Consider the following 144,179-nt stretch of genomic DNA (forward strand, 5'->3'; position numbering starts at 1 on the left):
GCTTTGGCGGCTTAGGTTTATGTGAGGCCCAGATTTCATCATCAGCGGCCTTCCTCGGAAGTTGCCATATGACTCATCAGTTAACTGATCGCCTATTACATGGTGGTACAGTCTCTTCACTACAGCCTTCAACACTTAAAATCTCTGGTGAAGAGTTGGCCAACACGTGCTTTACTGATCTATTCACAAACTCTGACAACCTGACGAATACGGATGCCGTTCCTTCAGGACTTTCTCAAAAATCATTTTAGGGCCAAATAGATGACGTAGTTTATGCTTTGAAAAACAACAGCAGCATAAGAGATCTTGCTCGTATCAATACCATCTCGTCCACTCACGCTGGAGCCTGACTCTTGGCTGTTCCCAATGAAAAACTTGGGCTAGCATTTTCAAAACATGAGTTCATCACATCAATAAAGATCTGGCTGGGATTACCAATATTTCCACCACATTCAAATGCCCAAAGATGTGTGTGTGCTCATATCATTGATCAGTTTGGGGACCACGCCTTGAGCTGTGCAAGTGGTCCCTTGCGAACAAAACGACATGACAGTTTGAGAGATATTGTCTGGCACGCCCTCCACACCGACAATAGTGGAGTAAAGAAGGAACAGAGAATAGGTGGCTGAGATCTTCATCGACCAGGTGACATTTATCGTCCTGACTCTACCATTGGAAAACCTGCTTTCTTTGACATAACTGTTAGAAATTCCCTCCAACACAGCTACATCATTGCCATTGTAACCAGTGCAAGTGCTGCCGCATTGGCAGGTGAAATGGAAAAAGATGCCTACCATGATGATATCGTCGCTGCTGCTGGTGGAGAGTTCTTCCCTCTGGCTTTGGAAACCCTAGGTTATTGGACACCTTCAAGCTTGAAGACTCTAAAGATTATTGCGTCGAAGAGTACCGCCTGTAACACAACATCCCTTTCTCAAGCCTTCCAGAACCTCATTGAACAATTATCTGTGAAACTCTGGTTATTTAATACTTGTTTAGTGCACGGTTTTATGCAACTGCATTCTTCTAGTGACTCTCTTTGGGACTTACTCACTTACTGTATTACCAATTTATTAATTATATATATATATATATATATATATATATATATATATATATATATACTTTGAGGAGACCACAATCCAAGAGTTTCCACAGCCAGTGGAAAAAATTGTGATCCAGCCTGCGAAACATCATCATCATGTTTGAGATCCTTCTCTCTTTCCCCTGCATCTGCTGCTTGTCCAGGGTGAGTGGCGGCAATAGCAATGAACCGGGGAAGTAACGAGTTACGGACTGTAATGTCAAAGAAAGCTGAACGGTCATCCAAGAAGTCAGGATGAAATAGGTCACCTGGCTTCTTGCGACCTATTGTGAGAGATGTGCACATCTCTCACAATATATCGAATATATATATATATATATATATATATATATATATATATATATATATATATATATATATATATATATATATATATATGACTACCATGAGATACCGGTTTCAAGAGCCTCACCTTTTTTGTGCTTACACCCACACGCCGACACTTGCACACGTGCACATACTGCGCATGTATGCATGCTGTGCGTCTTGAATATGAACAAAATCTTGGCTTCTAAATGCAACCGGCTTGTCAGCAGCATGAGGTCTTTGATTTTTGGCATTTATTTAAGATTTGGCTTGTATTTGAGGTTGGCTTTTTATGTGCAACAATATGGTAATCACTGTGTTGACCCTGGGAGACTCTCTTAGACTTTGAGAGACTCATCAGCCTTGTTTTCTACATTTACATTTCAATATTTCATTTAGATGGTGTCATTGATAAGTCATCGGCCCCACAGCATGTAACTTAACTATTTCTGACATGATAACTTTTTGGATGTTTATCTCCAAGGATGGCTGCTACTATCTTACGTGAAACGAAACAGCCCCATTTTGATGTACAGTAACTGTAGGGAGTCAAACCTTTGTGGAAAAATTAGCTATAGGTGTTTAGTTGTTGTCAGACAGTGGTCTAACTTGGTCAAAAGCAACATTACCTCTGCTAACTTGCTTGTAGCCTGCTCTAAAGGTGAAGTGTACAGAAAGGTCAAAAGATAAGCATAGACAGGGCTTAATCTTGAGGAGTGTCAAACTTTGTGCTTGCTTATTACTTAATTCGTAATGTCCCTCTTCAGAAAGTGAGAGTACGATCATTGTAATGACGTTGTTCAAACATTGATGACAAATCTACATTTTGAAAGCAGGCTTTTATATGAGTATTTTTGCTTAACACAGGTCACTTGCACAGTCTGGCAGACGTTGTAACTTGGACTACATGTTGAATTCTTTGCTATTTTAGTTATCTTTATGTACAAGCTTTCAGAATATTAGAATAATTAATTTTGATAATGTTATGTTTTCTGGGTCCTTTAGACAGTGAGTTCCTTTAGATACTCTATTCAGCTTAGTATATGAACACAACAACAACGGACGTGCAAGTCTCCAGTATCAAAACAATCAAATGCTAATTAGCTATAAGCTACGCCCCTTTACTAACAACCAGTAAGTAGTAAGTAGACGTGCAATACACTACACTCCCTTCTGCTAATTCTTAAAATCCAAACGTTGTGGAGGTCTACGTTCTCTTGGCAGATTTCTTCTTGGTGAAACTGGTGTATCCTGTATAATGAATGAAGGCTGCAGGCTGTTGGCTACTGTTACGTCGAAGAAGCTCGGGCAACCCAGAAGAAAAACTTGATGAAATATTTTACCAGGACGACTGTTGTCATTGCCATAACAACTTTGTTCCTTTTCGCATGCTTGTTGTCCGTTAGAAGAGGGTGGTAAATCACTTTGCAAAGGGCGTCATTGTGTTTGATCCGGAGAGGAACGTGACTGCAGCTAACCAAATGATCTTCAAAAGGGTCAAGAACTTGACACAGACACATTTCAATGACGATGGTGGGAACGGGAATAGAGGGATTCCTAGCCAAATCCATATTGCAATCACGAATTCATGTGGTGATGTGGCGAGGCCTAGGTTTGGGTTTGGTAATGCCCACAACCAAGCACCAGCATGAATAGTGGCAATGTTGTTTAATCTTGCTCTATCCCGAAGACTAATAACCTCTTTCAAGGATGGGGCTAAAATGGAGTTGATAATAGATCTAATGTTGTGTTGTGATGATGTTCTGAGATTATTTAATGGAGGGCGATCGCTGAGTTGTTTGAGTAGATGAGCGTGTGCTTCATCTTCCCCAAATATGCTGGAGTCTGACTCCAACTGGACCTGATTCATTGTGGATGTTGACGTGTTAGACTGACTCAAAAGTGACTGCATCAAATGTCTAATAGAGTTGCAGCTACCTGCAAAGCTGCTGCCAATGAGCTCAACGCTTCATATAGACCAAGACCTCCATATCGAACTGGAAGAGTTGCCTGAATCCAAGAAGCATCTTGGATGGAAGAACGAGTGATCAATTCAAGTGAATGTCTAAGAGATGCATCAAATTTTGTGAGTTGATCATCAACCAAACCAGGAACAACTGTGCATAATAGATTTTTTATTTTGCACACATTGAGACAACTGCATAACAGTTGAAGTTCAACCTGAGGGTGGTCTAAATTGCTGAGATGTGATTGAGCATCAGTTACCTTCTTGATGCGTCTGGCCAGTGTTGCTTTTATAAAATCGTCTTTACCATATAGGGTAGGTGTACCTAATTGTGGACACTCTCTGGTAATTTAAGTTACAAACGCTGTTTCTCTGGTAACTTGCAACAGAGAGAGGGAAACATGTCCGATGTACGCACCAATGTCTAAGTTTTGGAACAATACCTTTACAACTAGAATCGCACAACGTCTGCTAGCGCACTAGCAGCATATACGGAATAACGTCTGTGAACAGCCTAAACGTGGGTGTATCTTAATTGTGGACATTTTTCTCTGCCACAGAAAGCGACTGGGTCTGAGTAACAGCGGGACTAGATATCTGAATGGTTGCCTCACAAGCTGGTATTTTGGGCTGCAATCAAAACTGTGATTTGTTGTGTATCACCACGATTCACCTGCAAAATTGTTGGCACTACAAGGTTCCTCCCATCACCTCCACAAATTTGAGGTATACGAATTGATCTTTTGTTGGATCATGAAAATTTTCTGACTTTAGTTAAGCAATTATTGAGTACCTTAGTAAAGTTTTGAGCCTAGTTACGTTGGCTGTAACGTGCTAAAGAAGCGCATTATGTGCATGGAGCGAACGTGTAATTCCAGTCCGGTAAACACCTGAATATCTTCACTCATACTAGATCTAGACTTCAGTAATCCACTGACAATTTAGCTGTTTTCACTGCTACTACATCTGGCCACAATAGGATATAAAATGAGAACGAACAAAGTAGGTGGAAGGTCAATATCAGCGAAATTAGTAATCTAATTAGAATTAACTGTCTTCACTGCTACTAGATCTGGTAACAATAAGACAAAAATGAAAACCTACAAACTCACCTAGGATAGGTGGAAGGTTAGAACTACCTCGTCTGATATCAATAATCTTCTCCACCAGCAACGCAAAAAATGCTAGAACCACAGGTTACAGTTCAGACGTTCATCTAAACATGATTGATCTTCTCCTGCATTGTATCATAGACAGAACACTTGGTTTCTGCAAAATTTGAAAGGCATGACACCATTTTACACAGAGGTGATACACCACAGAACATGGTTTTAATCGCGGCCCAAAATACCAGCTTGTGAGGCAACCATTCAGGTATCTAGTCCAGCTGTTACTAAGGCTCAGTCGCTTTCTGTGACGGAAAAATGTCCACAATTAGGATACACCCCGCGTCCAGGCTGCTTACAGACGTTATCCTGTATATTGTGCTAGTGCGCTAGCTGTCGTTGTGCGATTCTAGTCGTGCAAGTACCGTTACAAAGCCTAGACATTGGTGCATATATTGGACATGTTTCCCTGTCTCTTCATGCAGGCTACCAGAGAAAACAGTGATTGTAACTCAAATTACTGGGGAGTGTCCACAATTAGGTATACCTACCCTGCCGGAGAACCTAATAGCTCAATCCCTCTTGTGAGATGCTTGATTTACGTTGGTAACTCTGGGAAAGACTAATCACCTGTTGGCCAGTATACTTCACCCTTATCCAAGTTGAGATGAAGGCCCAACGTATGACCGTTTACAACAAGAGAATGTAGTAGTTCGGAGACTGATTCGCGTGTTCCAACAAAGTGCCGTCTTCAAGGTAACAAAGTTGAAGTTCTGGACCAGAATTTCTCCCAAGATCAAGAAATTGTGACACTACTAGTGAAAACAGTAGAGGACCTACTGGATCACCTTGCTGGACACCAGCAGTTGACAAAATGTGGACATTTCCGAAACGAAGCTCTTTAGCTGTGTGGTATGACCACTGTACCCATGGAAATAGTTCAGGAATACTTGTTTCAGACAAGATGAAAGGGCAGATGACGACATTCATTAAAAGCATCGTGGAAGTCTACTTTCACACAACCCAAGTCTTCTCTGTCGTGATTTACAGATATATAAGACCTTAGTGTATGAATTGCAGCTTCCATCCTACAACGTATGCCAACTCCAACTTGACCATACGGAAGGAAAGTGCCTGGAAGATGAGATTTGACTGAAAAACAGCAGGGACGACTAACCGTTGAATGACATCACCCACAGCTATTGGACAAATACCGCCTGTTTTCTTGTGGAGAGCGGTCAGTGGAGCACCTGACAACCAGGGAGCAATATTTCGATCGATTTTTCCACTTAGCAGAGCATTCATCAAACGAGTGAGGTTGTCCAAGCATAACTGAGTATCAGGTATACAGGTGCTTTTGATGGCATCTAACAAGTGTTGAGCTCAAAGTTGGGAGTACTCAGGACTGGACCCTCTGAGAAGGATTCTAATGTAGACAGAACCGTCTTTGATTCAACAATTAATGACGGAGGAATGTCATTTGACCAAAAAAGAGACTGTTCAGGATGGCGACTTTTCAGTTCCTTGATAGCAGAAGTATCAGATGTCGAGGCACAACCCTGTGATCTCAATGTGTTCATTGTGTCACTGTAACAACCTTTCTTAGCTGGCACAACCCTGTGATCTCAATGTGTTCATTGTGTCACTGTAACAACCTTTCTTAGCTAATTTCAAAGATCAGCGAGAGTTAGCTTGAGACACAGAAACAGAAGAATTGAATAATTTCTGTTGAGAATCCTGCCTAACTTTTAGCCATAATGAAGAAAGTTCTCCTTTTTGCCAGTGAAGAAGCCTGGATGTCAAGGTGACTTTCACAACATGCCTCTTCTGTTTTCCTCCACGTGGGGGAGTTTGAAGAACTGCTTTGGCAAACATATGCAGTCGAACATAGCCCCACACGCCATCTTTATAAGCATGTTGTAGTTCGTTTGCAAGAGTTTGAGCAAGAAGAGGACGTACTGATATTGGTACATAAAGAATGTATAATCTTGTAAAGTTGAAATCTTGTTCATGACAGCAAAAAAGGTAGCAGACTCATCTGTAGGACAAAAAGAAAGAGTACTGCTGCTTGAAATCCCCTCCAGAACTGTATCATAATGATTATTAAGGTTATTTGTAAATGAAGCAACTCCAAATTGAGAAACAGATTGTTCATTGACGTGGCCTATGACCGTAGCACGCTTGCGTTCTGCAGTTTGGGTTTCCGAGGATAAACATGGCTCCGTCATTCTAGATATCCATGCAAACTCTTCCGGGTCAACCATAAGACCTCCACAATGACTGTTGCTGATACCTTGAGAATGACAACAAGATTTCAAATGACTCGAATAAATGAAGCCACATGATGAACAGACACAACGTCTGTTCTCTTTTAGCATAGATGCCGAAGGGAACACTCATCTTGAAACATGCTCCAGATTAACAAGTTGCCATCTTACGTTGTCAGATGGACAGTGAAAAGATCCAGTGTCGGCAGTGGCTATTTTGACGTTGTCATCATCGCTGTCGTCGTTGTCGTCCTTGCCGTCTTCCTCGTCCTCGTCGACACACGAGGGAAGCAATTGAGACTCCATTTTTTGCTACAGCTTGACTGTCTTGTAGATTGAGATGTAACTAGAGAAATGACTAGAGGAAATACCTGTACCAACAACCAACGGATTGCCCTCAAAAGGGGGCTCTCAACAAAGAACAACTTAGATGACACCAGAATCCAAAATAAGTATCAAAACTGTTTGAAAATTGGGTAGATGAAGAGATAGAAGATAACAATTCAAACCACGTGCTCTTTCACCTATATATATATATATATATATATATATATATATATATATATATATATATATATATATTATGAAATTTTGTCCAAGTCTGTATATCAACTATGTATACCCCAACTATCTAAAACATTTTCGCTACATCCCTAATTACTACGTAGGTAAATCCCAAAAAGAGTCATTGCAAGAATGTAATTGCAAACGGCCATGTACTAATCTATCCTAAGTTTGACAGACAGTTGTTGCATTAGGTTATTGAAAGCTTGCGAAAGTGATGTTGTGTTGCATGAGGTTGTCTTGGATGCTATAGTCTTGAGTGTCTTCAGACTTGATGGAGTCCAGTACCGCAATGTGTCCACTACTAAGGAGAAGAATAGACGTCCAGAAGAAACAATGTGTTCTTCATGGCGCTCGTCCTTTTTTGCTTCACCATCTAGTGCTGCAGTTCCAGCACTTGTTGCAGATGTTGCAACATAACGGGGTTGTAAAGAATTCCTTCCAGTTACATCAAAGAAGGTTGGTTTCCCATTTATAAAGTCTGGATGGTAAATATCGCCTGGTCTATGGGAGGAGTCTTGTCTACCAGTTGTTTGTTCCTTTTTAACATCGCTATTGTCTGTCAGGAGGGCATGTCATAAGATGTGTCTAAGACTATCATGTTGTTTTGTACGTGTAGGACCACTGCCACAAGGCATGGTCACCGATGCATCCAGTATGTGTCCACAAACATATCTCTGAGCGTTTGGGTGAAATGAGAAAATGTTTCTGCATTGCTAGGCCAAGGTTTTCGTTAGAAATGGCTTTAATCCAGGCACCGGCATGGGTTGATGAGATTGTGTTGAGTCTGGCCTGATCTCTAATGCTGTAAATGTCTCTCAAGAATGACAATGACTTGTCATCTATTTGAGCCTGAAGTGATTTCTGTACATTGGTTGAAGAATGTGGATAACCAGAGTTGTTTTCATAGCCGAGGTGATTGTTAAACAACTGCTGGCAATCTCGCACCAAATTTGGAGGGCTAAAGGTGGTGGAGAGGCAGTGCCTTGATGCAATAGATGAACAGTTATTTGGTGGCTTGAAGTCCCCAAGAAAGCAGCTGATGATGAAGTCAAAGTTTCACGAACACTTAATCCAACAAGTCAAATCGGTAATGTGGCTTGCGGCTAACATATAAATGTATCTGAAATCAAAGATTGAGTGATGACCTCCAAGGTGTGATGTAGACCATGATCAAATCTAGCAAGCTGGGAGTCTGCATGATCAAATCTAGCAAGCTGGGAGTCTGAAATACCAGGAGACACAGTTTAAAGAAACAACTGGCGTGCATTTGAAGATGCAATAATGTTGAGTTATAACAGTTGCTATACTCTAGTGTTGGAGAAAGTGAGCACAGGGTGATTAATTAAATTGAATTTCTGTGTGTTTGGCGTAGTGTACTTCTAAAAGCCTGTTAGAATGAGGCAAATAGAGATGTTTGCAGGTTCTGTACAGAAGGTTTCTATGCTATGTTGAAGTAGTTTTTGCTTACTTGCATTTCATTCTAGATGATGATGATTGCAGCAGCACAGCTTCTTCTGACACTACTTCAAAGGTGAATAAACTGGAATAGTTGCTGCCTTCTTCTGGTGTGATTTTGTATACTGCTGATAGTCTGTAGAGTCTCTACCGACATTACTTCAACAATCAGAATTTTGTAGCACTTCTGAGTATAGTGGAGAAGGGATATTTGGACTTGCAGATGGAAATGGAGTTGTTATAGCTGATGTAGAAAAATTGGAGGCAGAAATTCAAAATGCTGGTAATTGGCATTGTGTCCATTGTGATTGAGTCATATATTAACTACATACTCTCAGGTGTTTGTCGTGACAGTGGACAGCAATATGGAATGTATGCAATACATGTTACAAGACACAGAACAATTGGGGAACCAGAAATTTGGGTTGTGCCTCGTCGCTATAGCGATTTTCATGACTTGCAGTTAGTTCTAAAGCAAACTGTGTGTATATATCAAGTCTTAAGGAGACGTTGTTTTAAAGAATGCATTTGTATAGTGTCACGTAACTGATGTTCATCTTCCTGGGAAAAGGGCCTTTACTAGATTGAATCGTAGCTTCTTAGAGAAGAGGAGAAAGCAACTAAATGACTATTTACAGGTATGTGAGCTTAATAGTCTTTTCTTGCTTAAGTGTTGCTTGTAGGTGATTCTGGATGCTGAGTTTCAAGCTGCACATGTGGGAGCGTCAGATGTAATAATGACATTTCTTAGTAGAGGAGAATATTTGAAGGTAAAGGGAGAACTGGCACGCAAGGTAACTGTAATAAATACATGAAGGATCATTTCTTTAGCATCTCTGTAGACATTTTAATCTTTTTTACATTGCAGGTTGACTCATTTGTCAGTCCACTGCGGCATTCTGTGCGTACAATGTCACAGACTGTCAAGGCTATGCCAAGTAAAGTGGAGACTGGAATAGATGCTGTCTCTCGTGCTCTGAAGGTGAGCTGTATTTACAACAGTTTGTAAGTACTGCCATCTGGTATAAAGGCAAGGAAATTGAAATTTACTCTAATCATTTGTACTGTTAGTAGTCATGTAAATAATGTTAAGATAGATGAGTTACACGTGTTCCCTATAAAGTTCTATCTATACCTGACCAAATACAACTGAAGTTTGGTACTACTAAAAGTCTTCTATAAACCTGAAGAGCTCTATTTGTAGCATGCTGGACTCTAAGTATGTATTAACTGGATCTTTGATAGAGCAGCACTGCATGTCTTGCAATTATACAATTGCATATTTTTACAATATGTAAATATTCATGTTTGACCAGCAGTAGTAAGTGTCTGATGACAAATAACGCTCAAAGAGTTATATTTTGGTCTGCAACTTAAACCTGAGTTGATGTGTTTGGAGAGGTGTAAATAGTTTCTCACATGCTGCTATTGATGGCTATTTAGGCGGACTTGGCATCAAATGGAATACCAGAGAATTCTGACTTTCATTGGATGAAATAGAGAATGACCTCTCACGAGTTAGCGGTATGTCGTTATCCTATGCGAGCTCGATAGATAGAGTCATCACTGGTTAACCTATGAGTAAAGGGATGTGCTTCTTGTTTGGACCTGTAGCAGGCTTCACGCATGTAGTTAATAAACTACCCGATGTTGTCAAGTTATAGACAACTCAGCAATGTTGTCATCGTACAACTCGGGATAATTGAACCCCTAGATGGTGATCGAACAAGTCTCTTGTATGCTTGTAGTGCTCTATACCTGATGAAACATTGGCAGAAATTTATCTTGGCGGTTTGCTAAGAAATTGACGGAAAACATATTGACGGATTATATTTTGGTGGTTTGACATTATTGTTAGATAGATAAATGCTAGATGTATGATATTACCCATCCACTAGTTTTAGGTGCCCGCGTCATGGAGGAGTTTGCGATTGACAGCATGTATGCATTCATGCATGGCCATTACATTTTCATAGCATACCGGTCGCCAACGATAGCTTCACAGTCTCATTCTCATGTTTAACCTCCTTGCTAGACATAATTATAAGCACAACAGACGGGAAGCAGGCAATCCATCTTGTGGTCTTCACCTTGTGGCCTCATCCTTGTGACGTACTGCCACATCGCCATTAGATACCTGATCCACGTGGGTGATGACGTCAACATATCCCAGTGGCCAAATTAATGACGGGTTTTATATTGGTTGTCGGTGAAAAATTTGTCAATTTGCCGAAATAGATTTCCCTCCAATATTTTATCTTACAGTATACTATTACTATGTAGTCTATTTCTCTAATAGGACACAATTTCTTAAGCTGCTACTGTTAAAATACACTACTACGTATAAGAAACAATCCATTGATCATCTCCTATTGTCTCGGACTCTGAGTGGAGCTGCATGCTTATGATGATAGGAAAATGTAGAGATGGCCAGGTGTTTATGGGTATTCGACACACAATTACGAGCACATGTATTATTATGACAGAACCTCCTGCCTAGTACAAGGAAGTTCTGGTGCTGAGAAAAGTGTGCCAGAACGCCATCTTATATGATACTGATGCGCATTTATTATTCTGCCACCATGAAATGTCATGTAAGCTTACATACATCAGACGATAGAATAGACGTCATCAAGTTGTTGATTCACGGATACACAAGCTTGATTTAGATAAATTATGCAATTGTTTATGTTGACTATCAAACCCTGTACTTTTCTGTTGTGTTGACTGCAGCCAGGAACTTCCCCTCGTCATGATCGACATAATGCAACTGCAAGTGAAATAGGTGATGAGTTGAAGCTAAAAGCAAGTTTGCTGGACAGTGACGTTAGTTTATTCAGCAAGAGCAGTTTCAAGATAAGTTGTATTCATTTTCAATGCTTTTAGGACACAGATGATAACATTCCTCTTCGTATTCTTTTGCTTTTGATGGATGAAGTGTTTGATCTGAAGACAAGGTTAGATACTGTATTTCTTTGGATTTCTTTATGTTTAATTCTAATGTAAGCCTTTTAGGCTGTTGGTGCTATGCACATGACTCAGTGAGTTTTTAGCATTGTAAAATAAAGTGTTAGTTTCTAATTGATTTATAGTCATCTGAAGAGAGGTACTATTGGTGATAAAAGTCCAAAAGTTTGTTGCCTTGACTTTGTACCTTGCATAACATATGACACTGGGTCGTGTCAGTTCAGTTGTATACTTGCAAGACTTTCATGCTAACTTGTTTGTCGCTGTGCCATTCACAGTGACTGGATGGTGTCACACTGTGATAGATTCAATGCTGTTGAGAAGCTGTGCTCTTGGTGAAGTCTATTGCTGTATGCATTTGTGTAATGGGAAACATGCAAGGCAAAACATGATGAACGGTCTTTGTAAGACAAGAACGCAATCTACTAAAAGTTCTAAGTTCAAAATGTATTTAGTATTACAGCTATTGCATTTGGTGAGAGCTGCATGTTGTGCTAGAGCATCAGCAGAAGCCGGAGAAATTTAAAAGTACAGGTATTGTGTCAGTAGCGGGAAGTATTTTCAAGCTTTGTGTCGTCGAGTCCTTTAGCTTGTGGTCTCCTCACAGTCCTGAGACTTTAAAAACAATTGCGAGTAAATCTTCTTTTCATAGTTTTTGCCTGCATGAGCAGCTTTCTATAAAGCTATGATTGTTTAATTATTCTAAGTCAACGGGTTGCAGGACACTTTCTGCAGTTAGATTGTTGTGTTTTTCTGTGTACTACGGCATGCAGTTGTAGAATATAATAAAGCTATGCCTTTATATCTAATATATAAAGCTCAAATTGTCTGAAAATTATGCACCGGGTCCCCTCTCGAGGGATCGACCCCCGCGTAGAGTTTCTCGATGACGCAAATGCTACACATTCCAGTTCATTCGAACACACGCCCACACCAGTTCTGTGTAGACTGCATGCATCGTCGTCCTTCGCAAAGCTTCGAGCGATTGAATATCTATTGCCGACAAAACTTACTCTTCTAGCGCTTTCGTTTCTCTCCAAATTCTGATTGCATTTGCACCGAATCCAACCTACACGTTTTCTGCAGCAAGCGCTACACGGGGAGTGTGTCGATTTCTATCGAAACAAGCGCGAAGAGCAAGATTTGAATTCATTCAGCACATCCGGGACCTCGCAACAAAGATTGCACGTGACGTGTCCACAGACCTATCTTTACACTACAGTATCTTGCCCGTACGAAGGACGGGCCGTGTATACTAGTATATATACATATATACATATATATATATATATATATATTAGATTATATTTTAATGGAATGCCTAATGTATGTTAGAGCATAACCATTAAACAATATTTTCAACAACTGAGTCTCCACTATTTAGAGCTAAGGTTCTAGAATTAGTCTATCTTTGAAAAGCCAAAGCTTGACAGAAAGCTGTTGATAAAGAAACGTTAGCGTTCTACTAACAGTTTGACAACAATGAAATGCCGTCTTCCTTGCAATCATCTTCAAAATGTGCATGATAGGAAGATGCCATAAACCAAAGTCTCAACAACAGGGTTCAAATAAACTTCAGGTAGCTTTGATCATGTCAACGGATGTCCTTCTCCGAAACTACAGCTTTTGCTGCTGCTCCAGCGTGATTCGCTGCCTCTACTATAGAGAATTTTCTCATTGACACATTATAATAATTTAGAAGTCTGTGTGAAAATATCACCATGTTTGCTTATAGAAGTAGCGTTACAACGCTGCTTCCGTCAACAAGAAGGGTGTGAAATAGTGTGTAACAAAGGGCATCATGTTGTTTCATAATCAAATTGGTCTTCTGATTGAACCCTAGGAGATGATCACCAAATTAGTCTTTCGGAGATCCGCAAAGACAAAGATCAGAATGAGATGAAGAAGTAAGGAAAGATGCCAACACCAAGCTAAACTTGTAATGCTATAATAAACTCCCTGCTGGGCATGGCAAGGCCTAGATTAGGAGTAGGCAATGCCTGCAACTACGCCCCAGCCTGCTCTACAGATTTACTCTAAAATGCATGTTTTTGCTCTAAAATACACCTATGGCTGAAGTCAATGCATCGATGGTTCCTGAGATTCCTGAGAAACTACAGTATTGCTCTTGCTCTGAACCTGCCCAATTTAGCAGTATGTAAGGGTAAGGTTACAATTTAGCTGAATTTAGAGAGGAAAAGTTGTTGAATGAGCCAAATCTACCAAGTTACACGCCCCATTACTAAACAATACAATAGGTAGCATCTTCAGTGGAAAGTGATAAATGTGTCAATTTATTTGTGAGTGAGTGAGTGTGTGGTATGAAATTAGAACTTCTTAAAAGCATAGTCAAGCACCTGATTTGCATTCTTCGCCTTGTGCTATAACTGGTTTGTAGCAGAAATAGTGTGGTGGTTAATATTAACTCTATTTCTTGACAAAAAAAGGAAAGATGATTCTTAGGTGTGCAGTATTTACTTCGATCAAAAGGTATCCATTTGCAGGCAAACAATAATCTGTGTGTGTGTGTGTGTGTGTGTGTGTGTGTGTGTGTGTGTGTGTGTGTGTGTGTGTGCTGTGTCTGTGTCTGTGTGTAGGAAAGGGTCTCTAAGAAAGTCGAGTCTGATCTCTACCGAATTTGTCTCGCGCTCGCGCCGAAACGACACAGGTCGAAAGTGAGATTGTTGTCGTCTTCCGGACTCCTCCCGCAACGATGCGATTTCCTGCCGATCAAACCCGCCTCCACAGGCGCTGAATTTCTCTGTAACGGCTCATGGAATCGAATTTAAACTGCTCGTTCTTGACGTCGGACCGTACGCGCAGAGCGTGTTGTTTATTGCAGGCGACGTCGATAAAAGCAAGATATTTTTGCATATATTCGGGTCTTTAAATTTCATTTTGTCTTTAATAGGGGCTACTGTCTGATGTGGTATGTCTTAGTAGTTGAAAGTGTGGGCAAAACCCATGAGTGACTGACCTGAAACGTTACATTCTGCTCTGCAATGATATAGACATGATATATAGACATGAACGATGCCACCCGTCGTTGACTGCAGCCAATGTTCTTGATCATAGTTGGCTAACTCGTAAAATGACTTGCGTAATACACGTTTAACTGCTATTGTTTTGCACAATATTCTGGTTGTTTTGATGCATTTGTCGGAACAGATTTAGTAGTTACAGAAACAGTTGGTGCGGTCTAGATGATGGTTTTCAAGGTTTGTAAATGGCAGTTCATAAACTAAAATACAATCTTCATTTATGCACGAGACCTGATAATATATGATCTGTTTGGTACCCCGCGCTGAGGATTGAGTATCTGGGAATGGCGAAGGCGCGGCGAGACTGTTTACAAATCTATAGTATTGCAGGGACAATTTTGTTCCCCTGAGTATTGAAACTGCATGAGCTTTGATGGTATTACCATTTTTCTGTTGCAGACTAGCTATGTGGGAAAGAGATAGTGTCTGTGTCTTAGAAAACGGAAATTGTATGTTTATTGTTGATAGCCACATATTCATTGGTTTGGAATTGACTAGGTGACCTCAAGCAAAAACCATAAAATGAGCATATAGTACAGATATCATGTTTTGTATAATGATATTTTGTATAATAACAGTATTTGTGTTATTTTATATAATACGGCACTAAGATTATAGAAGAAAATTTGATGTCATTGTAACTGTGTTAGGAGTCAATGGCTAAGACGGCGAATTATCAGTTTGCTGAAAGAAATCATCAAGGCAACGTTTGGGGATCGGATCAATAAGTGCACTTAAACAAGTGTTTTTAATGCTTTTTGGTTTTATAATTATTTTGTGCAGAAAAATCATTAAGAAGGTTGAGACGCTTACTTCATCTGAACAAATTTCAGAATTTGTTCGAGATCTAAAGTTGGTTTAGCGTTGGTTATTATATTCTCGGCAGTGGTAATGATTGCCTTTTATAAGGGATTCTATGTGGCCAGATGGAGTATGGAGAACTGACATTCCTGAGAGAGATGCAGGTACTAAAGCCCGAACACGTGTTGCTGCAAAGGCAAAGATGCTAGGCACTGTTCCTGGTAAGTAAATTGCTTACAGTAGACTGAATTACTGTGGTTTTATATACCATAACCTTCATATCTAATACACATACTATATTATGCATTAGATGACTTGAAACGATTCATAGGAGCAGACACAGCAAGAGATGGTGTGTGCAGGTACATATGGAACGTTAGCTGTGTAATTAATCGAAATGCGTTAGTATATGTTGACTGGTTATTTTAGAGTGTTTGACATGTTTCAACACTCTCAACTCAACAAGCGTCTTGTCTATGTTGTTTTGGAAGATCTACTTGTCACTGTCTTTCCAGACAATAAGTTTCCAAAAGTGTTTCAGCGTTTGCACTCTTTAAAATCATAGCAGACTGGCTAAAGGACACGTATAATGCAAACTTGAAAGAGCAATTTGAATGTGGTAATCAGAGACTTATTTCAACATTGTTTGGGGTTTTAGTGAACATAAATATTCTGTGAAAGCAATGAATTCAAGTTCTTTAGATGTTGATAAGTATAATAAACTGTGTGCCATTGTATTTCTGAAGTTTTCAACATTATGCGAACTTAAGTAATGACAGAGACCGGAGAAGGCAGAAGAGAGGGGAGGGAGAGGAGAATAGAGGGAGGGGAGAGTGGAGAGGAGAGGAGAGGAGAGGAGAGGAGAGAGGAGAGGAGAGTGGGGGGAAGAGAGTAGAGGAAGAGGAGAGTGGAGAAAGGAGAGGGGAAGTTAGAAGGGAATTAGGAAGGTAGAAAAGAAGAAGGGAGGTAAAAAGGGGAGAAGAGAAAAGAAGAGGGAAAACCGAGATGACGTGAGAAGAGAGGGGAGGACAGACATGTGTTGAGAGACGCGGCTTGTGGAACAGTATTCTAGGTATCCTAGGTCATCACTGGTATCTTGCAACGCAAGGTAAGACGTACAGAGTGTAGTTACCACGTTATATATATATATATATATATATATATATATATATATATATATATATATATATATATATATATATATATATATATATATTTCTACTGCGCAAGCTCAATACATTCCACTATATTACATCTTTTCCTCTCTAACAAGTATTTTTGTTTTTAAGTTTTCAACCCTAACCCAAACCATTGAACACTACTAGCCAGAAACACACCTTGTCTTGCTACCCCTACCACAATTTACAAGTCTAGTCTTTCTTGTGGTTTGACGATTCTCCCTGAGGGTCGGTGCTGCTGCCTATATCAGATGCCATGTTGGTTCTGGTGATTGGGCTTGTTTCATCTTCGGTTTCGTCTGCCCTAATTGGAGGTGAAACTAGTGATTGATGAGATTCCTGATTTCTCGGTATCGGTACTTGAATTGATATATTTGCCTGATCCAGTGATTAAAATTAAACGTATGCCATGCTCTTAATTGCAATCGAGTGAGGACTTTGTTCAGATTCTGTAGATGTTGTTTAATAATGACTCCATTACCAGCAATTCGTCAATGTAGACACCTACTCCGTCTATTCCTTGAATTACCTGCTCCATGGCTTTCTGGCAGGGCACAAGCTGTGCCAAACATAGTACTCTTGTGTAAACCGAAAAAGTCCTTTGCGCGTATTGACCGTGGTATTAGGTAGTAGATACGTGTCAACTTCCATAGATTGGTTTATGGTGATTTTGTAGTCTCCGAACTGTGTTGTCCTTTTATCGAATACACACTAGAGGAGTTGCCCATTCAGTTGTACTAACGTTTTCCAAAATGTCTTTATGTTCCATGCGCGACAGCTCTTCTTCCAGTGCTTCCTGCATGACATATGGAACCGTTCTGTGTTTATAAACTTGGGAGATGCATCCTAGCTGTCTAAGATTTATGTCTGTCATCTTACCCAATCTTGGCTAAAGCATATGACTTGCCAGTATCCTTTGTAGTGCGGTTTGCTGATCCGCTTTCAGAGAGTGTATGTCGTGCCAATAGAATTAATCTAGTTGTATTTCACGCAGCCAATTCCGACCCAGTAAGGGTAGTCCAGTGCTTTCAATAATAAGGAGTGCAAGAACCTTCTGTTGATTCCTGTGTGCCACCTCCATCTCTACTTCTCCACACGTTTTGAATCAGCTGTCCCGTATAGGTGCATAATACGAAATGAGCTTGTTCCATTTTTATAGATAGTTCTAACCTTTTTCATGCACTGCTGTAATGGCATAAGGGAGACACTAGCCCCTGTATCCACTTCCATTTTGACATCACGTGCAGCTAACTTTAGTTGTGCTTTAATGGGCGGTGTACGAACGATATGGTTTCTAGGACTATCTGCGCGTATTGAGTACTTAGCAGTCTAGCGATCGGGAGTGTCCAATTTACGCTCTCTATATATGAGGGGTTATTCTTCTCTTATACCCCGTTTACACGAGCACGCATGGTGAGCCGAGCCGACCCGAGCTGAGCCGAGCAGCGCCAGCCCATGCCAGTCCAGCATTCTAGCCCGAGTTTACACGACACACTCTGTAGAAGCGAGCTAATGCTTTAATGGGCGTGTCATTAACGTGCGTTAGTTACTTGGGATTGAAATAGCTCACGTTTGCAATGGACAGACACCAAGCTGCTCGCGTTTTTCTCTTTGGCTTTACAACAGTCATATCGAGATATGCGTAGGGCATATACAAGGCGTCGTACTATTCGTAAGAGACGTAGGTCTATCGTCGGGCGACTGTTGCAGCAACGAAGTTCAAAAGATTTGTTTCGTGCACATTTTGGTTGCTCCACAATCGGATAAGACAGAGTCTCCGTCTTGCTCCACGCCATTTGCTAGATGAGCATGCGTGGCTCCTTTTCCAGAATTCCATGCGTTTACATGATGTAAAGTCTCGTTTCTGGCCGAAATCCGACTCGACCGTTCGTCTTGGACGGCTGAACTCGACCGTGCCGTCGCGTTTCACGACGATCGGAAACCAGCGTCGTGTCGATCGGCGCATTCGCGTAGCAATCTAATTTTAGGTTAATTTCAGCCCCCAAAGCAATCCGACGCGACCGTTCGTCTCAGACTACGCATTTTCCAGCATCCCCATCTCAGACTCTTCCCACCTAAAACGTCATGATCTATTCGTGGAGAATGATGTCACTTCCATGAAGACACATTCAGTAACACGCGCACGCACGCACGCACAAGTGGCCCGGTGGGCCGGCCGGCTCACTCCGACTACACCTGGACATCCTCACACTGTAGATGAGAGAATTAGGACGGCGTACGATAGCTGGTGTGCGTCCATCCGCATACTCGGTTAATTGAATAAACAAACTCCCGCGCATCTCATTTCAGGCCGCCAAAGTCTCGTTTCGCGCCGTCGGAGGCGGTCGAGGCGAAATCCGACGCGACCGTTCGTTTCGGACTCGCGATCTCGACCGGCCCACCGCGTTTCGCGCCGATCCGAGACCAGCGTCGTGGCGATCGGCACGTTACAGACAGACAGACAGTGGACAGACGGAAGTGGGCGTTCCCGAGCGTTCGCGTATTATAGTATGGGATGGGTATATATCTAAACCCACACTGGAACCAGGCTTCAAGTTTTCACCATCGAGGATATGGAGTTGAGTCAGAAGAACATTGTCGGTCCACCCAGACCTCTGAGTCCTGGTGATGTTGCTACATGGCACTGCTGGTTGTCGATCTATGGTAAAAACATCGATATCGGTAAGACGATCACCCAGCTAGCGAGTGGCCAGAGAGGTCAAACGTAGGTTGATGCCTATGGGACAGCAACTCTCGTGAGCTTAGATGTCCCTATGTCGGTATGATCAAACGAGCAGACCTCACCACCGACGAGAATATTCGAATGGAGGCCGACAGCATCCATATCACCAACAGTTTTATCGAGATGGTGAAGAAATCTATCGAAATCTACAAAGATGCCATAGCCAATGTAGATTCCGGGCCGCTTCAATGTCATGCAGCCAGAACAATTGATCGCGTGTTTCAACGAATTCTGGCAACTCTGGAATCGGAAAGGTGACAAGGAGGCCTTCAAACTCTGGACCAAGGAGATACGTCCCGGCTTTATTAAAATGCTGGTGCCAGATCTGTTCGAGCATGATCGCATACGTCTTCACAAAAGACACTCAGCGATATCTATTGCACCGTGCAGAAGCTGAGAAATGTGAAATAGGAAGCTTAAACGACTTCATTAGGACATCCCGAGACCCGTGCACAGAGACTCTGAAAGGTGCGTCCTATTATAGGAGCGCAAATTTCTGTTTCGCAATCACGATTTCTCAACTTGGCTATCCATGTTTCGGCTACCAATGCCATCATCACCAACACTTTCTACAGAAAGGATATCTTTATAATATGTTTTGGCTTGTCAGATGTCGGTTTGGAAGATGTTATTCCTGGCATACAGCAAGGTTCGTCGTGCTGCTCTTCTTTGATCACCTCTTTCTGCTTGTGTGACATTTCCTTCACATCCATAAGAGGTGTCAGAACACTCAATGCCGATTCTAGCGCCTCATCACCGATTCTATCATGCTCGCGTAGTTTTAAGAGATATTTCAACATCTCCGATGTCAAACGCGCAATGCATAGTAGAGTGCTGCGCCACCAATATGCTCTTGATCGTATAGTTGTAAGAGATATGTGAGCGCCTTGGTGAGTGGATTCAAAACCCGCAATGAATTATCGAGCGCCACTGCACTGATATCACTTTGGTTGTAAAGTTCAAAAGGTATTTCAGTTCCTCGATAGCTATATAAACGGCTATATAAAATGTTGTGCCCTGTATATATTAGAGAAAGAAGTTAAAAGAAGAATATAACTTATAAATAAAGGTTGTTGTGTACATGCAAAGTGGACGATTGGTACGGCATCGACACTTAATTGCCGTAAACCACGAGAGGTTATCCAGTGTCCTCATTGTAGAATCATGCACAATCCACTACGAATGCGACAACGAGTGTTTGTATTGCGCCATCCATTCTTCTCCAAAATTGGAGTAGATCGATCTCATATCTAAGAAATGTGAGTGGGGTGAGAAACTTAAAAAGGTGTGCGAATGGGAATACGAATGCGTGGGATGTGGTTGCATCCACAGAGTGCTCGAAAGCGGGGCTAAACACCCACTACGTCAAAAGATCCAAATACAACATCAAATACCACCTCAAAAAAAACAATTGAAACGATTCGATCTCACCAAACATTAGCCCTTCTATGACTGACTGGTTATGACGTTGCTTTACGTGTCAGTTACGTAGAATCACGTGCTTACTTTTCTCCGCCTTATCTCCGCCTCATCTCCGCCTCCTTTTAGTACCCGTCTCTACGTAGGACGTCTCCCCCAAATGAAGCCTTGCTTTCGCTCGACAAGCTATAGTTCAAAAGAATTGCTAATAAATTTCCTTTCGAATGAGCCTACTTTCAGCAGTCTACGTTGTAGCAATCTCCAGATATCGCATTTTCTATGATGCCACACCTTGTGACGTAATTGGCCGATTTCCGGCCACGTGACTTTGACGTTGAAAATCTAAGCTTCCTGGGCTTTTTTAGCCAATCAAAATATTTTTAGCCGTTAGATACACCCTTTGGGCGTGTCCTTGCATACGAGCAATATTTTAGCGGCTTCCTAACAATTTTTCAAGTTGGTCTGGCTGTCTGGGCGCGTTACCGTGACCTCGGGGGATTTCGCCAAGACTTTTGAGTCAGGAACAACGCCTGTCGATGTTTTTGATGTGTGTTTTTTTGCTTCGGACTTGTCATCTGACGACGTTGCGACGGAGAACATGGAAGAAATTCCCGTTGGTGAAGACAGCGATGTCGCCACGCGCTAAGTAGAGCATTTGGATGTCTAATCGCTTTGTTTCTTCGCGAGATCTTGTTTTTAAGAGTTTTCAGTAAGTGTTTTGCAGTTTGGGCTCTAGCCATTGGGTAGAATTTTAGTTATGCCCATAGTAACCGGTTGCTATGGATATGTACCCGTATGTTGTCGTGACAGAACGTGGTACTTTACTATCATGCAAACAGTTTTCTAATGTTTTATATATTTGTTAGCTCTCTAGACAGAGATGCGACGCACCACAACGAAGATCTTCCCGTTGGTGAAAACAGCAATGACTCAATTAGAGTAGCGTTGACTGGATGTCGAAATCACGTATCAAAACAATAATTATTATCAATAGTTACAAAAATTATATCATTTGAAAGCGCAGTTAATATGCTTATCAAAGATGTGTGAATTGTAATTTTTACTTCTATAATGTGCCTGCAATTGCAAATAATAGGTAAGCGACTAATGCCTTGCGCGCGCTACATAACAAGATTACTATTTAGATAATTAGATAGAAGCGACATGTAGGCGCGAATCGGGGATGGCCCGCGAAGAAGACGGTAGCGATGAGAATTTGACAGATAGAGACAATATAGTCTCCACCAAAGAAAACTCACTAAATTGGATTTGATTCTATCCAAGGTATTCACGCGAATGGGTCTTGCAGAGAAAACCCAACAATGTGCACCCACCGCCCAAAAACTCTCATGAAGTACGAGAAACTATGAAACACTATCGAAGATCTTATCCAAGGCTGGTGAGGTCGTCTATAGACATCCAACTGTTGAACGTTTTGGCTTATCCTTTCCATTTCACCAACGCCCATTGCCCCTTTTTCGTATCACCTTCTCGATACGAAACACGTCGTGGGACGTCCTTTGTAGCTCTGGTTCGTAGAAGGAGCCTTCTTATAACTTCCTCGTTCTAGTCTTTCAGTTTGTATACACATATAGAACCGGGCTGCATCGTGTTCTGTATTTCGACGACCTCGAAACTTCTTCGGTTCAATTGAGTGTGTATCCTTTTTCAAGGTCGTCTTCTTTTTAACAATACGAACACGACTACTGGTTTCAGAGTCCGATTAAATCTTTGTACCACCACCGCTTTACCTTCATCGTATTTCAAATACCTGTGAATATTGTTTTCTTTTAACCAGCTATATCCATGGTCCTATCGTAAAATTCACCACCATGCACGATCTACCCACAGATTCTTAGTTTCTTGGAAATCGCCTCCAAAGCTACTACGATAGCTTTAGCCGTTTTATCGTGTAGAGGAATCGACCACGCGTACTTGCTAAACATGTCGATGACGTTGAGAGATACATGACTCGATCCGTCATTGTATTTTGAGAAAGATTGCATATCGACCAAATCTGCAGACCACGTATCGTCCACACCACCCACGATCACACACCTCGTCGAAAATCGACGTTTCATGGGTTTATGGAGTTCTTCAGCGAGGTGATCTGTCCACACTAATTTTTCACCTTTTTTACCTTTTTTACCTTTTTACCTTTTTTTACCTTTTTTACCTTCTTACCCCCACCAGCAGTACCAGGCAATCTCAGACCTCTACCAGCGGTACCGGGTAAACTCAGACGTATACTGCCAACGTCAAAGCCCAACATGGATACAAATCTGGATTTCTTGGCTCCACATATAGGGCATACAGACATAACGGTTATTCGCTTGTTCTTGGTCTTCACCGCGGTGAGATTAGCTTCCAGATTTTGCCTTTTACATCTCACACAGTACGACGACATGGTGCTATTTATACGTCTACATAAAATTCTACTTGAAACCTCCTACAAGAAATTCGTTTTCCGATGACGGTACTTGGGTGAAATCGAGAAAAATACCACGCATGGGTCGTCCCTCCCAACGATGAACTATGAAGTAGAAATAATAATAACCATACAGAATGCTGTTCATATCTTGGAGCATACTAGAATTATACGCGATTTCTTTATCCGTCTTCTGGGTGCTGGTACACTATGTTGGCGGCCGCATACCGAAAATGTCAAAATATTCTGCATCTCGTTTTCGTTGTGGATGGCCACCCAATGGGTACTACCACTATCGAAGTAATCTTCTAGGTTGATGACGAGACATTCGTCGTCTTTGAGGTTGGTGGGTAAAGTGTCTTTGCTATAGGTTCCTCTATAGTTGGCTACACCACCATCTCTCATTATCTTATCAACCTGTATCAATATTGGTCCAGACTTTTTTACCGACAGATCTTCGTCTTGGAGATCTTCTCATTTTGTTGCCTGGTGGTCTTCGTTGGCTTTTCCCAGGTAACCTCAATCCATCGCCAGCATTGCCAGCACCCATGATGGCTTTCAGCTTGATCCAAATGACCGAGAACCTTGAGGGCGAATTTAATGATATATGGCAATGTAGATGGTGGGCTTGCCTGTGATTGTTGGCTTTGGTGTACCATCTCGCATACCTTTCTCAACGAATAGATGCATGCCGTAGTCGGTCAAGAGTTCGAGTTCTACTCCCGAGTGCCAATTCAACAACGCATCCCACAAAAGGCCCAGCTGGACTTTTGTAGTAGTGAGCTGGGACGAGTCGGTAGATGTCGATCCATACGGGTCTTTCTAAAGTTTTCGATCGAAGACGTCGGCTAGTAGTAGTGCATTCGCACGCAAATACAAATCGTGATAGTCGCTCATGGTCTTGCATCCAAAAGTCGACCATATACCTTTTGACCGTGGTCGTAATCTCCATTGGTGATCCCTTCATCGTTCAATGTGCTGTAGAAGGCATCTGGAGGTGGTAGTTTGGGGAATCGTGCCCAATCGTTCATATGCTCGTACGGATCGCTTTTTCTCAAGAGTAGATTGCGATTTTTGTCATCGGGCTCGTATTCTCTAGTTATGTGCATAGTGATGGATCTTGTGCTTTGACCAATCTATTGAGTGAGGCCAACAGGAACTGAACGCTGTCGATGAAGCGTAGCTGCCCAATAGAGAACGAGATGCACTTCTCTGTGTTGTTGGGTATACAGTTGACGTTGCCTTGCACCTTAGAGGTGGCTGTAGAGAGTGCCAAATGTAGAGAGTTGCTTCCACTACAATGCTACTCTATTAGTCTGCAATCGCGCTCGCTCTCTGTCTCTCTCGTTACGCATGCGTGGGCCTCGCAGTCCGGCCCAGACATCCATACTACATTACCCCCTCTGTCTTTTAAGCTACTAACTCAACTCAACTCCGCGGTACAACTAACGTCCCCTATATGTCTGCTTCCTGCGCTTTCATCGAGAGTTTCACCTGACGCCCCGACCTCGTCACTGTCCCTGACTTGTATAAAGTCCGTCCTGAGTGCCGGTGCTCCGTTAAGTCGTCCCCTGATCTTGGATCCGGGTCGGTGTTCCCTGTTCCCACGCTATTGCCCCCAGTCATGTTAGATGAAGGCTCCACACAAGTTTCCATAGATGACCGGGTTGGCGGGGTGTGATCTGTAATCTCTCCTTCGCGTTCTGAGTCTGCAAGCGTAGGGGTGTTGTTCCATGTTGTTTCCGCACGAACTGCGGGAGCGGGTGTCTGGGTCCAAGCTTGGGGCATATCCTGCTCTTCTCCTTCGGGCTGTCGATTATACTGCCTCACATGTTGTCGATTCCTGAGCAAAATTCGCTTGCCGTCGGATACCCCCACCTGGCGCCCGTACTGTTCCACCACTCGCCACCTTTTGGTGGTATCTGTGCGTCCATCCTGCAGTATCACTGTAGCTCCCGGTTTCAGTGTGGGCAGGGGGTGTACCCCTCTCCTCGCGTCGTGGGCATCCGCCATCTTCGCCTTCGCTCTCAGCTGGTGTGCGGGGTTAACCATAACAGGGTGGTGATAGGACGGTACTCGGGTAAGGAGGACACGACCGAAGAGGGCTTCACTTGGCGTGGTCCCTAACATCCTGTGGGTAGAGTTGCGGATGTCCATCAGGACTTGCTGTAGTCGTCGTGGGAAAGAAATGGACGGCCGTAATCCTTTTAGCCGTTCCCGCAAGACACGGTGGAGCCGCTCAACCATCCCATTGGATCTCGGGTATCGCGGGCTTGAATGGACGTGACGAATATTCAACTGCTTGAGAAATTGTTCCATCTCAGCCGCTATGAACTGAGGTCCATTGTCAGTCACTAGGACTGATGGGAGCCCAAATCTCGCGAACACCTCCATAAGTTTGTCGATCACTGCTGTGGCTATTGTAGAGCCCAGGGGGATCACTTCAGGATAACGAGAGCCGTAGTCAATGACCGACAGGCACGAATGTCCTTCTATTGACACGAGGTCGATCGCCAGTTTATGCCAGACACTTTCAACTTCAGACGGCTGCAAGTCTTGTTCTTGATTAGAACGCCTCCGCCAGCATACTCCACACTGTTCTGCGAAGGCAGTCGCATCTTTGGTCAGCCCGGGCCACCAGACTCTTGTCCTCAGCGTGTCTAAGAACGCATCTCGGCCTGGGTGACCCTCATGAGCTAGTCTTAGTATCGGTTGTCTGAGATTCTCAGGAAGCACATAGCGACTGTCGAACAGTAAGGCACCGTCAATTGCTGTCAGTTGCTCCCGCACTAAGAAGTATGGTTCTTCTTGTGGGTTGCGGTCTCTCCAGGACGCTGTAATGACTCTCTTCATGAGACTGCTGATGAGAGGATCATCCTCGGATGCTCTTCGTATCTCGTCGATACCCACTGGTGCTTCTTCTAAGACCATATTCACATATTCGCGCATGGACCGGCATTCCTCGGGCGACGGGTGTTGGTCCCCCAGTGGGGCCCTAGATAATGCGTCTGCACACACCAAGTGATGGCCGGGTGTGTACGTCAGTGAGTATTGATACGGCATCAGGGCGACCAACCAACGTTGAAGCCGAGGTGGTACGTCATCGAATGGCTTGCACACGATGTTGACCAGCGGTTTATGATCGGTGAAGGCCTGTATGTGTCGTCCCAGTACATATTGACGGAAGCGTGTAATTGCAAATACCACTCCGAGCATTTCTCTTTCCAACTGGGAGTAACGGGTTTCCGCTGCTGTCAACGACCGACTCGCGCATGCCACCGGGGTCCATTGACCACTGTCGTCTTTCTGCCAAAGCATCGCCCCCAGTCCGTGTGGTGAAGCATCGCTACTGATAGCCGTTGGAACCAAGCTGGAGGGTCGGAAATATGCGAGCTTTTGCAAGGCTGTGGCAATACTCCTCTTTGCTGTGTCGTAGGCGTTCTTCAACTCCGCGTTGGCCACGAATGGCTCCTGCTTGGCAATTCGACGTAAACCATCTGTGATTTGTGAGAGGCGGGGAATAAATTTGCCTAGGTAGGTGGCTAGGCCAAGGAAACGCCGTAAATCCGTAACTGACGTGGGATAGGGCATATCCTGAATGGCCCTCAACTTGTCTGCGTCTGGTCCTATTCCTTGTCCGGTTAGCCAATGGCCCAGATATTTGACTTGAGTCTGTCGAAGCTGGCATTTTTCCCAGTTGAGCCTCAAATTGGCGTTGCTCAGGCGCCGCAGTACCAATTCAAGCCTTCTGTCGTGCTCTTCCTGAGATGTGCCGAAAACGAGAATGTCGTCGATATAGACCATCACTCCCTCTGTGCCGTGCAGGATGTCACTGACCACGCGTTGAAAGGTCTCTGGGGCGCTGCTTATCCCGAATGGGAGTCGTTTAAATCGGTAGAGGCCACAATGGGATGCGAACGTGGTGTATGGGCGAGAATCCAGGGCCAGCGGGATCTGATGGAAGCCAGACTCAGCGTCTAGAACGGAGAATACTTTAGCTCCTTCCAGCTTTGCCGTTATCTCCTCTAATGTAGGCAACATATGCCTCTCCCGTATGATGGCTTTGTTCAGACGTCTGTAGTCCACGCACAGTCTTAGCGTGCCATTCGCCTTCCTTGTTGGTACTAGCGGCGATACCCACGGTGTGGCTTCCTGAACTGACTCGATCACACCGCGCTCTTCCAGCCTCTTGATCTCCGCTTCGATAGCTTCTCGTAGACTGAAGGCATGGCGCCTGGGAGGGAGAGCGACCGGCGTTGCCTTGGGATCGACGGTGATGTCCACCGGTCTGACTTTGACTACATTCACGTCCGCAACTGACAACAACTGCAGCTGTATGATAACGTCTTGGCCGAAGAGTACAGTTTGTCCTGTTGGGACCACAAAGCACGTGCATGTGCAAGACTTGTTGCCGGACGATATGGTCACATCTGCTACTCCGAGTGTTGTGACCGGCGTGCCGTCATAGGCCGTAAGAACTGTGTGGCTTGGTCGTGTTGCTGCCACTACGTCTGCGGTGATGAGGGTTCTCGTTGCCCCCGTGTCCAGCAGGCCTCTGCAACGTTTTCCGTTGACTGTTAGTGTCCTTGTGAAGTGTTTCGACTGTTGCCCACTCCCTGTCTTGTACACCGTGTCGTAATCCTCAGTCACCCGATTTGTCTGTTCATCCGCTTCTAGGCCGAGTCCTTCTTGGTCCACTGCACGTGCCACTGCCATCTTGGTCTTACGGAAACACACGGCAGCAAAGTGCCCCATCTTGTGACAGTGGGAGCACTGACTCTCTGCGGCCGGGCAATGTTGTTTCCCTCTAGTATGGTGGCAACCACAGTATCTGCACTTCCCAGCATTTCCTTTACTCAATGGATTTGATTGACTCACTTTGTTTGCTAGGCTTGGCGGTGGAACTTCCTCATACAGGGAGCTGTCAGCTATAGATGACTCACATGCCACCGCTTTTGACACTGCTTGAGCCAAGGTGAGTTGTGACTCTTTCAGTAGTTCCCTTCGAATATCGTTATCTCTTAGCCCAACAATCAGTTGGTCTCGAATCTGTCCGTTCACTATCGTGTCTACCCGCGTTGATTCAAACTCACATGCTTCTACCTTGGCTCGTAGGCGTCCTACGAACGCTGTCACGGTCTCTTGGCCTTGTTGTTTTAATTGGCGGAACTTGTGTCGCTCAGACGTTGTATTCACGGATGGACGGAAGTGCGCTAGGACTGCGTCAGTCATTGCTTTGTATGGATCTCCCTCTTCTCCTACCACATCCGGGATAGCCAGTCCTTTTACGACTCGTCTGATACTCAGTCCAGCCAAGTTCAGAAAGAGGCTTCTCTTCTCTGCGGGGTCTGTCACTTTGCATATAGTCATATAATCATTAGCGTCTTCTAGCCACAGTTCGAACTCACTGGCGACGTTGTGTCCATAATCAGGAACAAACTCTTTAGGGGCTCTGCCCGCCTTCGCTACCGCCATGTCTGTGGGTCGTTCGTATCCTGCCGACTACGCCAAATGTAGAGAGTGCCAAATGTAGAGAGTTGCTTCCACTACAATGCTACTCTATTAGTCTGCAATCGCGCTCGCTCTCTGTCTCTCTCGTTACGCATGCGTGGGCCTCGCAGTCCGGCCCAGACATCCATACTACAGTGGCTTGCATGCATCAATAGTCATTATAGATGACTGTTGTATCCGCGAAGATTGTGGAAGAACACGGGAACGGTTGTGGACAATCGCAGCTGCATGGAGATTGCAAGCATTGTGTGTTGCGCATCGATATCGTCCGTGATGTGACAATGGTCGCGGACGCAATCCCGATAGTTCTTCATGACGAGAGACTTGTCGCAGATGTAGCAGGTGTCCGTGTCATCACCTTTGGGTTTGCGTTTCGCCTTGGGTCCGATGATGGTGGGAGACTGGAAGTAGCACTTCTTCTGTGCAGCTCCTTTGTGTTTGCCCGAGTTCGGGTCGAAACCATCGATGGCGATAAGTGTCTCGACCAGAGGTTTATCGCAGATGTGACAGTCTAATCTTTTACATTCTTGTGATTTAATTATCCAATGTTGTGTCTTTACCTCAATAGGTTTGTGTTTGATATTTTTGATCTTGGCTTTTCTCTTTGCCGACACTCTAGGAAGTGGTGGGTTCTCGGTAGACGATGGGTTGTTGAGTTTGTCCGTTGCACCACACGACGATGTAAGAAAAGCCACAAGCTTCGCGATGATCGAGCTGTCTTCTGGGTGTTGCTTTGCTTTTTCTGTATCCTTTGATCTTGTTGGTGAGAGACTCAAAGTCTGCATAGATGACGTAAGAGACTTTGAGTTGGTTTCTGGTAATTCTGGAAGGTGAGTTTGTTCTTGCCTTTCTCAGGCAACTCAATTGGGATGGCGCGATGTCCGACACCTTGACAGTCGGGTTTTATTTGTGTTGTTTGACTGGGTCTTGTCGCGTGTATCCATGAAGACAGCTACAGCATTCGCAGAAGAACATACAATGATCGTGTTTGCTTTGATCGTTGAGTAGGCGATTGAGATTTTCTATCCAAGTGTATATTGTTGCTTAGCCGATGAGAAGAAGGTTGATCCTGATGGGTGACTCAGACTTTGATAAACTGAGTGGATAGACCTTTGTCTTGTCCGAAGACGTTCACAGCGAGTTTGGGGTTATGCTTCTCCACGAGATCGATCTGTTTGATGGTAGTTGATTCTTGAATACCGTTCCAACACAGTCCAGTCCATCGTCTGTCGGTATTAATTTACTGGGTCGATCGGTGTGATCGCGTGCGAGGAAGAGTGCCGAACGCAGAGCCCATCGTAAACAGCGGTCGTCTTTGACTTGGACTACGGTCCACCTTGTTGCCGTTGCGGTGAATCCAGCCACAACTCGACCAGCCAGTTGTCGGTTCAAAAACACAAAGTGTTTTTCTTGCAAGAAACTGGGGCACGTAGCGAAAGAATGCAGATCAAAGGGCACACCTGAACAGGCATTCTCATCAAGCCAGCACGAGCTAGTCATGCACACCCTGAGATTGCATGACTCTCAGCAGAAAGGAGGATCGAGATGAACACAATTTGGAATACATCCACAGAGTCAACGAAGGGAAGCAAGCTGCCATTAAAACTCAGTTATCAGTAAAATGAGACACTGCTAGAGATGGAGTTGGATACGGGTGCGTCTTGCTCTGTCATCTCTGAGGAGACCTACAGGAAGATATGGGGTCCCAATCTACCTTCTTTGCGGGACACTTCCAAGCTATTGAGGGCATGTGGGGGAACGCCATTCCAGTACTAGGCTTGTTACCAGGTCAAGTCAAGGCAAAAGCAGGGACAAACTCCAGGCCTTGCAGTTGCATGTTGTGCGGGAGAAAGGACCCACCCTCCTGGGCCGAGACTGGCTATTATACTTCCGCCTGGATTGAGGAGAGATCTTCCAATAAGGTCGGGACAAGGAGTTAGACCGTATTTGGGTGAATACCAGGATGGTTTCAAAGACGAATTAGGGGATTTGCGTGGGAGTCAAGCCACAACTTATGCTGATCTCAACACACCACCTCAGTTATTCAATGCTTGCAAGGTGCTATATGGACTTAGAGTTTTTGTTGTTTAGGAAGCAAGAACAGGGCATCGTTTCCCTTAACTGGACAGCATCTGTGATGGCAGTTTCAAAGCCGATGAGTCGGTGAGAGTTTGTGGAGATTACAAACTGACAGTGAACCAAGCCAGTCAACTGGATAAGTATATACCTACTGCCAGACATCGATGACCTCTCTTTCCAAGTTGGCAGAAGGGCAAACTTGCAGCAAATTAGACCTCAACCAGGCATAGCAGTAAGTAGCGCTCGATGAAATGTCGCAGGAGTATGTTACAATCAACACCCACAAGGGGCTATTTCTATTTCACCGTTTACCATTTGGTGTTCATTCAGCCACTGCCATTTTCCAATGGGTAATGGAAGAGTTGTTGCAGGGCCTAGATGGTGTGGTAGTGTACTTGGACGACATCTTAATTACGAGAAAGAGGAGGAAGGAGCACCTTCAGCGCCTGGAAGAGGTCCTCAAACGGCTACAAGATGCAGGGCTCTGAGCGAAACGTGACAAGGTTTATGGAAAGAAGGTCATTTATCTTGGGCACAGAATTTCTGCCCAGGGATTGCACCCGAGACCAATTAAATAATCCCCGCAGGTGGCCGTCCAAAACCAAATAAGCCCCATTTAAACGGTTTCGGGAACCAACTAAGCCCGAGACTAAAGGCCTGTCCACACTGGCAACCGGATCGCGATCCAACCGCAACGCTGTCCACACTTGCAACTCGATCGCGATCGGATCGTGATCCGTCCGATCCACATTGCGAGGTGGTTTCGATCGCGATCGGTTGAATCCAATTAGAAATAGTGGGCGTTACCTTCACGTACGCTACGCGTGTAGTCGGAACATCTAGCACTCCTCACTCGTCTTTGTTCTCGCTCACCTTACGTCGCTGTATCAGCGCTCTCCACAAGCAAAGAAGCCACACGTACACATCGGTCATCAGTCACGTGATATCGAAATAAGGCGGAGGTATCGTTTTCAAAGTGCAGTGTGGACGCTCGCTATCCCGATCGGATCACGATTCGATCGCGATCCATTCTGGTATAGTGTGGACAGGCCCTAAATAGTCCCCGCGACCAAAAGTCCTCGTACAGCATACCACTAAACAGTTTGTTTCACATTTCTGGTGTAATGAACTGCATAGATATAACATCTTACAATACTACCACTATTACTACACGTACCACTAAACTATTATAGCGTTTTCAGCATGTCATTCATTACTGTCACAACGAAAAACCTACGTGCTTATTAATATCAATTACGAATTTTCGGAAACTGCCAAACAGATCAGCCCAACTACTATATCCAGTTAAACTGTTGTCTGTGAGTAAGAAGAGTGGGACTGTCTCTTCTCATCTTGCATATTCGATGTAGGGTCAGTGTCACTATCACTGGCCCTCCATTTTGCATGTCCAGGCTCTTCTTTCAGCTCCCTTGTATCCATTTTGAACACATCGTCTTCCCGAACACTTGATGTTTTGCTCTGATATTCTACACTTTCATAACCATCACTGCCCACATTTGACTTAGTCTGGATCTTGTTACTGGAACAAGTAGATGCTGCTATGTGGTCTTCTACAGTTTCATTGGCATCATTCATTGGTTTACCATACTGTGATGGTTTTAGTTTCATCTTGAGGCCCTGTCGCTGTTTGAAGAAACCAACCTGATCAACAACAAAGAGGAATCATACCATAAACTCACTACTAGCAAAAATAAGAGATGCACAATGACAAGGCATTCAACTAACCATGTAGAGAATGACAACAGCCACAGCAAGAAGAACTAGAGCACCGAACACACTGACAATAATAATCCAGATAGACACACAACCCTGCACTGCAATATTGTACAGAACAGTTGTTGTCACTTCTCCAGATGCAGGTTGTGAATTAATGTCATAGCTTGATAAAACTGAGGCACGACCAAAAGACCTAATATGTAGTTCTGGGTTGGACACAGCACCTTGCTGTTCAAGGGCATACTGCAAAAAAGCATTTTATATTACTCCATACAAATGACATTAAAAACAAAGCAAAAACAAAACCTCAAATAAATCCTTTAGATTAACAATAGAGGTCACGCGGAATGATAGTGATCCACCTTTTGGCAATCGCTGTTCAACGGTGCATGTAATATGTAAACAATCTATGTTTGAGCACTGCTCAATATCACTCTACAGCAATCAAAAACAACATAAACACTGTTGCCATTAGTTCACACAACAACCACTACCATATAGAAATACCTTGGGCCACTCACTGGGATTCTGAGTCATAGGATAAGTGCACTGAACCAAAGAGTGTTCTACTTCGGCTTCCTTGACTCGAATCTGCAATAGACCATCACATGTTGTTGCCACCTGGTCCTGTAAGCTACATTATTAATCGTACTCGATAAGAGACGGTAATATTAGGAGGTGTACTCAATATCTTCTTTCTCCCAACACCATACACAGGCCACCAAATTTCAACACTCCAACCAGGCACAAGACTTGGACCATTGTTTTCCCACTATACAGAACATTACTAGAAAAAGCCACTATATGCGTCAAGACATAAAAACAGACACAAAACTGTCAAGAGTACTTAAACCTATTTGGTAATCAACACCCCTGACAAATTTTTGGTTGACAATTATAAATGTCCATCTAGAGAATCTATTAACTGACGTTTGGCTGATTCAGTTAAGCGATTTTCAGACAGATTGACATGCAATGCAATAAAACTATGATACAATATTACAAATTCTCATTAGGTTCTATTGTCCCTGTTCTAGTCACAACTGCAGTACAGTCTATACAGCATACCCGAAATTCATGAGTGAAATTTCGCAAAAAATCTCTTTGATCATCAGTCTCTGAAAGCAGCTCAAGAACTTGTGCCTGATTGAAGCTATCCCATTTATCATTTAAGAACAACGGTGCTCTATAAAATAAATAATTATTATATGCAATAAACATTGAAATCAAATATCCATGCAACACCAACCCAGCAAACGTCAGACTTGCATTGGCAATAACTACAATGCTGAACTGATCACTGTTGTCAGACATAACTGTTGCATTTTCTTGATGGACACTGCTAGCATTGACCATCACTCTCACATTTGATTCATTTCCTATTAAGCCAAATTCTGTCATAGTCACTTTTAAATCCACCTACACAAACCATTAGAGAAGTATTGTACTAGTTGCCCAGACAATGTAAGTATACCATCTTGTCGTCTCTTAGTGGATTTGCAATATCGCACACTGCTCCACCAACAACAACGTCACATCGGAAATTGGGATTTGTGTTATCTGCAGCACTGAGAGGGAATGTTCTATTTCTAAATGCCAATTCTGGAGGGCTGACAGCCACAGACAGTCGTGTATTATATGAACTATCATGCTGATTGGTCACTTGAACATAAATTATTACTTCGTCTCCTGAACCAGCAGTAATGGTCTTTGTTGATCTAAGAGAATCACAAAATGTACGTCACAACACACACATACAGATGAATAAATACACTACATATTTACTTGCTCTGTACAGCTTCCACATTCAAATTGGGCCGACATGGAACAAACATACACTCTGGTTGGATTGATACATTAATAAACACAGGAACCTTAACATCAACATCTTGAACAGGCTCCAACTCTGGCAAAATTCCTCCTGATAAAGGAGAAGGCAATGCTACGCCAACCACTCTCACTTCATTGACAAACTTCCTCAGCCTGTTCCGAGGCTCTCTCTACAAATTGAATATCACATTCCAATTACATACATTTTGTGCTTAAGACACCAGATAAAATGTTCACACTCTCTTTCCAAACCCATAATTATCTCTTTTACACCCACCAAGGAGTCTGGCATTTTAAAATGTAAATCACAAACTCTCACTGTATACTATATCTGACCAGTACAAGGAAGAGCTTGCAATGTGTCAAAATTTGCATCTGTAATGCATGTGCAATGCATCTTAAAACACATTTCAGGACAAAGCACATGTGCAGACAACAGCAGTCACAAAATTAAATTGGAAATGACAAGCTAACTTTAAATACTGAACTGACGTCACGTGTTTGTTGTTCATACAGTATAACCAATCATGTGTCATCCTTTTCTAAATTTCATATTTGTCTGCACTAAACTTTGAGGGTAGCAGAAAATAACAATACCTACTAGTAGCTGTTTGATTTGTCTGGCAATTAAAACAGTCTTGCCAAGTAAAACCTTGAAAAGCTGGCTCCCACAAGGAAGTGTAAATAAAAAAAGAATTCATGAACACTGTTAGTAGTGACAAAGGTTGCTGTGTCACCTTCTTTGCCTGCATAATTCAGTGTTCTACTTAGTTAACTTTAATAAGTAGACTAATATCATCAATTGCGCAACATGCAGTGCACATGCAGTGCATCATTACTAACAGGTTGGCTGGTAGTTGACAATGGCTGTGTTTAAAATTTATGCCATGTACTCTTCTTGTGTTTCATCACCTCTAAAGCATTGTATTAGATGTCACATAAATTTGATATATAGTAGAGTATGCAGCGTGTTATTAAATGGACAGTTTTGTGTATCTACAAAAACTTGCTACTAGGGTTTCGAATGTAAGGGCGAGAGCAGTTCATTCAATTATTCAATGTAAAGGAAGTTACGTTTTAAAAAAGGAGAAACATTTGATATTGTCCCAAGAACAATAAATATTTAATGCCAACCTGGACAGCAACGGTGTAGTTGACACACATGACATTTCTTATCAATAAAGCAACTGAGCCACTTAATTGCGACTTATCCATCCAATCACCAGCATCTTTGGTAATTAATCGATCTTCAGTCTTCAACTCGCTGTCAAGCACCAATGTGTAGTTTACAACTAAATACAATAGCACTCTATCAAATGCCAACAAACTGACTGAACAAAGCAAACACCTAGAGATGAAATTTCTTTTGCTCCAGGCTTAACATTGAACACCAGACACACTCCCAATGAAAAACTGCAATAAAACACTGAATGACTTACAATAAATTTTACTTTACTCTGTCAATCTACATTATTCAAAGGTAATATGACAGTCAATAATTCTAAATTACAAGACTATACGACAACATACAGACAAAATATTATGCTATACTTAGCTTATGGCTCATGTTCCTAAACATCACTCACGCTACCAGCAAAATGACATGATCAGATACAGAAGCAATAACAATACACTCTGACGTTTTGACACAATACAGATAAAAAAACAGCTGTTTGTGTATTGATTTAACTATAATATCCACAAACTATCTGAGTACTCCATTCTTCACCGGGGATTAGATTATTGATTGCTAGTTAATTAATACCCTGCTGAAAACAAATAAAATTGCAACCGAGTGTCCCGTTTCCAACAAATTAGCAGCAAGTCTTCTGTTCAGAGTTAGATATCTGGGCAGCAGAAACTTGGAAGCGACTTGCAGATATTTACTTACCCAGATAATTGGTTCCCCGTATACATGACAAGTCACGCCTTATTCTGCAGCTACTTTGACAGTCCTGTTGAACCCCGTCACTTTGAAGACGTTGCTGATGTTGTAAGAAACAGGTGTAGCAAGAGTGGCAACTCTTCTACGTGCATACATGTGCAAACAAAGGTAAGTCTATTTGTTAAGTTAAAGACACAGGGACAGTCAAAAATATATCCACAGGTTATTGACGTCACTGGTAATGGCATCCTCGTTGCATACTGCCCGAGGTAATGAATGAGCAGTTTAAATTTGGTGGAGATCCAATGCATTGTTCTAGAGAAATTTGAGAGCGTGGAGGCAGGCTTGATCGACAAGAAACCACGTCATCACAAGAGAACTCTGGAAGACGGCACTGCCTTCACTGTTGAGCTCGATTGATTCAGCATGTGCGAGCAAAATTTGGTGACGCTACGACTCGCCGTTTTGGAGATAAGTGAGAACAGCACATAGAAACGCACAGAAGCACAAACAACTCTCATACAATACATACATACATACATATATATATATGTGTGTGTGTGTGTGTGTGTGTGTGTGTGTGTGTGTGTGTGTGTGTGTGTGTGTGTGTGTGTGTGTGTGTGTGTGTGTGTGTGTGTGTGTGTGTGTGTGTGTGTACAAATACACACACACACACCCTAAAAACCTAAATGTCAGGAGCTGCCTCTCAGAGGTCACGCCCCCAGCTGTTAAGCTGGGCACTGTGCGCTACTCAGGGAACTCTGGGCCTGTGCTAGCAAACTCCTGGAGCCGGGCCAGGCACTCGCAGGAGCACCAACTTGTGAAGCCAACTGTGCTGTCAGCACCCAAAGTCTCACCAGGACCCCAGTGGCTGATGTCACGTCACAGCCGATAGCCGCTTAGGACCCCAGTCAATGACCAGGTTCTCATTTGCACTCCTGAGTCGAGAGAAGCAAATGTGTGTTAGTTTCTTGCTTAAAGAAATTATGCCATAGCTCGCCATCACTGTGACTTGAACTTGCAACCCTTTAAGGTCCCGGATGTAAACACTCCATAAGATGACTCTCTAACCAACTGAGCTATCACACACACACACACACACACACACACACACACACACACACACACACACACACACACACACACACACACACACACACACACACACACACACACACACACACACACACACACACACACACACACACACACACACACACAACACACACACACACACACACAAACACACACACACACACACACACACACACACACACACACACACACACACACACACACACACAAACACACACACACACACACAGACACTAGTCTATGCCAAGAAGTCTACTCTGTCTATAGTTCAGAGTTTCAGCTGAGCTAATACTAACATACAGACTTGGACAAAATTATAGGGACACCCCACTGTGGGTATGTAGTAACACAATAATTAGGTCAAAATGTACCAATTAGCAATATTCTTAAGAACTTAGTAGTTACCTTGTTGATCGTTAAGTTTCTTGAGAAGACTGTAGAACCTAAATACCATATAAGATAAAACATTGGCGGGAATTTATTTTGGCGGATTGCTAAGAATTGATAGTAAAAGTATATTGGCATATATTTTGGCAGTACGATTGACACTGTTGTTGGATCATTGATATATGTCAATGTTCCCCATCCACTACAGCCTCATTCCCATGTTAACCTCCCTGTTTGACAGGGTAGGCACTACAGACGGCAAGCAGGGGCTACCATCTTGTGACCACATCCACTTGATGTACCGCCACATCACCATGATGCTTGATCCAAGTGGGTGCATGATGACATCAACATATGCTCAGCGGCTAAATTAATGGCAGATTCATATTGGTGCTAAAAATCCACCAATCCGCATAAATAAATTCCCCGCCACTATTTCATCTTATACAGTAGTCCTTTACGTTTCACACTGCGGAAAACGAGAGCTAAAAATGTATGACGTCATGACTGCGTTAAGTGTCACAGGTTAGATTCTCTCTGATTTTGTTTACTGGCTTTAAAAAAGCCAGGTTTATACAACGTAAAGGAAAATAGAAGCCCTTCACCAATCCTCAGTACAGAGTGTTCCCGCCTCTCGCCCTCCTGATTGCGTCCAGACGTCGCGAACACTTTCTGCCAAGTTCCGATCACGTGCGGCTGAAATCTGCTGCCACACTTCTTGCAAAGCATTCCAAAGCTCAGCTGCAGTTCTTCGTTGGTGACGGTTGGCATCAGTTTTGATTTCATGCCACAACTTCTCAATCGGATTTGCATTAGGCGGGGCAGCCAGTCCAACAGTGTGATGTCATGCTGGCGTAGCCATTGTCTTGTTGACCGAGACGTGTGGATTGGCGCGTTGTCCTGCTGGAAGACAAAGTCGTTTCCTATCAGTGCCGCTGTGCATGTGCTCCTCCAGAACCTGTTGGTAGGCCTTGCTGTCCAAACGACCTTCCAGTTTCACCAGGGACCCGACACCATGCCAACACATTGATCCCCACACCATCACACTAGCCGCGTGCTGAATTATACAATCACAACATTCAGGGAGAAATTCCTCACCTTTGCAATGCCAAACATCCAGAGCACCAACATTTCCCATGCTGACTTTGACTCATCTGTAAAAAAGAACAGACTTCCAGTCATCCAAACTCCACCGTGTGTGAGTGGTTGCCCATCCCAGTCGCAAATGCTGATGGTTTTCTGTTAGCAATGGGCTTTTTCTAGGCCTCCGAGCGTTCACTCCTCTCTCACTGAGATGACGATGGACTGTTCTACCTGCTGATACGAGAGCAGTCGTGATAGTGCTCTGCGGTTCTGCAGTGCCATTCTCTTCCCGAATTGTCGTTGCTTTCCCACATCCAGGTAGTTTTCATAATCGCTGCTGCCATGGGGAAGCCGTTGCAATTCCTGAAGCGGCGGACGAAAGCTGCAATCTGATGCACAGAGTGGCCAACTGAGTAAAGGGCTTCAATTTTCCCTCACGTTTTCGGACTCATCTGTTTGCCTCGAGGCATTGCTGCAACTCGTCAAATATTGCACGTTACAAGACTCTGAAACTGCGTGCAGCTGAACGTTCAGGCTAACTTATCGCATGACTTTGGCAGTCTCAAGGGCAGCGGTTTTAGTGCAGCTGACATTTTGGCAGGAGCAGTTTGAGGTTTTGCTATATAAAACAAGGACCGGAAGTGGCATGTCAGTGTTCTTCTGTTGCTGTAACCTTCAGTTTGTCTTAGTAGAATTGTTTTGCAATTAATTAGTATCATATGGTTTTTTAATAAGTTGAAGTTTGTTTATTGATTATAATGGCAAAACAATTCAAATTGTGATGACACGTGCAAAATCAATGCGTAAATACAGATGATTCGCCTTTTGTCCATAATGTTGATACGAGGACCCACAAAATTGTTTTCACTGTCTACTACAAAGCATTCTTAGATTGCATGACAAAAATGAGCATCCAAGTGCGATGAACATGTACAAAGACAGGAAAAGTAAAAATGGCCGTCTTTCTTCTTGAAAGCAAACTGATGCGCAGGAGGTAGTCAGTACAGCTGCAATCATGAGCTCAAGCTATCTTACATACTAACAATAGCACAATCTATAAAAAAGTAATTTGAAAAACATTTGGTTTTGTTAGAGAAGAATTCAATGCCAAATTTAGACTAGACACAAAAATGCCAGGTGTCTCTATAAGTCTGTACATGAACAACTGTCTGTGAAACTGTGGCAATACAACTTGTGAATAATAGCTGAACATCTAGATGTTTGTCTGCACCTAATACTTGTAGTGGTGTTTATCTGTAGTGTTCCGTCAATAGGGCGGTTACAAATATATATATATATATATATGGCAGAAGCTGGAGAAAGAGAGAAAGACAGCTCATATAAAGACATTGTTAGTGAGAATGGAGGTGTGTTTTATCCACTACTTGTTGAAAGTCTGGGCTTGTGGTCGCCGTCTAGTCTCCAGATTTTAAAATCAATCTGCAGAAGAACAACTTTCCACAGTCACCTCACAATGAGCCAGGCCACGTCCTATTTCCACCAACGGCTTTCTATTAAACTCTGGTTGTATAATGCAAAGATAATTCTAGAGAGATTGTCTGTACATTGCTCTGATGACGTTCTAGACTTTTTGTAGAGTGGGGGGTTTGGGTTGGTTTTGGGTTAGTTTATATATATATATATATATATATATATATATATATATATATATATATATATATAATATATATATTTAAACATGTATATATTTATACTTCTTACAGATCCCAACTGGGATCAACTCTACCATCTAAAGCTATTTACATAACACCATCTTAGCATTGTATAACCATAGCTTTACAGACAGTTGCTGATGCAAACTACAAACCGATCTACTGATACCAGCCTTGTTCAGAAAAGAAGCCCTTCACGCTATAATTTTAAGTACTTGTAAACTGTTTGGTGTCCATAATCCTAAAGACTCCACCATTAGGGGATGAAAAATACCTCCAGTGTTTGAAACCATCGCATCATGCCGCTGATCTTTCTCAATCTCTCCTGCTGCAGCCGCTGCCCCTGGACAAGTGGCTGCTTGAACAAGGTAGGATGACTGTAAGGAGTTTCGGACGGTCATGTCAAAATATGTCGGAAGACCATGTTCAAAATTTGGGTGAAAAATATCACCAGGTCTTGAGTTGCTTGTGCTACTGCATCGCATTTCTCGACGACAACGAGAATCATCCACTAGGAGTGCATTGAAGACTACTTCAGAGTGCATTGTGATGCTTCATTCTCAGATCCTGCTCTTGGTTGCAACCCAATAAATGATCACCAAATTTGTCAATGATTGCACCACATGTACAGCGTTTGGCATCAGAAGGCAAGTTGAAGATTGGAATGCCCAACCAGACTCTCAAAGCAACACTAAATTCTTTGCTGGGCATGGCGAGGCCAAGGCTTAGGTTTGGCAATGCCCGTAACCATGCTCCAGCATGTTGGCCAGAAATGGTGTTCAGTCTAGCGCGATCTCGAATACCAGCAGAATCTTTGAGGGAAGAACTTAATCAGAATCCAGCCTACTCTGCAAACTTCGTTGACTAGTCATTACAGTCTTAAGAGCTGTGTCTGGAATACTTTGACACAGGCGTTCATGAGCAACCTGCTCTCCTGGAAAAGTGTGCTCGTTTACAATGGAAAATGACACTTTCAACTGAGAAAGCAGAGAATGGAACCGACATATCAATTGACGAGTGGAATTACAACTGGCAAGGTAAGATGCAGGGGCACTTCTGCAGGCTTCCCTCAAACCAAGACCGCCCAAACAAATTGGCAGTGTGGCCTGTTTCCACGAATTTTCAGAAAGAGAGCAGTTAGCTATTCCTTCAAGACTCTTTCCTAAGTTGACATCAAAACGCCGCAACTGAGAAGTGGCTTTATTAGGTGGCACAGTTCTGAGGAGATGGTTGATCTTGCACAATGAAAGGCATGATCTCAACAAATGTAACTCAACCTGAGGATTTTCAAGACTTTGAAGGTTTTGTTGACATTCCCAAATCTTATCTATTCGCTTTGAGAAGCAATTCTGAAAGAAATCGTTCGATCCCCACACTGGAGAACCCAACAGCTCAGCACCTCCATTTGTTTGAGCTACTCGTTCAATGGTTGATGGGAATTCTGGAAATGTAGTATCTCTAGTTGGCCAGAAGACCTCACACTTGGACATATTAAGCTGGAGTCCATACGATGGCCCTTTTGATCTTACCATCTCTAACATTGAAGCGACAGTGGAACGTTGACCAATGAAGAATCCGTCGTCCAAGTACCACAAATTCATAGATATTCCCTCCTGTGCACCAATTTCGTCCATCTGCTCTAGACTGACCAGAGAAAAAAAGCAAAGGACCCAAAGGATCCCTTGTTGAACACCAACCAAAGATGTTAGTCGATTCTGACCAAACCTAAGTTCGTCCTCCGTATGATAACACCATTGAACCCAACCAAATAACTCGGGCAGATCCCTATGTAGGCATTGCAGAAAAGGAATACGATGGCAATTGTTAACGGCATTTGCCATGTCAAGCTTGAGGCAGCACAAAGTTGGATTGTCACCATAAGTATCAATGAAACTAGACAAGGAGTGAACAGCTGCCTCCAAACCACCTGAAATCCCAACACCTGCTTGCCCATATGGTAGAAATATCTCTGGGAGCTTAGATTTGACTGCAGCACAACAAACTCGGCTTATCAGACGGCAGAGAACCTCTCCAACTGCTATGGGTCAAACACCACCACCACCTTGCTTCTTGTACAGAGCTGTTAATGGAGCGCTCAAAAGCCATGCAGAAATTCGTTTATCCATCTTGCCAGACAAAGCAAAATTGACCCAACGAGTGAGGTTCTCGAGAACTTCCTGCCCTGCTGGTGACGTTGTTCCTATGGTGGCATCAAGAAAATGCTGGGAGCAAAGCTTCAAAAATCCTGGACTGGAGGCCCGAGGGAAAGTTTGCAATGCTTCCATAACTGACAATGAATTCACACATAGTGGTGGAGGTATATCATCAGACCATTCTGGGAATGGTTGAGAATAATGGCAAAGTTTGAGTTCTTCAAAAGAATCCAAATCATTCACAGGAGCACAACCATTAGATCTCAATGACCGCATAGCATCTCCATAGCGACCCTCACTGGCCAGAAACAAGGCATGTCGTGTGTTTCTCTGGGACAAAGTAAACAACTTGCAAACCTTGATGTTATGAATGGCATCATTTCTAGCCACAATCCATAAAGATACCAGGTCTCCTGCTTGCCATTGTTGCAAACGTAAGAGTAGACAAGCACTTACAACATGCCTCTTCTTCTTACCTCCTCGAAGTGGTGGTCTCAAAACTGTTTTAGCAAAAAAAAAGAGAAACATACGAAACCCCACAAATCGCTATTGACAGACTGTTGAAATTCTAATGCTAAGATTTCCGAAAGAAGAGGTCGAAATCGTTTCGGTATATGACAAATGGATGTGACCTGAAGAAAAGATATTTCCGTCATTATTGCTTGAAAAGTGTCTGAGTCAGGAAAACAAGATGGACAAGCATGTTGTGCAGCTGCTTTCACGCCTTCCAGAGCCAGATCATCAGGGACCAAAGTAATGTCTTCCAGGACTTGTGCATCTTTTGTCAGGTCAACAGAAATACAGGAATTTCCTAGACACTCTTCTGCACCTATCATATGAGAAGACACATGGTTTGACGCATGAGGTGATGACTCAAGAGAAGCCATTTTAGAAGCCCAATGGGATTCACTTGGTAAAACCATAACCACCTCTACACCTACGCCGACCAGCACCTTGAGACCGACGACAAAATTTCCATCTGCTGGCATACACAAAACCACAAACAGAACACACTTTACGTCTGTGTTCCTCCAAATAAATAATATATATATCATGTCTGTCGTTGTATGCATTCATGAAGCATATATCATTCACAGAATTAGCAGCCCCTGACAGAATTCTTATATAGTTAAGTAATTTAATGTTGTATGCAAATTTATGTTCTTGCATGAGTTCACATGCATTTTTCCTCTGTTCCAAAAATTAGCAGCCAGGAAGAATTCTTATTCAGAGTATATCCTGTTCAACTACATCTTGTTCTGAGAAATTAGCAAGAATCAAGCTATGCATTTTGCAACTTTGCTTACTACCAACACTCTTTCTCACATTCAGTTCACCATACTATAAGACCTTAAGTTTTACCACTTGTGGAGAATAAACTGCTTCACGCAGCTGATGTTAGAAGAAATGCCTACTGTGCATTATAATCGTTGAGACAAAGCTCTAGCCAAGAAAAAAGACCCTTTTAACTACACAGTGGTTGTTATGAAATAATAAATACATGATCGTAGATGTGTAAGATGAAGTCATAAATGAGTGTATGCTGTAAACCACTAATAATGAATACAAACAATAGTGACAGTGTCCTTAGATTAGACATACACTACAAAATACATGACCACCTTGTAGCAACCATCCAAAGCCACAAAAGCCTAGATTCACAAAAGCCTAGATTCACATGAATAATGTGCGCTGACATGTAAACCTAAATCTGTGCTTAAGGAGAGACGCTGATGTTTTCCGTCTCTTCCTAACACTTCCTAGTTACTATGTCTTACTTTCTGTACCCTCATTCTTCACAAAGCACAACTAACTAAATGTCAAGCAGAAATTAGTGAACGTCATTTATAAAGCTGTTAATGTTGAGTAGTGCAGATAAAATTGCAATGCTACAATTATCTTATCCCAACAACATTACTAGCAAAATTGCAAAAATCTTACCAGGTTGTCTCAATTGCCAAACCATTGTAGTACGTGTAGTTACAGTTGGGTGTCTGCAAAGACACTGCTTCTACGCTTGTAACCAAAGGAGCATCCACAACTACAACAGGTCGAGTTCTGACAAAATAAAACAACTTCCAGCACAAAAACACTACAGTGACATGGTCACATAATTACCTCAACAAAATGACATGTTCAGACTGGTAAGCCCCAACAAGAACATCTATTTAGTACACAAATTAATATTAAAATCAAACAACAACTACAGTACAACAGTCTCTCTACCTGGATAATGGTTGTTGTCTACATCATCACCACCAGCAACTGCATAACCAAATGACTTGAAGCTGCTTTTCTCTGGGTGAATAACCTGCCAAGTAAAAACTATTAGTTACTAAAGTCATACTGGTAAATGACCAGACACCATTGTGCTATTGAACAATTAACACCAATGTTCATGCACAGATAATGCCTCTGCCCAAATATTGCATGCTGAATAACAGCAAAGTAACAAAGAAATGCTATAATTCAATAGGCACAAGAATAAGTAATACAATGGAATCAACTGTACCTGACTTGCTTTGGTGCTTCTCAGACCCCATGGAGAACCACGGTAGATGTACACAACACCAATCTCATAAAATGGAGCAGCAACAGCAAAATCTAATACACACATCTAATAAAAATGTTCTCTAGTAAACTGCTGCACATTGCACCTTCAAACCCATCCAAATCTATGTCTCTGAGAGAAGTCACAGTCAAACCAAACATCCCACCATTCACTTGACCAGTAATAGAAATAGGAGTTGTAAAGTTGTTCTACAAAAATCACAATCTTATATACCATCAGACACAGTGTGGCAAAAACATGTGATCAATGTAATACATTAGCTCCATTAGATAGATAAACAAAGACTTGTCCTATATTGACACCTTGAGTACCATGAAAAGGACTGCCAACAACCAAGTCAGTATAGCTGCAACACAGTTAACAGTTTACTGGAAATTTCTGAAACAGTGCCCAAGGCAGCAATACGGAAAATGGGATTTTATGGAAGAATATCCGTTCTCAATAAGTGCCCGGGTGGTTCGTAGAAACTCTGGAAATTGGCAGAGTGACTTGAGTATCACAGAGTATGCAAGTGCAGCCCCATCTTGCAACGTCCAGCATATATACTTAGCCTTTATAAACTTACGAGTGCAACCAGACCTGACTGCCCTCCTACGCTTCTTGTCTGGAGTTTCTTTAGAGGTATCTTCTTTAATCCACAGTGTAAGACCGCTGTCTGGTTTGCCAAACCTGTACGTGCAATGTAGTATAGTAACGCATGTTACTAACACAGCCTCGGAATATCAACCAACTTTGGGCGCCGACATTAAATCGCGCACCACCATCTAGATTCTCATTAGTGGCCCATGGGCTGTTTTGACGAGGTACTGTTTCGAAAATTCCTGGTAGCATGAAACACATACATAGAATAAAAATAAACATGAAGAAGTACGCATAAGCATGCAATGTTTAGCGTACACTGTAAAAGATGTGTCATTTTGACACGTAACACACATGTTGAACTGAATCTCCTTCTGAAGCCCGCTTCCAAAAGACTTACTTTGATGTTCGAGATTTAATCCATATGTGCCTTGTTACAGATCATCGCAATTACCATCTACTATACCATAAAGGAGAGCTGTTGTGAGTGTGTGTGGCGTCTGTAGCTCAGTTGGTTGGAGAGTTGCATTAGGAGAATGGAAACATCCAAGACGGTGAAGTCTTAGGTTCACGACGAGTACAGACGTAATTTCTTTGGGCAAGAAATTCACACACAATTGCCTCTCGACTCAGGAGTAAATGAGTACCTGGTCTTTGACAGGGGGTGGACTAGATCGCTGGCTTGGCAGAACAGCACACAGTATATATGGGTACGTGTAGACTCGAGGTCCAGTCCCGTGGCTGCGCCAAAGTCAGTGCCCTTCGATGCTCTGGCCACGCATCAAGAGGTTCGTCAGTGCAGCCTAAAACTACAACCAGTGGCGAGGTCCCTACCTAGAAATAGGCAGTGGGTGCTATCTTCGAAACTTTCCAAAGGGTATATCCATATCCGTGTGTGTGTGTGTGCGTGCGCACATGCGTGCGTGCATTCGTGTGTGCATGAGTGCATGTGTGGTGTGCACGTGTGTGTGCATGTGTGTGTGTGTGTGTGTGCGTGCGTGTGTGTGTGTGTGTGTGTGTGTGTGTGTGTGTGTGTGTGTGTGTGTGTGTGTGTGTGTGTGTGTGTGTGTGTGTGTGTGTGTGTGTATTCGTGTGTAAGAAAGGATCTCCAAGATGGTGAGTCTGATCTCCACCAATTTGGTCCTCGCATGCCGAATCCATAAGGTCGAAAGTGAGATTGTGACAGATTTGTTGTCATCTTCTGGGCTTCTCTCGCAACGACACGATTTCCTGCTAGTCAAACCTGCCCACTCACACGCGAATATCTCTGTACGAGTGCATCAGATCTCCACAGAATTTAAACTGCCCGTTCCTGACTTCGGACAGTGAACACCAAGCGTGTCGTTTATTGTGGAAGCCGCCAAGAAAGAGAAGCTATTTTGTGTATATGTTCCGTACCGATTTGGAACCGCCATCTAGATCCCGTTCTAGAACTGATCGGCAAGATTGGAAGTCCTGGGCGAAAAGTCCCAGAAGAGGTAAGATACCTGCGCAAGCGTAAGAAAAAGGCGCAGTTTTCATCATGCTTGGTCGTTCCGCCATCATTTTCCAACAATACCTCGATGAAACCTTTCCAGTTGATGGCGGACGAAGCTCCTCTGGAGAGGTAAGGCAAGAATTTGGACGGAGAATTGTGTGCCATCTGAAGGGTCAGCCTGATGAAGACAAAAAGTTTCGCCACATGGTGAAACAGAAGGATTTCACGCTTTTCGACTCTCCGATACATGATATGAAAGATGTCCTGATGATTCCAGTCAAGAAAGAGAAATTGGTGTGCTTGAAATATGTTTGTCTGTCAAATTGATATCTACATGATATCTAAATCCGTCTAATATATAATAGAAATGTGAAGATAAAACCATCATGGCAGGACATAGGAGAGTAACATTGTCGAGGAGTTCAAGAGTATTCTTGACCAAATACACCGCACTGACTGTCTCCATGCAGGAATCAGAAAAACATACTGTCGAGTATTAATTAGCATTAATTAATATTATCACACACTTCTACCATCTCTTTTACAGGTCTGTGAGCTATACGCTTGCATACCTCGAAGTGTAGTGCAAAGTATATCAAACTATGTGATGCTTGCCACTTGAGGAAACCACAAGTCACACAACCACCTCTAAGGCCTATTGTTGCCAATGGCTTTCTCTCAAGAGTCTAGGTATGTTGACATACAAAAATTTTAGAGGATAACTTGCACAGCCAAGTAGTCTGGTAAATAATTCTGCTCTTCTGCAATTAAACAAAATGTGTACAATTCCAGATTGACCTAATTGATATGAGGCACTTGCCTGATGGTGACTTCCAATGGATAGCTCATTTGATTGACCATTGGTCGAAATTCAACTGGGCTTTCCCACTCAGAAGAAAAATTGCTGCAGAAGAGGTTGCTGTGCTGCACAATTATGTGTTTCCATACTTTGGCCTCCCAACAATTTTACACAGGTTACATAGTTTATGTTAATGTTTGGCCATTGTGCAACAAACTGTGTTATGCAGTGACAATGGTAGAGAATTCGTAAACAGCATCTTGGAGGAAACAGTTGCCACTTGGCCAGGAGAGTGCCAACTAGTTCATGGTAGGCCAAGACATCCTCAGTCACAGGGCCTTGTGGAACAAGCACATCATACACTGGAAAGAATGCTTGCTGCAAAGATAAAGGAGGAGAACAACAAGGAACCACACTGGGCACACTGGCTTCCTCATATTGTCTGTAAGTCTCTTATAGAAATACAACTCATCTGCTTAGTCAAGTTAAAAGTGTAGTGCCTCTATGTGTTTGTTTGTTTGTTTGTTTGTAGATACTATGAACACGCAAGTCCATGATGCGACAAAGGAGATGCCATATGAGCTTGTTTATGGGTAACCTCCTCGATCGCTAATGCTGACAGATGCAACAAAGAGGAGTGTTATGGAAGAAGAGAACATTTGCCTGTCTCAAGATGAAGCCAACAAGAAGAGGGTTGTGATATGGCCAGAGAAGATGACCAGTTTCCTAAAGAAGTTACAGAAGCAGAGCTATCCAAACGTGAGCAAACTGGCAAGATGAAGGAAGGACTATCCCAAACAACTGAAAACAAGGAACACAATGCAGAGGAGAGTGATTTGAAGCCAAAAGCAAAAGAACACTCTCAAACAGTTGAGGACAAGGAAGACAGCGATATCACTGCTACTGCAGAATGCAAGCTAGAAAATAGCCTAGGCAAAAAAACTGGGCAATCTGAGGTTCAGGGAGACACAATAACAGCAGGACAATTGAAACCCCTTGCTACAAAACAGAAGCATCTGCAAGTCAGAAAGGTCGCCAATCAAAAATTCTTGGAAAATACAAAATGTATAGGGGAAAAGTACAGCAAGAGAAGGTGCAAAAAACCCATTAGCTTCTACGTGGGTGAGAATGTTAGTGTCAGGATTCTGAGGACAGACAGGAGGACACCTACAGATCTCCCTCTCCTGTCTTGCACAATAGTTCAGATTTGTGGAAAGGCTAGAGTACAGTATCATTTAAGATGTCGACATGGGGTACTGAACCGTTGCTATGATGCTGGGGACTTGGAGCCCTTTCCTCTTTCATTCGATATTCCTGGACGAGACTGGAAATTGGCCAACAAGATCAGCATCCATGAAGCAGCCAAACTCCAAGCACCCTGGAATTCCTTCATAAGGAATAGATGCAAATGCTAGAGCAAGTGCAAAAATTCAGTCAGAGCTGGAATAGACTGTAGTAGTCATTGCGATAGTGGTGATACATGCCATAATCGTAAGTATGAAGATGGCACAAAGAAGCGAGTGCAGCAAACAGATGGACATGATCATGACTTGGAGGTGCAACCAAAAAGACCATGTATTGAAAGAGCATCAGATCCAGCTGTCTGGGTCAAGATTGGACATATTTCGCTTACCAAAGCAGACAAGACTGCCATAGAGAGAGGGCAGTGGCTGAACACTGACCATGTTGACGCCGCCCAGCTGCTGCTAAAGGAAAGGTTCCCTAGCATGGAAAGCATGCAAACTCCTTTGTTATGTCAAACACTGACATTCGAAGTTTATACTACAGAGTTTTGCCAAATCCTCCATTCTCAGTGTGCCATCACTGGAATGTAGTCTCAACTATTGGCTGTAAGGAAAATGAAATCAAATTGTATGATTCCATTTACATCAACAGTATAGCATCTGATACTGCTGCTTCCATAGCAAGTCTGTTGCATCCAAGCAGCGACACAGTGAATGTGGACATCATGAATGTTCAACGACAGGGTAATGGTTCAGACTGTGGATTATTCTCGATAGCATTCATGACTGCATTGTGCTATGGGATGGATCCAACGCAAATCTTGTTCGACCATTCTGCTCTCCGTCATCATTTGATAACAAGTTTCAAGAAGAAGGCTATGACTCCTTTTCCAGAAGTGAAAGAAAAACCTGCAGGAAAGCCTGTCAGAAAGACATTGTCCATTTCAATTTATTGCTCATGTCATCAGGTTGAAAGGTACCCAATGGCTGAATGTGATGTTTGTAAGAAATGGTACCATGAGAAATGCGAAAATATTCCAAAAGAAGTATTTAAAAACAATGACGGCTGGATGTGTTACGACTGCAGCAGAGCAGTTCAACTGCTTTGTGAAATGGAAGAAGACTCTTGATATATCTGTCAACTGTATTTACTATACTCTCCTAGTTTGTTTGGTTCTGTTCGCAATAGAGCATTTGGTAGCATAAGCATAGAACATCTGGATTATACTGTAATAAATGTTGCATTCTACAAGATTGGTTGTCTAGTTCTAGAATATACTGTAAACGATCAGATATTGCATTGTCCAAGATCGGTTATCTGGTTCTAGAACTACTAATGACTATCTTCTAGAAATGGATTTTAAATCAGGATGGCCAGTTCTAGAGCCGGACATTCAGAACTAGACTTATCCAATCAGTTCTCAATCAGGACGGCCAGTTCTAAGACCGGTCATCCCGTTTAGAACTGGTTGACCGGTTCTACAACCGGTCAAGTTCCAAATCGGAACGGAACATATATACGAGTCTTGAAAAACCCTACATTCGTCTGCCCGCCTACACCTGTCAAAGAGTTGTCACATTCAATATGCCTGTTCCCCGCAATGCCAGCAAAGTCTTCAGAGTGTGTTTCAGAAATGAAGTTCTCCGGAAGTCTGGGGAGTGGCCACTAACCCCAAAGTGTGCCATTATGACCATTAGAGACCACCTTGGTCTCAACAGGAAGTCATATATCCACATCCCAAACAGGAGTTCACCCTCTACAATCTCTCAGTAGTGTTGTCTCAAAGGGTTTACTTTGAGTTACAGTTGACAGCAAGGACAACTTGCAGAACTGATAGTTGTTGAGGTAGATATACGGCATGTTATGTTTGCGTAAGACTTTGGCATCTAGCACCCCACACCCAGCCCATCACAAAATCTCATTAAATAACAGGAAGTAACACTCTTAACAGTAACATATGCCCAGCTAATTGGAAACCATAACAGTGATAACCAGAAGACTGAGAGCTTCACAACGGTCTTTCTGCCGACTCTGTGCAACCTTTCTTTCACGAGCTAAGTCAAAAATTCCAGAAGACTCTAATGCTGACACGCACTGTAGGCCTTTGTTCATGTAGGTCTCGCATACAATTACTTTTGACCTTTGTCATCATATGTCACATTCCCTCAACGTCACGGCACCTTCTGGCAGAGTCCTGCGACCAAGAAGAGACTCGCTAGAAATCTTGAAAATGGGGTAACGTTTTCTCAATGTTTTAGAAAGAAACTGTACAATATTTACAACTATGCAAGGGCGAGTTTCTTTGGCATCTACAGTAAAGTGCGTCATTGGGAATGTGCGCTGGACTCCATATCCGGGTCTTAAATTCTAATTTGTCTTCAATGAAAAATTAAATAATGCAACCGGACTGGGCAAAGAACGGTATCTGTAACAGCATATATTCTACTTTGAGATAATCGCTCTCAGAACAAGATATCATTAAACGGGATATAACTCTGAACAAAATTCTTCATGAGAATTCTGTCCTGCTGCTAATCAAAATTCTTCAGAACGGAGTAAAAATGCATGTGAAAGAAATAATAACAGTAAATTGTCAGAATGGGATACTCATGCAACAAAATTCCCATACAACATCAAATAATAACTTTATGAGAATTCTGTCTGTGGCTACTAATTCTGTGAATGAGATATGCTTCATGTATGCATACACCAATAGTTTACTAACAATTAATAATCTAATCTGCCCAATGCGGAGAAGGGAATGATGAGCTATACTCATGCTATAAGAAACACAAGCTAGACAAAAAGAAGAAATACAAAATTCCGTCTCAGACAGATAGAACAAGCATCGTTTACGTCTCATATCCTCTTGTGCAAGGAAGGTGCCAGTCCTTTGACAAGACTGGCTTCTCTAGTCTCTGAAATGCATGACACACAATACTGCACAGTCATGTCTTGGGTACGATGCCGTCTAGCGTTCTCCCTTGTATGTCCTTCAATCATGTGCCTGAGAGGATGTAAAACAAGTAAATGCAACTTTGACGTAACTGGGAGTCTTCTCTTGGCTGTGACTGAGAGTAGACTGTCCAACGTTTGAAGTGTTTTTGTTGTTTGTCGTGAGAACTGTCGTCAGTTAGTTCATATAGTTTATATTTATATATCAGTATTGTACAAATCAACCTATGCTAGCTTCCTTCTTTGCGATACTATACGTATATACAGTACTTGACAAATGATTGGGCAAACAGAAAATCACCAGTTGCAAAAGAATACATACATGCCTACATTTCAAAAGTCTACACTTAGGGTAACTTACGGTAGTGTGGGCTGATGTTTTAAAATTTGCACATAAATCATCCATTGGTGGTTGAAACCAATTATTGTCAGTTTTCCGCATGATTTCAGAAGAGCATGGCAGGACAGTAGTTGCAAGACATGACCCTTACTGCATACTGTCAAGTACCCTTCAATACCCAGACCTTTATAATGAGATACTAAACTGTAGGTCAAACTGCGTATTACTAAATCCATCTGCCCCAAGACAGAAGAACCAAGTCATTATGGCCTTCCGTTTCATCATTGTGAGACGTCTTCCAAAATCATTTGCACACGCGCATACTAATGCCATCCACTTGCTGTACATGTTAGTACTATACAGTGAACAGTACCCTTGGTAAAACACATGCGAAAAGGCTTGGTCACATGGCCAGGATTGCTAGTGTGGCACTGTGCCATGCTACCACCTTTAGGGAGAACCCTGGTTGTGTGTATTTCAATCGTTTTATCAAAAGCTTTCCAAACATGAAATTTGTCCCAAATTAACCACTTGCCATATTAGAAAGGTACAAGACCTATACTTACTGTCTCCAACTATTGAAACAACAAATACAGAAGCCGTCCAAATACGAAAACACCAACCAAATATGAATTTGGAGTGTGGAATTGAAGGTAGTGATATTCGGAAACCACTTTCAAAACTTAGAGTTCACTCATACTATGACTGGTTCTTATACGAAACAATGGTCATAGCAATTCACTTTCTTGTATATAAGATATCTGGTATCAACTTGACATCAGTCCATCACTGAAACATTTTGAAATCATTTCTGTTTTATATGTTTTGCTTTCAGAAAGCTAAAAAGGCCTTGATTGCTTCAGTTATTATGTATATTCATAAGTGTTTACTGTCAATGATCACACTCACTTGTCACTGTTAAGATCAACAGATGCTATCGAGTAGCCAAACATGGCTCCGACCTATCAAACAGAGAAGCACATTACAAATCTATAGAAGCAAACAATATGACAGCTACAGATTCACCAAGTACAACAACTTACACATTACTGATACAAGTACAATCATGAAAACCTGAACAATGCTGATGCTTTTCAAACAAGAAAACAAAAGACAACCATTCACTGAACAACTACGTAGGTCTTTAGTTTATTATTGTCCAATATCCATACTTGTCATCACAACTGCCTAACAACCACTTGATGAGCCATACATAGAGATAACAAAAGCCAGTCGGCAAAACTCAGTAATTAGGAGATATACAAACGATAAGTAGTAGATGTCATACAATTCATAGCAATATGTATATATATATATATATATATATATATAGATAGATAGATAGATAGATAGATAGATAGATAGATGGATAGATCGATCGACAGATAGATCGATACCCGGATATTGGTAGCGTCGCCAGACATTATTTCCCTCTCAGTTGCTTCTCGCATTTGAAAGAGAGAGAGAATTCTTTGCCATACACGAGTGCTGCCCTGGTGGCTAGGCCGTCTGTCACACGATCAGTAAATTGAGACCCCGGAAGGTTCAGTTGTTCAACCTTTGCGTTTCAGACCCACAGCATGGCAATCACTGACTGTCCATTCTGTGGAAAGAGCTTTCGTGTGCTTGGTAGGCATGTGCATGCCTGCCATAAGAGAGGAGGGAGATCGTATGCTCATCTCTTGATCAACGCCAAGGCTACGCTGTCTCACTGGCCGACTTGGCAGGAGTTCAACGTTGAATCTTCTAACATGTCGTCACCTTCGTTTTCTCCCACCGTTCAATCAAGTCATCCTCTTCGTTTGCGGAATTGTGACGCCGGTTCGTCGTCTGCTTCGGATCTATCATGCTCCTATGTGAGCCGCAATCTTGAAACGTTCAGAAACTCCTGGATGTCGGGTTGTCACGGGACTACCCAGAGTGTCAGGGAATATGTTGTGCGTGTGTGCCCATCTTGCAACAAGTCTTTCAAACGTTTAGATGTTCATCTCAAATGTTCTGCCAACTGCTCTAAAATTGATATGGCAGCTCAGTGTGTAGGATCTGATCTAGCTGAAACTTTGTCGCCATTTACAGCGGAAAGTTCTTCAACTAACGTCTCAATGCATTCTGTAGATTCCTCTTCCATTCAATCAGACAAGTTTCAACCACTTCCTAGGTTGAAGCTTCCTAATTCTACAGAGGATTGGAATTCTGCTAACAATGTCATGGCATCTGAATTAGTGCCAAGAGTCTGTGGTGAGTAAAATATTGATGCTGCAAATGCCATTTTGGTCGATGGCATTTCCCAGTACTTTAGCCGGAGATCTGGTTCTGTATCAGTAGCTCGTAAACACGAAGACGCAAATCAAGAATCTCTCAGCAGCTACTCAAACTGAAGCAGCAGAAGAAAGAAGCTAGGAAGGCTGTGAGGCTAGCTAAATGATCTTCGGAATGTGGCAGCGACATACTTTTGTCTCTTGTCTGAGCCTTCAGAAAGTCTGTAAGGGTGATTTGCCCAAAATCAAGCATTTGGAACAGAAAGCCGCTTTCCAGCTCCAGTCCAAGTTTCAGCAGAAAGCGTTTTCATCCAATTTTTGGAAATTTTCCGAGAACATTCTCAAGGCAAATCAAGAGCCGATTATCCCGTCATTTGATGAGTCATCTGCGTTCCACTATTTCAGCTCTGCGTATTGGCCAAAGCATCATTTATCATTCAACCATCCTAAGTGGTTGAAACGTTGTGAGAATCCAACTGATATATTGGGCTCACCGGCGGTGTCTTTCAAATTGGTTTCAAAGAAGACAAAGGCCGTGCTAATTCGACTCCTTCACGCTTAGACCAGGTCAGTTATAGCATTCTAAAGGGCTGCCCATCACTAATACCTGCCCTGGTACATATCTACCAGCGATGCATTGATTGTGGTAATGTCCCAAGTCTACGGAAGACAGCCGTAATTAAACTGATTTCAAAGCCAGGAAAGAGTGTCTTGTCCGACCCGTCATCTTTTCGTCCTATTGCCTTGACTTCAGTAGTGGGCAAAATTTTCACTTCTATTCTGAAAGATTATTTGTTCGATCATCTCATCAGCAACGGCTACATGTCCACTTCTATTCAGAAAGGCTTTATCGATCATGTCAGTGGCTGCAAGAAGCACCAGTTTAAACTGGTATCTGTGTCAGAGATGCTAAAGTACAACAACAGTCTCAGTCAGTCCTTTGACTTAATCTACGCAATGCTTTCGGTAGCGTTGATCACAAATTGATTCATTTTGCTTTACGTCATTACCACTGTGATGACACGCTTGTAAGGCTGGTTTCTAATCTATACCGAGGTCTTCGAGCTCTGATTTTGACAAGTTCTTGGTGCACTCACGATTTTCATTACGATGTGGGCATGTTTCAGGGCAATCCTCTGTCAGTGGGTATATTTGACATGGTTATGAATCTGTATACAAACACAAGTGAGACCCTAGCATCTTGCTCTGCATATCAGTTTACATCTCTAGACCTTGGTTTGTTCAACTCGATATTTGTGGACAATGCAGCAGTTGTGACACGTGGAATCAAGGAAGCTGAGCTCGTATGTCAGAGAATTGACCAGTTTCTGGAATGGTCTGGTCTTCAAGCTAATGTGAGCAAATGTTCTCGCGTTGCTCAAAGAAGGCAACCCATCCCAGCTATTTTCAATCTGCAGCTCACTCTTCAGTCTCAGCCCATCCCATTCTTAACTGACAAGAAGAGTTACAGATACTTGGGGTTACCAATTTCTTCCGACTTGCATTGTGATGTTGTCAAGTAAGAGTTGCTGAATCGTGTAAACTACCTGTTTGCTCAAGTCGACAAAACGGCGTTGTCCCGCTTCAGCAAATGCCAACTTTACAAGAAGGCTGTGTTACCTCGACTAGCTTGGTTACTCGGTATTCCTAGTCTGCCTCTTTCCTGGATTCAAAGTCATCTTGATAAGGTGGTCACAAGATATCTGAAGAAATGGGTTGGACTTGCTCACTGTGCCACTGTATCCCGTTTGTTCTTGGACACCAATCGTGGTGGATTTCACCTTCCTCAACCTTCTGTTTTCTTCCAAAGTCTCCAGTCTTCTTGCCTTTACGATTTACCAAGTCAGATGATGTTTGTCTCAGAACTTTGGCTTTCGCAAAAATCAGTGACGAAGCACAGTCGCCATCCTCTCAACTTGCCTGGCGCCTTCTTGGCAGAGCACTCTCTTACATCTGGTTCTCTTAAAAATAGTCTGAAATTCATCAAGAAACAAACTTCTGAGATTAATTGTCAGAATCTTTTTCGTCATTTATCGTCACTGTCAGTACAGGGTGCTAGTGCAAGGTGTGAAGATTTAGAGGCTGCTCAGTGGTCAATATCAGTGAAGCATCTGCCTGACAACCTGTTCAAGTGGGCATTTAATGCTAAGAGACTCTTCCAACTGCTCTGAAACTCTGTTTGTGGAAGAAGTCGGAGTCCAACCAGTGTTCCCTCTGTCAACAACCGGAGTCCCTTTGTCATGTCCTTAACGCTTGCCTGGAATTGTTGAAACTGGTCTTTACAAGGAGAGGCATGACAATGTTCTTGCACTTCTTTACGACTTTATCAAGTCTAACATCTCTTCGGACTATCAAGTTCTTTGTGATCTGCCTTCTCTGCCCTATCAGTTTCCGAAAGAAACAGCACTTACGACATTGCGTCCAGACTTAGTCGTTTACAGTCGCAAGTTGAAAAGTCTTGGCTCCTTGAATTGTTGGTACCGTTTGAGCCGGTGGCGGTAGATACTAAAGCAAGAAAACATCTACGATATAAAGATCTTGTGCAGGATGCCAAGTCCTCTTATCACACAGAATTGCTTCAGCTAATTGTTGGTTCAAGAGGTTTCATTTTCTCCGAAACAAAACGATCACTGGCCCGAGTGTGCAAGCCGTTTAAACGAGACATGGGCATCCTTTTTGACAACATCATTCAGACAGTCCTCAGAAATTCTTATTGCTGCTGGATAAACAGAAAAAACTAGTAGTTCAAGTGCTTGTCTTGTTTAACTGTTATTTTTGTTGCTTGTAATGTTAATTTCTTCTCATTTCAGGTTTTCTTTTAGTCTTAGCGAGATCAACAGTGTTACAGGAGATGCCAATCCTGGAAGACTCCGCCTGCATTATAAGACGCTTATTGTTGTATTCTGTAGTGGATAGATGACAATAAAAGAAGCTCATAGATAGATAGTCACTCAGTCAGTCATTTATAACCATGTAGTCAGTCTGTGTGTATGTCCACATTTCAGCAAAACGGTCGTGATGGACTTAACATGTACACCTCACACCTCGGCGTGAGTCGGGCCGGGGCACCATAGATAGCATTCACTTAGTCAGTTTTTACTTCTCGTGCAACACTAATGATTATCATACATGAGACCTGTCCAAATACGACTCAGACAGGAGGCACCAGAAGAAATTCTTGTGGCTGGCGGAATGGCCGGGTTCAGTCTCCGGGTGATTTTGACGTGCTGGTGCACTCAACCCGTGCCTCAAAAAAAATAGAAAAAAAAGATAGATAAATAGAATATTTATTAGATATATCCAATTCTCTAGTACAATGACATTCTATAGATACGGCAAACTACATAAAATGTCAACTAAACTCAAACCTAAACTCAACCCTAAACTCTACCTTAAGAAACCAATGTGGGCGTGCCTGGACACGCCTGAGTTCATCATCTAAAATGGAACCACCTTGAACAATGTTCAGTTTTCCATCATCACGCGACCATTTAGTTTCTGCAGTGTAACGAAAAACCGACATCTCCAGTAGGTCTTGAAGTCAGCAAAGTTGTTCTTTCCTTCTTTATCTTTGGACTTGAGCGATAAAGTGTTCAGGAGACGCTGAGCGGAAATTCCCCAGGTGCCAAAGTGCTCAAACACTACTGGTATGCATTTTGGTGCACTACCTCCTAGAAGAATCTTGTTATCATATTTAGCATTTTTCATTTCTTCTCTTTTCTTTGCAGCAAATCCACTCAGTTTGGCACAATTTTTGACGACCTCTTTACTCCAGGGATGGGCAAGTGAAATATCCATCTCCTGATCGGACAAAATACCAGTGTCGCATATGAGAATATCAGGTCTACCCTCATTGTTCAGATATCTATGTTTTGGTCCTATCTTGTGGAGAATGGCCAGCTCTTTCAAGCATTCCGACCAAGAGCTTACAATTGAGTCATGAGCCCAAACGGGACCTCCTCCGTGTTTACATGTCATGAGATTATACCCAAAAGAGTCAAGGTGTGTCCCACAATCGCACTTATCTTGCATTCCCTGAAAAGGAAGGTGAAGCCCTAAACGTAAACACGCTGCTAGGCGAAATTCGCCGGGTTTTTGTGCAAGCTCGTTTGACGTTGAGATTGCTTGTAAGAAGGCACCAGCTCCCTTTCACTGACTGATCTAAGTCTGGCTGAAACTTCATGTGAGTTTTCTTTTCCTACCAGAAGATTGTAATCATGATCAGCCATTGTGCACGTGAAACGATATTGTAACTTTTCCAGATCTTCAAGAATTTGACGCAGAGATTTTTCACTTACTAAGGATTTCTCTGGCATTTGTTCTTGTATAGTAGCCCACGCAAGTGACAGATGGTGAGAGAGAGATCCTTCAAAAGACTGTCTTTCGAACAAGTTGTCAATCAACTCATGGGAGTTCAACCGCAAAGACAGTTCCCGGGACGTGTGAGCCCAAGCTGCTAGCAATGCCATGGGAGCGACTGGTTGCATCTTGGAGAGACTACACCCTCCATGTCTAATAGGCAAACAAGTCTGAAACCATGAATCAGGGTCTAATACATCTAAGCTCATGACTGAAGAAAAAGTTCGATATGTCTGGTCATCATGTATCAAAGCAGCTTTATTGAGTTGTTCCGGTATGACAGTTCGACTCAAATGGTTGAGACTAGGAACGTGACAGTGCCTGAGTAGCAGTAAAGAACTCTGTGGATCGTCCAATTCTAGTAGTTTTGAACATAGTTCAGTACCAGACTTTGCCTTGTCCATGCAACATGCAGAGACGTAATCTGGTGTCCCAATTGGAGTTCCAAGTATGTCAATGCCAGAAGTGTTGATGGCAATGTCAACAGACCACTCATCTGGATAAGCCATTGCATATGCTTCACATTTCTGCTCAGAGACGAGTAGACCTGTTAACTCAAACTGACATTGTAGATCTTAAAAGGCATTCACAGTTTCTTCAGGCAAACCAATCAAGAAGACGTCATCCAAATAGGCCATAGTTTGAACTCGGGGATGTTGCTTCTGCACCTTAGAGAGTAATGGTTGCATAGTAATGGAAAACAAAGAGGGGCCCAAAGGGTCTCCTTGATGGACTCCTTGCGACTGGAGGATGACAGTACTATGGCCCTTAGTATACACATGTGAGCTGACATAACCATACATGTTAAAAGCATGTGGATACACGTCCAGAAAATGATTGCATAATTGCTGTAACATTTGTTGTCGACTAATTGAATTGAAAGCATTCTTAATGTCTGATTCTAAAATTACCCAATCTGGGTGTTGTTCAATCAAAGCTTGAGCTTGATGAACTATAAGCTCAACTCCACCTTCAGTAGCCACGCCATGTTGAATAGGACAGAAGAAAGAATGGAATTCTGTCTGTTTTTCTGAGCAGCTGACCTTAGCTGTAATTCTCCTAAAAACTTCTCCAATGGCTATTGGGCGCACATCATCGAATCCTTTCGGTAATGCAACCAGACGAGAAGCTGACAAAGAGAGATGGCTTCTTCAGGAAGTGAGCCAGATGCAATAGCACTGCACAGAAAGTAAAGACAATCACTGATCTGATGATCAGCAATCAGGGCACGTAAATGCTCATATCTCCATCCAGATGGACCACCTCCAGAACCACAGGGGGCAGATCTAATCATCCGAGCAAGAGACTGCTGATTCAGATTCAACCCTGAATCTGATTTTGGATCCTCATACTCAGGAACTTGTTGCTGAATTGGGTGTTTAGAAGCTAACTCGTCAACAGTAGCTTGTGTAGCTGGAGCTAGACCTTTGCTGCATAGAATTCTAGCTGCACGAGACAACTCAGCACAACATATGAGACAAAGAGCAGAATTTCTTTGATGGTTTTTTGGCGTTTTAGATTCGTTTCTTGATCTAGGAGTGTTCAACTGCAGTAGTTCTTCCCAACAATACTCCAGAAATTTTTGACACAAATTGTGAATTTCCTGACATCCTGATCTCCCACCACGCTTAGGAGGGGTAAGAACCATCCTTGGAACAAGCATCAAAAGCTCCATGCTATAGCATCAGATGAATCAGAAGCAATTCTATCAAGAGAAATAGCACAACATTTATGAAAAACTGAGACTGCAACGTTGGGAACTCGAAACACAGTACAAGGTACTGTAGTAGAAAGAATGTCATTGACCGACAAACTTTCAATGAGAGATCATGCTCTGGCATCCAAGGGCTCTGAAAGTAAGTTTGAAATATAACAGATTATTGCTGGGTTTTCCACTCAAGGAACAACTATCTGTATTTTCCTTTGCTTTGTTTGCTAAAGAAGATGATAAAGACAAAGAAGAACCGACTCGACCACGACATTGACTTTCACAGATATCATTGGTGCAGGAATCCAAGGAAAGGAGGGCCCTTTCTGGATTTTCGTTAGGTGACGATGAATGAGAGATCTTGCACCCAGGAGTAAGTCTCAGAAGACAATGAAACCATTGACGGCAGTATGGGCATTGGTGTAAGTCATGCACAGCTACGAACTCTCGAGACATCTCACCTGGGGCATGACGCTGACAAAAATGATACAAGGTAAAAATGATACAACATCTTGATATAGTAGCACCATAGTTTTACAAACAAATGCTTTAATATGTTCTTGAAAGCTCGAGAAAACGGTATCCCACTGATTGATGATGTCCTTGAACATATTCCTTTCAAAGTCATATACATTAGTATAAGAACACTGCATCATAACCCAGTACAAATGCGTTTATCATCTTCCAGCTAGTTATAAAAGTACAGAATCTTTACGAGCTTTAAGCAGAGCCTACTAGCAGTGCAGAGAAAATGTTTATCATTGATAAAAAATTAAAAACACGTAAACCACACTCTGAAACTTCATCCGCTGCTGGACTAAATTATCACGTGACTTCTCACTACATTTTTGCTATTGCTGCGTGTGCATCTAGACGTGACACAACATATTTAACTGTTCATTAGTATTTGGTTTGTCCACCTCTAGCTGATCTGATTGAAATTAAGCGACGTGCAGCACTGTCGACTAATGTCTGCACATGCGCTGCTGGAATCGTCTGCCAGGCCTCCTGGACGGAACGGCAGAATTCTTCTTCATTCTGGGGATGCCTTCCGTTTGTTGAAACTTTCAATGTATGCCACAAGTTTTCTATTGGATTGGCATCTGGAGATTGCGGAGTCCAGCCAAGTACGGTGACGTTGTTGTCACACTACCACTGCCGGGTGGATCAAGCGGTATGGATCAGCGCATTGTCGTGCTGGAAAACAAATCCCTCTCCTATTAACCGTAGCGTGTCAGGAAGCATGTGGTCCTCGAGAACTCTTTGGTAGGCAAGTGCGTCTACGCTGCCTTCTAGCCTTACTAGAGATCCGACACCACAATATGACATGTTACCCCATACCATAAACTTGGTGAGTGTTTTACTGTCAAATCACAGCACTGCGGCAAATACTCTTCTCTCTTACGGTGCCAGATGTGCAACACTCTGTCGGTTCCAATGCTAATTTTGGCTTCATCGCTAAAAAGGACAGATCTCCACGCCTCCAAATCCCAGTCATGACACATTGCCGCCCATTCTCGTCTGAGGCGGCGGTGTTCGTCGGTTAGCAGTGGTTTCTTGCGTGGCCTCAGAGAATGCAGCTCACTTTCATGCAGTCGTCTTCTAACTGTACTGCAGGAAATAGAGACGTCAGCCTCCTTATGAAGCTGAAAGAATAGCTGTCTTGACGTCTTTCACCTGTTCGTAATGGCAAGGCACTTCAACATCCTGTCCTGACGTGCAGTGTTTTCTTTTTCTACCAGGACGTGTTGCACAGTCACTGCTACCGTTTGACAGCCTCTGCAGGCATTGATGAACTGCTATCCTCGATCTTCTCACTTGGACTGCAATCTGGCGAGTGGTATGGCCTACAGAATGCAGCGCTTCAATCTTTCCTCTGGTAACATGACTGAGCCGTTTTCCTCTTGGCATTACAGCAACTCAGTGAACGAGCGAACCGAAACAAACTTCTGAAATGAATTCAGCTAGAGACACCGGAAATGGCTAATTAGAGGTTACTTGCAATGTTCCGACGCTCATTCTTCTACTGAAAAGTTAAGCAACAACCTTTCTAATAGTACAACACCTAAAACTGTCAGATAAGACTCCCAAATTTAAATTGGAGCAACATGCGCTAAAATCCTGTATTCTGACGTTGAGTAAGCTCTTCCTCTCGCTTGCGCAAAGTAAAGCGTCTATGAATTATGCAATAAAATAACAACAACTGCATCGACGTAAATTTGTGAAATTGAACTCTCCAAGAGAAGCCACAACAGGACAAACAAAACAGCCTGTTTCTGTGATACGTCATATAGGTCGTGAGCAGTACATTCAGAATTCGTAATTTTCAACCAAAAACAAATAATAGAATAGTGCGATTACGTTTACATCTTGTACTGCCACAAATGAAAGATTTCACTTATTGTCTAAAAATAATTTACAATCTAAAAGTACCCGCATGTTTTGACAACAGTGTCCTTATAATTATGACGCGGACTGTATATATTGCTGATCTTCATTTGACTCCATCACACTGTAGATTTGATTCAGCTACAAAACAAGCAAGTGCTTTTGCAGAGTGCTTAGTAATATCTCGACGGACAGTCACTGGTTAAAGCCACACATTTTTCCTTCTTACAATAATATTGACGATTACTATTCGTTAGGATATATGAACATTTCATAGTCAATTTGCCATAGTCTTTGTACCACATTAGAATATTTCATTCTTTGTATGGTCTTACAAAACACTGCTTCTCCCTTCCATCTGCTACCAGTGCTTGTCTCCTCACCAAGGTCTACAACTACTGTACCTGTGCACTATCACTAGTACCATACCAATCAATCAGCAATCAGTGTTCCAACTAGAATTTGAAAACTGCAAGGTAGCGGCATTGCAGGGCATGTGGGCCACCCACCTCCATGAGTGTGGCCTGCAGGGTTAAAAGTAAAAGTATTTCTTGTGTAAGATTACATGAGAAGAAATTATAGCGCAAGGCTGCCAGGAATTTCATCTTGCAGGTTTGGATTTCTATGGGCATGGGTAACAGGTATCTACCAGCAAGAATTATAGCTTGTACTACTACAGTAGCGAGTACTGCATAAAAAATTATTACAGGCATTTGTAGCTTACTGTATTGCAGTAATAGGACAACATTAAAGAGTTCTTGGGACTGTTGACCCTACATACAGAATGAAGGTTTCTGTGAAATACTGATGACAATTAAATTAGTCTTGTGCAGCCAGCCCCTCCCCTTTGACTTCAGTTGGCAGGAAGAGGGTCTGGTAAGATTCCTTTGATGTCTTGGTTCTGCCGACCCTGCATTCCATAGGGCATAAAGACATAATAATTGCACGTTAATTGAGATAAGCGAGCAACTGATGGGAACACATCTGGTAATTAGTATCAGTGTGCACAGCAAAGTTTTCGCTTCTGTTTCTGCTGCAAGCATTGTTGGACTTTGTTCTTGTTTTTAGGTGAATCCATTTGCTCCTCTTCAGTGAGAGGAGAAGGTCTGCAGGGAGAAAACAGCCTCTAGCATCCTACTTTCGTTACAGAAAGCTTTTCTAAGGCCTTAAAACACAATATCCCTCTATGGCTACCATTCCCGGTTAGTTTGCGTGTAGGTTACTGGCAAGATACCTGAGCTACGCAGGCAATTCATTTGGTGTAGGCAGTGCTTACACCTATGACGTGGCAGCCTGGCGCATGCTCCGTACATAACACACGTTTTCCCTGCTAACAAAGTGACGGCTGTCCTAATAGTAGCACAGCACAAAGTTTCACAATAAAACTTACATTTTAAGATCAGGTCATATTTCCATTGGAGTTTCCCTTTAAGTTAACTTATACTGCCCTGGCAACACCCACACTGACGACCAGAGGTCAATGACATTGTGTATGGCAACCACAACTACACCTAAACAAAACTCCACTACTTAACTTGTAATATCAGGCCAAACCTATTTGATACCACAATAAATCAAGTAGTCGATCATTTTGCTTGTCGTCAGGTGCTACCAGCGATGGCAAATCAATGGCAACAGGCTCAAAGTTAGACAGCTCCACCTATTCTACAGCTTCAGTTTCATCGTATTCCGAGCCATTCTTCTCATCACCAGTGTCTACTCCATATAATAATGACAGTTCTACGAACACGGGCTATTTCAGACTGTCATGCAAAGATGATTCCGAAGGCTGAAGTAACTGTAAACAATGGTGTCTTGTCTGCTAATGATCGAACCATGTAAAGAGTGCGATCGTGCAAAGCTCTCTTGACATCACCTATGTCTTCATCACTAGAGCCACTTGCTCTGTCGTGTACACAGTGTGAGCTAGTCATCAATGTTTTGTGCTTAAGCAACATCCGTTCTCAGTTTTACGTCATATGTACATGCCCCGAATCTGCTGCTGGAAACCGGATTCAACAAACCAGAAGCAAATTACAATGCAGCTTTGTCATAGAAAACTTGATCTAAAAATCTACATTATTTTTCTGGGTAAGAACACCTTTAGAACTATCATATAAAAATTGAAATAACGTTTTGATTCTTGCATGTCAGTGGCCCTTTAAATTGTTTTACCTTAATTATTCTAACTGAAGCACCTTCCCTACTGAAGCACCATCTGGAGTTGCAATTATTTTTAGGCTCTAATTAGAGCACCTTTTAGAAACAGAATTATTTTTAGAGACACTTAACTAATTAGAATCACTGCAAAGCAAGTAAAAATATTGCCTAAATAGCGCCTCACTACTGTAACATTTTTCTAGATGGCAATTGAGGAACAGCCTTTTTTTGAAGACTTGCAAAGCACAGGTCAGGGTGCACCTAACATGTTTTCCAGTGTAATATCTTACATTCTACAATGAGCCCTACAACTTTAATTACCTAACCACCCCTCTAAGTGAGGCACCTTGTAAAGCCATAGTTGTTTTTACACTCTAATTGGAGAGCAATTCAGATTGATAATTATTACTTAGAGGAGCTTTAATTGGAATAATTACGGTACCATATTAGGTCAAGTCCAAGTAATGTTGCCATATGGCCACCTATAATTTGCGTTTTTGCTGTACTGTACAGGCTTTTGAGTTTACTGAAGTAATCATAAGTTTTCAGAGCAGTCCTGGTGGCTTTGTTCTGCGCAATGCAATTGCAAGGTATTTCAGCAGTGGTAAGGAGACACCGAAAGTGATTGACAACAATAATAAGGCATATGGTGGTACATTATAGGGTGTTGGTATCCTAAGCCACTCCCCAAAAGCCATAGCTGACTTTAAGTCTGGGACAGACTTTTAGGAATAGACCTCAGCCCGCAGGTCAGTCAATAGTCTTAAAAGATAAGCCCTCCCACCTTGGGTTAATAAATGCCACATTGACCTGCAGACCATGCTATAACTAATATAGGTATTTTAAGTACATGCTACTTGCAAAGTACAATTGCTCACTTCACTTCCTTGTACAGTGGTCAAAGGCATCAACCGAAATCCACTTACTTCAACTCTCTTAAACACAGTTACCTAACAAAGCAATAACACAAATTACAGTCTCTGACAACTAAAAAACATATACTCACTCCTCCTTTAAAGTTAAAAGCTTTCGGCTTTGCCATAGCATATGTCACCTCATCAGAAAAAAATGATCCGATTGCAACCGAGAAACCTAAAAGACAATAATTCCTATTATCAAACATAAGCCTAACTGACACAGACGCTCATCTTACCAAGATAATCCCCATTTACACCACCATCAACATCAACTTCCCGATAAACAACTGGGTTGTTATTGGCATTTTGGGGATCTTGTATGATATTATGAACTGTTTCAACAAATGCATTTCCTACAGCAATAAATATTAGCGGTGAACTATATATGCCCAATTACCAAACATAACTATATCGGCTCATAACTGATAACCAACTTGATTATGATGCAACTCTACTCATAAGAGATAATTCAACGTAAGAGATGGATGCAACAAAACCAAATATAGAATATTCAGATGCAGGCACAATTTCAACAATGCATGATTACACATAACTGTTCTTGCAAGCACTAAAAGCAAACAAAGCTTCAAAAATGCTTAGACCATCATGGCTATACAAAGACAGACTATATAAAAATTTGAGAACATTGCAAAGTTTCTTGTAAAAGATTGAAGATATGATGATGGAAATGATGCCCAGCTACCATGCATTCTGCACAGTGCCCAAAGCTCCAAAAGTCATTAAAAGTACCAGTGTACAACAATACCACATGCACTTATCTTCTACCACAAGTCACCATGTAACTTCGTCAATTTGATAACACAATGCGGCCATCAGTAACAATAACATGGCTGTTGTCTTCTTATTATAGAAAAACATGCATTGGTGTAAATCTTCTTAGCTGCTCCATCTCATATTATAGTAATGCTGTCTGTCTGTCTCAACAAGCTGATTGAGATAATGCCAATATTGTCAGCTCTCCAGTACCAAAGCAATGACAAACATACCAGTCAATGATCAACACCATCCAATAAATAATGAAAAAAATAATTTTGAGATCTAATTACCAACTTGCCACCTAAAAGAATAACCACTGCAGTCTATGGGACAAGTATGAAATTTGCAAGTTGCATTATCACTTTCTTCCAACAATCTGAGGCAAAAATATATTGTAATGTACACTTCTAGATCACCATCGACGTATGTTGGCTTTCGATCAGATGTGGAGGAACTGAGCGCCTAGGATTCGACTCTCGCATGATGGTTACCATAGTAATGAGTGCCTTCGGACGGCTCTCGCAAGCTCTAGATGACTATAACTGTTGACTATCGATTCTTGTTACGATTACAGACATGAATAAGAAGTGACCGACATGTTTCAGAGACAATGCTGCTGCTGATAAGATTCGGGATCGTGTCCATTGTCCTCAGAGTCCCTCTTACACACAAGCAATCAATCAATCAATCAGTAGTTCAGAACATACACGTACAAAACAGTGTTTGCTTCTTCAATTAATTCAGAGCAAAGCACAAGAATAGTCTCTTCTACCATCTGACTAGGACACTAATGGATACGACAGCTCTGTAAACACCCATTTGCAGTGTCATACGGTATCTACATGACGTGCGCGTGACAGGGATATGAATATGTCAATTTCCACTATGAGACACAAATGCTACCGTACACGAGAACTCACACATCAAAATCACAAATAGCCTGAGCTTCTTTGAACTTCCATCCGAATTAAAACATAACATCGAGACATGACATCACACACACTCACACACACACACACACACACACACACACACACACACACACACACGTACACGTGTATGCACATTTGGTGCGGACAGCTGCATTCAATCAACATTAAAATTTTGTCCTCCTTCCAAGTTCAGCCTTGTTAGCATGGTAGCACTGTGTGAACTGAGCATAAAACAAGTTGTACTGTACTTTGCTTCTTGACGTAACCTGGCATTCTATAAAGCATATTCAAAGTAAACACTTCACACATCCATCCATCCCTTGCTGCTTTAATAGGGACAACTGAACTAGCTGACATGGAGCACGAAATGAAAAGAGAACTCTAAAGGCAACTTAAAAGCCATAATAGCGCAGCCACTGGGTGAGTCACAACCAGTAACAGTATGTACTCACAACAAAGCAGAAAACATCATTTCACTCCGACTGTGATGAAAGGCATGGATCGAGATAAGGTAAAAACATTGCTTTGTGCCAGTCTAAATACACCTTTAGATTAGAAAGTACAGAACAATATCTGCATTTTAGAAAGGCAACATTGGTGTTTGGAGACTTAATTATGATGTCAGCTAGGGTTACACGAGGTACCTACTGTGTTATCATCAAAACAGCCAACAACTATAACCACACCATGTGCAAAGATATTCCAATACAAGCTCTATTTCAGGAACTGATCTCTTGCAAAATTTTCCCCTGGAATAATTGCTGAAATTCACTTTCAGATGCAATACCTGCTAGCTGTGTGAACCTAATCCACAAGTAATGTACATACAAGATCTGTCATCCTTATTGCCACAGCAGACCCAATTTACTGTTGAACTTCAGTTGCCAGCTGTTGAAACGCAAGTTGATAGGGACTGAATTTTGATCCAGCAATCTATTAATTTTTGCCGTTCTCCTACTCTGAAATATGACAGAGACACTTTTTACAGTTAGACAAGCGAAGCACTTTCCTGGCAAAAGAAGCACTTGCAGAAAACGAAGCCTACTCTGTCATAAAAAAGTCCCACGATAACCAACGAATTTAACACATGCTAGCATACTTATTATACGTACATACGCAGGTTGTACTCAATTAAGGAATGCTTCGCAAAATGTTCTACAGTGTTTTCTATAGAAATCCGTCAATTACGACTGAGAACAAAGCCTAATACTGAGTGGTTACCATAGCAACATGTTGCAATAGCCAGGCCAAAGATGGTCTCTCTACGGGTTTCCTCCACACTTGACAGAAAGGCAACAATCGTTTGTGATTGTTAGCACGTCAGTTAAAACATATATAAATCTCAGCTTGTTGGAAGAAAGTTACACATGAGTCGCTTTCTGAGCTGATTTTCAGACTTGTCGCATAGACTAATACTTCAACACCATGAACCAAAAAGGCTTTAAGTTGTTATCTATTACTACAGAAGATATATGAAGATTCATGAAAGTGCTAAACCCTCGGCTGCTAGCTTAAGTTACCCAACAGCTGCTGCATATGTACTGGCACCTGCTAATTAAAGCGTGAAAAAAGGGCTGGACACATTGACTGAAACATGGGATTGTCGAAATCTGGAAGCTAATTACTACACCAGCGATAACAACGCAGTTGTACAACTGTGCCAATTTACCAGTGTCGGTTTAAGCTGCATTTACAATATGCAATGCTCAAACATTGCATCATCTTGTGTGGGAGTGGCACGTGTATGGCAATAAAAGGATTATCATCGATTTATTGGATATCAAATTTTCTAGTACAACGACGTTAGATAGATACGGCAAACTACATAAAAATGTTAGGTAAAACGCTAACTTAAGTAATTAATGTGAGTGCACATGAACACGCCTGAGTTTGACATCGGTATATCAGAAGAGAAGCCACGGAGGTGCACATCAAGGGACAGGACGTCGTCGCAAGTTCACAGCAAGTGTTATGAAGACATTTCTAGTACACGTAGCATCTAATATGTGTTCTATCGTCACGAAACGCCATTACGCTGTCCTAGGAGTCCTGACGTAGGTTTGCGCAAAGTGTGACACAAGCATGCACATAAATATTGACAGTGTCGCATTAAGCGACAGTGTTCAGCAGACAGTCAGGGGCAACTCTCCGGGTGCCAAAGTGCTCAAACACGTACTACAAACATGCATTTTGATGGCTACCTCCTGGAAGAATCTCAATGTCATATTTACCACTTTTCATTTCTTCTCTTTTCTTTGCAGCAAATTCTCTCAGTTTGGTGCAAGTTCTGACGACCTCTTCACTCCAGGGATACGCAAGTGAAATATCCATCTTCTGATCAGACAAAATACTAGTGTCACATGAGACTATCCTCATTGTGCAGATATCTATTTTTGGTTCTTTATTGTGGAGAACGGCTAACTCTTTCAGGCATTCTGACCAAGAGCTCACAATTAAGTCATGAGCCCAGATGGGGCCTCCTCTGTGTTTACATGTTAAGAGATGATACCCAAAAGAGTTAAGGTGTGTCCCATAATCACACTTATCTTGTATTCCCTGAAAAGGAAGATGAAGTGCTAAATGTAAACAAGCTGTTAGATAAAATTTGCCAGGTTTTAGTGCAAGCTTGTTTGCCGTTAGGATTGCTTCCAAGAAAGCACCAGCTCCCTTTCCACTGACTGATCTAAGTCTGGCTGAAACTTTGTCTGAGTTTTCCTTTCCTAACAGAAGATTGTAATCATGATCAACCATTGGCAAAGTTGAGAGGCAAGTGCAGAGTTTCCCTTCCACTAAGTTAAAGATGCCCGCTCACACTCACCGCACACGTGCAGGCACACCCACATAAACTTGAAAGCGTGCCACGATTTTGTGCGGTGAAAGTTGTGCTATAACAAAGCAGAACAAGGGAACATCTTACAATGAACCACGTTCTATGACATACGGTCTTTATTCCTTGCATAGAGAGGAGAGAAATGCTCTTGTCCGTCAAGGCAGTTTCGCTTCTCGTATATGACATTTCGAGAAAGCTAATGACAAGTGTGTTAGGTTCTTCATCTACACATTTACAATTTACCATCTTGAGATAGCTTGCTGTTGAACGACAAAGTGCTTTCTCGATCATTTTCTAGTTGCACGTGACCCGGAAATGGGTGGAGCACAGAGCATCACATGATGGCATCTGAAACTCTGAGCTTGATAGAAGCCATGAATAGAGAGGTGCAGGCCTCTCAACTTTTCTTCCCACCAAAAATCGTGAGACGGCCTCATGTAAACAACCATGCTTATTTAACTGTACAAAATGGGCGTGGTCAGCAGCCTACATGTTGGCCTTGTTTAACGTTTCTGTGCACTTGCCAAAGCTTCGCCTCAAACTTCCAAACGTTACTTTTACTGCAGTTAGCTACCCCGCCCGGATTCCCCACATAGAAGCAATTTGCAAGCAAAGCCATGTAGGAGAGTCTTAGGTAGATCAAAGAATCCGCTATGTCCAGAAAGACAAAGCTACACAAAGCGACTGTCAGAGTATCTCACGGTAGGAAGTCGTGACAGTTGAAAAGTCTGGAGGTGTCGGACGCTGCTGGCAACGCAGATCATGCATCTATCTTCACATGGTAGCTAAAAGAGCTAGTAGAATTGAGGAATAGCCTACCCTTAGCGACAGATGATATGCCGGTAGCAGTGTTTCTTCTACAGAAATTCAACAAGTGCAAGTCAGATGTACGCATTAGTACACTGGCAAGCTAGTCGACAACTTCAAACATGGTAGATGTCTGTCCGTGCTTTTTAGTGTGCGCTCTGTGCTCCACCCATTTTCGAGTCACGTGCAACAAGGAAAAGATCGAGAAACCGCTTTGTCGCTCGACATCAAGTTACCTCAAACTGGTAAATGGATAAATGTGTGCATAAAAGCACAATTTCAAGTTTACGTGAATATGTCTACACGTGCACGATGAATCATGAGTGGGCACCTTTCATTGAAGTGGAATTTAACTTGTATGAGTAGATCTCATAAAGACATATCAATTGGTACAAGTTAATCTGTTATCTTGCTCTCCTTACCAAAACGGGCAACATTTTGTAGTGTTTAATGCCCATGCATCAGCTCTCCACTTCTTGGAGAATTACCTTCCGTCCACTGAGAATGAATCATTGTGTTTATGACTGCTACAGATATATTAAGAATGCCAAATCTAATTGCAAAGATAATATGAAGATCTGACTTATTTTACAGTCACCGGTTCTTCTTTATAGTAAAATGGTGAAATTAAAGCTGTATTTCACATCAAAAATTTCTAGCAAAGTCCCCATTAGTACAGCTTAGCTAGAGAAGTGCTTCTGCTTGAGTGAGTAGCAAACACTAGACGGCATTCCGAATGATGACTGTGACTCAAGTGGGACACTTACAGGTATAGACAATTCGGAAAAATGAAAGTACTGTATGACTGACGTCTCAATGGTAGAGTTGTGGCATGGTGAGAGGAATGTTAACACTTGTAAAAGTATGAAACCAATAAAGAGTTGTAGTGACAGCAGACATAGCTATATGTATGCAACATACAGCATTACATCATCACTACATTGTACCACACTAAAGCAGCAATGTCCAAATGATGAAATGCAATATTTATGCATTCATGGAACCATCGCTACAACCCTACAAAAATTCAAGCTGCATATGACTTACTGGATGCTGACTGTGACTTGCGGAATACTTACAGATAGACTATACCTCATGCTGAGCAATTAATTGACCTGGACAGCCAATGCTTCGCTTCTAGCCCCTAATCTCACTAGTATCAGTTGGGTAGTAGTTGCTGTAGCACTTAATAAACCATTTCACAGAACGTGGCACTAACAACGTCATCGCCTACCGCGCGAAAACTTGGTTCCATTTGGATGCATTGGCGTTTGTTAACCGCGTGAGTCTAGAGCCAAAGCAACAATATTTCTTTTCGAAATTCTACTGGCACATATAGCAATGCATCGAATCAGGTAAGGCCTCGTTAGGACTCGGCTCTTGTGTGTGTTTGCGTGTTTTGCAGTGATGAACAACCTCTTTCTGATCTTTTTCATGACTCTGTCGTGTCATTTTGAGTGATCATGTAGTATTGAGACTTGACAGACGTCAAATGTGGGTACAAACGTGCGTACGTAATCTAGGATACGTGTTCTGTGTGGTACGCACTTACCAAATGGTTTGGTTTGTACCTCCTGAATACTTCCTAGAAAGTGCGTCGTTTAGAGAATGACTGACGTGAATATGAAGTCTTTAGACAAGTCTGGTAGTACTGAGAGGTAAGAAGAGAATGCATGATTTCATCTTGATGTAATGTCCTCAGCTGTGGCTGTCATATAAATGAACCGGTCACTCAGTGTTGCTGTACTGTGTTTTACCTTTTGGAGTGTGTAGTTGCCGTGCTATCATGGTTATTTGCTGTGTTCCTGGATGCACCAGTGTATCAGCCAAGGAAAAATATTTGAAGCTTCACATAGAAACTTTGGATAAACTTTAGTTACGTTTTGAATGACGTTGACTGGTGGTTGCCACGGCATACTCTACGTTAAAGTCTACCACAGTCATTTAGAGAGGCTTTCCGTAACTGCATCTTGATGCAACAGAACTATATTTACAGAACGTCATTCAGATAGGGGTTTGCAATCAGCTTTCTTCTTTAGTTACAAACACAACCACACTGTGAAAGCATTGGTTGCAATATTGCTATGTGGTCACGTTATGTTTGTGTCACGACTATCTACTGGTGCCATATCAGACAGAGAACTTCCCAAGCAATCTGGTTTTCTCAATAAATTTGTGCCTGGGGATCAAGTCATGGCAAACGAACGGTTTGTTATTGCTGACATTCTCATGGACGTTAGAGCATCTCTTGTGCTACCTCCTTTTGTAAAAGAAGGAGGTCAGTATACTGAGAAGCAAGTCATTAAATGCCAACGAGTGGCTTCTCTTAGAATCAATGTAGAGTGGTGATCAGACGGATAACAAACTAAAGAATTTTGCAAGGTATAAATAACACTTAGTTCAAGCATGGATCATTTGGATAAGGTATTACTGTTTGTTCATATATAACAAATTCGTATCCAATTCTTGCGCAATAGATTTAATTTTCGTATATGGTATATTAATAATAATCAGTGTCATTGATATCAATTTTAGTTTGTAAAGGTCAATCTATTGGCTCTTGTTATCATTCTCTTCTGTATAATGCTCCAAGACACATCACACTACCACTTGCTGTTCAATTTCATTTTCATCGTGTACACCATTTTAATAGTAATACTCAATTATTACACCATTAATAGTACTAACAGAACTTTATCTACTTGCTACCTAAGGTCCTTTCATTCCCTACGACATTCCCTAAACAATGCACTATCTAAAAAGTATTCTGGAGGTACAAACTAAACCATTTAGTTATTGTGTACACTGTACCACACAGAACACACATCATAGAATACGTATGCACATTTGTGCCCACAATTAACGTCTGTCAAGTCTCAAAGTTACATCACCATTCAAAACAACACGGCAGAGTCACGAAAAAGATCAGAAAGAGGTTGTTCATCACTGCAAAGCACGCAAACACACACACAAGAGCTGAGTCCTAATGAGGCCTTACCATATTTGATGCATCGCTGTATGTGCCGGAAAAAGTACAAAAAGGAAAATTATTTCTTTGGCTTTACACTCACGCGGTTAACAAACGTCAATGCATCCAAAGCAAACCAAGTCTTCGCGTAGTAGGCAATGACATTATTAGTGCCACATCCTGTGAAACAGCCTATTAAGGCTGCAGCTGCAGTTGTAAATAAGCAGAACAATCACAATTTACACCACTAGTACGTTTTGTCATGTCTCGGATAAGAAACCTAACTCCTAACTCGCACAAAAGTGAGGCTTCAAGCTTTGACTTTCAGCAAAATAATGAATAATCAAGTACCAAGTAACCTGTTTTGTCAAGTGCAAAGCTGGTTTAGACAACAGCACTGTAGGTTGTTATGACGACTATGTGACGATTATAGATGCAGAGATGCAAAGAATCTAAAATGGCCACCCATACAAAAGTATCCACACGCGTCTTAGCAAGATTTCTTATAACTTAGTAAAAATCTCAGTCACCTAACGCTCGACTGTAAACGCTCCGAATGGTAACCAGACTACTAGTCCTGACACTAAGTGTCTCAGAAGCCATCTATCAGCAAGAAAAAAACCGATTTATTCTTTCACATTTCACTTTTGTCAGCCAGGCCTCACTCAAAGCAGCTACAACAATGAGAGTCATACAAAACAATTTGCTCTTTTCCGAGAAATTGCACTGACCCAACAGCTAGAACTGTGCAAAGTCCACCCAGTATCAGTTAACTGCTGCTACGCAGTTCTACATAGGGCTTCCACAACGCCATGTTGTTCCGGTCACATGTGAAAATAATAGCTACATGTAATTACCTATTATTAGCTGGTGGAAACTACAGTTTGGGAGATTGCTGCCACTTCCACAGTGTGCTTACAGTAGCGTGTAGTTGAACATCTATAACTATGCTCAAAGGGGGTGATGTCTCCGTGCATGTGATGATCGTGTAGGCTTCCGTGCAAGATCCGGGGAGTTGTTTTTATTGATGCAATCAATGTTATTACGTACATCCATCAGGTGTAGCAACGTACAGGTACGGTACATCAGTCAAAGTATCAAATCCCAAGCTCCATGCATCATTTCCATTTTCAACCATACACACACATGTACTCACAGTAGCAACACAGATTGGACAAGACAAAACCCACTTCGTCTATTTAACCAAAAATGAATGAAACAAGTACAAAAACATCTTGAGAAAATGATGGATATGTAGGGATGGGTATGTACTTATTCAAGCTCATCTCTTACATCACAATCTTTTACCTAAATTAATTGCTTGCGGCAGTTTCAATCTAAAACGCAGCAGTCATGTGTGACACTCACAGTACTCAATTGTGACACTCACAGTACTCAATTGTGATGTACAAGATGAACTTGAATAAGTACATATCCATCTCTACACATCATTTTCTTAAAATGTTTATATATTTGTGAAAGGACACTTCTTTAGCCCTAGACAAACAAACAGTCTATTCTAGTCTTAGACTAGTGGTTGAACTAAAAATTTAGATCAAACTTAGAAAAACAGCTGCTTTGCTGCTGTGTGCTGTAGGACTAATACTAATGTGAAGACTAAAAGGCCCTAAAACTCCAAGCGGTTCAATTTTCAAATGGTTGGTGGTAGCCGAATGCAGCAACATGAATAAGGACAAAGCGGCTCTTTTCATTTCTCCAAAGTTTCATAAATGGCAAGCATGGCAAAGCAAGTCCACAAACTATAGAGAGCATGGGGATAGTCCAAGAAGCTTTCTATCATCATTGTCATCATCATCATCATCATTAGCCTCAATGCTACATGGTTTAACGTGCATGATTACACGTCTGGGTCACATGACCAAAAACAAGTTGGCAAAGAGTGGCCTAAAGACACATTATGTCACATGTACCAACATTATGAATTCACATAAATTAACCAAATAATGACTAATAGGCAGTGCTTGTAAAGTCAGTTAGTTAATTAGCAATAGCGTGGTGCATGCTGAAGAAGTGAGGGTGAGATTGCAGTAATTATAACGTAACTGCAATCGTTCGTATTGTTTGCTGTGCTCCGTGGCTTCCAGTTCACAACAAGTTTCCTGTGAAAGGGATTTTGCACAAAGACGATAAAGTGGTGAGTAGGATTACAGCATGTAGGTGCAAACGTGGCATCTCGCTGATTGCATTCTGCCCATTTTATAGCTAACGGAATTCTGTGGGCCACATCCACTGACTTCTTCTAATAGCTTTAATGCTAGCTACTATTAGCCACGTAGAATCACACGCTCTGCCGGAAAAGCGAGGAAAATGACAAAACCTATCTACACAAGGTGCACATGAGACTGGTTCCACTTTCTGACTGTAATTTACTACCTTCTTGCAAAAATTCTGTAATCTTTGTCCCCTGCAAATTCAAACAGTGGTGCACAGGTGCAGACTGTAAAATCACCATCAGCATGGTGGGTTTGTTAAAATTCGAGGTTACTTAGACTGTGTTTCCGGTCATGTGATCAAGACATAATCACACGTTACTCCACCATGTAAGGTAATGCCAAATTCAATAACAAACAGTTCCACATGGTTTCTTGGAGTCCATCTTTTTCCCAAAACTTGTCTTCCTCTTTCTTTACATGCGTGAGCTTAAACGTTGTATTGTGATTTCGATATTGCTTCACATCAGATCCAACAAGCTCCATGGATTCAACTCACAATGCGCAACAGGTGATCAAAGCACAACATGACAGCCTCATTCGATTGGTAGAGCTTTCTGTTGGGAGCAGCAAGCTTAATCTTGGCAAATAGGTCTTCCTTCAAGTCTCTATGATTGAATGAGATTTTCTTCATAGTCACCCATTTCTGCATTGTATTTTGCGCACTAGATTTCATTGGTACTTTCTCCACAACAATATTATGGTACGAAGCGTTGTCGAGAACAATGACAGAATTAGGAGAAATGTTGGTCAACAGCTGCTTAAGAAACCACTCCAAGAAATGCTGTCCGTTCATTTCATCGTGATAGTCTGTACTTTTGGTCTTTAATCAAACTACAAGTTTAGCATTTGGTATCCACCCGTTGTCCCAGCTAGCATGTTAATAATAATAATAATAATAATAATAATCGTGTCTCAAAAGGATGGAGAAGTCTCCTGGTCCAGACAAGGTTTATGGTTTCTGGGTCAAGCGTATCACGTGTCTTCACACTGATCTGACTCGTAACTACAACCTGCTAGTTCAGAATCCAGACTCTGAACCCGACTGGTTGTCTCAAGGAATAACCACTCTGATTCCTAAGAATGACAAGACTGACCAGGCCAAAAATTACCGGCCTATCACGTGTCTGTCTGTCTTCTATAAGACCCTCACCTCAGTCATCAGGCAGAAGATTGCAGGGCATTTGGATCAGAGAAACCTCATGGCTCTGGAGCAGATGGGTTGTCGACAGGGATCTTTTGGTGCAAAAGATCAGCTGTTGATCAACAAGCTGCTTACCGAAGACTGTAGGACCAGACACAGAGCTTGAGCATGGCTTGGGTGGACTACCAGAAAGCCTATGACAGCGTGCCACACAGTTGGTTGCTCCAATGCCTTCAGCTGCATAAGATCAGTCCAGTCTTCTGCGGGTTCTTGTCACGTGTGATGAAGAGTTGGAGGACATCGATGGTGCTTTCTTGCAGGAATAGTACAATCAAGACAAGGCTTATGCAGATCAGGAGGGGTATTTTCCAAGGTGACTCACTTTCTCCACTTCTCTTCTGTATGGCACTCAATCCTCTGAGCAAGGAGCTGAACAGAACCGATTACGACTACCGGATGACCACTGGCCATGGTGAGACTGCCAAACGTCAGCTTATCAGTCATCTACTTTACATGGATGATCTGAAGCTGTATGGCAGAAACTCTGATCAGTTGGATGGGTTGTTGCACACGTTCGTACCTTCTCTGATGACATCCAGATGAAGTTTGGTCTGGACAAATGTGCTGTTGCACACTTTGTCAACGGCAGGCTATCTGGACACAACTCTGGAGTGACGGTAGGAAAAACCGAAACCATCAACTGTCTGGAACCGGGTCAAGTCTACAAGTACTTGGGTGTAGATGAGAGTAACGGTATTCAGCACAGCATGATGCGAGAGAGACTCCGTCGTGAGTACTTGCGCAGAGTGAAGATGGTTCTCCAAACTGAGTTGTATGGTCGAAACAAGATTCTAGCCATCAATGGGTTTGCACTACCGGTTCTCACTTACGGTTTTGGCGTCATTCATTGGGGATGCACGAACCTGCGACAGCTTGATCAACAGACCAGAAAGCTCCTCTCTGTGCGCGGTGTCCACCATCCTGCTGCAGATGTTGACCGACCGTACACTCCTTGAAGTGATGAGGGTAGGGGGTTACAACAGATTGAGTCAACATATCAATCTTGTATTGTGAGGCTGAACTGTTACCTTGCTGACAGTTCTGATCCTTTCATGCAGATGATACGGGAGTGTGACTCTGAAAAATCTTCACACTCGATCAAGCACATGGCTTGTCAGTTTACTGTACAGCTGTGAAGGAGTCTTGCTTCGGACAACAAGTCGCAGAACTTACACAGGAATGCATCCATATCGGTTGAAGGTGGCTTTGAGCAAGCGCCTGAAACAGATGTGAGACATGACCGTACGTGTTGAAGTTCTCTTCGCGTGCAGTCCTGGAGCAGGAAGCCTATGCACGGGCAGTATCACCGTCTCACTGAGCAACCGCCTGTGGACATGAAAGAGAATCTTCCTGCTGCAACTGAGGGACTGGTTCTTGCTGCTCAAGACCAACCTCTACGGACTCGGTACTATGAGCGCAAGATTCTACATCGTGATGTCAGTCCTACTTGCAGAATGTGCAGTGTAGGCCTGGAAACCGTCGACCGCATTGTGGCAGGCTGTAGTGCTTTGGCACCAACGGACTACACTGATCGACACAATCAGGTGGCCTCCATCATCATTCACTGGGATGTTTGTCGCCATTTGGTGTTCCAGTGGAGAGCAGATGGTACTGGCATCATCCTGATAGGCTTGTGGAGACGAATGACATTACTATGATGTGGGATACAGCCATCTCCACTGCCAGGAAGATCAAAGCCAATCGTCCAGACATCTGTCTCAGAAATAGGAAGACAAACACTTGTCTTCTTATTGATATCAACTGTCCTGCTGATGGCAACATTGGCAAGAAACATGCTGAGAAGTTGGCGAAGTACAGCGACTTGCGAGTGGAGATAAGCCGCATGTGGCATTGTCGAACACTAGTGATTCCGGTGGTCTTGGAAGCTTTGGGCACAGTGCACGCAGGTATTGCACGGTGGCTGGACATTATTCCAGGTCATCACAACCTGCAGCACTTACAGAAAACAGTGCTTCTGGGATCTACTCAGATCCTTCGTAAAGTCATGTCTTCTTTCTAGACAGCCGTGATGGTCTAAGTACTTTTTAAGCAGGGTTTGCTTCCAGTACTTAAAATAGACTTTACAAACCAGACTGATCTGGTTGAGCACAACAAATAATAATAATAATATTGATGGAAGATGGACGTCTAGCTGTATCGCTCGTCTCAGAGCTAGCTGAGGAGCGCGTTCCTTGTCGGGAAACCAGGACAGGGCTTGAAAAGTCGGCATCTGGAATCACTGGAGCTGTTCGGAAGACCATGAATAGTTCTGGGTGTAGGGAGACTGGTCGAACCATCTCTCATGCGGTGTCTGATTTGAATTTGGCTTCAAATCCCGCTGACAAGACTACTGTGATGCCCGCCGTTCCTAGCAAATCTTGTGTTTCGGCTAACAGAAACGACAATGCAACAAGACGACAGAAATGGACGCGACAAATAAATAGGGAAGTGATGTTTTGTTATTACCACGTGCTGTTGTCATGCAAGTTCTCTGCTTTCAGAAAACCCATGCATCAGCTGTGGTGTAAACAAAATCCTTCTCTGACTGACGTCTCTGAGCATCGTTTGGCAGACCAGAAGCAATATCTCCTAACTTCTGGAAGCCTGACTGAATCAGAGTTGGAGGAGATTAAACGCGAGGCCGCACAGGATGGAAAGCCCGTCTCAGATTTGTTATCTGTCACGACTGATGTTTGTCCTGGTGTGCAGATGTCGGCGTTGGATGTGGTTTCTGCTCTATCAGCTGATAGTTTAGTTGTCATGCCTTTGCTTGACAATGTGTCACCTTGCATGGCTTCAGTCAGGATGGTGCCTGCTGCACGTGGTGGGAAACCTATCGTGTCAATGATGCAAGAGAATCATGAGTTTGCTAATCACTTAGAAGATGGCTCCCTTGTTCAGTCAGTCACTGTTCTCTCTAAGGACTGCTCATCTGCAAGAGGTGGTGCTGATATCCTATCCTTAGATGACACTTTGGATTCAGTTCAGTGCTGTCAGGGAATCACCATCCCTTGTGACTCTGTGAGCTCTGATCTGATGACTACACATCCTAGTATAGCTTCTCGGCTAGAAAGGATGGAAACTCCTACATCTCAACTCAGTCCAGACTGCTGCCAAACGGAGGATGGTCTTTCGCTTGATACTGATGCTGCTGTGGACCCTGCACTTCGTCGAGAGTTTCTTGAGAAGTTGCAGAAAGTCAGGCAAATTCCTATCTGTGAGAGACAATGCCTTCCAAGGATCTTTGTGAACAGTGGAACCCTGAAGTTTATTGGTGACCTTAACACGATCATCAGTTCGTTAAAGGATGAACCAGATATGAATGAAATCAGTTACCTGGTATACTCTGCTGCTTCGCTAGTGTCCAAAAGACGGGGCTTAAAGACGACAAAGTCACCAATTCTCAAACACTGACATGGAGACGAACGCTGAATATGGAGATTCTCACACTTCGACGTGCGATCTCACTGTTGCTGGAGGTTAGAAAGGGTTCATCGAGCATTCGTATGTTACATGAACTCCAACTTCTTCGGCATCGGTTGGGCATTTCCTGTTCGGAGAGTTGTGAGGTCTCCATTAATCGATTGAAAATGGAACTTAAGTCCAAGGTCAAGCGAACCAGGAGGCTGGAGAAGAATCGTAAGAGACTTCGCCTGAATGGTTTGTTTCAACGAGATGCTGGACAGTTTTACGGAGAGCTGGGTAAGCAGACTATCCAGGTCACTTCTCCGCCATCCGAGTCTAAGATCGAGCAGTATTGGGGTGGTATCCTAGAATCTGAGGTTTATCACAATGAGTCTGCCTTCTGGCTGAGACGTCAAACCGATGGCGAGACGCAGCGGAAAGATGAGCAGCAATGGTTACCTATCTCAGACAATGAGATCACATCGTGTCTCAAAAGGATGCGGAACTGGAAGTCTCCTGGTCCAGACAAGGTTTATGGTTTCTGGATCAAGCGTATCACGTGTCTTCACACTGATCTGACTCGTAACTACAACCTGCTGGTTCAGAATCCAGACTCTGTACTCGACTGGTTGTCTCAAGGAATAACCACTCTGATTCCTAAGAATGACAAGACTGACCAGGCCAAAAATTACCGGCCTATCACGTGCCTGTCTGTCTTCTATAACACCCTCACCTCAGTCATCAGGCAGAAGATTGCAGGGCATTTGGATCAGAGAAACCTCATGGCTCCGGAGCGAAAGGGTTGTCGGCAGGGATCTTTTGGTGCAAAGGATCAGCTGTTGATCAACAAGCTGCTTACCGAAGACTGTAAAACCAGGCACAAAAGCTTGAGCATGGCTTGGGTGGACTACCACATCGATGGTGCTATCTTGCAGGAATAGTACGATCAAAATAAGGCTTATGCAGATCAGGAGGGGTATTTTCCAAGGTGTCTCACTTTCTCCACTTCTCTTCTGTATGGCACTCAATCCTCTGAGCAAGGAGCTGAACAGAACCGGTTACGGCTACCGGATGACCACTGGCCATGGTGAGACTGCCAAACGTCAGCTTATCAGTCATCTACTTTACATGGATGATCTGAAGCTGTATGGCAGAAACTCTGATCAGTTGGATGGATTGTTGCACACGTTCGTACCTTCTCTGATGACATCCAGATGAAGTTTGGTCTGGACAAATGTGCTGTTGCACACTTTATCAACGGCAGGCTATCTGGACACAACTCTGGAGTGACGGTAGGAAAAACCGAAACCATCAACTGTCTGGAACCGGGTCAAGTCTACAAGTACTTGGGTGTAGATGAGAGTAACGGTATTCAGCACAGCATGAGGCGAGAGAGACTCCGTCGTGAGTACTTGCGCAGAGTGAAGATGGTTCTCCAGACTGAGTTGTATGGTCGAAACAAGATTCTAGCCATCAATGGGTTTGCACTACCGGTTCTCACTTACGGTTTTGGCGTCATTCATTGGGGATGCACGAACCTGCAGCAGCTCGATCGACAGACCAGAAAGCTCCTATCTATGCATGGTGTCCACCATCCTGCTGCAGACGTTGACCGACCGTACACTCCTTGAAGTGATAGGGGTAAGGGGTTATAACAGATTGAGTCAACATATCAATCTTGTATTGTGAGGCTGAACTGTTACCTTGCTGACAGTTCTGATCCTTTCATGCAGATGATACGGGAGTGTGACTCTGAAAAATCTTCACACTCGATCAAGCGCATGGCTTGTCGGTTTACTGTACAGCTGTGGAAGAGTCTTGCTTCGGACAACAAGTCGCAGAACTTACACAGGAATGCATCCATATCGGTTGAATGTGGCTTCGAACAAGCGCCTGAAACAGATGCGAGACATGACCGTACGTGTTGAAGTTCTCTTCGTGTGCAGTCCTGGAGCAGGAAGCCTATGCACGGGCAGTATCACCGTCTCACTGAGCAACCGCCTGTGGACATGAAAGAGACCTACGGATGGCTAAAGGCAGCGAATCTTCCTGCTGCAACTGAGGGACTGGTTCTTGCTGCTCAAGACCAACCTCTTCGGACTCGGTACTATGAGTGCAAGATTCTACATCGTGATGTCAGTCCTACTTGCCGAATGTGCAGTGTAGGCCTGGAAACCGTCGACCGCATTGTGGCAGGCTGTAGTGCTTTGGCACCGACGGACTACACTGATCGACACAATCAGGTGGCCTCCATCATCATTCACTGGGATGTTTGTCGCCATTTTGGGGTTCCAGTGGAGAGCAGATGGTACCGGCATCATCCCGATAGGCCTGTGGAGACGAATGACATTACTATGATGTGGGATACCACCATCTCCACTGCCAGGAAGATCAAAGCCAATCGTCCAGACATCTGTCTCAAAAATAGGAAGACAAACACTTGTCTTCTTATTGATATCAGCTGTCCGGTTGATGGCAACATTGGCAAGAAACATGTTGAGAAGTTGGCGAAGTACAGCGACTTGCGAGGAGATAAGTCGCATGTGGCATTGTCGAACACTGGTGGTTCCGGCGGTCTTGGGACCTTTGGGCACAGTGCACGCAGGTATTGCACAATGGCTGGACATTATTCCAGGTCATCACAACCTGCAGCACTTACAAAAAAAAACAGTGCTTCTGGGATCTACTTGGATCCTTCATAAAGTCATGTCTTCTTTCTAGACAGCCGTGATGGTCTAAGTACTTCTGAAGCAAGGTTTGCTTCCGGTACTTGTAATAGACTTTACAAACTAGACTGATCTGGTTAAGCACGACATAATAGCCGTGGCTTAGTGGTTAGCAACAATGGCTACCACTCCATAGTTTGGAGGTTCAAACCCCAGTGACGACGGTAAATTATGAAACTTGTCTGTCTTTCTCTCTCATGTTTTTCTAGCTTTATCCATGAGACTATGACTCGTTTCAGTCGTTGGGGAGTTTCTGTGGTCAAGCGAACAATCCATTGACGATGACGTGCAGTGCTTTCCTGGTGGTCATTTATATCCACTAGGCGTGCTGTACCGATGTTCGCGGTCACCGTAATCCCTGCAATCTATATCGAATTGGCTAGTCATTGATCGCCGTGTGGACTACACGGAAACATGTACCCCGCTGGGCTCACCTGCCGGGTTGGTGGACGCCCAGATGGGGGTAAAGACCCCACCTGCCCATTATGGAGGGGCATAGCAACACATAATAATAATAATAATAATAATAATAATAATAATAATAATAATAATAATAATAGTCACCACCGTGGCTTAGTGGTTAGCGACAATGGCTACCACTCCATGGTTTGGGGGTTCAAACCCCAGTGACGACAGTAAATTGTGAAACTTGTCTGTCTTTCTTTCTCATGTTTCTCTAGCTTTATCCATGAGACTATGACTCGTTTCAGTCGTTGGGGAGTTTCTGTGGTCTGGCGAACGGTCCGTTGACGATGACGTTCAGTGCTTTCCTGGTGGTCGTTGATATCCACTAGGCGTGCTGTCCACGAGTTCGCGGTCACCGTAATGCCTGCAATCTATATCGAATTGGCTAGTCATTGATCGCCGTATGGACTACACGGAAACATGTACCCCGCTGGGCTCACCCACTGGGTTGGTGGGCGCCCAGATGGGGGTAAAGACCCCACTTGCCCATTATGGAGGGGCATAGCGACACACATAATAATAATATGCCGTGGCTTAGTGGTTAGCGACAATGGCTACCACTCCATAGTTTGGGGGTTCAAACCCCAGTGACGACAGTAAATTATGAAACTTGTCTGTCTTTCTCTCTCATGTTTCTCTAGCTTTATCCATGAGACTATGACTCGTTTCAGTCATTGGGAAGTTCTGTGGTCTGGCGAATAGTCCGTTGACGATGACGTTCAGTGCTTTCCTAGTGGTCATCGATATCCACTAGGCGTGCTGTCCTGATGCTCGCAGTCACCATAATGCCTGCAATCTATATCGAATTGGCTAGTCATTGATCGCCGTGTGGACTACACAAAAACATGTACCCCGCTGGGCTCACCTGCCCGGTTGGTAGACGCCCAGATGGGGGTAAAGACCCCACTTGTCCATTATGGAGGGGCATAGTGACACATTTAGGTCATTGCCGTGACTTAGTGGTTAGCAACAATGGCTACCACTCCCTGGTTTGAGGGTTCAAACCCCGGTGACGACAGTAAATTATGAAACTTGTGTCTTTCTTTCTCATGTTTCTCTAGCTCTATCCATGAGACTATGACTCGTTTCAGTCGTTGGGAAGTTTCTGTGGTCTGGCGAACGGTCTGTTGACGATGATGTTCAGTGCTTTCCTGGTGGTCATTTATATCCACTAGGCGTGCTTTATCGAGTTTGCGGTCACCATAATGCCTGCAATCTATATCAAATTGGCTAGTCATTGATCGCCGTGTGGACTACACAGAAACATGTACCCTGCTGGGCTCACCTGCCGGGTTGGTGGGCGCCCAGATGAGGGTAAAGACCCCACTTGCCCATTATGGAGGCGCATAACAACACACATAATACGTTGGCCTTTTCCAGAAGGGCTCTTCCAACCTTCTTCCTTGATCATCAACTCACAGCCTCTATGGTGCTATATTTGAATTTGCAAATGTTTCGTCAAGGTAAATTACTGGTCTATTCTCTTAGACTTTCCTGTATTCTCTCATCTTCCTGAGATAGAAATGGCATTGCTCTATAATATCTCTTCGTTCGTAGAAGAACATTTTGTCATCTCTCTGACAGTACTTAAATCCCATACTTCGTAGTAGAAAAAAAAACATTGTTACACAAGGCCCGGATTTCCGAGCTGAAGGTATAATAATCGTTCGATGACCGAGCGACCGAGCGACCGTGCGACCGACCGAGCGACCGTATATATAGTCGATTAGCACAGATGCAAATGAAGCTATTCCGACCAATAGACAAGAAGTGGTGTCACTACCAACCAATAGATGGACGTGATGACATCATGAGGCTCCACCTCTCTTTGTTTTGTAGCTGCTACTAGGCAACAGCCAGTCTAGCTAGAGAAGCAGCACAAACAACACGTTAGAAAAGCTGCACAAAGAGCGAGACTTTTTACATTCTTGTGAGCTGCAAAATCAGTGGTGATCTGCTTGGTTTGCTTTACATTTGTAACATATGTTTCCCACCCACAAACAGAACAATGATCACGCCTGTTACTTCCTCACATAAGGTGAAGATTGCCAGCCAGCCTAGCATCGAGGCTCTCCGACTTGTAACATTTGGCACTTGAAAACAACTACATTTGTAACATGCATTTAGAAACAACGCCTAATCTAGCTGCATTTGTAATGTTCCCACATCTAATTTTGTTTTGGCTCTGGTACCTATGCCACGCCTAAAACTGCCCATAGTTACGACCTCAAAAGCTGCACAAACAATCAGCTGCACAAAGAACCGATGAGCAAAAGTTGTAACATTATCCTTATTCCATCAATAGTGTCATCTCCTTAAAGTCCAAAATATTGTAGGTGCATGAAATCGTGTTTTGTTCACTAAAAATCAGTGCTGCTCCTTTTGCATACCTATCTAGCCGAAAGCTGGTTTTCCTATCTGCTCTAGACTCTTGTGCTGCTTCTTTTATTCCTATCTAATTGAAAGCTGGTTTCGTATGTGCTCTAAACTTTCGCTGTGTGTGGCGGTTAGTTGGTATTGTTTAAACCATGCTGTCATAGCGCTACTAATTACCTTCAAGGAGCATACTGGCCGAGGGTTTGCACTTCTAGTGCTTCTTCATTCGTACCAGCAAAAATTTCTTTTCCATGAACTTGTGCAAAGAGTTTGACAAGAGTGGGATATTCTCTTTGTTAATACATCTCATGAACTGTTCTTCTAATGACTGCTCAATCGACGTTCATCTACATTGATTGCTATACAAGACTTTCTGTATCTTTCTTTTCTGGACCTACGGACTCTAAAACTCTCCTTGGCAAGGAATTCCTTGTGGATCTTGGTGACTGTTGGCCTGGTAGTTTAGTAGCTGCTGTTAATCTCTCTGTTACTCTGTTTAGGCTCAATCAATGTTTAGCTTGACATTCTTGCTCAAAAAACTGGCAAACTCTTTCAATAATACAATTTGCTGCAGATTATAGATGGATTCCTTTATGAGACATTGTAATACCTACTAGTATACTAAAAAGTAGAAAAAAATTGTTTATATGCAATCGATCTAGAATGACGTAAGCTGTGGTCAAATATTGAGATCTTTGGACACTGTTACTTTCAAAAGGTTAGAATGCATACTGGGGCATACCTGCGTGTAAGATCTGTTAGAGTAGACAAAGGTCGTTACTAAAGATCCAAGAGGGTTACTTTTTAAATGAAACATGTGGTGAAACCGCAGTCTCATTAGTACTTCCAGTGTAAAAAGGTCAAAGTGAATGAAGAGTAGTTTATTAGTTTAGCTGATATGAGTATTACATCGTTGCACCAAACTAACAAGTAGTACAAGATAGAATGCAAAACCATAAAATTAACCAACTTACCCATATCCTTATAGCAAAGTGGACAACCAATCAGCAGGTTTTCTCCATTCTGGTTATCCAAAAGAAACAACTGTGAATTTCAGTTGACCATTATTTAAAGACATTTTACAAAAAATGAAAACTTGTTTGGGGGTGGGGTAAATGGCCATTTCATTCTTTAAACTGGAAGTGAAAATGAACAACTTTGATAGATGCTTTGCAAGTACTCCTGAATACAGTATACAACGATTGGTTAGAGAAACGCTTTGATAATTGACCACAGACAGGACTTTGACGTGTACGGGTCTAATTTGCAAGATGGCGGTAAAGCGGTAACTGTCTCTTCTCAGCACAGAAGGCACTGTCTCTCGCTCTGCCATATACACAAGACCCGTGAATGACTATGAGAAGATGGTGGAAGCAATGTGGCAGATAGTGAACCTCCAGACTACAGACGCATTGTCCTAATTAGGGACGAACATTGTATCTAAATACATATCGTACGTAAAATTCTAAATAGATGAAATCACACAAATTGAAAAGTACGATCATCAACTGTTTTGTTTTTGGGGTGGGGTAGTGTCACAAATCACTTGAATGGGAGGGGCTAGTGAGGAGCTGTGATTGGGTAATTGAATGACAGAGCCACATGACAGATGGATTGACTGAAAGACAGGCGTTATGACTGGAGACCTAGGCACTTGACAAATTGGGAGAGAGCTGAACGACGGAGATTCAACTCAGGAGAATCAAGTCAGGAGAGAGTCAAGAGGCGATGCTGGTGTCAAAGGAGCGCAGAGACGGAGGAGACGCAGAAGACGCAGAAAGTCGTGAGAACTCTAGTGAGGATCGTGTAACTAGTGGTGTACATATTGATATTCTGTAATGAAGCACTTAACCCTAACTATACACTCGTAACTAACGTCCATGTCCGCAAAGTCTCAGCAACGACCGCCGTTCATCATCCTAGTTACATTGTTTACGTACTATAATGTGACATTCTGGGAGCTAAGGCGGGAAGGTATAACTGGGGTGTATGGAAGCAGCGCGACTAAAGCGAAGAATATGGATCGATTAATTGAGTCAGGGACCAAGATGAGCTTAGAGGAAAATGAGTTACAAGAATTTGTCCGTGAGCAGCACAAGCAATCGAGCGTGACTAGAGAGAAAGAGGGCAAGAGCTGAAACAGCTAAAGTTAGAAAGAGTAGATAAAGCGGAGAAACGCCGCGTGTTAGAGGCGGAGCGCGATTTACAGAAAAGACACGAAATAGAGTTGAAGAGATTAGAGACCGAAAAGTTGGCGTCGACAGTGCACGTGTGAAGCCCAATTTAAGTAGCATGGCAAAGTTGCCGAAACTCCTCCTGTTCCAAAACGGAAAGGATGAGCTCTATAGCTACTTGCAGAGGTTCGAGTGGTTTGCCACCACAAACAAATGGAAAGCTGATCAGTGGGCGCCCGCTTTAAGAGCGTTACTGATGGGTACGGCACTCGGGGTGTATTCGAGACAATCAGATAAGGTGGCAAATGATTACGCACAACTTAAGGAAGTTCTAATGAACAATACGATCTGACCGAGGACGAGTACAAACTAAAATTCCACAGGAGTAGACCCAAACCTGGAGAAAGCCCATAACAGTTTATCTTTCGGTAAAATTCGAGGAAGTGAATGACCCTTGCACAGCGAAAGCCATAGGAAACTTGCTCATAAAGGAGCAATTCCTGAACTTGTGTCCCAGGGAATTGGCACCACACTTGTGCGAGAGGACGTTAGTGGACCTCCACAAATGGCCAGAGTAGCGGAAAAGTTCCTAATCGTACACTAAATGCCATTCCATAAAACTTCGCAGGTCAAGGCTAACGTACAGTTGACTGAGAGTGAAAGGGGCGTGATGTCGGCATCAAAACAAGAAACAGGGCGTGACAGCTCGGGAGTGCAATGTTTATTTGCAGAAAGCATGGGCATAAGGCATTCGAGTGTAAGCTATGAGGCTGGAAGAGATGTTTCCACTGTAATGAGATAGGCCACAAGTCCAAGAATTGTTGGAGTAATTCATATTCCACTGACGAAAAATCTTCTGCAAAGGTCAGTGCGGCACTTCAGAGGTACAAGAGTGACCTGCCCAACAGTGTGTCGATCAAGGAGCGGCAAAACGAGAACAGCGTGGGAAACAGATGGCAAGCGGATGACACTGCGTCGGCGAGATCCAAGCTGTGCTTAGGCAGAAGCATGTCAAGGGTTGCAGACATTGAAGAGGTCTCTGTTGTGAGCATGAACACTGCAGGAAGCCCACGACTGCCATGAAAAACATGCCAGCAGTGAGAGGCAAAAGGGTCGTGTGAGCGTGTATGTCCTTAGAGACACGGGATGTAGCAGCGTAATTGTACAGCAGACGTTTGACAACCAAAGTAAATATCTAACAAGCATGGAGACCTGTAGATGGTAGACAACAGTCTCAAGAAGGTACCGATAGTGAGGGTAGACCTCGATACGCCCTATTTCACGGTAGCGTAGTGGCATTATGTTCACCAGGTGCTCTGTACGACGTTACTATCGAAAACATTTGTGGAGCTACAAAAGCAGACGATCTTGACCCTACATGGAATAGAGCTAGCGCCCTTACCACTAGGTCACAAACACAAAGAGGTGACACGTTAGTGTCTTTGAGAGTCCCGACAATGGACACGTGGAAATGCGTCAACAGAGACACGATTGCGAGGCTGCAGCGTGATGATCCTTCAGTACAGAAGTATAGGCAGAGGGACAGCGTCAAGGTTAAGGGTGATCAAGAGGTTTCATTTAAAGAGAACAATGACATATTGTGTAAAATTTACAAGCACGTCAAGGTCAGCCAGGGAGGCCAATCAGACAGGTCATAATTCCGAAGACTCTGTGCCGACAAGTAATGCAAATTACACACGACTCGTTGATGGGAGGTCATCTGGGAGTGAAGAAGACTACTAGCACAATTCGGAACGACTTCTACTGACCAGGGATTCAAGCGGATGTATCTTGGTTTTGTCAATCTTGTGACACCTGTCAGAGGACCGTGCCAAGGGGAAAGGTGAGTGAGGTGCCTTTGGGGAAAATGCCACTAATACAAGTGCTGTTTAAACGAGTGGCATGTCACCGACTTGCCGGGGACAACAGAATTGGCACAACATAACATCACGCTGACGGATGGGAGACCAATTCAATGTCCGCTGTACGCTATTCCTTTTGCGGTTAGAGAGACCCTACGGAGGGACATAGCAAGCATGATAGAGATGGAAGTAATTCATAGATTGGCATCACTACGCATTCCCTGTCGTAATAATGAGAAAAAAAGATGGGAGCAATAAAATATGCATCAACTATCAAAAGCTGAACAAAGTGACAATGAGGGATCTGGAGCCAATGACACAGAGGACAGAACTGACCCAGAGACTTATCGGGGATAAGTACATGTCCGCAAAGTCTCAGCAACAACCGTCGTTCATCGTCCTAGTTACCTTCCTTACATACTATAAGGTGACAGGTAGGGGGTCTGGGTAAAAACAAAGTTTTCGCTTTTTGTAAGATGTCGATAAATACAGACGGTCTCTTAATTAATAAACTGACCAAATGAGCTAGAAAACTTAACCTCTATAGCAGCACTGAATCCCATTTCAGCCACAACAAAATGCTCTTTATTAAACTGTGTCAATGCACCAGTTCCTGCAAGATAAAATAGAATTATGAACAAAATTACATGAGCAATTCTTCATACCCAAAGGTGAAACTGGAATAAAATCAGTTCCTTCCTCAATGTTCTCATTGTACAGAACACAAACACCACCTGGGTAGTAACTTTGAATTGTTCGGTTATCTGATGTCACTTCATTATCAAGTTTAAGTCGAGGAGCACATGCCTGCAAAACAACACAAAACACAATTCAACGATAACGGCTGCAGTCAAATAGTAAGTTTATTACCACAACTCTTCCCTTAGATGCAAGCAATGTCTGACCAAATAGCTGATTGCTTTCTCTTATATATGAAGTACGACCTAAAAATCACCAAAGTACTCAGTCTCTTCTTAACTGTCCACAAGATTATGGTGTCACAACACTAAAATATTACTAGCTAGATTTAGTTTACATGACATGAACGATCCACGTGAGACTAATTATGTTATGCTCAACCAATCTGGTTCGTAAGATCTCTTGTACACACAACAAGAAACCCTGCCTCAGAGGTGCTTAGACCATCATGGCTGTCTAGACAGAAGACGTGACTTTATGCAGAATCCGATAGGATCCAAGAAGCACTGTTTCTGTAAGTGCTGCAAGTTGTGATGATCTGGAATGATGTTGAGCCACAGTGAAATAGCTCCGTGCACTGTGCCTGACGGTCCCAACACCACTGAAACAACCAGCGTCTGACACTGCTCCATATGGCTTACCTCCATTGCAAATAGCTATACTTCACTAACTTCTCAGCCTGTTTTCTGGCGATGTTGCCATTGACAGGACCGGCTGATATCAATAAAAAGACAAATGTTTGTTTTGTAGAAACAATGCAATACTTCCCTGTCTAGATGTCGCACTAACTTCTGCAAGATAGTGGATTCGTCTAGGACAGTGGGGTTTGAAGCCAACTTCAAACAAGACACACAATGAGAGATTTTTCAACCAGTTGCCCTACTCCTTTTATTACTATATCACACAAAAGCAAATCCAAACACATAGCTGGGCAGTTACAGAAACAAAATCACCCCTCAGCCATCTCTAAACAGAGCTCTAAGTTGAAAGCATTATACATTACTATTTCAACTGTCATCGCAACTACCCAAAAAAGCAGCTGGGCAGTAAAAGTCAACCTTAGACTACTGTAGGGTAATGTCATCTACCTATTAACAGTTCAGAAACAGTCGGGCAAGATGGAGATTTCCTAAGATAGCAGCTTTCTGTATCAGTTGTGTTAGCATTTCTGCATCAGCGTCACATTCTGGGAAAGATTTGATGAATTATGGTATCTTTCCTGACGGCTCCACGTGCACCAATACATCGGGGGACACAGCTTGACATTCCACCACGATACATTCGTTGCATTTCTGTGTCAAGTTAGAATCGACAGGAAAACACTGAACTCAATGAAATAGATATTTCCCTTTGCTTTGTGAAAGAGCACAATGTCTGACTTGTTAGCCTTAATCATATTCACAATCTGAACAGGGATCCCATAAAATTTACACAAATCGTTTTCTGAAACTGGTCGAATGGCGTTTGAGTTATACCATGGTTTATGTTCTGAATGTAGTTTGAACTGGTTCCAAAGATGATAGAACAAGACTTTCTCAGATCATTATTGTGTTGACGCATATACTAGTTCGAAGCAAGACTCTTGCATGAAGAACAGTTCCAGGAAAAAGCTGCAATTTCTACATATGGTAAGATTTGACTTCCACCAAACAACGCAGTGTGAGATCTCGTGGCTGTGACTTGGTCTTGTAAGACTATCATAAAACCTTCTGATTCTGCCTTCAGCATGTTGGACAACAGCCATTTGAAGGACCAGTCAGTGTCAATCATGTTGTAATTGGAGGGGGAGGGGAGATAATTGTTACAGAATACTGAAACACAAGCTCTTCTTCACGTGCTCCTCCAAGAGCAATCATTGTTGTTTGATTTTATTACCAAAGCGTAAAACGCTTGGTATAGCAATGCAGCCGAGTCACGTGATGACTTGACGACTAGACGACTCCTACTGCATAACACGTGACTAAAGTAAAAGCGTTTCTCCAACATGGCGAGTCACAGCACCGCCGAATTTTGCTCAAGCATGACGAAACGAAGGAGCTCGACAGTGAGGCTGTTGTCGTCTTTCGGAGTTCTCTCGGGATGACATAATTTCTTGCCGATCAAACCCGCCTCCACTTGTGTGAGAATTTCTCTGGAACTGGCATTGGATCTCCGCCAAATTTAAAATGTCCATTCAAGACCTCGGACAATACGAAAGGACAGTGTCGAAAAGGCAACATATTTTTAAGTATGTCTGGGTCCGTAAATGTGTCCAGTGTCCTCTACACTCTTCTAATTGGCTCTGACTAACTACATTCATGCTGCATAGCTATGGCATGCTGAGGATTTGCACTGCAGTGCTTCTTCGTATGATTCTTGACAAAGTCTTAGAATCAGTAACATCATCATCACTAGTTTTGAAACGAGAACCGTTACAGTTCTATAATACAAGCATGTCTAGACGTACAAATGACAAGTGTAGCTTCTCACAATAAAGCAAGTTGGTTTGAAAAGTTACAAATATAATTTTGACATATGACAAATTCGATTTGATACATTGCCAATTTGATTCACAGATTACAAACTTGATCTGGCATACTGCAAATTAATTTAACGTCTTATGTATTATTTGATTTGACTACAAACTACTTCGATTTGACAGAATGGAATTTGATGTGAGAAGTGATAATTTTGACCTGTAAATGGTGTAGACTAAAATTATCTTCTGCTCTAAAGTGAAGGGCACGGGAAGCAACACAGCTTGCTTATTCACGAACAAAGTGAACAAATGCACATTTAAGAAGTCCAAATTCCATTAAGATCAGTAATTCTGTGTGTTCGAGAAATAAGATCGAAACCACATTGTCTGCTAAATTGAACATGATGAACATTGTGCAGAGTGAGGCTCATCTCGAGCTCACTCACTTTGTTTATAACCAGACATAGTTGTTTTTTCTACTTGGCATACCGTATTTCTTCGATTAAAGGCAGCGGTGTGTATTCTTAGCTAGCACTCCAAATGCGGCATTTAAACAAAGGCGGCGTTTATTTGTTAAAAGCTTTCTATCCATACTTTGGGAGTGTCACGTTGTAGGTTTGACACATTTCAAGAGAACAACACTTACCTTACCTACTGGTATGCATTTCACAATTTGGGACGTCGTGTGGTGAAACAGAATCCGAATTGTGTAGTAAAGAAACGTTTGCCTCACGCAAGCCTCTGAAGAAGTCGTACGATTTTTCCCTTAAAATATGAATAATAGATTAAATGCGGCATCTATTCGAGGACAGCATCTTTTCAAGGACGGTGTTTATTTGAAAGAGGCATTTAATCGACGAAATACAGTAGTTCTTTTTTCAGTTACGGTTTTAGCAGTGTGTTGCCAGTACTGTAGAAGTTCAAGCTATGTCAATAAAGTTGTTGTATTGTGTTCAATAAAATGCAGGACCCTGCCCCATGTGTGGTGGCAATTTTTTGTTTAATTAAACAAAATAATGTTTAATTAAAGCCAATAAGAAGTGGGCGTGTCCCATAGCGTCGTGAAGTCTAGCCCCCATTTATAGAGGTCACGCTGCGCCCCTGGGTGCACAGCACAAAACAATACAATGACAAAACTGTCACCTTTGCTTGCAGTCTGGTAAAACCAATCAACTCATTCAGTAGCTCAATGCTCAAACCAAACACACATCAATTTGCAACTTTAGTACTAACAAGGCTGTTACTATACGAGCTAACTTAAGACCAAGAATACAGTAAACTTACCTAACACATTCAATGGTCCTGCATAAAACTTCTCATAGAAGTCATCACATATGGTGGAACTGCCCAGAACGTTACAACTGTACACTGTACCCCCAGTAGCATTGCTATTTGATACAGACTTAGGAGCTCCAACCAGCAATCTACAATACACAACACAACAACCTTAACATTCCAGCTCTTTTGCTGATTTCCGAAACGTTTATGTCTTAATTCATGGCGACACACAGATGGGTGTCCAACTGTTGACCATATGGCTAAATTAGGCAACAGAGTCATTGGCAGCCATTAGACTGGAATTCCAAAAGACATATGGTACAGTGGCAAAATACATATTAACCCAAACCAAAAGGTTGTCACTAAAAAGCAAAAGTTCGATGCAGTGCAGTGCTATTTTCTTGAAAAGGGACACATAACTCTTCTCGATTCTATAGGAAACTGTTTTGATGTATTGCAATGTACAGATTCGTCGACTGCAAACTTGAATGAGCCTGCTAAGTTACAGAAGACAGGCAAACACAAGGTTTCTTTTGCAGCAGGTTGGATGCTCAGTATCCAGACTTGTAAGCTGAGTCAACTAAACTTTCGCATATGCTTGCTTATGATAACGATATATACTGTAACTTAAGAGTGTTTTATCAGCTAGTAACAGTGCCATGTACAAAGCCTTGGAAACATCATGTTGACCAAATCAGCTAGAACAGAACATTAGCCACTTGGCAAAAAATTATAGAAATCCAATGTCATTAGCCCCACATAATTCTCCTTTACAACAGATCAATGTCAGACAGAATAGATAACATTATCACTGAGAGTCACCACCGAAAGCGAACCCACCTATTGAAACTGACATGTTATGTTCCTTTTCATTGGTAAGCATATCTGGAGAATTCAGTGACAATGAGGCAAGCATGAGGAAGCAGTAGGCAAACAAATAAATGGAATCTTGTCTTTATATATGTGTGTGCAGTATAGATAGATATGTATAGGTATGTATACAGTTGCGTGTCACTTATCCGACCCCCTTGGGACGAGACCCTGTTGGATACCTGAATATGTTGGATAACAAAATATGTTGGATAACTGAAGCTGTTACTAACTCAACCATTGTTCATATTATATGGCCACATTAGGTATACTGAATGTAGATGTAAATGAACAGTAGGTATACTGAATGTAAATGAGCTAAATGTCTTATTGATCTAGAGATAAAATTGTACTTTCATGATTGATTGTAAATTTATATAAGCAGGGTGCATTATCTGTCATATCATCTGTCATATCATCACCCACATGGCAAGCTTGAACTGTCCCATAACCAGGGTGTGGGATAAGTGACTATTATTACACTTACACCTGCATTGTAACATCACAAACCACAATGTCTGTAATTGGCTCAAAATCAATGTCTTTCCACTGGTCGTACCAAAAACACATCTCAACACAGTACAGTACACATAGAAAGGGTCTCGCCAAGGCTCGCCCCAATAAAATGTCAAACAAGTGAAATTTTTCAGTACGGTATTTCCTCTAATATAACTTGTCGCCAATACAGTTACTTCTCCAACAATGGCACGTGACCTCATCCAAAAAATAAAAGTAACAGTCTCCAATATTAGCACATGTGACATGCCCACACGCATGCTCACAACCACCTGTCATCAGCGACGTGCATGCACGTGTGCTCGTGTAGGAAGTCTGCTCATCATGGAATCAACCCAGACTGTTCAAGGTGGCAGTAGTAAGAAGAGGAAGACATTGAAGACATTGAAAACAGCTCCCCAAAACTACCTATACAGTATATGTAGCGTTGTACATGGTAGTAAGGTGTTGTTCAGTTTTGAATAATTTAGGTGTCAAACATACTTTGTCATAAATGTCAGCCTGTAGCTTAACCACACTTGAGTTCAGTACTTGTTTTAGAAAATACGGTAATTAGGTCTGCCCAGGTGTTGAACAGGTAGCTAAACCTCAACTCTGCTAGTGGTCATATTTTTGCTTAATTTACCAGCACATTTAATTAATCAAACAGATATGATAACCTGTATATTTATACATTGAATATGTTGCATTAATTAATAGATTAATATTTATACTGATTGAGACAGTTATGAAAACAAAATTACATCTGACAGTTCAAAGTGATTACTCTCCATATGCAAACCTAAAGCTGTCAAAACACACTCACTTAACCACCCTCCCCATACAGCTACTAGTACCCCTACACCTTGTTTCCACTAGCACCTAAACCAGCTAAACTAGTTCAGGGCATAATTTATCCGGTATCGCATCACAGTTTGCGAAACAAAGTCAGCTATCTGTCCCACAAACTGCCATGAGGAATCAGAATGTCCCATCCAAGTACATTAGGAGTCTAATTAAAAACTTCATTATGGTGCACCCTTGCATAGCAAAGTGGTGAGAAGGTACTATATATATAATATACTATTATATCTTTATTCAATTATGAACCATCTGTACTTGAGTGGTCATGCTGTGCAATACATGCACATTAGCAGAACACCTGCTGAAACTATCATCTCACTAGCAGAAGGGATGGCAACAGAAACAAAAACTTGAAACAAGACAGCTATTGAGACTTCCATTGTAACTATGTAACAAGGTAAAAAAAGGAACAAAAGTAAGTAACAGTGTAGTCAATGTACTTGCACTTTTATATCATAGCTAATGTAGAAGGTCACTACCAACTAAAATAACAAACAATCATGCAATGTGTAGTTGCATGGGACCTTTCCAATGTAAAGGTTAACAGAAACAGCACTGTCACAGAAACACAGGAAGTACTAACAGCATAGCTTTTCCAACCTAAAGGTCATCACAACAGAAGTACAAACAGCACAACACTTAAGAACTTCCAATATAAAGGTCAAAACAAACAGAAGTACAAACAGCACAACGACTGTATAAAAACGTCAACGCCAACTAAATCTAAAGTTCAGTTTTGCACGAACATGGAAGTTAGTAGCAGCAGTGTGTCTCAACAAGAACTTTTGGATTTCTTAATGTATCTAAAGCAAGACATGAGACCCTCAGTGTCTTCTGAACTGTTGGAGAAACTAGGACACATTGAGTCTCTACCTACCCCTGATGAAGGTGAGACCTGCAGATACATGACCGATACCATACCTGCAAACCTCTATCCAGAAGACGCTGATAGAAGTTTAGGCCCAGTTAGAGTGTATGGCGATGGAAACTGTCTGTATCGGTCTGCATCATAGTTGGTTTGTGGAAATGAAAGTCGTCATCTTGAGCTGTGTTTGCAAACAGCCATTGAATTATGTAAAATGTCCAACTCTGCATATGCTGTCGTGCAACATGCCAGAAGTTGTCTAGAATCATTGTCTCCAGTAGCTCTGTTGTCGTCTGCTCTACAGACTGAGTCAAGTGCAGTATTTGCTGAAGCGTTGGAATCTGGTTGCTCCCTTGAGGAAGCTTATCGTCTAGCAGCACTGATTGAAATTCATGCAACTTGCAGTCCAGGATGCTACAGTTCTGTGTTGCATGCTTATGGGCTGTCTACTGCTTACAAGCCAATGTCAACCTTGTCTACCCTATGCGTAACAAGAAAATACGAGCATTTGTGAATGCTACAATACACCCCATCAGCAATGAAGAAATTTCAACTTACAACCATACCACCTTAAATATCATGTAGTCTACAACACAAACATGTCAATCTGGCAGTTGGTTTGAACCAAATCACTTCGTTCCTCTAGTGCCCTATTCGTCAATATCAAGCTCTAGCAAATCTGTGCACTTACAAAAAGCTGGAACTACTAATCGTATGATATCAGGCCAATCTAAGATGCAAGATTTCTTTCGCACCAGTACTACTGAATGTGATGTTTATCATGACCGTGGCCAAGCTCCTGATAAAAGTTTCCATCTAGCTGAGACTACAGAAGAAAATGTTAGTGCACAAGAGCAGGTACTCAAGACATCATCTGTGGGTAAAGCAGAAAATATTTCTGCATTTACTGCAGAAACATGTGATCCATGCCTTTTGGTTAATGTTTCGGTGAATTTAGCAACAGTGCAACGCTGGGGTAAAGAAATTGATCCTTTAATGAGTGGCTTTGTTATGACTCAATTAATGGAAATGTCATCAGGATATTCTGTGCTCTTTGCTCTAAACACCAGGAACGTCTTCAATGTTTGCGTAATTACAACTTATCATTTGTTCAAGGCATTGTTGGGACTGCCTTAAAGAAAGACAATGTGAGGAAGCACGGCAATTCCGACATTCATCATAAAGCCTGTGACATCGAAAGAAGGCCTGCAACAACATTGTCGCAGATCTACCGTTCTACTCCTCTTGGTAAAGGTAAAGCAGTGGCTTCTGCAAGTTTTGAACAAGTCAAGCATTCGTCAAAGCTATTTGACATAGCTTATGTTGTCGCAAAAGAAGAGATGGCATTCGCCAAGTATCCATCTCTTGTGGAGTTAGAAAAACGACATAGCGTTGATTTCGACAACACATATGTGACTGAACACAAATGTAAAGAATTTACTATGTTTATTGGAGAGACTTTGCGAGAAAGTGTCATTGATGATATAAATTCTTCCCCTTACTTTTCTGTCTTGATAGATGGTTCCACAGATAGCAGTGTGAAAGAAAAGAGTTGATGTATCTGTTGTTTGCTAAAGGTGATGGAAGCACTGCCTGTCAATTTTTTGGCATAAAGAATGTTGTTGATGCGTCTGCTTCCGGAATCAAAGCTGTGCTTGTCAGTGTTTTTGATAATCTGGGAGTAGACAATTGGTCATCAAAGTTGGTCGTATTTGTGTTGATGGAGCTGCTGTCAATCTTGGTGTTCGACGTGGTTTAGTGGCACTCTTACGTGAAGATCTGCCTTGGCTTGTTGCCATTCATTGTCTTAATCATCGGTTGGAATTGGCAGTGAAGGATGCTTTCACAAAGACTTACATGGATGAGGTTTCTACAATGCTAGCAAGTGGACCTTTACTATGTGTATGAAAAGAGCCCAAAGAGCCTCCGAGAACTCAAAGCGATGAAAAATGTTTGGAAGAGTCTGTCAGAAAACCAGAGAAGGCTGACGGGACCAGATGGCTGCAGTATAAATCTAGAGCATTAAGCAGTCTAATCACGGCCTATCCTGTGATTTGTGCCCACCGTGAGTCGATGGCTGTAGAATCTTCAGTAAAGCTGGCAGACAAAGCCCGATTCAAGAGTTACTTGGAAAAGTTGACAAGCTTTAAGTTTGTGTTGCATATGCTGTTTTTCAACTCTCTGCTGAACCCTCTAGCTACATTGTCATGTCATCTGCAAGGCCATTCCGTTGACTTGCCTTTCACCATTGCTAACTTAGACTCGGTTCATTTTATCCTTGAAAATTTGAAGGCTGACAACCCTGAAGTGCCAGCAGAGCTGTCACAGTTTATTGCAGCCGCAGAGAAAGATGACCAGCTGCATTTTCAAAATGTAAAGCTGTCAGGCGTACAGCCAAACGTACTTAGTGCATTTATGATGTCGAGATCACTTTTCACCGAAGCTATTGGGAAATGCATTCACAATCGTTTTGATGATTTACAACAGGGATTTTTAAAAGCAATTTGTCTCCTTGACACTAATCTGTGGCCGACTGACCGAGATGATCTTGCAACCTTTGGTGTAGCTGATGTGTCTCTTGCTGTAGAGCACTTCCGTCGTCTTCTATTAAAGAACAACGTATTGCTGGATGGGGTAATGACAGACTGGACCTTCTTTAAGATGTACTGGATCGATAACTAGCAACACCATCCAAAAAATACTGTATGGTCACTGCTTCTGTCCCAGTACAAAGAGAAATTTCCAAACTATGTGCAATTGGTGTGCATACTGCTGGTGTTTCCAGTCAGCAATGCCATAGTGGAGCGTGGTTTCAGTGCTATGAGGAGGAGGATAAAAAGTGACTGGCAGTCAAGTCTTAGTGAAGATACCTTACATCACTTGATGAGAATTAGCGTTGATGGTCCGCCATTGGCACAGTTTGACCCTACACTTGCAGTCCAATGGTTCTTCAGCACTCCAAGGAGGCCACACGTTCAGCCATATGGTTAAAAAAAGTTAATGAAAGCATATTTTGCTTCTAAAATTTGCATGGGCAGGGTGCCACTTGCTCCTATTCAAGTAACTTCGTTTCCACTTAGCTAAAGGGAATTGTGTTATAACAACAAATTTAATAGTATCATCACTATTCATAGTTTGGCACTGACTATGAACTTGCGCCAGTAGACTAGAAAAGCATGAACTGTCTGGGTATTTAATTAATTAATTAATAGCTTTGTTTTGCAAAAATATGGTTGCTACGCAATTTTGCATTACTGCTACTCAACTTGCAATTTGTGTAGCAATACCGCTATGTTAAAAAAAGTAAATTATGCCCTGTAGTTGAAGCATTGACCTGTTTCCACCACCACTAAACCAGCTACATTCTAAACCTAAACTGCTTTTGCTAAACCTGTTTGCAGTGCGTCTAGCACGTGGTTTAGGTTTAACTATCATGTGACAATAGCCTATATCCTTGAAAATGGCCTCAAATAATGCCGTTTTGCATTTTGTTGGAATGGAATTGCTTCGAAAGGTTTCTGGAAGTGTTACCAAATACATGATAGAAATCACCTGCTAATGCATGTACCAAGATGCTAAATTTGATGTCTCGGTGACACCCAACTGTTGCTCTCTGACTCGGCGAAAAAGCAGACCAGTGTAGCATACATAGAAAGCGTCATTCTAGAAATATTGCATTATTGTTTGCAATACAGATTTGTCTGGATACCTTGCACCTCCAAGATGGGGCGGGTTAACCCGTGCACAAATGCACTAGGGGGTTGCAGAAATACTGCTGTGGACCATCGGCCAGCTAGACACATGGCAAAATTGGTCAGGGCATGCACTCATTGTTATCACTGGTGTTACTTAGCATGCCAGTTGATGTGAAGATGTCTTCCATGCTTTCAAGAGGCATTGAATGTTGACAATCCCACGTGGAAATGAATGTGTCCATCCCCTTCTACACTCTTCATGTCAATTAGCAGGTGTCAGTATTATGTGCAGCAGCTGTTGGTAACTTAAGCTAGCAGGGAGAGTTTAGCACTTCTTCATGGAAACAGGTGCCTTCTTGAAATAGTTTAGTTTATGAACTTGTTTGTTCAATTAACCTAAACTTATTTTAAGTTAAACTAATGAAAACATGGCCGTAATGCTTGGTCCAAATAATCCGCCCAGCCTAGTACACCAACCTGCTATAAACAAATCTACCACAACCTGAAATGGTCCTCGAAGTCCTTTAATTAATCAATGAATATATTATTATTGTAATAACTTAAAACCCAAAACTAACCCAGCTAACTCAGCAAAGTAAAGAACACATTTTCTGGCCATGATACATTTTAATGATTTACCTGCATCCACACTTTGTCTACTACTACAATTTCTTGACAATTGGCTGTTGCTTCTAACATATATTCCATTTTAGGCGGACCGTACACGCATACTGTGATATTCCAAGCTATGTACAACACAGTACTAGTAAGCAGCAACTTCTTCCATTGGCACATGCAGCTGTTTCTCAAGCTTATGTCCATGTTTAATTAATTGAATTAATTAACCCATTGGTTACTTGATAGAAATTATCACTCCCAGTGAGTCCCAAAGTCTCCCAACTCTTGTTAGCAATGTACCACTACAAATTGTTAATAAAATAGTTATACTATTGAGTGCTTCCTTCTAAATGAGAGACTATATTCTGTATTTCATACTGAATGTGCGTGCTCATGAAGACATCTTTCAACATCTTTTATTTCAATTAGAAAAACTGCATTCAATTAAAATATAAACATACACACAGCTCTTACATTCGACCAACTGTAAAGATGACAAGAAATCAATCACACACATTAGTTCAGACTTTCGGTGCATCTGATTTGCCTATCCAACCATTCTGGAATAGAGACAACAGTTATCCCAAATCAAATGCTGGCTTCACTCAAACTGCATCCAGAACAGAGGGTGGCGTTTGAGAAGCATGCGACAATTGCACAGTACTAATCATGGATCAGGAGACTTTGAGTATTGTTGCTTTTCTTTCTTTGTCTTTAATTCTAGTGGGCTCTCTTTGAGACCACAGAAGAAAGTAGTAATGAGGACAAAACCCTATTGTGCATTTCCATGTAGTTCTGACCTTGGATGAGGATACAAAAATAATACCCAAGCAGCATGTGAGTCAAGGAATCCAGATCTTGCCCAAGTTGCTGCCTTTCACGCCATCTGAAAAGTTGCACCATTTCGACAACTTGGGCACGTGTGGTATGCAGTTAAAACAAAACAAACAGATAAACCAAGTGAAGAAGAAATAAAGTGCTAAACCCTAGACTGCTTGCTTAGGTTACAGAACAGCTGCTGCACGTGTACTGGCCATTATTGATGATGCAAGCGACTGACTCATCAAGTTCCCCTATTTTGTCAATTACTCCAAGTATGTCCTGGCAACACCTACACTGACAACTAGAGGCCGTTACCTGAGGCGTGAAATGTTAGGGTACAGTAATGCGACTAGTCACGAGACATACAACTGACCAACTCAACAACTCGCTTTGCCTCCTGCATAACATGTGACCAAATAGCTTATTAATTAATTACCCAAATCATAGGATTCTGCCATGACGTAACAAACACATGACATTATTTCAAATCGCGCATATTATCATTTGGCTGTGTTCTTGTTTGCATTCCAACCGGTATGTTGGTCATGCCTCGGCAATGGTTTTGCTCACAAAGTCGCTATTGCGTCACTGACCTAACCCAAAGTTACAAGACATGGTAGTTGGATATGTCGAATTGTGTTAACTGTGCATGTGATAGTCTAATGTTTCTTTGCTATAGTGCTGACGTAACTATGTGACTGAATTTGGTAAGTGGTGTCTGCTACACAAAACAGAGTGATCGCTAATGAATACAGCCAAACCGTGCTTGAATGGTGTCAGACCTGAGGGAGATACTCAGTGAAAGTACAGTTCAGGTACATTCAGATACATTCACAATTTCGAATAGTATGTAGTTCCAGTCTAGTATGTGTTTCTGCCATGCATTTGTTCATCGTCAAAATCAGTATAGAAGATGGTCACTGATTGTCAATAAAACGTGTCTACTGCTGCTAAATGAGTAAGAAAATCCACTGCAATATGTTCTACAATGTATCTCACCACTCAATGTGTCCAGTCCCTTCTCATGCTCTTCATTGGCTCTGACTAATTACATTTAAGCTGCATTATAAGCAGCCCAGGGTTTGCACTTTAGTGCTTCTTCATTATGTACAGCAACCACAACTACACCAAACAAAATTCCACTACATGACTTATACTATTAACCTGAACCCATTTAATGCCATGTTAAATCAAGTAGTCATTCGTTTTGGTCATCTTCGAGTGCTACTGGCAATGGCGTCTCATTGGCAACAGGCTCAAAGTTAGACAGCTCCACCTATTCTACAGCTTTACTTTCGTCGTCTTCCAAGGCATTCTCTACATCACCATTATCTACTCCATATGATACTGAAGGTTCTACAAACACAGACTGTTTCAAACCGTCATGTAATGACGATTCCGAAGGCTGACGTAACCGTAAACAACGGTATTTCGCCCACTACCGATCGTAGCTTGTCAAGAGTATGATAGTGCAAAGCTTTCTTGAGATCACCTACTGTCTTCATCACTAGAGCTGCTTGTTCTCTCACATTCACGCCTGAGCTAGTCATCAATACGTTTTACACTAATGTGACAACCGTTCTCCATCCTATGTCATACCATTTAAAAGATGAAATATTGGCGAGAAATTTATTTTGGCAGATTGGCGGATTTTTCAGCAACTGTCAATATAAAATCCGCCATTAATTCGGCCACCCGGATATTGTGACATCATCAGGCAAGTGGATCAGCTATCTAACAGCAAAGTGGCGGTATGTCACGAGGATGAGGTCACAAGATGGTAGGCAATCCCTGCTTGCCGTCTGTTGTGCCTACGAATGAGGCTGTGCGGCTATGGATGAAGCTGGACTGTCACATTCACGAGGGCCACGTTCTTTGCACTGACACAGCAGTTCTTTATCACTATGCAGTAGCTGGAGACCAGTAAGTTAGGGAAATGTGAGCCACAAACACAGCTGTCAATCACAAACTCCTCCATGACCATTTATGGTAAGTTATCTAACAATGATGTCCAACCGCCAAAATAAAATCCGCCAATATGCTTTGTCCGTCAATTTTTTAGTAAACCACCAAAATAAATTCCTGCCAATGTTCATCTTACACGGCATGTACATGCTCCATATCTACTGCTCGACACCAGATGCGACAAACCAGAAGTACATATTACAGCACAATTTTCTCATAGAAACCTTGATTTTTAAAACCTAAAATTGTTTTTCTGGGTATTTACACCTTTACATAGAAATTCAAATAATTTTCAATTTTTGCATGCCAGTGGCCCTTTAATTACACTAATGCTAGTGCAATTGATCCCTCTCTCTCAACAAACATGTGACCCTTACTATGTTCAAACTCACTGATACCTACTCTCTTTTCTTGCACATTTACAGACAGCTTGTATGACAGTTTGCAAGTACGAAATGGTGATTGATATCTAACAAGCTATGGATCTCCCACCTGACTACCCCCCCAACATTCATTTCTTCATCTCTCTAGCTAATATACAGTGTAGTTGTAATTCCAATACCAAAGTAGTTATCTGTCTATGGTTGGAAGAGTCAGCTTGAAATTCAAAACTGTACGTGAACACTTATCACTGCAGATTGCTATTCACATATGACAAGTGCTGTGTTGGACCGTTCCATAATTGAATCCTAAGTCTAACACTAAAACACTTTACGTCATAATTTCAACACATTTTCTCCAAAATTTCTTAACATTTCTAGCAGGTAAAAGTAAAACTTTTCGCCAACACAATCAATACTAGTCCATACAACAGCCTGTATGTGAAAACGTGGAAACTGCCTGCATACTACCAGAAAATCAGCCAGATGAACTACACCTTTCTACAACGCGTTCCGTCGTCGGCATGGTTTTGGAATGACGGCATGATTAGTAACGTCACCACGTCCGACCACGACGGCATGACTGGTTGCGAAAAGCAACAAATAAAAAGCTGCTACAGCGAACGTCGACTTGTCAGAGGTCTGGCGCAGAGAGCCAACTTCACTGCGCTTAGCTATGTCACCATCTGTGATACTAGTAGATCTGTACGTGTTGGGCAAGATTGCGTATTGGATACCTGGCTCTAGAATTTTACCTACAGCTGAAGGTTTGCCTGTTGTATGATCTCACCTCCATCCACTTGTACCCGACTGCAGCATGGCGACTGAGACTCCGAACGCTGTGTTGGTGCGTCCTGAATGTCTGACGATAGTGCGCATTTCTTCTACGTTGAAGCCATTCGCCGTATTCGCCAAAAAAGCGACAAGGATCAAAACGCTCATTTCGAACACTCCCATCAGGTTTCGACCACACGCTTTCACCAAAATCGACTGACAGATGACGTCAACAACTGTTTCGGACTTCCTCATGTTGACACATATCCGGGACAGTTCTTAATTAAAGGCGTAAGGAAGAACGTAACGTTCATATCTAGAGAGTGAGTTATGTGTACCTACAGCTTTCTTGGCATGCGCGGTGGTGGCACTGGTAGATGCTTTGGTGGGACGGTCGGAACTGCCGCTAGTACTCAGCGTTCAAATAGCGCAATGAGCATGAATGTAAAGTCTAAAATTAGAGGATAGGAGTACACGCATAGTACGCATAATTGCGTGTACTGCTATCCTCTAAATTAGTTTGTAGATTTTACACTCATGCTCATTGCGCACCTAACGTAGCTGGACTTCCGAGCCTAACCGCGCTTGCGCTCTTGTTCTCAGTACGCAGTAATGGGAAGTTGCACCAGCAGTGAGTTTCGGGTGCACAGTGTCTATGAACAGCGAGCTCTAAAGTACGTTCTTCTTATTGTTTAGGATTGGGCAATTTCGAACGCGATGCGCTGAATGCTCACAACGAATACCGACGAAAACACGGAGCTCCGTTTCTGTCTTGGTCGAAGAGGGCACAGAGAAGTGCCCAACAATGGGCCGACCACCTGGCAAGTGAGAAAAGACTGGAACACGGGAATCATAGTGGAATGGGACAGAATCTCAGCTACATGTATGGTCAAGAAATGACTGGAACGGCTGTCACTGACATGTGGTACGACGAAGTTCAAAACTATGACTTCAGTAAAGGTCAATTTTCGCCCAACTCAGGTCATTTTACTCAAGTCGTTTGGTGTAATACGACAGAAATGGGAATTGCCAAAGCTACTGCGTCTGATGGCAGCAATTACGCTGTGGCTAACTACGTTCCTCCAGGCAATGTAGTGGGACAGTTTACTAGGAATGTGCTTCCAGCTGCTAACTAGGACACGCCACTACTATGTTGCAGAGACAGTGAGCGTGTTCACACTGCTATATATAGCGTAGTTATCCAACCATGCAGGGCGGGGTGATGGGGTCTAGTAGTGTGAACACTAGCCATAGCTAACGCGTAGTTACCGAGGCCCGGATTTCCGGGTGGAGGGTATAGTAGTCGTTCAATGACCGTACGACCCAACGACCCATCGACCGTATATATAGTTGGTTAGCGGAGATGGAAATGAAGCTATTCCGACCAATAGACGAGAAGTGGTGTCATTACTGACCAATAGAGGAACGTGATGACATCATGAAGCTCCACCTTGCTTTGTTTGGTAGCTGCTAACGAGAATTCGGCTATCGGGCGTCCGTCCTGTACATGGTGTGTAGTCCTTTGCTGTAGGGGTTTAGCACATACATTTGTACGTGTATGTTTCCCCAACAACAACCAGGGCGATGTGTGTAGCTGTACCTGACTTGTAACATTTTGCTTGTTCCACAGTGTTTCTGCATAGTGGTTCTGCAGTCTGCCAGCTTGAATTTTGGGTGTGCGTGGCTGAGCGGCCGTGGTGTTGTTGCAACGATCACTAGTGTCGTCTTCAACAGAAATTTGGCGTTTGACGGGAATTTGCGAAGGAGAACGTGCATTGTCCATGACAGCGTCTGTTTGTGGGACAAAGCGGCTCGGCCGACCTGTAAGTACGCTAGTGCGTCTCTATTCATTTCTGTTTTACGGTATCCAAAGTCAGAGCGAACAGACGCCTAGCTAATCTACATGTGCACGTGCATGTTTTCCCGCATTGATGTATTGTTTTGGCTCTGGGGTCACCTCATTACAACAGTAGGCGACGTCTAGCTAGAGAAGCCGCACAAACAACAAGATGCCTAGAGAAGCTGCACAAAGAACGAGACTTTTACATTCTTGTGAGCTGGAAAATCGATGGTGAGCTGCTTGTTTGGTCTCCATTTGTAACCTCGGTTTCCCACCACCGAACAATGATCACGCCCGTTACTTCATCACGTAAGGCGAAGATTGCCAGCCGGCCTAGCGTCGAGACTCTCCGACTTGTAACATTTGGCTTGTTCCATCATTTGGAAACAACTATATTTGTAACATGCATTTAGAAACAACGCCCAGCTGCATTTTAATCTAGCCCTTTGTAACGTTCCCACATCTAATTTTGTTCTGGCTCTGGTACCTATGCCACGCCTAAATCCAGCCATAGCTAGGACCTCAAAAGCTGCACAAACAATCACCTGCACAAAGAACCGACGAGCGAAGGTTGTAAAAAATAGAAGCGAGGTTCTACGGGACGTTGGCTGACGGACTGCGTAGCTACCCGTTGTAAACGGTAGCAGCCAGTCACGTGACTTACCTCAAGGTCGACCTTTGCCATTTCAATAATGCTTCTTATTTATTACCCACATCATACTATTCTGTTATACGATTTTGTCATAGCGCTACTAATTTAGGGGTCGTCCATATTTATCAGCATTTTCACGAGCGTACAAAACGTACGCTGGGGGGGAAGGGGGTAAAACCAGGCGTACGCTTTGGAAAAATGCTGTTCTAACGCATGCGTAGGACGTTCTCACTGAGGTAGTTCAATGGTATTGCACACAGGTTCGCGTGGTCAAACCAACCATTACGCTAGGTAGCAGTTCGCTGCATCCGGGTTAATGAGCAATATCCGGGTTTCTCTTCTCGTCTCGTGTCTTGATGGATAACGTAGAGAAGCTGTCAGAGTTGTCAAACTGTGCGGACTCTGTACATACGCACCCTGTGAGTGCCTATCAGCATTTTGTCAACGCTTTTGTATATATCAATAACAGTTACGGCACGCAAGATGCTGTGAGGAAGGCGCAGGAGGTTTGGAAGGTTGGGAGTGATGAGAAGAAGGATTACATTTTGAAAGAAGATTTTCGGAAGATAGAGATGACGACGAAGAGAAAAATTATAAAACCCTAACCTATATCTGTGCATTATTGTTAATAATAAATACGAAAAACTTTCTGTGTATCAAGTATGGGCCTATTGAAGCATGTATTATTATTAATATTAAATCAGCATTTTTCGCGTACGCTTTCAGGGAGGGAAGAGGGGACAGAGAAAAAGCGTACGTTTTGTACGCTCGTGGTAATGCCGATAAATATGGACAACCCCTTACCTTCAAGGTGCATATTGGCCGAGGGTTTGCACTTCAAGTGCTTCATTATAGCGTAGTTATCCAACTAAGCTTGCGACCTTGGCTAGAGCGTAGTTACAGTAGATGATGTCTAGTCGTAGCTGCCGTAAAGTGTGCTGTCTGTTTGTGCGCATTTCACTCCGGATGCTAGTAGTAAATAGAGACTAGCAATGAATAGAGAAGCACTACTAGTAGAGTGCTAAATCCTCGGCTGGTGTAGTCATATCTCGTCACGTGATAGTGTTTAGCGCAAACTCACTGGTCTAAGGTTTCCAATGCAGGCGTGTATTAAGCTCAGGAAACAGAGTGGAAGTTTTGGGCAATTATCTACATGACGAATAAGGGGTGTTAACGAAGGTTGCAATCATTAGGCCCACGGGTATATATATATATATATATATATATATATATATATATATATATATATATTCGATGGCATGCCTAATGCATGCCTACACATAAACATTTAACTATTTCCAACAACTGTGTCTCTGCTATTTAGTGCTAAACGTTCTAGACTTAGTCTAGCATTAATTAAAAAGCCAAAGCTTGACAGAAAGCTGTTCATAAAGAAACATTAGCGTTCTACTAATAGTTTGACAACGATGAAATGCCGTCTTCCTTGCTATTATCTTCAACATGCGCATGCTGTGAGGATGCAATAAACCAAGAGTCTCAACAACGAGTGGTTCAAATAAACTTTCAGTAGCCTTCACCATGTCTTCATGACGGCTGTCCTTCTCCAAAACTCCAGCTTCTGCTGCTGCTCCAGCACGATTCGCTGCCTGTATTATATATGAAGGCTGGAGAGAATTTCTCACTGAAACATCAAAGTAAGTTGACAAGCCACGCTGGAAATCTGGGTGAAAAATGTCACCAGGTCAACTGTTAGATGTAGTGTTACAACGCTGCTCCCGTCGACATGGGCAGTCATCAACAAGAAGAGTGTGAAATAGTGTGTCACAAAGGGCGTCGTGTCGTTTGATAACCAAGTTGGTCTTCTGATCGCATCCTAGGAGATGATCACGAAATGAGGATCCACAAAGACAAAGATCAGAATTAGGCGAAGAAGGGAAGATGCCAACACCAAGCAAGACTCGTAATGCTATGATAAACTCCCTGCTGGGCATGGCAAGGCCTAGATTAGGCAATGCCCGCAACCACGCCCCAGCATGTTGAGCTGAAATAGCATTTCATCCTTGCGTGATCACGAGTGCTGGCTTCTTGCTTTAGGTCTGACCAAAGCTTGTTATCTAATAATACTTGTAGGTGATGTTGGGTGTCTATTTCTGGTTTAAACTCATGGTCAGGTAATAATTCTTGTGATAGTTCTTGTGCAAATACCTTCCCAGGAATATCCGGAAATGTGCTCTGTGACCTGTTGAAAGAAATGTTCAGATCTGTATTCATCAGACGTTGTGAGAGAGCCCGAGTTGCATTACAGCTTCCCAAAACTGCCGCAGAAGAGGATCCACAAGCTTCTCGCAAACCAAGTCCACCTAAACGGATCGAAAGCGTCGCTTGACTCCAACAACTGTCTGTAATGAATGAATTAGCAATAGACTGTAGACACCTGCGTAAAGAAGCATCAGACTCTGAAAGATATTGAATAGTCTTGTCTGGTGACACTGTCCTTAGGAGATGGTTAATTTACATAAAGACAAACACGATCGTAGCAGGTGTAACTCCATTTGGGGATTCTCTAGATCACAAAGATGTTCTTGGCATTCCTGTATCTTTTGAATCCTTTTGGAAAAACAGCTGTTAAAAAACCGTTTTGACCCGAAGACTGGTGAGCCCAAAATTTCTACACCCTTCGAAGATACCACACGCTGAATTTCAGGATGGAATTTTGTAAATTCTTGATTTCCACTCGGCCAAAAGACTTCACATTTAGTGGCATTGAGATGAATGCCAAAATCGGGTCAATGTGTTTTCAGTATGTCAAAAATAGATGCGACTACTTGTCGTGGACCGATAAAAGATCTGTCATCTAAATACCACAGTTGACAACGAATGTCTGTAAATGGACCAACGTTGTGCGTGGCATAGGTGACGCCAGAGCCAAAACAGTCATGTGCAAATGTAGATTAGGCGTCTCTGTTCGCTCTCAATTTTGGATACCGTAACAATAATTTGCCACGCACACCCAAAATTCAAGCTGTCAGACTGCAGAACCACTGCAGAAACACGGTGGAACAAGCCAGATGTTACAAGTCAGGCAGCCTGACGTTATATATATTATAGTCCATCTTCGCCTTACGTGGTGGAGTAACGCGCGTGATCATACGTAGGGTTCACTAGCTAGACGCTTGGTTGTTGTTGGGAAAATATGCAAGTTAATAATGTAGATTAGGCGTTGTCTCTAAAGGCCTGTCCACACTAGACCAGAATGGATCGCGATCGGATCGCGATTCGATCGCGATCCGATCGGGATCCGATCGGGATAGCGAGCGTCCACACTGCACTTTGAAAACGATACCTCCGCCTCATTTCGCTATCACGTGACTGATGACCGATGTGTATGTGTGGTTTCTTTGCTTGTAGAAAGCGTTGATACAGCGACGTAAGGTGAGCGAGAACAAAGACGAGTGAGGAGTGCTAGATGTTCCGACTACACGCGTAGCGTACGTGAAGGTAACGCCCACTATTTCTAATTGGATTCAACCGATCGCGATCGGATCGCGATCGAATCCACCTCGCGATGTGGATCGGACGGATCGCGATCCGATCGCGATCCAATCGCGATCGAGTTGCAAGTGTGGACAGCGTTGCGGTTGGATCGCGATCCGATCGCGATCCAGTTGCCAGTGTGGACAGGCCTTAAGTTCTAAACCCTTATCTAGAGCAAAAGACTAAACACCATGTACTGGATGGACGCCAGATGGCTGAATTCTCGTTAGCGGCTACCAGCAAAGATAGGTGGAGCCTTATGATGCATGTTTGTCTATTGGTCGTTAATGACACCACGTCTCGTCTATTGGTCGGAATAGCTTCATTTGCCTCTGCGCTAATCGAGTATAGATACCGTCGTACGTGTACGGTCGGTCCTCACCAAACTACTGTACCCTTCGCCCGGAGATCCGGGTCTCGGATAATGAATAGAGAAGGACTACAGTGCTAAATCCTCGGGCAGTGTATGTAATCAGGAGCAAAAAGAGACAAGATCATATCTCGTCACGTGATAATATTTTGCATACTGAGATATCTAGTCCAATCTACAGGTCTCGGCTGAGGTTTCCAATGCAGGCGTGTAAACAAAGGATGCGCATTTCAAGCTGTCAGAGTGCAGAACCACTATGCAGAAACACTGGAACAAGCAAAACCATCATCTTTGCTCTGGTTATTGGTGGGAAAACATGCACGTGCAAATGTAGATTAGGTGTTGTTTCCAAGTGCTAAATCCCTAGCAAAAGCAAAAGACAAAACACCAGTACATGATGGACGGCCTGATACCCGAATTGTCGTAGCAGCTACCAAACAAAGAGAGGTGGAGCCTTATGATGACATCACGTTCGTCTAATGACACCACATCTCGTCTATTGGTCGGAATAAATTTGCATCTGAGCTAAGCGAGTATAAATAGGTTGTACGGTCGTTACCAGACTACTGTATACCCTTAGCCCGGATATTCGGGTAATAACCATGTTCACTCTAGTGGAACAACCACCATAGTTACCAAACTACAAATATAACTATAGTTGCATAACTATACGCTATAACTAGCAGTGTGAACACGCTCAGTGTGACTGTAGATGTAACTCCATGCATATGTTTTGAACTTGTGTACTAGACATTAGAGTAAACTAGACCCAAGAAAATCTGTGTGACAACCCCCTGGACTAACATATTACATATGACGGTCTTTTCATCCATTCCATAGCTATATAATATAACTGCACGGTCTCTAGCATCCTCAGAAATAGAGCTACTAACAAATTCTCTAACTGATCTATTTATTTTCTGTGGAGAGTTTCTGCGTGTAAGCTGTAGAGCCATTCTATTTCCCTGATGGAGCTGGAAAATGATGAATTCATAGAGCATCCAAGAACGGATGACGCCTAATGACCTAGTTCATTTGAAGACTTCAACAATGATTACATAAAGTGAAGTTTTCTCTTTCTCACCATATCAATCAAAAGTAGCAATTCCGTTGCAAACAACGTATCAACATGAGTTTTCCTTCCAACACCACAAATTCTTCTTACTGCATTGTTCACCAACACTTAATCAGACTTATTCCAAGTCCAAAGCTGACATGCATCCGTAGAATGTGCATGATCGAATGCATGAGCTTTCATCAAATTAGCTCCTTTATGAAGACATGGAAACAGTTAAAAGACTAAAAATCTTTCAATCGAGCATCAGTTGAGGACGTATGACGCAGATTTGATTGCATAACATTTCCCATATGCATATACACTGATCAACAAATTCCAATATACAACTTCCAAGGAATTAACACATCTGGGAACAATTAAGAAAATGAACCATCCATCTACATGCACCATGCAGTTGTAAATCTAATACACTTAGTTTTCTTGGAGTTAACTTTTCAGTCATGGACTTCTGCAAAAGCAAAACACATTCAACAAGGATTGCTGTCTACTTACAGAAACTGACATAGTGCAATTGTTACGTGATTGTGCTAATTGTTGTTAACGAGTACCTAAGATAGCATAGCTCTAACTCCGCGTCCTTGTGTGTATACACGCGTAACCAGTGGTGTCCGAGTCATAACGTCATGACACGTTACACGGTGTCAGGAGCGGTCTAGCGAGAGTCAGCGAAGAAGTTACGAGTTTTCCGCCAGCGTGAGAGAATGGCCACGCGTCTTGGAAAGACAGCTAAGCCACCTAAACCACTGAACCTAGAGGATCACGCACACAGAGGAGAGAATTGGCGCCATTTTGAGAGAGTTGGCGTATCTAGGAGAGGGCTGCAAAAATACCTAGAAAAGACGAGGAGATCAGAGTAACAGCACTACTGAATGTCGTAGGACACAATGCCCTAGACATGTGCGACACGTGTACATTTCATTGGGGAGGCGATGCATGCAGACAAGAACAAAATCGAGGAAGTCACGAAATGTTTAATTCTAGGTAACGTCTGGTTCCTGAAACCAACGAGACGTTTGAGAGATACAAGTTCTTCAAGCAAAATCAGAAGCGAGGAGAAACGACTAACTCGTATATCACAGCAGTTGTGAAGTTAGCCAACACGTGCAATTTTGGCGCTCTTCGTGAGAGCCACATCCGGGACCGTTTGGTTCATGGAATTCGTGATAACACGGTACGTCACAAGCTGTTAGGTAAGAAAGACCTTACTCTTGCTAAAAAAAATGCCTTGCTATTCTTAAAACCAGCCAGGTAACATCACATCGAGCCCAAGAGATATATGTAGAGAGAGTGGGACAGCACATGTAGTGAGACAGGAATTTCGGTCAAAGGAGAAGAGAGCGGCAACATCAGACACTCAGGCAAAAGAACACGATCAGTTAAACCCATGTGAACCAAAGGCAAGCTGCACCGGCACAGTGAAAGATCCAGATAAGAAATGTACATATTGTGGTTTGAGTCATGGCAAAAGAAGAATTCAGATTGTCCAGTCGTGGATAAGACATGCTTAAAGTGCAAGAAAAAAGGCCCACTATGCACGAGTATGCAGATCGAAACAACCGGCAGGATCAATTTTGAGTTCCCAAAAAGGAAGCCCATGAGATATGTGAAAGAGCAGGAAGATGTGGCGTATGTGCGTCTGAACAGTATTCACGTAACAGATGCAGAAAAAGCATACGCAACATTCGGAGTTTCAGAAATCTAAAAATATTCAGTTCCAGATTGACACTGGTGCTTCTTGTAATGTCATTACAAGCATTGACCCAAGAGACTTAAACGAGGTGATCATGAAAGAGCATTATCAGTTGCCCACACTAGAGGACGTAGCAAGCAACACGACTATCAAAGGAACGATTCTTTTCAGTGTTAGATGATAAGACTGGTTTCTGGCAAGTGAAGCTAGACACAGATTGAAGCTATCTCACCACTTTTAATACTCTTAGTGGAAGATACAGATGGACCAGAATGCCAGTTGCCATCTATTCAGCCCCGGAAATATGGCAGAGAAGGATGAACGAAATCGTTGAAGGCTTATCGGTAGTGGAGGTCAGAGCAGACGACTTCCTAGTTGGTTTTGGAGACACTGATGAGGAGGCACTATCAAACCATGACAAGAATCTGAGGGCTTTTCTGGACAAGGCACGACAGAGAAACCGAACGTTGGCACTTTAGAAATCCAAACTTCGACTGAGAAAGGTTACGTTTTGGGTCACAGAGTTACATCAGAAGGTCTTCAAGCAGATCCAGAGAAACTAAAGGCAGTTCTACAAATGCCTACACCGACCGATGTAAAAGCCCTGAAACGAGCATTAGGAACGACGAATTACTTGTCAAAGTTCATACCGAGGTTGTCAGAGGTCTGTAGCAAACTGAGAAGGTTAGACCACAAGGATGTTGAGTGGCACTGGCAAGACCAGCACGAGAGAGCATGTCATGAGGTGAAGAGACTGGTTGCTACCATCCCTGTGCTTGCATTCTATGACCTACAGAGAGTACTATACAATGCGACGCATCGCAAGATGGGTTGGGAGCTACTCTCATGCAGGAAGGGCGTCTCATCTATTTTGCATCTAGAGCCTTATTGACATCTGAAAACTACGCTCAGATAAAGAAAGAACTATTACCTATCGTATTTGTAAGTGAGCGATTCGATCAATACTTGTATGCCCGAACCGTCAATGTGGAGTCTGATCACAAGCCATTAGAGGCCATAGCAAAAGAGCATGGTTAACGTACCAAGGAGACTACAACAGATGTTACTCCGCTCGTAGAGATACGACTTACAGATACGATATAGAAGAGGCAGTGAGCTCTACATAGCAGATACGTATACGTTATCTAGAGTGTACCTGAATGAAGCAGAACAAGCACAGGAGCGAAGCGAGTTTTACAAGAAACTGGAGCAGATCAACATGACTGAAGATTGGAACAACCGAGAGACGAGCCTACATGACATTAGACGAGCCACTAGCCAATATGAGGAATTACAACTTGTCGGCAGACTGATAGCCGCAGGGTGGCCTTCCACCGAACACAACGTTCCAGCAATGGCACACCCATACTTCAGTTGTAACGATGAGTCGGCAGTGCAGCATGCTTTTGTGTTCAAGGGTGATCAAGTTGTGATACCAGTAACATTGAGAAGCCAAATGATCAAGAGGATACACTCTTCACATTTGGAAATTGAAGGATGTTTAATGAGGGTTCGAGAAGCAGTGTATAGGCCTGGGATGAATGGAATGGTGAGAGACTTTATTTTGTCGTGCAGCATTCTGCAATTTTACTGTTACCAGAGCAGAGCCCCGAACCAGTTCAGCCTCATGAGATTCCGTACCGGCCACGGGCCAAAGTGAGAGTTGATTTGTTTGAACTGGACGGTACAACATATGCTATAACAGGGGATTACTACTCGAATTTGTTTAAAGTGGACAGTGTGAAAGACACTATATGCTCAACGGTGATCCATAAGATGAACAGTGCGTTTGCAAGGCACGGGATTCCAGATGTCGTTGTCAGCGACAATGGACCTCAATTCAGCAGTCAGGAGTTTAGAAAATTTGCAAAGGAATGGGCGTTTACACACGTGACGTCATCACCAAGATACCCACAAGTCAAATGGGAAGGTTGAGAATGCGGTAAAAACAAGTAAGACTATCATGAACAAATCAGTTAAAGCAAAATCGGATGTATCTGGCCTTACTTGATTTTGGAATACACCAACTGAGAATTTGGGGTCTTCTCCAGCACAACGACTGCTAGGAATACGTACTCGAACCAAGCTTCCTATGGTAAGCAAGTTGCTACTTCCTGAAGTACTACCTACTGCGGATATTGCAGCTAAGATTGAAAAGAGCAAGGAAGTCCAAGCGACACGGCACAACAAGAAAGCAAGGTGCTTATCGCCAATAGAACCAGGGACAACAATTCGAATGAAGAGACTTTACGAACATGGTCACCAGCCGTCTGCATAAAATCAATAGCTCCAAGATTCCATTTGGTGGAAGCTGGAGGCCGGAATGAAGTATCGAAGAAACCGCAGGCAATTGAGGATGACAGTGGATAAACTAGGTATACCGCCTGAACAGCATAAAGTAGATGAGGCCGAGTCAAGCCTATTGGAACCAGTACAACTGTCCGATGATGCAGTTCCGGATACAGCCAGAGCAATTAAGTAATGAACACATTGAGACAATACCAGCAGTACCGATCACACAACCACCTACTGCATGGTACTGCAGCAATTAACATCAAAGCAAGCCACGCGTACAACACGAAGTGGTAGGCAAATCCGAACTTCAACACGCTTTAGTGGCTATGACATAAACCAGTAGAGTTGACTTTGTTTTGTTTAAAAAGGGAAGATGTCACGTGTGACTGCGATAGCTGTTGTTAATGAGTTGAGTGTACTGTACCTAAGATAATATAGCTCTAACTCAGTGAGTCCTTGTGTGTGTACACGCGTAACCAGTGGTGTCTGAGTCATAACGTCGTGACACGTTACACAAATATCATCTGCCTATAGCTACTGCTCCAACACAACATGCAGCTAGTGCCCAATCGAATATTCCCGTCCTGATTGAGCTATAATTGGACTAAAAAGTCATAAATGTACACAGTAAACAAAGAAAAGGCGAAAATTCCTTCTTGTCATACTCATTCTGTAGTATACACATCCGCGGGAACTTGTATTGTGTTACATTTAGTCATTGACCGGCATTTCTGCCAGCCAGTCATTTTCGAAATAGATCGACTTGAGTTAACAGCAAGACCAGCTGAGCGCGTGCTAAGGACGCATCACTTTTTTGTTATATTGTTGTAGCAGTGGCGTAAGAAGATGTTCATGAGCGGGGGGGGGGGGGCTGTACGTGTAAAGAGAACCTTACAGTAAAAACACATAACCCCACAAGCCCAAAGCCAATGAGTCTTTAGCCATCAACCTCGAAGATTACATTGATGGTAATGGGACCCATTGGGTGGCCGTCTATACATGTATACAATGATGCGGGACGAAATGTGAAATACATTGATAGTTTCGGGATGCGCCCTCCGGATGGTGTCTACCAATATGCAAAGGACAGGAAAAGGTATCGTGTACAATTCGAGTAGCTACAAGCTATAAATAGCGTCCTGTGTGGCTACTATTTTCTACACTTTATCGTTCATCGTTGGCAAGGGCGCTTCATGCAAGATATTCTTCTTGATTTTACCCAAGTGCGTCGTTGGGAAATGTACACCGTGTGGTAAGGGATTTTAATTTAGGCGTATATAGCACAACGATGTCGTATTGTGTGAGGCGTAAAAGAAAGACTCCCGGTCACTCCGGAATGGAATCTGACTCCTATGCGGACAGAGATCGAACGGTAAGATAGTGTTGAGATCGACGAGCCCGGTGTCTGAAACCAATAAATCCAGATTTATGTCGAGGAAATAAATCGAGGGTTGTGGATTGGGTGGAAGTATAACTAACCGCTCATCGGCCCGCTACTCTAAGGGTTGGTTGGTAGTGAAGCCGGAAAGGATTGCGTCTACCAGGCACGATGTGTGGAGATAAAAAGTAGTGTGGACGGATCAACAAGCCGAAGAACTGCCTAGACCCGTGAAACGGCGGGTTTCCGACCAGACGCGTCATGTGTGGGCGACACGTGGTTCGCGGATCTTGTCGACATGCAGTCTTTCTCGAAATACAACGACGGGGTCAAGTATCTTCTCAACGTCATCGACGTGATCTGCAAGTACGCGTAGTTGATTCCTCTGCGCGATAAAAACGGGTGAAGCCATCGTAGAGGCCTTGGATACGATCAACGAGAGGACTAGGAATTTGTGGGCAGATCGTGGTGGTGATATTTATAGTAGGACCATGGATCGCCGTTTAAAGAAAATATTATTCACAGGTATTCGACCTACAACGAAGGCAAAGCGGTGGTGGTAGAAAAATTTAATTGGACTCTGAAAACAAGGATGTGAAAGTATTTCGGCCAACAACACCTATAGGTAAATCGACGTTTTAGCTCTTTTGAAACAATACAATATCTCCCATAACAAATCTGTACAACCGACGCTCACCAAAGCCAGAAAAGCTAATCCCTCGTTTGGAATCATCTAGACGGTAATGAAGGATCGGTAATCACAATTTAAAGTCAACGATCGTGTTCGAATGCTAAAAGAAGACGACCTTTGAAAAAGGATACACACCTAATTGGACCAAAGAAGTCTTCGAGATCGTCGAAATACAGAACACCAACCCGGTGACCTACAAGATCAAAAACAAGACTGGAACGGGTTGGTCATGGGCTCCTTCTTCGAGCCAGGGCTACGAAAGACGTACCAAGACGTGTTTCCCATCGAGAAGGTAATACAAATAAAGGGTCGACGGGCTTTGGTCGAATGAAAGGGATATCCCAATAGATTCAACAGTTGGGTGCATGCCCATAGCGCCCTCACAACGCACCCTTGGCTAGGATTGTTCCATAGTTGTTCGTATTTGATTAGAGTCTTTTTCGGCGGTGGGTGAACATCGTTGGCCTTGCTCTGGAAGACTCATTCGCTTAAATATTTTGGATAGAATAAAATCCAATTTGATAAGTTTTCTTTGGTGGAATCTATACCATAGTGTCTTTGTCTGTCGAATTTTTATCGCAATCGTCCCCTTCTGATCCTCGATGAGATCAAATCGTTCCAATTTTGGAGGTGGTATTTGAGGTTGTATTTGTATCTTTTGACGTGTGGACGTGTGGGCGTTTGGTCCCGCTTTCGGGCTTTCTATGTTTACGTCGTGGACGCTACCACATCCCATGCATTTGTATTTCCATTTGAACCACTTTTTATATTTCGCACCACACTCACATTTTAGGTAAGAGATCGATCCATTCCAATTTTGGAGGAGGATGGAGAGCGCAATACCAACACTCCTCGTCGTAGTGGATGGTGGTCCTACAATGAGGACATTGGATAACCTCTTGAGGTTCGCGGCATGTGCCGATGCCGTAGCAATTGTCTACTTTGCACGTATACATAGCATCCTATATATATATATATATATATATATATATATATATATATATAGGTTATATTTATCTCGTAAGTTTTTCCAGTAGGGCGTAATACTTTTAAAAAGCCGTTTATGTAGCCATGGAATACCTCTTGAACTTGTACAACCAAAGTGATATCAGTGCAGTGACGCTCGATATAGTGCGCGTTTTGAATACGCTCAATGAGACATATCTCCTCTTACAACTATTCGACCAGGAGCATATCGGTGGCACGGCACTCGACTACACATTGTGCGTTCTGACATCGGCGATGTTGAAATACTTGTTAGAACTACGCGAGCATGATAGAATCGGCGATGAGGCGCTCGACTCGGCATTGCGTGTTCTCAGACGTTCATAGTGGAGGAAACGTCGTATAAACCGAAGCAGGAGGAGGAGATGAAAGAGGAGCCGTACGACAAACCTTTGTGTACGCCAGATGGCATCTCACGAACCGGCATCCGACGAACCAAAACATATTATCTAGAGTCATATATAGGAGTGTTGGTGATGGGGTGTCGCTTCGTCTTCGCTTATCTTCATGCGTCAAGGGCGGGGCGCCAAGAACGTGGAAGGGGCGTCTTTAGGATACCATAGAGTACACGATCTAGACACCATGTGATCCATGCTTTACACTCACGATCGGGAGAGGGTTGGTGGACCAGCGCCAAGGAGCGGAAAAATTGCCTGGCAACCTATCGTTTTGCAACCATTCGACTACCAACTCCCCAATACAAACGACTATTTTCCAAAGCTGGCGCACTCCCGATCTCCCCAATACAAAACGACTATTTTCCAAAGCTGGCGCACTCCCGATCTCCCCAATACAAAACGACTATTTTCCAAAGCTGGCGCACTCCCGATCTTCCCAATACAAAACGACTATTTTCCAAAGCTGGCGCAAAGGGATGTATAGGATTACCCTATAGTAGTAGTAGGGTAGAGTACCGCGTTCTGGCGAACTTACGGGATGCGCTACGAGCGTAGCGAGTAAGGCAGACCGGAAGTGCGCCAGAACCAGTACTCTACCCACGTACTGTCAAGTCATCGACAATGCTAACCTGGGACGGTTGGGTGTGTACGAGTAGACAATACCCGGATAGAGAGATCGAGACTGACTTTACAGTAGTAACCAGAAATTACTCGAAAGTATATACATGCTATTCCCAGAGGCTGTGTCTAAATATTCCTACACGGATTCGGGGAGTCAGTTGGCTGTGGAAGACTATGTAAACCTCTACCCGATTATATGCACGTCGACGTATCCAAACACCGAGACAAGTTGAAGATGCCCCCTCGACATCGGCGTGAATAGCAGCTAAAGGATGACCCGGGATGGAAGTATCACGCCTACTGTGTGACTTAAAGTGATCGGTACATGGCGATGAAGCGGTGAGTGGATAGATACATGTGATCGTTTAATGTACCGTAGAAATAGAGGCATGGTTTACATCAAGTACGGATTCATTCTGACTGCTAGTCAGAAGGAGGCGATAAATTATCTCAGCTATCGGGAAACGATTTCCTAGATATCACCAGGACTCAATACAACAAAAAGGCCAAGACAAAGAACGATGGTCGGAATATCGAGTTGAAACTATTAAAGACGCACGAAGATAGCAAAACATGGTGGAGCCATCGGTGCCATCATTGGCAAAACGCTCCCAAGGTACTCGACACCCTAGGTCTTGCCTCAGCATCAGGTGGAATCCAGAAAGCCATCGCTGGTAGTGGAAAAGCCCGGCGCCGTCGTACCAAGACGGGTGGGTTGGGTATGTTGACGGGAACGTTGCTCGGTGGTCCAGCGGCTCCTCTCGTAGGCAAACTGTTAATTCGGGTTTGGCGCTGCGGCTGTTATGAAAGAGACGACGAGGAAAGTTTGGAAGCCGCTGACCAATATGCAGATCGACAAGATATTGAGAAATCGTGGCTTATAGCCAACTCTAGAGAAACCTATAGCAAAGATACCATACCCACCAACCCCAAAGATTACGAATGTCTCGTCATCAATCTAGAAGATTACTATTACTTCGATGGTGATGGCACCCATTGGGTGGCCGTCTACAACGGGGGAAGGCATGCATATTTTGATAGTTTTGGTATGCGGCCTCCAAGTGTGGTCTTCCAGTATGCAGAAGATGGTATCGTAAAATTCCAGTATGCTACAGGATATGAATAGCGTCCTGTGTGGTTACTATTGTATCTACTATAGTCCGGCCAACGTTGGCAAGGGCGTCCCATATGCGTAATATTCCTCTCGATTTCACCCAAGTACCGTCATCGGAAAACGAATAACGTGTAGGTTTTAGGTAGGATTTTTATGTAGATATGTTTGTCGTCGTACTGTGTGCATGAGGTGGAAAAGAAAATCTCCGAAGTGAATCCCACCGCCGCGATGACCAAGAACAACAGGATATCCTTAAAATCTGTATGTCATGTATGTGGAGCTAAAAAAATCCAGATTCATATCCATGGACGAAGCCAAAAAGGGTGGAATTCTGAAACTGATCAAAAATCTGTTCACTTTAGGCTCAGGAAATACCGTCGGCGGAAAGAGGCGCTAGATAAACGACGTCGTCGTCCGAAGCAGTTGGTCCGCTCGCGGGGCATTGCTGGATGGTATAGCGGCAGTCGAGGGCAACGTAGCGGGCCCTCTCCTAACTGGTATAGACAAACTATTTGAAGGCTCCGCCGTTGGCGCTGGGTTGAGGTTGCCTGGCACTGCCGGTAAAGGTAAAAAAGTAGTGTGGACAGACCAACTCGCCGAAGAACTGCATAAACCCATTAAACATCGATTCCCAACACCTTTTATCCCTAAAGCAGGATTTAGTCGATATGCAGTCTTGGAACGAGCAGGTAGGTCGACGACTTGCAGCAAATCACCCATCACGTCAAATTGTTATAATTAAGGTGTAGGACGAATTCGGTGTCGAGAGAATTGGTCCAAAATACAGCTCGGATAAAGGAACAGAAAGGACTAGCACATCTTTGATACAGCATATTCCAATTGCAACATGAACTTGTGATGACAAGAGATAACGTTCGGTAATCATTTTTGAGAAACAACCCATTCACTATAGATACTGGCTACAGATCTACCCTATTCATCACCCGCGGCAATAGTCAACATCTCTGCAGATTACTTATAATGCTACATCTACTCAATCACGTAAAAGAAAACCTGGATGCAACTTTGAGCAACAACCAGCACCTGCATCTACCAGACCGCATAACACTTATAAAGCTGTTGAGCTCTTGAAACCTACACTGTTGTTTGAGAATGAGATCCGCGAGAAAGTCTGGCGGGTTCTCCTTCCATCTCAACAGCATCAGAAGTATTGTCAATTAGGTGTTCCCATCTTCTACCAGAACTAGGCTCCTCTTCAAGTTCCGCAGGTCCCGCTTTAAAAACATCCTCGTATTTCACACTTGGCGTCCTACTCTGAGGTTTTACATATTCATCAGCATCGCTTCCAGATAACATTCGTTTAGAACCATTGGTGTCGTCACATTTACTTTCCCTTTTGCTGCTAGAAATGCTGTGTGGTTTGTCATCTTCATCTACAGTCTTTCTTGCCTCAATATCACCTGCTGTTACCTCTTGTTGAGCTGAACGTAATGGCTTCAGGGAAATCTTGTGTTTCTTGTATTGCTTGAAGAAACCAAGCTAAAGACAAACAAACTATACTCTGAGAAGCAAGAGAAGCCAATGAAATTGTACTAATATCAAAAGTACATGGCAGTTATTCACGTGAAGTACCATCGTAAACTTGCTTCACAATTAAAAACTAAGTCATGTTATGATTAGCTACGGCAATACAATGTCATATTATATATAATTACGGCAATCAGTAAAACAACTTCATATGGTGCTTGGTTACTAAAACTCACCATGTAAAGAACAATGACAGTCACTGAAAGCAGCAAAAGAGAACCAATTACGCTGACAATTATAATCCACACAGAAACGCAGTCCTGCACTTCAATATTGAACAGAATAGTTGTCTCCACTGAACCCTGTGCTGGCTTTGAACTTATGGCATAGTCTGATATTACTGAAGCTTGACCAAATGAAGTGATGATTGCTTCAGGGTTTGACACGTCACCTTGTTGTGTGACGACATACTGAAAAAATAAAACGTAGCAAAAAGCACTATACATAATAGGTATCATTACAACCTCAACCAGATCTGAGAGATTTAAAGAAGAAGAAATTTTGACAAGCAATGCAAATCTTTGTTCCAGAGAGCGTCTGAATATACAGTCAATAGGAAGACAACCTCTAGTTTCACATAAATGAGGCTGTCCTTCCTACAAACACATTCGGGTTAGACCAACTAAGCACTGAACAACATATCTCTAGACTAGTTACCTTAGACCAGTTCCCAACATCATACGCGAATGATAAATCACACTCTTCAGTCTCCATATTTTCAACCTACATTTGTATACATAATATATTACGGGGCAGTTTAACTCATCATGAGTTAATATTACAATCATAATACTACCAATAATTGTCATCATTTTGAGGTTGCAGTATAGAGCAAACAGTACCAAGAAGACTTCCCAAATCACTTCCCAACCAAGTCAGAGGTCGGGGAGTACAGAGACTCAAACCAATGGTGAGATGTACCAGACAGCTGAGCAGCAATGGCAACCAACCTCAGGTGACGAGGTCACGTTGTGTCACCACAGAATGAAAAAATAAAAGTCTCCTTCAAGATGAGCTGACAACTACCTACAACTACCTGTTTCAGGACCTGTACTCTCTGCCCGACTAGTATCTCAATTAAGGAACACCTATGAATCACAAGACTGACCAGGCCAGAACTACCGGTATCCGCGTATCACGTTTCTTTCTGTCTTGTAAAAGACGCTCACCTCAGTTATCAAAGGATTGCAAAAAATTGGTTCTGGGAAATCTCAAGGTCTGGGAGCAGAAAAGTTGTCAATTGTTTCCTGGCTTACTACAATTATACGAGAAACGAACGTCTCATAACGAGAAATGACAATTATGTCCTGTATGTGATAAGTCACGCTGCTTTGAAATTACAAACCAAATAAGCAGTGTTCGTGGTAATGCAAAACAAAAGTCATTCTGTATCATTTTAGGCAGATTTTACAAGTAGCACGCTTAGAAAGAAAATGGCGTATAAATTTGTAATACTTCATAACAAGTTGAAGAGTGTTTCAAAAAGCTCTTAGCGTTGGAAGCGAAGGTGACAACACAAATTTAGTTACTAGTGGATACACAAAAAAGCATATACATATAATCACTGACAGCAACATACTGACCAGAATTTTAGGAGGAAGACTCAACAACTGCATTCCTCCCACACCAAACACAGGCCACCAGAATCGAACTTTCATACCAGGAAGAACACTTGGTCCAACATTTCTTAACTTACATTCAACATCAATTAACATCGCTCAACATTGCTGATATAGTGCATGACCACCATGCACATCTTACTCTGTATTGATGTGTAAAATTCCTGGTGTCTTCCTTCCCAGAGACCAACTTTACCACATCATCACTTAGTACAGTCCATTCTGAAGATGTTGATGGAAGAGAAGCACTACCAAAAATAGTTAGTTACTTACTGAAATCTAACATAGACATAAACAAACCCATCAACTGTAATTGTTACATGTGCCATCACATCAATGTTGTATGTTGCCTCATTGTCATCCACATTGACAACACTCTCAGCATCTATACTACTAGCGTTAATCTTGACTTGAAGTTTGCCTTCATTTCCTGTAATATTTGAAGTTTGTTTCAACCGAATCGTTAGATCAATCTACAAATAAAGTTTTACAACAGAAAACTTAGACCACAACACACATCAATATACAGCTTTGCTTTGTTCCAGAGGATTTCCTACGTCACACAAATTTCCAACGTTTGTTGGTACACAGCGCCAGTTAGGATCACACTCTTCAGGCGTCAGCTCACATGGCAAGAAATCAGACTTGCTAAACTTTAGTTTAGATTCGTTATATATAACAGACAACTGTGTGCCATATGAACGATCAAATTTATTCAGAACTCGTATCTTGATCAATACATCATTTTCAGACCCAGCAGTAAGAGCCCCAGTACTTCTAAACAGGTGCAAGACAGTTCAAGCACACATCGCCTGCGCGCGCGCACGCACACACACACACACACACACACACACGCGCACGTGCACGTGCACACACACACACACACACACACACACACACACACACACGGTTCAAGCACACATTGCACACACATTGCACACACACACACACACGCACGCACACACACACACACACACACACACACACACACACACAGTATGCAATACAAAAAGACACGCAAAATTAGTCATGCACGTGCACACATAGTGGCACACGCGCGCACACACACACACACACACACACACACACACACACACACACACACACACACACACACACACACACACACAACACTATACCCAGATAAAAAGTTGACGGATAGATCTGGCTGGCAAGGATCTCGTTTACAGTTAGGCCGTATCTTTACTTCAACTAAATCTGATGTCTGCCCATCAATGTCTTGGATAGGGTCAAGCTCAGGAAAACCTCCACCTCCCATAGAAGACACTCGCTCTACAGCTTCCACCTTCACTTCACTAAAAAATGATCTCAATTTGTTTCTGATGTTTTTCTGCATAAAGATCACACATTCAATAGTGGTGTACATCATAAAATCAAAACACAAAATCGAGCACCTGAACAACTACAGAATATTGAAAACATGAAGAATTGCCTCTTGTCAAAGTTACTTTCTGACTTAGCTGCTGTAGTTGAACTTTGTTGTTGACTAGTATCGCTAAACGTTTCTCAACTGTTTCCTTGCTGTCCAATGCTACTGAATAATTCACAGCTAAAAGAAGAAAACTGCATCCATAATAACAGACAGACGGACCACAAAACAAACCAAGAGATTGAATAAGATCTGCTCCTGGCTTTACGTCAAACTTTATGCACAATGATAGATTGAAACTAATGAAAACACGCAACAAAGTGAGTAAATAAACAGATGCAAATGTCCAAACCTAAAATTATGAAAGAACACGCAAATTTTACCCAACAGTTAACAACAGTGACCACCTGTAAAAATTTAAAACAAGGACCACATGTGCAAATACCCTGCCAACTTGTAAATCCAACAGCAACATTTTTCTCAATTACAAATATATCTTAATCAATCTTCTGCACTGCATTATGGATAGAAGTGCAAAGGATAACCGAAACATACCGTTAACACATGCCACCAAGACACAAAATACCAATACTAAAAACATCTTATTAAGTACAAATTCTTTCAGATAGAGAAAAACCATAACTGTTGAAGTTTGCATGACCCTGTCATTCCAGTTATAGCACATCTACGGCTGTGGTCACACTACATTCACTTAGCCTTACATTTCCATTGACAATATCATATCCTACTGTTAATGTCAATGTGCGGTCACACCTAGCATATTTACTCGTGTTAGATTTCACAATGGCAGCGCTCTCCAGTTCGCTGTCTTCTTAGTGCTTCAGAGCTACCAGACTGTTTTTGCTAGCAACAACATTGGTAGTTTCTAGAAAAGTCGTACTTTTGCCCAGAAGGTAACGTGTCGCTGTTGTATGCCTGCTATGACCTCTGAAATCTACACAGCATTTACAAATTCTCCTGCACTGTTAAGGAAAATATTGAAGCTTAGGTTGAAACGTCGATTTTAGCATGCTCCATGAAGAGCTGGATTTTGGGAGTCAAAAGTTTGCAGATCTTGTCAGGAAGTTGGTAGGATGTACCCAGACTGGGAAGACAGTCAATATGCTGCCTACTTCAGTTGAGAAACAAGAGGCTATTCTATTGTTCTGGCTTGCTCAATTTGTTTCTTTCACATCCGTTGCTGGTCTTATTGTGTTGGAAAGTCTACGCTGTAGTTTTCGTTCATAATGGTGTCCACTTCCTGCTTAGACACATGGTTCCTTCTGCAATTCTGTTCCCTACAGGTTCAGAACTTGACCAAGTGCTCTGTGATTCTGAAGCTCTATGTCATCTTCCTCAGTGTGCTGGTGCTCTGGATGGTACATTCATGCGCAGAGAAAAGCCGTTCAAGTTTGGAGATTCATATTTCTGCTACAAGCGTTTTCCCTCTATCATTATTTTGGCATGTGTGGATGCAAAAGGTATCTTCACATCAGTCAATTCAGAGAGACCAAGATCTGTAGGTGAATCTTTCACCTATAATCACAGTAGCTTGAAACAAAACATTGATACAGGGGCCTGGCTTCATGTAAGCCATTCAAGAATTATCAACGGACAGGAATTAGTAGACCCTTTCTAGTTGCTGATCCTGCCTCCGTCCCCAACAGTAATGAAGAGCTTTGATGAACATCCCATGAAACCTTACTATGTAAACTTTACCTACTCCGTCATTAATTTGTACTAGGAGAGTAACTCCACAAAGCAAGCTAAATGACCCTGTATTTGCAAGTGTTGTAGGCACTGTTTGTTGTGGACTACATAATATTTGTGAAAGATACAAATGTCATATGAAGATGAAATTTTACCAGACTCCACAAGTTTTGCAAATGGTGCTGAAGACGTGTGACCCTGACCTTGTGGAACAGAGGTCGAGAATGTCATTTTGAAATGGGTTCATGCTCATTATCCTTGATAAGCTGCAAGTTTCGTTTGGTTTCTTAAATTCACATTTGGTTATCCAGTGCAGTAAACAAAGTTAAAACACTTGGTGTACGTGGATATTTTGGTGACTATGCAGATTAAAATTAGTATATTATAGTGTGCATTGGTAACTATATGCAGATAAAGTAGTGTAGTGTGGTATGTGCTACAGTATAACAGCAGAACATTGGATCACAAACAACTTCTAGATCTAGATCTACTTATCTTTACTGTCATCAAACAGCCGCTTGAAAAGTTCTGCTTGAAATAGCTGTTGTTGTTGCATCATTGTCTGTTGAAACTGCAGTCTTTCCCTCTCCAGACGGATTTTTTCTCTTCCTCTCTCTCTATTTCATTTCTACTTCAAATTTTCGACAAGACTGTTCTTGTTTCTCTTTGAATTCTTGAAGCATTTGCTGTTGTCGCATTTCATGTTTAAATTGCCTTCTCTGAGCTTCTTGCTGTAATGCCAAACCACCTAGGAAAGCAGCCGGGCAACCATCTAAGCCAGTTTCGACAATGATGGATGCGTGACCGAAACACATACTAAACTGGAACTATGTACTATTCAAAACTGCAAATGTGTTGGAATATGTCTGAACTATACTTTCGTTAAGTTTCACTGGTCCAACACCATTCAAGCATGTTTTAGCTGTATTCATTACCAATCTCTGATTCAAAGACACTGCCTACCAAATCCGGTCACACATTTGCCTCAATCAGCAATCTAACAAAGAAAAAAGAGACTATCACACGCACAACACAATTTGACATATCCAACTGCCATGTCTTGTAACTTTAGGTTAGGTCAAGGACATAATAACAACTGAGCGAGCAAAAACCATTGCCGAGGACATGGGCGTGACTAACATACCAGTTGGAATCCAGATGAGAACGCAGCCAAATGAAGTTGTGCACAATTTGAAATAACGTTATATATTTATTATGTCATAGTAGAATTCTGCAACATCGGCAATAAAATTACTGTACCCTAGCACTTTCGTGCCTCGGATAATAACTTCAATAAGTGCTGGCTTGACTAGCAGCAGTTTCAGACATTATCACTGATACACATTACTTACAAGGCTGTTATTCTGAGATTCAATATTAACTGTCACAATGCAGTCGTGTGACAGTGACATTCATACCAACATGACAGGTGCAATCAGTCACATTATACCAGACTCCGGGATTTTGGGGGCTATATGGTGCCCTGGACTCATTCCAATAGTCATGCTTTCAGGTGCTTCTTAATGACAAATAATGTGTCATGTAAAGTGTAGTATCATGGCAGTACATTACGGGCATAGTGGTTACCTATTCTCAACAACATCCATAACAATATGCCTTGCCTTGAGGAAGTGCACAGTGGTAGACTACTCTGTTTGCAGTGTTCCGGCTAGATTGTTTGAGCATGACACTGAGCTGTACCCCGTACTTTGGATGCCATGCTAAAAAATGGTTATCTACATGTAGGCATTAAGTCTCAGTTACTTGCCCTTACCACTATGATACTCACCAAAGTGCCAGTGATCATGGTACAGTAAGCAATAGCTCTTGTTCCGCCTTGGTGTTTCAATCTTACAAAAAACATAGAATGTATCTATTCACTGGCATGTCTGAGGCACCAAGACTTGAACCAACAGCAGCACTTATTCATGCATTGCATTTTGCACCCAGGTGCCTTTTAAAAGCAATGACACCAAGGTGGCCATCAGCACTCAAAGTATGATGAAGCTTGTTAGAAAATGGTAAGCCTGTGATAATCAGCAAGTTTTCATAGACTACTACTCCAAGCCCCACAAGTCAACAAGTTCGCTTTGTTGCAGTGACAGCTAGTTTAGTTTGGCTCACAACAAGATTCCCACATTGGCATCTGCATTAGAAAGTCCCCGACCTCTCGTCTAACAAGTAGCAACCTTGGCCATAAATTATTTTTAAGAACAAGTCATCAGAAAGTGATGTGGACAAACATTTGGAGCCTACAGCCAGTACTGACAATTAAGACAAACGTTGTGAGAAAGGAAGTGATAACATGGACATGACACCGTGTTGTCCCTACAACTGGCTGTACCAATATTTTTCAGGCTAGAAGAAAAAATTGCCAGTTCAAGCCTTTCACTTGCCGGTTGTGATTTCCTACTCTGAGTTGTAGAGTTCCTTTAAGGTCACCGTCATAAGTAACACGCTGCAACGAGACTGGAACAATGCTATGTAAGTATACAACTTTGCATGAACAATGTCTAGGTAATACTCAGAGTAGGCTCTGAGGGCAAACATGGCTGGATGCCAACAAGAGTTGGTAAAGACATGTAGAGTTGATGAGCCTGCTGGTTCACTATGTGGAGCTCTACTAGATCTTTGTTGATTTGTCAAACAGATGACATGATGCATCCTGCTTCTGTGAAGTTGTTTTGCAGCGCCTGCTGTCAGAGATAAAGCGGAATTGAAAGACTAAAGAAAGGTGGACACAAGCGGGATGCCTGGTATACAACGGTGGCTGTATACTGTTACAATGTATGCAATGATAGACTGCGCATAATATATGCTAAGGTTGAATCCTAAATAATGTATAGTCGAATCATCAATGATTTTAATAAAGATTAAAATAACTAAAATTTTCAAGATAGTCTACAAAATAGCCTCTGAGAGAAGTGTCTTTATCAAGTCTTTGGGTCGGTTGAGCAATTTCCTGGGGGAACACTGTGACAAAACAAGGATTATGCAATGAAAACGGTGAGACTGCAAGATAAGAGAATCTGAATTAACTACTAGAAAGTCCAGCAGTGTTTTGCGCACAAAATTGGGTTTGACGAGACTTGGATGACAGGCAGAAAATGGCTTTACAGTAATTATGATGAACATGAACAGAGAAGGAGAACGATAATGTTCTGTAGGCTCTGCCAAAAGTACGAAGGTAAATTTAATAGCAACTGAAGATGAAATGGTCAGACGTTGGAAGTGAATACATTTGAAAGGACATGGTAAAGCTCATGAAAACTCTCTCCAGCACAAGGAGGCCAAACGAGTTAGGGTTCTGGTATATGATATGGAAGTTGCATAAGCAAGCCATAACAGCAGACTTTAGTTGTTTGCTGAAGATCTAAAAATTTTGTATTTTATTGTGACTCATAATCTACCACTGGCTATATATAAAGAGCTTGTTGAACTAAATTAAGAGCTTGGTGCCCCACATTTCATCAACTGTCGCAAGAATACCACATACAATACTTAGCTCAAGGGTTGTTAAAGCAGTTCAAACTAAAATAGACATTTCATCAAGCTATCGCCTTATGTGTAATACAACAGCAATAAAGCGCTAAACCCTTGGCTGCTAGCTTTTAGGTTATGGAAAATGCAGCTGCAGCACAGTGCCACTACATAGCCGCAAAGCTAGGCCATTTTTGCCTTATGAGATGGACTAATGCATGTGATTACATGTTAAAATCACATGACCAGAAACAATGTATTATTTGAAATTTTACGAATTACTTTTGCTAAGTTTCGCGTTGGTCCGATGCTATCCAAGCACTGTTTGGCTATTCATTAGCGATCGCTGTGTTTCCTGTAGAAGAGACACTGACTACTAGATCTGGTCATGCATTTGCAAATCAGCACTGTATCTACCAAAGAAGAAATCGACTATGAAACACACAACACAAGTCGACACACTCGTGCCACTAATTTTGGGTTGAGTCTGCAAAACAATGAAGCGCCTGCGTTTGTTTTGAAACAACTTAATTGCTAGGACAATTGCCAACATCTGCTCTTGTGACAATTACTGTATAATGTGTTATTTTCGGTGTTTAAAACTTGGTAATTCAGACACAAATTTGATGTGGCAGAATTAGGAGATTTTAGGCATCATACGAAACCTAGTATCGCTTGCCCACTACGTATGGTGTCATGAACATGCTGCACCTTGGCTGTTGCATTTCTGGGTTGCTCTGGGGAGGCTCGTTGTTTCTCCAAGCAGACGGTTCTCATCTCTGCGTGTAAAACTTCCGGGAGTTTGTGAAGTATCTAGGTTACTTCCATTCTATCAGTGCCTTCTGCACTTGAAGTACAGAACTTAAGAAAATTTTAGATGTTATCTTAATTTAGGTAAAGAAAAGTCACACCAAATTTACCAAAATAAAATAACACCGAAGATAACAAGTGTACCGCCCACATCCATCTATCAATCTGCCCACATCCATCTATCAACCTGCCCACATCTGTCTAATGGTTCCTTATTTGGTTCGGTCTGTTGTTGCATTACAAGACTCACTACTGTAACCAGAGGCTTTGCCTCGGGTTAATATGGTAACGGATGTATTGTCAAAGAAACACTTGGCCACTCTATGCAGATACATCGGGTGACTGTAACCCCAACATTGTGTTATTTGAGTGATGCAGAGATAGCAGATGGAAGAACTGCAACCATCATGTCTTCTTTTACGAAAGAGTTAGAAGTCACAGGGAATGCCATTGGTTAAAGGATAACTGACATGAAAAAATCAAAAAATATTTTATTGCATTTTTCGTTAGTTCTTCACGTTCGTAAGCCCCCCCAAAAATAAAAATTCAATTTTTTGAAGCTACATTCGTGGAGATATTGAGGCACAAAGTTGCTTCCGGTTGTATAGTAGGCATACCTGCTGTGATGTCATAAGAGAAATGTCTTAGGAGATAGTAAACCTTTGGTTGCCTGCTGGCTGCATTAATGTGCTCAGAAGGAAAGTGTGGCTTTGAATCGCTTCTCCAATAATGCCAAGATGTGAGAGAAACGGGCAGCGCAAGTGAAACAAGCGAGAAATTGATGAGATGGGTCAACCACTCGTTCAGACCCGTAGAGTGCATATTCTCAACCGGAATGATTGGAAACAGAAGATAAAGTTACTATGAGGCTCTGGGCTTGTAAAACGGGAATTGAAGCCTGAATCAAGCTGTGCTGGCGATTTTGCACACGAAAGCCATTGCAACGTGACAATGCGAGAAAGTCAACAAATACAGAAGAGGAGAAAGGCTGAAAGAAAGCATAAGAAATGAAAAGTAAGTTCTGTAGAATTCTAATGATCGACAGAGTTGCTTGTGACTACTTCCTACCTACTGCTAGAGCATGGAAGAGATGAGCTTCTCTTGATGATGTTGATGTGTATTACAATGCTGAAGAATCTGATCAGCGTCCTAGTGTCAGTCCAGTATATCATTCGCAGGTATAAAAGAATGCAAAGATTATCATTACTTAGTGTTGGTTGCAATGGCAATTGTTGTTGTTGTTATTGGTAGCTTAGTGGTGTGTTTCTGGTTTGTTTAGAATACCGTCTATGTACCTATAAAATGTCTTGGCAAATACCAAATGGCGTTATTTTTCTTTTCTGTTGTACTTCACACAGGTCAATTAGAATGCTACCACACATAGGATAGAATATCAAGTGCTTACAATATGATAAAAGTAATGTTGCTTTTACAGATTGTTGTTGGCTGCTTTGTCTAGATTGGAAATACCATAAGGTCACAATTCAAACATCAGAAGGCACTATGAGACATTATAGAGTATCTCAAGTAAAAGAAATTAAGTTGTCAATAATTGTGGTTAGGTGTCAAGTGAAACAAATATGTCTCTGGAACTACCAGTGAATGGTGTTACGTGTTTATAGGTTGCATATTTGAAACTTCTGAAGATTGCAATCACTTATCAACATTACCTCCCACCCATCCTTTGTAGCAGTTTCAAACATCCTCATAAATTTGAGATAATCATTAATCATTAGAGTCGGTTTAATTAAGAAAGATTTCATAAACTTGATTGCTCTGACAATGGGTAACTGATTTTCAAATATTTGTTTGTTTAATGAATAAGTAAAGAATAAGCCAGTTAGATTTCTGATATCACGATTCAATTACTGTCAGTGAGGAAGGATGACAGTACAACTCATGTTCTCTCCAGCCCACTTCCAGCACACGGAATCTTGTGAGTTGTAATGATATACTGCCATTGTGTACAATGGTATCTCCTGCCGAGATTAAGTAAATGAAGCTCATCTCTAGCTGGCACGTTGTAACAACTATTTAGTGCAGAGAATCAGCAACTCTATCCTCTTCTGTAGTCGTTGACTTTCTCATACATTGTCACATTGCATGCAATCCTCCCAATGGTTTCGCCAGCACAGATTGATGGTTCAAGCTTCAGTCTCCGTTTAGCTTGGGTAAAAGTCCAAAGCCTCATAGTAACGTTATCCTGAGTTTCGAAACGTTCCGGCTGAGAGTACGCACTACAGGGGTCTAAAGGTGCGGTTGGCCCATCCCACCGATTTCTCGCCTGTTTTCACTCAGAGCGAATCAAAGCCACACTTTCTTTCTGAGCACACTACTGCAGCCAGCAGGCAACCAGAGGTTTACTATCTTATAAGACATTTCTATTGCCAACATGCGCTCTAGCCACTTCCGTTCCTCTTATGACGCCATGGTGAGTACGCCTACACCTCAATATCTTCACGAATGCAGCTTCAAAAATTTAACTTTACTTTCTTGGGCATAGGAACATTAAGAACTACCAAAAATGCAATAAAATAATTTTCGATTTTCCGAGTCAGTTACCCTTATAATGAGTGTAACTGTGATAGATGGCGCAAGCACATTCACTAATGCTGTCAACAGTGTTGTAACCTGACTAAGAGAGACTGGAAAGAATGCTTTCTCACCGTTTTGTGAGGATCATAGTCAAGCACTTGCCTGTTGAGATGTCGAGACACTCATAAAGACTTTGCACTGCTACCAGACCTGACAAACGTTGACCTGAAAGGATACTACAAATATAACGAAGTCTTGGAAGAGCCAAATGTACCTTAAAACAAGCCACCATCTATGATTAAGTTATAACAAAGCTGCTTCATCACTGGTCAGATGCTACAGGTGACCCCAACTTTTGAATCGTTCCTGAAACCTTGCATTATGTGACAATGTTTGCTGTCTCTTGTAGTTCTTTAGTTGAAGATTTGCAGAGATGCACTAATGGTGAAAATGAGTGGGACATATGGTCTAAAAACACTTCAAACGTTCTGATGCTATTGCTGTTGGCTGACATTCTGCACAATGAGCAAATTTTCATTCTTTTGCCAACATGTTGTTCACCCAGGTCAGCAGACTTGCATGTTTGTGGTCAAGCTTCTAGTCTATCTGGTGTGTAAACCAAGTACAAGGAACTGTCCTTTCCACCATGATAAACTTGGAGAGTACATCGAAGAACAGGTTTTAGGTGCTAGAATATGAGACATGGCTCCTGCGTTATGTCAGCAAGATAAAGATACCGTGACTATGGAAGCATAACACCAGCTAACGCTGCTTTATGAGTTCAATAAAATCGTTCAAATTAAGTTTATAGACACCCTTAAAAACAACATTTGAGTATGGTAAAGATGTGAATCCACAATCTAAGATTCTCGATTGTTTGCTTGCCAACCTTGTTACTGTTTAACTTTGTATTCAAGAATAAGAAAAGATGACAAATTTTGAGAATTCTAGGCACTTTTCATCTGACAGAAGTGCCAGCCATGCACGATTTGGAGGAAATGACCAGACTTGCTGCACAGTATGGGCTCAATAAGGACAAGCTTCTAAAGAAAAAAAGTGGTAAAGACACTAGGGTAATGCCACCTCACATGGGTAGTCTTGATTCTTTGGCAAAGGTGCTACAGAGTCGTCTGGATATTCAAGGCTCTCCTTGACTATAATGGCATGCCGTTTTAGTTGCAACAAGGCTTTGGTCAGGCTCCTTGCTAAACCTCAGTAAGAACGGCATGCCATTCAAACCGAGGTAATACAATATTTCTTGCCATGCTCCTTCAAACATGACTGAAACACTGGTTTGCACACAGCCATGAAGAAACATGTTTAAAATTTGTATCAATAATAGATTTTAACCAATAAATCTGGGCAAGACTTCTTAACTAAACTTGTAGGATGCTTGAAAATGGATGTTGACACAGTAATTCAAACATGAAGTCACAATTATCCGTGAAATTCACCAGTGCACTGATTTCTACAATTTCTCTAAGCAGCTAGTCACAACAGATATCAAACCTACTGTTATGCTACAATTCTATACTGTATAATGTTTACATGGCTGCAGTTTGTAAAGTCTCCAATAAGAAATATCGCAAAACAATCATCCATCTGTACACACACTGCAATGCTGCTAACTAGCAATCTACTGTAATTGCTCGATTATTGACGTAGGGTTCAAGAAAGCCCCCAACCTCAACTTTAAAAGGTCTCTAAAATTGGCACACCTCTTAGTCCTTTAATTAGTGCTAATGGTGCTTTCCAAAGTGACTCTTTACTAGATTATGCTTGTACGGAAGCTAATATTCTTCAAATTACGCATGCCTGTTGCCCATGTGTTTCCTATAAGCAGCAGTACGTGTAGCCATTTGTGGGAACAATGGGCATTTGATAACCTGAGAAGTATACTAGGATAGATTTGTTATAGTAAAACGTCATCAACTGGATTTCTGAGTTACGGGAATCCATTGAAACAGGTCCGATTGTGAAGTCATTTTTCCACTGTGAGATATCTAACTCTATGAATGGGGCACACGATCATAAAGTATTGACTCACTTTTCACCAGATGAAGCAAAGCTGAGACGAGACGGACCAAGCCAGCATTTCAGTGGCTTCAAATCTGACTCTGAGTTAAAGGTTTTGAAGATCACGTTTCATACTTTATGTAGGGGCAGTGGTTGATTATTAGTTAGTGTACGTAGCAGCATGCTGTTTAAAGGAACACTCCAGAGAACTGCACAGCTTTAGTGCACAGCCGAAATAGCAAGGTCCAGTGATCGAGGGAGTTCGTGGAAAGTGTTCCTGTGTAGGGATGAGTGCCTCGTAAACTGTTAAAACACGATCGACGACAGCGTCTACTGCCTTCAACGCCAAAGAATCTCACAAAACAGCTATTCTTTCAAATGTTGCCAGACGGAAATAAATCACACAAAAAGAAGGTCATTCTCTAGACAGTCTGCAAGTAGCATGACGGTTTCCACCGTGCTTGAAGCGATGGAAAATACAGAGAGACCATTTCCTAGAACATGATTGCATCAGTAAGGATCACGTGATCTGATGGTGCGCAAAAAGCGCTTCACTTGGCAGACGAAATTCTTGAAACAGCCCCGTTAGTTTTAAGCTATGAAACGTTCTTAACGTACATCTGTCGGGTTTGCTCTGAGATAGCACCCAGATACCCAACTTGGTTAGTATGGATTTCCCATTAGTGATCGAAGGCGGAGCCAGCGGTCTATCGCATATCTCCGGAATGCTCCTTTAAGTTGATTGATCAATCACTTCCACCAATTAACACCATTAGATGTCAACTTTGAGAAAAGCCCCATCTATACTTCACCCTTCATGCTTGATAACCATGAGGGTGCAGTAACAGTCGAGCAAGTATAGTTAGTATAGCATTTGATTTAAAAGCACACAATTATGATTCCTCTGCACTGTCATGCACTTGTGCTTTCTGCAACTGTATAAGATCAAGAACTATACGTAGCTATGTTGTCTAAAATTTGACTATTCTAACCAACAGTCATTCTTGTTCTTACATCAGCCCTTTCAGCTTACACTTCTTCAGTTCACTTTAAATCAATGCATGCAAATCTGACCTTTACTAACAAAAATGTTTTACATTTACAAAATAGAAGGTTCATTTTAATCAGAACAGTTTGCTTTACATTCAATTACAAAAAACCAGTCACACTATAACATTCTCTTAAATAATATCCACTTAGTTGTAGATTAGCAGAACTTTTACACTGCACCACACAACTCACCATGTGTCATAGTTTTGAATGTAATTGCAGCTTGATGTCTCAATGTCAACAGCAGTGGGATAAGTTGTAAATTTAGCAGTAACAACAACCACAGGACGTGACCTAAAGTCAGTCATACCAAGAGTGTGAAAATACCAAAGCAAACAATCCCCTACCTAAACAAAACCACTCTTTGTGACTGGTATGCTCCAACTAACAGATCTACACAAACAAGACAATACAACAATACAACAATTGACTCAGTCATAAACAAATAAACATTGATACCTGGATAATGATTGCCATCAATGTCAATGGCATTAGCAAGGGCATAGCCAAATGCTTTTAGCATGACTTGCTGTATAACCTGTCAACAAATCCATGGAATAACAAAGACTGAACAGTGGTTTGATTCAGAATTATTAACAACTAATTTTGGATTCCAATTTGATGCACTAACCGGTATCATGTTGGTTGTCATTACTAGTATCTCCGCTTTAGTACATTGACTAAAGGGGCAAAATATTCTGAGGCCTCAGGTAATAGACTCCAAGAGGTCAAGAAAACCTAATAAATCTATACCCCCTAATTTTAATAAAACACCAGCTGACATTACCGACCCTGCTACCCGAGCTTCTACATGGGCCAGGGACAACCAAATATGAAAAGGAATTTTGGGACAACTAAAAACCCACATGTCAATGGCAGATCCACATGGGGCCGTGCAAGGGTCATATCCCTATTCGGCGCCAGCCATTGCTTGCAAGCTGCCATGCTAACTACCTTTTGCACAACTTTGGTCAGTGTTTAAAGTCAACTAAAACAGATTAGTGTGAGACAATGGAAAACATTACCAGACACTGAAAACATTACTAGACATGCAATGACAGCTGGTAGTGTATGTCACCCAACTTTGCAAATAAGGGTGGTGTGACAGAACTTACTCGGGCACCAGAGCTCTACTCAAACTCACGACCCAGTAAAAGTTGTTGCAACAAACCTGACCAAGCCACTGCAACACAACCTATTTCTTTGCCATTTTAGTTAAGTAGTTAAAGCCATGCCGATCTATAATTTTTATGCACACTTCTATTGCAAATTCCTGGCTCTGCTACGGCATTTGTGTGTGTAAACGCATGGTGTTTGTTTGGAAAATGGAAACATCTGGGACCTTTGAGTCATGAGTTCATGTATGAAATGAGCAGAGGCGTAAGTCCTTAGGCAAGGAACTCACACGCAATTGCCTCTCTCAACTCAGGAGTATAAATGAGTACCTGGTCATTGACTGAAGGTGGACAAGACCACTGGCTTGGCAGAACATCATGCAGCAGACAAGTACGTGTGAGCTTGAGGTCGAGTCCTGAGACTACGCCAAAGTCAGTGCACTTGCATGCTCTGGCCAAGCACCTACAAGTACGTCAGCATGACCTAAAACTCTGAGTAGCGCGGGAGGCCCCAATAGAAATAGGCTGAGGTGATATCTTCAGTAGCCTACTAAAGGGCATATCTATTTGTCCATTTGTTTACGCGCGCGCGCGCGCGTGTGTGTGTGTGTGTGTGTGTGGTGTGTGTGTGTGTGTGGTGTGTGTGCACGCGTGTGTCAAACGACGAGTTGTTTCTGAAGAGAAGTCAAATCAGCCATCTCCCAGTTAAGATCAGGAAAAGCACCTCGTATAAATGGAATCTCCTTACAGATGCTCAGTTTGGGTGAGGACGTGACTATTCAGTGGCTAAAATCTATCTTTGATGTCATTTGGGCAACTGAATTAGTTCCGGTGGACCGGCAAAGTCAACCTCTTGTGCGCCTGTACAAGAAAGGAAGCCGTATCATCTGCGACAACTACCGTGATATTGCCCTTTAAGGATACCTGGTAAGATGCTTGCCAAAGCTATCCTAAATCGCCTCAAGCCCAGAGTAGAACAACTTCTCCGTGAAAGACTATGTGGTTTCCGTTGCAGTAGAGGCAGTGCAGACCAACTCTTTTCTCTTTGGCTACTGTTAAAGAGAGCACGAGAATATCACCATCCCATCTATGCTTGTTTAATTGATTTTAAAGAGGCATATGATTTGGTCAACCACGATGCTCTTTGGCACATCCTTCATTATTCATTTCAGTTACCTGCCAAGTTGCTGGCCACTATTCGTGCCCTACATGAGAATTCCAGCACCGCAGTAAAGGCTTATGGGAAGGTATCGGGCAAGTTCCCTGTCACCAACGGTGTCCGGCAAGCCTGTGTGTTGGCACCTGCCCTAATCAATCTCTACCTTGACGTCGCCATTCACGTGGCTCTGGATGAACACAGATCACGCCTACCTTCATGATGCTGATCTTGTCGGGAACAGGAAGACCTTGAGATATGAATCTTTGGTGACTGATCTAGAGTATGCCGACGGTATGACTCTTCTCTCAGACAATTGGCTTGACCTCACCGAAATGCTGGACTCCCTATCAAACTGCTGTAAGAAACTGGGTGTTGCAATTAGTTGCAAAAAGATGAAAACCTTAGCAGTTTTACCATCTGAGTGCTCACACATTCAAACTCCTGTACCAATCCACCTTGTGCCAGGAGACATGCCTATTGAAGTGGTCTCTCATTTCCAGTGCTTGGGCAGCATTGTTCAAAATGATTATGGATTGGACACAAAGATTAATTCCAGAATCTGGAAAGCCTCACATGCCTTCCAGTCACTCTCTCGGATCTTGTGGTATCAAAGTAAGATCAAGACCAGCACTCAGGTTCGTCTTTCAACAGTGTGATTCTTCCAACCTTGCTGTATGGTCTCGAGTGCACAGTCCTCCTTGAGCCTCATGTTCGTTGTCTTGAGTCCTTTTGGATTCGTTGCCTTCAAATTATGTTGGGGATCTCCGTCAGGGAGCAGAAGCGTCACACAACAATATGCAAGATGGCTAAACAGCAAAGGATCTCATCGATTCTCTACAATGTCGTCTCTGTTTTCTTGAACATCTCTCATGGGTGCCCAATGATCGCTGAGCCAAGCAGCTTCTTGTGTCTGCTCTTGTTAGTATCAAGCGCATGTTGGTGGACAGAAGCGTCGTTGCAATAATGTTGTATCTGGCGACCTCAAACACTGTAACTTGTTGCAATCCTGGAGGGAGAAAGCTAAAGAGTGCACCTTTTGGCACACCATCATCTAACTTAATGCAGGGCATTTCAACAAGAAATCAGAAAACATCAGACTTTCAAACAACAGGGTCTTTATAATCACCAGCGTTTTTGTCAAGACAGACCTCGAGCAGTGTCGACTTGATGTTTTTGGTCTGCATCTCCTGTACCCTCATGGTAATCATGGAGCACAAGCAGCAAATGGATGGATGGTGTGTGTGTGTGTGTGTGTGTGTGTGTGTGTGTGTGTGTGTGTGTGTGTGTGTGTGTGCAGGTTTTCTCCCTGGATCTTTTAGCAGGGCGGGCCACCTCGTTTGGATTTGGAGGGTGTACTCCTAAAGTATTTACCAACAACATCAGAAAATTTCTGGATCTCAGGACTCTACATGAGTACGAACATTCTATCTATTTGTATGCATACAGAAGGCACGTAAAGAGGTGGAGAGAATGGTAAATAGAAATAGAAGAGGTATACGTGTGTACAGCTTTTGCAATGTGATCTGTGAAGTTCCACCTTCAGACCTGTCTTGTTTTGACATCAACAGGTGAACACGCATTTAATTCCATTCTTTAAGCATCACTGGTGAAACTGATCTAACTTAGTTGTCATTGTTGTCTTCCCATTTTGTGGTGAAGATCTCTTCACTGTCAGTGCTAGACGTATCGTTTGATCTAACTTTTTTATCAATTGTTCTACTGATTGTTCAACTATATACCGTCAGTAGCTCCGTCAGTAATATTAACCACATTACATTAATATTAATAACAATGTAGTAATATTAATAAACCGCCCTGTTTCATTTTAATTCTGGGGAAACCCTGCCAATGTGTGTGTGTGTGTGTGTGTGTGTGTGTGTGTGTGTGTGTGTGTGTGTGTGTGTGTGTGTGTGTGTGTGTGTGTGTGTGTGTGTGTGTGTGTGTGTGTGTGTGTGTGTGTGTGTGTGTGTGTGCATACCCCGCCTACAGTTTTCTCAACATGGTTACATCTTTACAACACAAAACAAGGCAGGTCTTGTCA

At 42.4% G+C, this 144,179-nt stretch overlaps 12 protein-coding genes and 1 long non-coding RNA gene across 14 annotated transcripts in view; 5 read left to right on the forward strand and 8 right to left on the reverse strand.

Moving 5' to 3' along the window:
* Positions 1–8,712: 8,712 nt before the first annotated feature.
* LOC134193490 (sorting nexin-13-like) lies at positions 8,713–16,736 on the forward strand. The gene is made up of 14 exons (XM_062662317.1): positions 8,713–8,737; positions 8,802–8,848; positions 8,908–9,055; positions 9,111–9,253; positions 9,309–9,410; positions 9,456–9,566; positions 9,641–9,754; positions 11,506–11,598; positions 11,659–11,729; positions 15,431–15,508; positions 15,564–15,632; positions 15,690–15,802; positions 15,892–15,943; positions 16,011–16,736. Exons 1-14 carry the CDS (start codon positions 8,713–8,715, stop codon positions 16,144–16,146), a joined length of 1,302 nt encoding a protein of 433 aa, XP_062518301.1. The 3' UTR covers positions 16,147–16,736.
* A 7,925-nt stretch (positions 16,737–24,661) lies between these two features.
* LOC134193327 (uncharacterized protein K02A2.6-like) lies at positions 24,662–28,907 on the reverse strand. Its single transcript, XM_062662155.1, has one exon. It carries the CDS (start codon positions 28,822–28,824, stop codon positions 24,805–24,807), a length of 4,020 nt encoding a protein of 1,339 aa, XP_062518139.1. The 5' UTR covers positions 28,825–28,907; the 3' UTR covers positions 24,662–24,804.
* A 3,131-nt stretch (positions 28,908–32,038) lies between these two features.
* Positions 32,039–53,705, reverse strand: LOC134193012 (integrin alpha-V-like). The gene is made up of 18 exons (XM_062661791.1): positions 53,659–53,705; positions 45,610–45,700; positions 45,440–45,542; positions 45,295–45,386; positions 45,009–45,093; positions 44,901–44,946; positions 44,724–44,840; positions 35,855–35,919; positions 35,641–35,798; positions 34,462–34,676; positions 34,151–34,394; positions 33,926–34,095; positions 33,745–33,862; positions 33,329–33,448; positions 33,184–33,267; positions 32,983–33,111; positions 32,686–32,919; positions 32,039–32,601 (listed from the first exon to the last, which is right to left on the reverse strand). Exons 1-18 carry the CDS (start codon positions 53,700–53,702, stop codon positions 32,245–32,247), a joined length of 2,472 nt encoding a protein of 823 aa, XP_062517775.1. The 5' UTR covers positions 53,703–53,705; the 3' UTR covers positions 32,039–32,244.
* Positions 53,706–58,319: 4,614 nt separating this feature from the next.
* On the reverse strand, positions 58,320–59,499 carry LOC134193365 (uncharacterized). The gene has a single exon (XM_062662200.1). It carries the CDS (start codon positions 59,037–59,039, stop codon positions 58,473–58,475), a length of 567 nt encoding a protein of 188 aa, XP_062518184.1. The 5' UTR covers positions 59,040–59,499; the 3' UTR covers positions 58,320–58,472.
* Positions 59,500–63,417: 3,918 nt separating this feature from the next.
* Positions 63,418–67,724, reverse strand: LOC134193305 (uncharacterized). Its single transcript, XR_009972051.1, has 4 exons — positions 66,776–67,724; positions 66,629–66,714; positions 66,501–66,572; positions 63,418–63,603 (listed from the first exon to the last, which is right to left on the reverse strand). It is a non-coding gene; the product is annotated as an uncharacterized LOC134193305 (long non-coding RNA).
* A 2,283-nt stretch (positions 67,725–70,007) lies between these two features.
* LOC134193438 (uncharacterized) lies at positions 70,008–71,031 on the reverse strand. Its single transcript, XM_062662270.1, has one exon. The coding sequence runs from the start codon at positions 70,997–70,999 to the stop codon at positions 70,424–70,426; it is 576 nt and encodes a 191-aa protein (XP_062518254.1). The 5' UTR covers positions 71,000–71,031; the 3' UTR covers positions 70,008–70,423.
* A 6,967-nt stretch (positions 71,032–77,998) lies between these two features.
* LOC134193550 (uncharacterized) lies at positions 77,999–78,686 on the forward strand. Its single transcript, XM_062662376.1, has one exon. It carries the CDS (start codon positions 78,008–78,010, stop codon positions 78,392–78,394), a length of 387 nt encoding a protein of 128 aa, XP_062518360.1. The 5' UTR covers positions 77,999–78,007; the 3' UTR covers positions 78,395–78,686.
* Positions 78,687–88,165: 9,479 nt separating this feature from the next.
* LOC134193491 (integrin alpha-8-like) lies at positions 88,166–97,171 on the reverse strand. The gene is made up of 7 exons (XM_062662318.1): positions 97,089–97,171; positions 95,738–95,877; positions 92,167–92,240; positions 91,962–92,103; positions 91,836–91,909; positions 88,227–88,283; positions 88,166–88,183 (listed from the first exon to the last, which is right to left on the reverse strand). Exons 1-7 carry the CDS (start codon positions 97,169–97,171, stop codon positions 88,166–88,168), a joined length of 588 nt encoding a protein of 195 aa, XP_062518302.1.
* A 10,506-nt stretch (positions 97,172–107,677) lies between these two features.
* LOC134193129 (Golgi-associated plant pathogenesis-related protein 1-like) lies at positions 107,678–110,749 on the forward strand. Of its 2 annotated transcripts, XM_062661925.1 has the most exons (3): positions 107,678–107,710; positions 107,776–108,004; positions 108,061–108,236. In XM_062661925.1, the coding sequence occupies exons 1-3, from the start codon at positions 107,692–107,694 to the stop codon at positions 108,086–108,088; spliced, it is 276 nt and encodes a 91-aa protein (XP_062517909.1). In that variant the 5' UTR covers positions 107,678–107,691; the 3' UTR covers positions 108,089–108,236. The 2 variants fall into 2 exon arrangements, with proteins under 2 accessions (XP_062517909.1, XP_062517908.1); XM_062661924.1 differs by having other exon boundaries at positions 107,776–110,749.
* A 5,727-nt stretch (positions 110,750–116,476) lies between these two features.
* Positions 116,477–118,139, forward strand: LOC134193492 (uncharacterized). Its single transcript, XM_062662319.1, has 4 exons — positions 116,477–116,670; positions 116,727–117,003; positions 117,283–117,714; positions 117,780–118,139. The coding sequence occupies exons 1-4, from the start codon at positions 116,477–116,479 to the stop codon at positions 118,137–118,139; spliced, it is 1,263 nt and encodes a 420-aa protein (XP_062518303.1).
* A 6,436-nt stretch (positions 118,140–124,575) lies between these two features.
* Positions 124,576–128,768, reverse strand: LOC134192802 (integrin alpha-9-like). The gene is made up of 11 exons (XM_062661561.1): positions 128,498–128,768; positions 128,289–128,443; positions 128,013–128,224; positions 127,401–127,650; positions 127,174–127,346; positions 127,016–127,121; positions 126,838–126,945; positions 125,912–125,977; positions 125,719–125,850; positions 125,431–125,664; positions 124,576–125,206 (listed from the first exon to the last, which is right to left on the reverse strand). Exons 3-11 carry the CDS (start codon positions 128,150–128,152, stop codon positions 124,802–124,804), a joined length of 1,614 nt encoding a protein of 537 aa, XP_062517545.1. The 5' UTR covers positions 128,153–128,224; positions 128,289–128,443; positions 128,498–128,768; the 3' UTR covers positions 124,576–124,801.
* A 1,913-nt stretch (positions 128,769–130,681) lies between these two features.
* The window catches only part of LOC134192803 (integrin alpha-8-like), a 46,945-nt gene continuing 33,447 nt past the window's right edge, over positions 130,682–144,179 (reverse strand). Inside the window, exons 6-10 of the mRNA XM_062661562.1 lie at positions 140,324–140,402; positions 140,212–140,257; positions 140,057–140,158; positions 136,930–137,023; positions 130,682–130,721 (exon numbers count right to left, since the gene is read on the reverse strand). Coding sequence (XP_062517546.1) covers positions 136,981–137,023; positions 140,057–140,158; positions 140,212–140,257; positions 140,324–140,402 — 270 coding nt within the window. The 3' untranslated portion in view covers positions 130,682–130,721; positions 136,930–136,980. The remainder of the gene's footprint in view (positions 130,722–136,929; positions 137,024–140,056; positions 140,159–140,211; positions 140,258–140,323; positions 140,403–144,179) is intronic.
* LOC134193424 (uncharacterized) lies at positions 142,046–143,011 on the forward strand. The gene has a single exon (XM_062662256.1). The coding sequence runs from the start codon at positions 142,330–142,332 to the stop codon at positions 142,792–142,794; it is 465 nt and encodes a 154-aa protein (XP_062518240.1). The 5' UTR covers positions 142,046–142,329; the 3' UTR covers positions 142,795–143,011.

The sequence above is a fragment of the Corticium candelabrum genome, chromosome 17 (genome assembly GCF_963422355.1).
Source record: "Corticium candelabrum chromosome 17, ooCorCand1.1, whole genome shotgun sequence".
In the NCBI taxonomy this organism is placed as follows: Eukaryota; Metazoa; Porifera; class Homoscleromorpha; order Homosclerophorida; family Plakinidae; genus Corticium; species Corticium candelabrum.

Bases quoted from the DNA above. Each gene is read 5' to 3' on its own strand.
- LOC134193490 (XM_062662317.1), top strand. From the start codon at position 8,713: ATGAGGCAAATAGAGATGTTTGCAG. The intron at 9,254-9,308 runs GTGTGTATATAT...GCATTTGTATAG, and splicing joins AGTTAGTTCTAAAGCAAACT to TGTCACGTAACTGATGTTCA. The intron at 11,730-15,430 runs GTTAGATACTGT...TAACTGTGTTAG, and splicing joins GTGTTTGATCTGAAGACAAG to GAGTCAATGGCTAAGACGGC.
- LOC134193327 (XM_062662155.1), bottom strand. From the start codon at position 28,824: ATGGCGGTAGCGAAGGCGGGCAGAGCCCCTAAAGAGTTTGTTCCTGAT.
- LOC134193012 (XM_062661791.1), bottom strand. From the start codon at position 53,702: ATGTTTGGCTACTCGATAGCATCTGTTGATCTTAACAGTGACAA. The intron at 45,094-45,294 runs GTACAGTTGATT...TTTACTTGGCAG, and splicing joins GAAGCACCAAAGCAAGTCAG to GTTATTCACCCAGAGAAAAG. The intron at 34,677-35,640 runs GTTGGCATTAAA...TTCAATTTGTAG, and splicing joins ACTACACCGTTGCTGTCCAG to AGAGAGCCTCGGAACAGGCT.
- LOC134193365 (XM_062662200.1), bottom strand. From the start codon at position 59,039: ATGCAAGATAAGTGCGATTGTGGGACACACCTTGACTCTTTTGGGTAT.
- LOC134193438 (XM_062662270.1), bottom strand. From the start codon at position 70,999: ATGGTTGATCATGATTACAATCTTCTGTTAGGAAAGGAAAACTCAGAC.
- LOC134193550 (XM_062662376.1), top strand. From the start codon at position 78,008: ATGGAGAAGTCTCCTGGTCCAGACAAGGTTTATGGTTTCTGGGTCAAG.
- LOC134193491 (XM_062662318.1), bottom strand. From the start codon at position 97,171: ATGTGTTTTTGGTACGACCAGTGGAAAGACATTGATTTTGAGCCAATT. The intron at 95,878-97,088 runs GTAAGTGTAATA...TGTGTATTGTAG, and splicing joins TGTGATGTTACAATGCAGGT to ATTGCTGGTTGGAGCTCCTA. The intron at 92,241-95,737 runs GTAAGTTTACTG...GGTGATTTTTAG, and splicing joins AGGACCATTGAATGTGTTAG to GTCGTACTTCATATATAAGA.
- LOC134193492 (XM_062662319.1), top strand. From the start codon at position 116,477: ATGCCAGTTGCCATCTATTCAGCCCCGGAAATATGGCAGAGAAGGATG. The intron at 117,004-117,282 runs GTACTATACAAT...CTCCGCTCGTAG, and splicing joins CATTCTATGACCTACAGAGA to AGATACGACTTACAGATACG. The intron at 117,715-117,779 runs GTTCGAGAAGCA...TTTGTCGTGCAG, and splicing joins TTGAAGGATGTTTAATGAGG to CATTCTGCAATTTTACTGTT.
- LOC134192802 (XM_062661561.1), bottom strand. From the start codon at position 128,152: ATGGGAGGTGGAGGTTTTCCTGAGCTTGACCCTATCCAAGACATTGAT. The intron at 127,347-127,400 runs GTATATTGATGT...CTTTATTTGTAG, and splicing joins CTCTGGAACAAAGCAAAGCT to ATTGATCTAACGATTCGGTT. The intron at 125,665-125,718 runs GTTGTAATGATA...TTATTTTTTCAG, and splicing joins ATCTCTCAGATCTGGTTGAG to TATGTCGTCACACAACAAGG.
- LOC134193424 (XM_062662256.1), top strand. From the start codon at position 142,330: ATGAACACAGATCACGCCTACCTTCATGATGCTGATCTTGTCGGGAAC.